The 144,179-nt window shown below is 42.0% G+C and overlaps 3 protein-coding genes across 4 annotated transcripts; 2 read left to right on the top strand and 1 right to left on the bottom strand.

Annotated features, from left to right (window-relative positions):
• The first annotated feature begins 17,529 nt into the window (after nt 1-17,529).
• Nucleotides 17,530-27,779, top strand: STMN4 (stathmin 4). 2 transcript variants are annotated; one of them, XM_077291773.1, is made up of 7 exons: nt 17,530-17,624; nt 21,129-21,195; nt 23,173-23,268; nt 23,942-24,147; nt 24,910-25,101; nt 25,766-27,046; nt 27,381-27,779. In XM_077291773.1, the coding sequence occupies exons 2-6, from the start codon at nt 21,183-21,185 to the stop codon at nt 25,823-25,825; spliced, it is 567 nt and encodes a 188-aa protein (XP_077147888.1). In that variant the 5' UTR covers nt 17,530-17,624; nt 21,129-21,182; the 3' UTR covers nt 25,826-27,046; nt 27,381-27,779. The 2 variants fall into 2 exon arrangements, with proteins under 2 accessions (XP_077147888.1, XP_077147889.1); XM_077291774.1 differs by having other exon boundaries at nt 24,910-25,112.
• Nucleotides 27,780-46,456: 18,677 nt separating this feature from the next.
• On the bottom strand, nt 46,457-90,798 carry LOC143804064 (angiopoietin-4-like). Its single transcript, XM_077281803.1, has 6 exons — nt 90,296-90,798; nt 83,761-83,981; nt 73,084-73,241; nt 49,909-50,125; nt 48,705-48,900; nt 46,457-46,978 (listed from the first exon to the last, which is right to left on the bottom strand). Exons 1-6 carry the CDS (start codon nt 90,644-90,646, stop codon nt 46,835-46,837), a joined length of 1,287 nt encoding a protein of 428 aa, XP_077137918.1. The 5' UTR covers nt 90,647-90,798; the 3' UTR covers nt 46,457-46,834.
• Nucleotides 90,799-92,900: 2,102 nt separating this feature from the next.
• On the top strand, nt 92,901-138,362 carry POMC (proopiomelanocortin). The gene is made up of 4 exons (XM_077293099.1): nt 92,901-93,001; nt 129,794-129,936; nt 134,336-134,479; nt 137,373-138,362. The coding sequence occupies exons 3-4, from the start codon at nt 134,351-134,353 to the stop codon at nt 138,027-138,029; spliced, it is 786 nt and encodes a 261-aa protein (XP_077149214.1). The 5' UTR covers nt 92,901-93,001; nt 129,794-129,936; nt 134,336-134,350; the 3' UTR covers nt 138,030-138,362.
• Nucleotides 138,363-144,179: the final 5,817 nt, after the last annotated feature.

The raw sequence follows: 144,179 nt of genomic DNA, 5'->3' as shown, positions 1-144,179 counted from the left end.
ATAGTTCTCTATATAGTATAATGTCCACAGAAAGGGCTCCATATATTATAATTGCCCCACATAAAATACTCCGTACAGTATAACTGGCCCCATATAGTGACCGATACAGTATAATAGCCCTACATAGTGCTCCATACAGTATAATAGCCTCACAGCCTCACACATATCCAAGCCCTTTCCACTTCCTGCCGACTTCAACTCAAAAATATTGCACGAATCCGTTCATTCCTCAACCAAGAATCTGCAAAAACCCTAGTCCATGCCCTCATCATCTCTCGCCTTGACTACTGCAACCTCCTGCTCTGTGGCCTCCCCTCAAACACTCTCGCACCCCTCCAATCTATTCTAAACTCTGCTGCCCGACTAATCCACCTGTCCCCCCGCTATTCTCCGGCCTCTCCCCTCTGTCAATCCCTTCACTGGCTCCCCATTGCCCAGAGACTCCAGTACAAAACCCTAACCATGACGTACAAAGCCATCCACAACCTGTCTCCTCCTTACATCTGTGACCTCATCTCCCGGTACTTTCCTACACGCAACCTCCGATCCTCACAAGATCTCCTTCTCTACTCCCCTCTTATCTCCTCTTCCCACAATCGCATACAAGATTTCTCTCGCGTATCACCCCTACTCTGGAACCCTCTACCACAACACATCAGACTCTCGCCCACCATCGAAACCTTCAAAAAGAATCTGAAGACCCACCTCCTCCGACAAGCCTACAACCTGCAGTAACCACCGATCGGCCAAACCGCTGCATGACCAGCTCTACCCTCACCTACTGTATTCTCACCCATCCCTTGTAGATTGTGAGCCTTCGCGGGCAGGGTCCTCTCTCCTCCTGTACCAGTTATGACTTGTATTGTTCAAGATTATTGTACTTGTTTTTATTATGTATAGCCCTCCTCACTTGTAAAGCGCCATGGAATAAATGGCGCTATAACAATAAATAATAATAATAATAATAATAATACTTAGTGGTCCATACGGTATAATGACCACACATAGACCGTCATACAGTTTAATGGTCACACATAGTGTTCAATACAATACAGTGGCACCACATAGTGGTCTATATAGTATAATGTCCACAGAAAGGGCTCCTGGGCATCTCCTGTATATAATTATATATGTACAGCTGGTATAACCTGGGCATCTCCTGTATATAACTATATATGTACAGCTGGTATAACCTGGGGATCTCCTGTATATAATTATATATGTACAGCTGGTATAACCTGGGCATCTCCTGTATATAATTATATATGTACAGCTGGTATAACCTGGGCATCTCCTGTATATAACTATATATGTACAGCTGGCATAACTTGGGTATCTCCTGTATATAATTATATATGTACATCTGGTATAACCTGGGTATCTTCTGTATATAATTATATATGTATAGCTGCTATAACCTGGGTATCTCCTGTATATAATTATATATGTACAGCTGGTATAACCTGGGCATCTCCTGTATATAATTATATATGTACAGCTGGTATAACCTGGGCATCTCCTGTTTATAATTATATATGTACAGCTGGTATAACTCGGGTATCTCCTGTATATAATTATATATGTACAGCTGGTATAACCTGGGGATCTCCTGTATATAATTATATATGTACAGCTGGTATAACCTGGGCATCTCCTGTATATAATTATATATGTACAGCTGGTATAACCTGGGCATCTCCTGTTTATAATTATATATGTACAGCTGGTATAACTCGGGTATCTCCTGTATATAATTATATATGTACAGCTGGTATAACCTGGGGACCTCCTGTATATAATTATATATGTACAGCTGGTATAACCTGGGCATCTCCTGTATATAATTATATATGTACAGCTGGTATAACCTGGGCATCTCCTGTATATAACTATATATGTACAGCTGGCATAACTTGGGTATCTCCTGTATATAATTATATATGTACATCTGGTATAACCTGGGCATCTCCTGTATATAGTTAGATATACACAGCCGGTATAACCTGGGCATCTCCTGTATATAATTATATATGTACAGCTGGTATAACCTGGGCATCTCCTGTTTATAATTATATATGTACAGCTGGTATAACTCGGGTATCTCCTGTATATAATTATATATGTACAGCTGGTATAACCTGGGGATCTCCTGTATATAATTATATATGTACAGCTGGTATAACCTGGGCATCTCCTGTATATAATTATATATGTACAGCTGGTATAACCTGGGCATCTCCTGTATATAACTATATATGTACAGCTGGCATAACTTGGGTATCTCCTGTATATAATTATATATGTACCTCTGGTATAACCTGGGCATCTCCTGTATATAGTTAGATATACACAGCCGGTATAACCTGGGCATCTCCTGTATATAATTATATATGTACAGCTGGTATAACCTGGGCATCTCCTGTTTATAATTATATATGTACAGCTGGTATAACTCGGGTATCTCCTGTATATAATTATATATGTACAGCTGGTATAAGCTGGGCATCTCCTGTATATAATTATATATGTACAGCTGGTATAACCTGGGCATCTCCTGTATATAACTATATATGTACAGCTGGTATAACCTGGGGATCTCCTGTATATAATTATATATGTACAGCTGGTGTAACCTGGGCATCTCCTGTATATAACTATATATGTACAGCTGGTATAACCTGGGGATCTCCTGTATATAATTATATATGTACAGCTGGTATAACCTGGGCATCTCCTGTATATAATTATATATGTACAGCTGGTATAACCTGGGCATCTCCTGTATATAACTATATATGTACAGCTGGCATAACTTGGGTATCTCCTGTATATAATTATATATGTACATCTGGTATAACCTGGGCATCTCCTGTATATAGTTAGATATACACAGCCGGTATAACCTGGGCATCTCCTGTATATAATTATATATGTACAGCTGGTATAACCTGGGCATCTCCTGTTTATAATTATATATGTACAGCTGGTATAACTCGGGTATCTCCTGTATATAATTATATATGTACAGCTGGTATAACCTGGGGATCTCCTGTATATAATTATATATGTACAGCTGGTATAACCTGGGCATCTCCTGTATATAATTATATATGTACAGCTGGTATAACCTGGGCATCTCCTGTATATAACTATATATGTACAGCTGGCATAACTTGGGTATCTCCTGTATATAATTATATATGTACATCTGGTATAACCTGGGCATCTCCTGTATATAATTATATATGTACAGCTGGTATAACCTGGGCATCTCCTGTATATAATTATATATGTACAGCTGGTATAACCTGGGCATTTCCTGTATATAATTATATATGTACAGGTGGTATAACCTGGGTATCTCCTGTATATAATTATATATGTACAGCTGGTATAACCTGGGCATCTCCTGTATATAATTATATATACACAGCCGGTATAACCTGGGCATCTCCTGTATATAATTATATATGTACAGCTGGTATAACCTGGGCATCTCCTGTATATAACTATATATGTACAGCTGGTATAACCTGGGTATGTCCTGTATATAATTATATATGTACAGCTGGTATAACCTGGGCATCTCCTGTATATAATTATATATGTACAGCTGGTATAACCTGGGCATCTCCTGTATATAACTATATATGTACAGCTGGCATAACCTGGGTATCTTCTGTATATAATTATATATGTACAGCTGGCATATCCTGGGTATCTCCTGTATATAATTATATATGTACAGCCGGTATAACCTGGGCATCTCCTGTATATAATTATATATGTACAGCTGGTATAACCTGGGTATCTCCTGTATATAATTATATATGTACAGCTGATATAACCTGGGCATCTCCTGTATATAATTATATATGTACAGCTGGTATAACCCGGGTATCTCCTGTGTTATGGACCTGGTGGTTAGGAGCACCCGGAATGACCTGATGAGTAAACAAGTAATCGGAACAAGCTCTGGGAAAGTGGGAACTCTGCTGACCGCAAACTCTACTCCTATCACACACACTAGAAATAGCCGTGGAGCGTACCTAACTCTCCCTAGACGCCTCTTCAGAGCCTAAGAGCTAACTACCCCTAAAGATAGAAATAGAAGCCTAACCTTGCCTCAGAGAAATTCCCCAAAGGTAAAGGCAGCCCCCCACATATATTGACTGTGAGTTAAGAGGAAAGTCACAAACACAGGAATGAAACAGGTTTTAGCAAAGGAGGCCAGACTTCACTAAATAGTCAGAGGATAGAAAAGGGAACTATGCGGTCAGCACAAAAGACTTCAAAAAACCACGCAGAGTAAGCAAAAAGACTCCCCACACCGACTCACGGTGTGGAGGTGCCACTCTGCACCCCAGAGCTTCCAGCTAGCAAGGGAATATCATGATAGCAAGCTGGACTAGAAATTAGCAGTACAAAGAAATATATTCAGGAAGCAGTAACAACAAATGAATTAGCAAAGACTTAGCTTCTGCTGGAGTAGACAGGTCCTCAGAGAAGTCCAAGAGAGATCTGAACCAATACTGAAACATTGACAGCTGGCATGAAGTAACGATCTGAGTGGAGTTAAATAGGGAAGCCAGCATAGCAATAAATTAGAGCAGCTGACAAAACCAACCTCAGTGACCAGCAGTTCTGCTCAAAGCCACCAGAGGGAGTCCAAGAGCAGAACTAACCAAAGTACCATTCATGACCACAGGAGGGAGTCCGAGAACAGAATTCACAACACTCCTGTATATAATTATATATGTACAGACGGTATAACCTGGGCAGCTCCTGTATATAATTATACATACACAGCCGGTATTACCTGGGCATCTCCTGTATATAATTATATATGTACAGCTGGTATAACCTAGGCGTCTCCTGTATATAATTATATATGTACAGCTGATATAGCCTGGGTATCTCCTGTATATAATTATATATGTACAGCTGGTATAACCTGGGCATCTCCTATATATAATTATATATGTGCAGCTGACATAACCTGGGCATCTCCTGTATATAATTATATATGTACAACTGGTATAACCTGGGCATCTCCTGCATATAATTATTTATGTACAGCTGGTATAACCTGGGCATCTCCTGTATATAATTATATATGTACGGTTGGTATAACCTGGGTATCTCCTGTATATAACTATATATGTACAGCTGGTATAACCTGGGTATGTCCTGTATATAATTATATATGTACAGCTGGTATAACCTGGGAATCTCCTGTATATAATTATATATACACAGCCGGTATAACCTGGGCATCTCCTGTATATAATTATATATACACAGCCGGAATAACCTGGGCATCTCCTGTATATAATTATATATGTACAGCTGGTATAACCTGGGCATCTCCTGTATATAACTATATATGTACAGCTGGTATAACCTGGGTATGTCCTGTATATACAGTGGGGCAAAAAAGTATTTAGTCAGTCAGCAATAGTGCAAGTTCCACCACTTAAAAAGATGAGAGGCGTCTGTAATTTACATCATAGTTAGACCTCAACTATGGGAGACAAACTGAGAAAAAAAAATCCAGAAAATCACATTGTCTGTTTTTTTATCATTTTATTTGCATATTATGTTGGAAAATAAGTATTTGGTCAGAAACAAACAATCAAGATTTCTGGCTCTCACAGACCTGTAACTTCTTCTTTAAGAGTCTCCTCTTTCCTCCACTCATTACCTGTAGTAATGGCACCTGTTTAAACTTGTTATCAGTATAAAAAGACACCTGTGCACACCCTCAAACAGTCTGACTCCAAACTCCACTATGGTGAAGACCAAAGAGCTGTCAAAGGACACCAGAAACACAATTGTAGCCCTGTACCAGGCTGGGAAGACTGAATCTGCAATAGCCAACCAGCTTGGAGTGAAGAAATCAACAGTGGGAGCAATAATTAGAAAATGGAAGCCATACAAGACCACTGAGAATCTCCCTCGATCTGGGGCTCCACGCAAAATCCCACCCCGTGGGGTCAGAATGATCACAAGAACGGTGAGCAAAAATCCCAGAACCACGCGGGGGGACCTAGTGAATGAACTGCAGAGAGCTGGGACCAATGTAACAAGGCCTACCATAAGTAACACACTATGCCACCATGGACTCAGATCCTGCAGTGCCAGACGTGTCCCACTGCTTAAGCCAGTACATGTCCGGGCCCGTCTGAAGTTTGCTAGAGAGCATTTGGATGATCCAGAGGAGTTTTGGGAGAATGTCCTATGGTCTGATGAAACCAAACTGGAACTGTTTGGTAGAAACACAACTTGTCGTGTTTGGAGGAAAAAGAATACTGAGTTGCATCCATCAAACACCATACCTACTGTAAAGCATGGTGGTGGAAACATCATGCTTTGGGGCTGTTTCTCTGCAAAGGGGCCAGGACGACTGGTACATGAAAGAATGAATGGGGCCATGTATCGTGAGATTTTGAGTGCAAACCTCCTTCCATCAGCAAGGGCATTAAAGATGAAACGTGGCTGGGTCTTTCAACATGACAATGATCCAAAGCACACCGCCAGGGCAACGAAGGAGTGGCTTCGTAAGAAGCATTTCAAGGTCCTGGAGTGGCCTAGCCAGTCTCCAGATCTCAACCCTATAGAAAACCTTTGGAGGGAGTTGAAAGTCCGTGTTGCCAAGCGAAAAGCCAAAAACATCACTGCTCTAGAGGAGATCTGCATGGAGGAATGGGCCAACATACCAACAACAGTGTGTGGCAACCTTGTGAAGACTTACAGAAAACGTTTGACCTCTGTCATTGCCAACAAAGGATATATTACAAAGTATTGAGATGAAATTTTGTTTCTGACCAAATACTTATTTTCCACCTTAATATGCAAATAAAATGATAAAAAAACAGACAATGTGATTTTCTGGATTTTTTTTTTCTCAGTTTGTCTCCCATAGTTGAGGTCTACCTATGATGTAAATTACAGACGCCTCTCATCTTTTTAAGTGGTGGAACTTGCACTATTGCTGACTGACTAAATACTTTTTTGCCCCACTGTAATTATATATGTACAGCTGGTATAACCTGGGCATCTCCTGTATATAATTATATATGTACAGCTGGTATAACATGGGCATCTCCTGTATATAACTATATATGTACAGCCGGTATAACCTGGGTATCTCCTGTATATAATTATATATGTACAGCCGGTATAACCTGGGTATCTCCTGTATATAATTATATATGTACAGCTGGTATAACCTGGACATCTTCTGTATAATTATATATGTACAGCTGGTATAACCTGGGCATCTCCTGTATATAATTATATATGCACAGCTGGTATAACCTGGGCATCTCCTGTATATAACTATATATGTACAGCTGGTATAACATGGGCATCTCCTGTATATAACTATATATGTACAGCTGGTATAACCTGGGTATCTCCTGTATATAATTATATATGTACAGCCGGTATAACCTGGGTATCTCCTGTATATAATTATATATGTACAGCTGGTATAACCTGGGCATCTCCTGTATATAATTATATATGTACAGCTGGTATAACATGGGCATCTCCTGTATATAACTATATATGTACAGCTGGTATAACCTGGGTATCTCCTGTATATAATTATATATGTACAGCCGGTATAACCTGGGTATCTCCTGTATATAATTATATATGTACAGCTGGTATAACCTGGACATCTTCTGTATAATTATATATGTACAGCTGGTATAACCTGGGCATCTCCTGTATATAATTATATATGCACAGCTGGTATAACCTGGGCATCTCCTGTATATAATTATATATGTACAGCTGGAATAACCTGGATATTTCCTGTATATAATTATATATGTACAGCTGGCATAACCTGGGCATCTCCTGTATATAATTATATATGTACAGCTGGTATAACCTGGACATCTCCTGTATATAATTATATATGTACAGCTGGTATATAACCTGGGCATCTCCTGTATATAATTATATATGTACAGCTGGTATATAACCTGGACATCTCCTGCATATAATTATATATGTACAGCTGGTATAACCTGGGCATCTCCTGTATATAATTATATATGTACAGCTGGTATAACCTGGGCATCTCCTGTATATAATTATATATGTACAGCTGGTATAACCTGGACATCTCCTGTATATAATTATATATGTACAGCTAGTATAACCTGGGCATCTCCTGTATATAATTATATATGTATAGCTGGTATAACCTGGGCATCTCCTGTATATAATTATATATGTACAGCTGGTATAACCTGCACATCTCCTGTATATAATTATATATGTACAGCTGGTATAACCTGCACATCTCCTGTATATAATTATATATGTACAGCCGGTATAACCTGGGCATCTCCTGTATATAATTATATATGTACAGCTGGTATATAACCTGGGCATCTCCTGTATATAATTATATATGTACAGCCGGTATAACCTGGGTATCTCCTGTATATAATTATATATGTACAGCCGGTATAACCTGGGCATCTCCTGTATATAATTATATACTTAAAGCCGGTATAACCTGGGCATCTCCTGTATATAATTATATATGCACAGCCGGTATAACCTGGGCATCTCCTGTATATAATTATATATGTACAGCTGGTATAACCTGAGCATCTCCTGTATATAATTATATATGTACTGCCGGTATAACCTGGGTATCTCCTGTATATAATTATACATGTACAGCCGGTATAACCTGGGCACCTCCTGTATATAATTATATATGTACAGCCGGTATAACCTGGGCATCTCCTGTATATAATTATATATGTACAGCTGGTATAACCTGGGTATCTCCTGTATATAATTATACATGTACAGCCGGTATAACCTGGGCATCTCCTGTATATAATTATATATGTACAGCTGATATAACCTGGGCATCTCCTGTATATAATTATATATGTACAGCAGGTATAACCTGGGCATCTCCTGTATATAATTATATACGTACAGCCGGTATAACCTGGGCATCTCCTGTATATAATTATATATGTACAGCTGGTATAACCTGGGCATCTCCTGTATATAATTATATATCTACAGTCGGTATAACTTGGGCATCTCCTGTATATAATTATATATGCACAGCCGGTATAACCCGGGCATCTCCTGTATATAATTATATATGTACAGCCGGTATAACCTGGGTATGTCCTGTATATAATTATATACGTACAGCCGGTATAACCTGGGTATCTTCTGTATATAATTATATATAGACAACTGGTATAACCTGGGCATCTCCTGTATATAATTATTTATGTACAGCTGGTATAACCTGGGCATCTCCTGTATATAATTATATATGCACAGCCGGTATAACCTGGGCATCTCCTGTATATAATTATATATGTACAGCTCGTATAACCTGGGCGTCTCCTGTATATAATTATATATGTACAGCTGATATAGCCTGGGTATCTCCTGTATATAATTATATATGTACAGCTGGTATAACCTGGGCATCTCCTGTATATAATTATATATGTGCAGCTGACATAACCTGGGCATCTCCTGTATATAATTCTATATGTACAACTGGTATAACCTGGGCATCTCCTGCATATAATTATTTATGTACAGCTGGTATAACCTGGGCATCTCCTGTATATAATTATATATGTACGGCTGGTATAACCTGGGTATCTCCTGTATATAACTATATATGTACAGCTGGTATAACCTGGGTATGTCCTGTATATAATTATATATGTACAGCTGGTATAACCTGGGAATCTCCTGTATATAATTATATATACACAGCCGGTATAACCTGGGCATCTCCTGTATATAATTATATATGTACAGCCGGTATAACCTGGGTATCTCCTGTATATAATTATATATGTACAGCTGGTATAACATGGGTATCTCCTGTATATAATTATATATGTACAGCAGGTATAACCTGGGCATCTCCTGTATATAATTATATACGTACAGCCGGTATAACCTGGGCATCTCCTGTATATAATTATATATGTACAGCTGGTATAACCTGGGCATCTCCTGTATATAATTATATATCTACAGTCGGTATAACTTGGGCATCTCCTGTATATAATTATATATGCACAGCCGGTATAACCCGGGCATCTCCTGTATATAATTATATATGTACAGCCGGTATAACCTGGGTATGTCCTGTATATAATTATATACGTACAGCCGGTATAACCTGGGTATCTTCTGTATATAATTATATATAGACAACTGGTATAACCTGGGCATCTCCTGTATATAATTATTTATGTACAGCTGGTATAACCTGGGCATCTCCTGTATATAATTATATATGCACAGCCGGTATAACCTGGGCATCTCCTGTATATAATTATATATGTACAGCTCGTATAACCTGGGCGTCTCCTGTATATAATTATATATGTACAGCTGATATAGCCTGGGTATCTCCTGTATATAATTATATATGTACAGCTGGTATAACCTGGGCATCTCCTGTATATAATTATATATGTGCAGCTGACATAACCTGGGCATCTCCTGTATATAATTCTATATGTACAACTGGTATAACCTGGGCATCTCCTGCATATAATTATTTATGTACAGCTGGTATAACCTGGGCATCTCCTGTATATAATTATATATGTACGGCTGGTATAACCTGGGTATCTCCTGTATATAACTATATATGTACAGCTGGTATAACCTGGGTATGTCCTGTATATAATTATATATGTACAGCTGGTATAACCTGGGAATCTCCTGTATATAATTATATATACACAGCCGGTATAACCTGGGCATCTCCTGTATATAATTATATATGTACAGCCGGTATAACCTGGGTATCTCCTGTATATAATTATATATGTACAGCTGGTATAACATGGGTATCTCCTGTATATAATTATATATGTACAGCTGGTATAACCTGGGCATCTCCTGTATATAATTATATATACACAGCCGGTATAACCTGGGCATCTCCTGTATATAATTATATATGTACAGCTGGTATAACCTGGGCATCTCCTGTATATAACTATATATGTACAGCTGGTACAACCTGGGTATGTCCTGTATATAATTATATATGTACAGCTGGTATAACCTGGGCATCTCCTGTATATAATTATATATGTACAGCTGGTATAACCTGGGCATCTCCTGTATATAACTATATATTAACAGCTGGCATAACCTGGGTATCTCCTGTATATAATTATATATGTACAGCTGGCATAACCTGGGTATCTCCTGTATATAATTATATATGTACAGCCGGTATAACCTGGGCATCTCCTGTATATAATTATATATGTACAGCCGGTATAACCTGGACATCTTCTGTATAATTATATATGTACAGCTGGTATAACCTGGGCATCTCCTGTATATAATTATATATGTGCAGCTGGTATAACCTGGGCGTCTCCTGTATATAATTATATATGTACAGCTGGTATAACCTGCACATCTCCTGTATATAATTATATATGTACAGCTAGTATAACCTGGGCATCTCCTGTATATAATTATATATGTATAGCTGGTATAACCTGGGCATCATCTCCTGTATATAATTATATATGTACAGCTGGTATAACCTGCACATCTCCTGTATATAATTATATATGTACAGCTGGTATAACCTGGACATCTTCTGTATAATTATATATGTACAGCTGGTATAACCTGGGCATCTCCTGTATATAATTATATATGTGCAGCTGGTATAACCTGGGCATCTCCTGTATATAATTATATATGTACAGCTGGTATAACCTGGACATCTCCTGTATATAATTATATATGTACAGCTAGTATAACCTGGGCATCTCCTGTATATAATTATATATGTATAGCTGGTATAACCTGGGCATCATCTCCTGTATATAATTATATATGTACAGCTGGTATAACCTGCACATCTCCTGTATATAATTATATATGTACAGCTGGTATAACCTGCACATCTCCTGTATATAATTATATATGTACAGCCGGTATAACCTGGGCATCTCCTGTATATAATTATATATGTACAGCTGGTATATAACCTGGGCATCTCCTGTATATAATTATATATGTACAGCCGGTATAACCTGGGTATCTCCTGTATATAATTATATATGTACAGCCGGTATAACCTGGGCATCTCCTGTATATAATTATATACGTACAGCCGGTATAACCTGGGTATCTTCTGTATATAATTATATATAGACAGCTGGTATAACCTGGGCATCTCCTGTATATAATTATATATGTACAGCTGGTATAACCTGGGCATCTCCTGTATATAATTATATATGCACAGCCGGTATAACCTGGGCATCTCCTGTATATAATTATATATGTACAGCTGGTATAACCTGGGCATCTCCTGTGTATAATGATATATGCACAGCCGGTATAACCTGGGTATCTCCTGTATATAATTATACATGTACAGCCGGTATAACCTGGGCATCTCCTGTATATAATTATATATGCACAGCCGGTATAACCTGGGCATCTCCTGTATATAATTATATATGTGCAGCTGGTATAACCTGAGCATCTCCTGTATAATATTATATATGTACTGCCGGTATAACCTGGGTATCTCCTGTATATAATTATACATGTACAGCCGGTATAACCTGGGCACCTCCTGTATATAATTATATATGTACAGCCGGTATAACCTGGGCATCTCCTGTATATAATTATATATGTACAGCTGGTATAACCTGGGTATCTCCTGTATATAATTATACATGTACAGCCGGTATAACCTGGGCATCTCCTGTATATAATTATATATGTACAGCTGATATAACCTGGGCATCTCCTGTATATAATTATATATGTACAGCAGGTATAACCTGGGCATCTCCTGTATATAATTATATACGTACAGCCGGTATAACCTGGGCATCTCCTGTATATAATTATATATGTACAGCTGGTATAACCTGGGCATCTCCTGTATATAATTATATATCTACAGTCGGTATAACTTGGGCATCTCCTGTATATAATTATATATGCACAGCCGGTATAACCCGGGCATCTCCTGTATATAATTATATATGTACAGCCGGTATAACCTGGGTATGTCCTGTATATAATTATATACGTACAGCCTGTATAACCTGGGTATCTTCTGTATATAATTATATATAGACAGCTGGTATAACCTGGGCATCTCCTGTATATAATTATATATGTACAGCTGGTATAACCTGGGCATCTCCTGTATATAATTATATATGCACAGCCGGTATAACCTGGGCTTCTCCTGTATATAATTATACATGTACAGCTGGTATAACCTGGGTATCTCCTGTAGATAATTATATATGTACAGCTGGTATAACCTGGGCATCTCCTGTAGATAATTATATATGTACAGCTGGTATAACCTGGGCATCTCCTGTATATAATTATATATGTACAGCTGGTATAACCTGGGCATCTCCTGTATATAATTATATATCTACAGTCGGTATAACTTGGGCATCTCCTGTATATAATTATATATGCACAGCCGGTATAACCCGGGCATCTCCTGTATATAACTATATATGTACAGCTGGTATAACCTGGGCATCTCCTGTATATAATTATATATGTACAGCTGGTATAACCTGGGCATCTCCTGTATATAATTATATATGCACAGCCGGTATAACCTGGGCATCTCCTGTATATAATTATATATGTACAGCCGGTATAACCTGGGTATCTCCTGTATATAATTATACATGTACAGCCGGTATAACCTGGGCATCTCCTGTTTATAATTATATATACACAGCTGGTATAACCTGGGCATCTCCTGTATATAATTATATATGCACAGCCGGTATAACCTGGGCATCTCCTGTATATAATTATATATGTACAGCCGGTATAACCTGGGTATGTCCTGTATATAATTATATATGTACAGCCGGTATAACCTGGGCATCTCCTGTATATAATTATATATGTACAGCCGGTATAACCTGGGTATCTTCTGTATATAATTATATATAGACAGCTGGTATAACCTGGGCATCTCCTGTATATAATTATATATGCACAGCCGGTATAACCTTGGCATCTCCTGTATATAATTATATATGTACAGCTGGTATAACCTGGGCATCTCCTGTATATAATGATATATGCACAGCCGGTATAACCTGGGTATCTCCTGTATATAATTATACATGTACAGCCGATATAACCTGGGCATCTCCTGTATTTAATTATATATGCACAGCCGGTATAACCTGGGTATCTCCTGTATATAATTATACATGTACAGCCGGTATAACCTGGGCATCTCCTGTATATAATGATATATGCACAGCCGGCATAACCTGGGTATCTCCTGTATATAATTATAAATGCACAGCTGGTATAACCTGGGCATCTCCTTTATATAACTATATATGTACAGCTGGTATAACCTGGGGATCTCCTGTATATAATTATATATGTACAGCTGGTATAACCTGGACATCTCCTGTATATAATTATATATGTACAGCCGGTATAACCTGGGCATCTCCTGTATATAATTATATATGTACAGCTGGTATAACCTGGGCATCTCCTGTATATAATTATATATGTACAGCTGGTATAACCTGGACATCTCCTGTATATAATTATATATGTACAGCCGGTATAACCTGGGCATCTCCTGTATATAATTGTACAGCCGGTATAACCTGGGCATCTCCTGTATATAATGATATATGCACAGCCGGTATAACCTGGGTATCTCCTGTATATAATTATACATGTACAGCCGGTATAACCTGGGCATCTCCTGTATATAATTATATATGCACAGCCGGTATAACCTGGGTATCTCCTGTATATAATTATACATGTACAGCCGGTTTAACCTGGGCATCTCCTGTATATAATGATATATGCACAGCCGGCATAACCTGGGTATCTCCTGTATATAATTATATATGCACAGCTGGTATAACCTGGGCATCTCCTGTATATAATTATATATGTACAGCTGGTATAACCTAGGGATCTCCTGTATATAATTATATATGTACAGCTGGTATAACCTGGACATCTCCTGTATATAATTATATATGTACAGCCGGTATAACCTGGGCATCTCCTGTATATAATTATATATGTACAGCTGGTATAACCTGGGCATCTCCTGTATATAATTATATATGTACAGCTGGTATAACCTGGACATCTCCTGTATATAATTATATATGTACAGCCGGTATAACCTGGGCATCTCCTGTATATAATTGTACAGCCGGTATAACCTGGGCATCTCCTATATATAATGATATATGCACAGCCGGTATAACCTGGGTATCTCCTGTATATAATTATATATGTACAGCCGGTATAACCTGGGCATCTCCTGTATATAATTATACATGTACAGCCGGTATAACCTGGGTATCTCCTGTATATAATTATACATGTACAGCTGGTATAACCTGGGCATCTCCTGTATATAATTATATATGTACAGCCGGTATAACCTGGGCATCTCCTGTATATAATTATATATGTACAGCCGGTATAACCTGGGCATCTCCTGTATATAATTATACATGTACAGCCGGTATAACCTGGACATCTCCTGTATATAATTATATATGTACAGCTGGTATAACCTGGGCATCTCCTGTATATAATTATATATGTACAGCCGGTATAACCTGGGCATCTCCTGTATATAATGATATATGCACAGCCGGCATAACCTGGGTATCTCCTGTATATAACTATATATGTACAGCTGGTATAACCTGGGCATCTCCTGTATATAATTATATATGTACAGCTGGTATAACCTGGGCATCTCCTGTATATAATTATATATGTACAGCTGGTATAACCTGGGCATCTCCTGTATATAATTATATATGTACAGCCGGTATAACCTGGGTATCTCCTGTATATAACTATATATGTACAGCTGGTATAACCTGGGTATCTCCTGTATATAACTATATATGTACAGCTGGTATAACCTGGGTATCTCCTGTATATAATTATATACGTACAGCCGGCATAACCTGGGCATCTCCTGTATATAATTATATATGTACAGCCGGTGTAACCTGGGTATCTCCTGTATATAATGATATATGTACAGCTGGTATAACCTGGGTATCTCCTGTATATAATTATATATGTACAGCTGGTATAACCTGGGTATCTCCTGTATATAATTATATATGTACAGCCGGTATAACCTGGGCATCTCCTGTATATAATTATACATGTACAGCTGGTATAACCTGGACATCTCCTGTATATAATTATATATGTACAGCTGGTATAACCTGGGCATCTCCTGTATATAATTATATATGTACAGCCGGTATAACCTGGGCATCTCCTGTATATAATGATATATGCACAGCCGGCATAACCTGGGTATCTCCTGTATATAACTATATATGTACAGCTGGTATAACCTGGGCATCTCCTGTATATAATTATATATGTACAGCTGGTATAACCTGGGCATCTCCTGTATATAATTATATATGTACAGCTGGTATAACCTGGGTATCTCCTGTATATAATTATATATGTACAGCTGGTATAACCTGGACATCTCCTGTATATAATTATATATGTACAGTCGGTATAACCTGGGCATCTCCTGTATATAATTATATATGTACAGCCGGTATAACCTGGGCATCTCCTGTATATAATTATATATGTACAGCCGGTATAACCTGGGCATCTCCTGTATATAATTATATATGTACAGCCGGTATAACCTGGGTATCTCCTGTATATAACTATATATGTACAGCTGGTATAACCTGGGTATCTCCTGTATATAACTATATATGTACAGCTGGTATAACCTGTGTAACTCCTGTATATAATTATATACGTACAGCCGGCATAACCTGGGCATCTCCTGTATATAATTATATATGTACAGCCGGTATAACCTGGGTATCTCCTGTATATAATGATATATGTACAGCTGGTATAACCTGGGTATCTCCTGTATATAATTATATATGCACAGCTGGTATAACCTGGGTATCTCCTGTATATAATTATACATGTACAGCTGGTATAACCTGGGCATCTCCTGTATATAATGATATATGCACAGCCGGCATAACCTGGGCATCTCCTGTATATAATTATATACATACAGCTGGTATAACCTGGGCATCTCCTGTATATAATTATATATGCACAGCTGGTATAACCTGGGCATCTCCTGTATGTTACTATGTATCACTGTCCCATATAATGATGTCAGTAATGTGTGATGCCCCCTGATAAGTGACGGGGGTCCTCGCCTGTGCGGTGCAGACATTATCTCACAGGTGCGCTCATTCTCTGCTGTTTTGCTCCATTGCTCCTGATGTGATGGAGGACCCCGGTTTCTATGTGACATCATCCTTTTCCTCCTGTATAAGCCTCGTGTTGGCCAGAGCGAGCTTCCCCAGGATGATACTGTCCAATGGTAGGACTCGCAGGCGCAGCCAATCAGAGGGCTTAGAAATGATGTCATGGGGAGAGCCGAGCGCTGGTACTGATGCTGCCTCCGTCTCTACCAGGGATTTAATTCAGGGAGGTGATCTGGTCGGAGCGCAGTCTTCTGCCAGACAAAGGTGAGTGACGCTGGCGCAACATTTACTGAACTTATTTCATCTACTTATTCGATTTTTTTTGGGGGGGGGCTTAATAACATTTTTATTTTCTTTTTTTATGATTGTTTAAAAATGTAGTGAAATTGCTGAAGTCATACTAAAAGCAAAGGTAACCGTATATGCTGTAATATTTTGATAGTAAATGTATCTGTCTTTTATTTATTTATATTTTTAAGACTATTATTAAATATATCATTTTTAGCCAATTAAAATAACATTTATAACACTGTTGCAAAGCTTGTTGTTGCTTCGTGCCATTTACTTGCTACAATGTATCCTTTATGTATTTACTTCTCTGTTTATGGTTTATCTCTTGTGCTTATTTTTTATGTTGTTACATATGTATTATTGCTACGGTCTCGCCCTTTATACAACGTAGCGGTCACCTGTACGAATACCGCCAGGAATATGGGGGGGTGATGGGGGGTGACAAGAGGTAATTAGGGTGTAGCCTCGCCCGGGGATCAGTAAAACGAACCACATGTGTCCGTGTCATCCGCTTCGCTTCCCACAGAGATGTCTGGGAGCCGCGGCAGACGTGACATCATCATTATCTGAAAGGGTTAAACTGGCAAAATTTGGGGGGGGGGGGTGATTCTGTGTTTTTAACCACTTAAGCACTTTCAATTTTTTAGGGTCTATTACGTCATATTATTTCCTTTTCCTATCCTGGGAGGTATCTGGCAATTTTATTTTTATAGAATTCTTCATACCCTGATACATTCTCTGTATATACAGCTCATATTTGCATTTTTTTTACACCCTGATCCTGAAAGCCCCCTATGACTTGCATGTGTCCCACCATGGACAGAAATGATGTAATGAATAATGTGCATTGGAGGAGGAAGGAAGAAGAGTAAAAATATCTCCTCCACCCCTACCTGCACCTCTACCCCATTGCAAAACCAGTCATTGCCCACAAGGGTTAATGAGGACCCTCAGTATCAGGGAGCCCCAAACACTGGTGTGGTCTGCACTGCTGGAAAAGTATCCAGATCGCTTGTTCCTATGCACAGAGTTACTTTGTAACTAGTGTGGATACAATTATAGAAGCTGCAGACATCATGGAGGAAAACATATTCTATAGGCTTCTACCTCTGAACAAGTGTCATATTATGTATCACCTACCTGCACGACCCTTAGAATCCTCATCATAAAAAGTTCAACTTATAGAATGTTTTACAGTTACAGCTAAAATTTCAAAAATAATTTGGAGAAAAACAAAAAAACAAACAAACCGAAAATTAATAAAAAATTCTAATTTAAAAAAAAAAAAGATACTTTGTGAAATGAAAAAAATCACATGTAGTTTCGATCACGTGGTTCATAAGTCAGATGACGGGGAGCGGTCACCTGACTGTGAGGTCACATTCGCCTTACACGCAGCTTCCGGGAGGTCTGTTTACATGAGCGAGTCACTTATATTTTACCCGGACGAGGATTTTAGGTTTTTTTACTTTGTTCTTTTTAAAATCACTAAATGAAGTCAAGTAGATGAAAGGATAATTTTTTATTTTTTTAATCATTAAAAAAAAAATCATAAAAAAGGCATAATAATAAAACGAATTCACTGATAAATAGAAGTTAACTTTTTCTACACTGTTGAAATATATATAGATAGATATTTAATAATAATATATATTTAAAAATAGATAGAATAATATTATATATTTATATATAAATATATATATTAAATTATTAAATATAAATTCTATGTTACATATATTGTATAGATTATGTGCGTAGTTAGATAAATATATTGCATATATGATATAGACATATTGAATGAAACACTGCAGAAAAATAGAAATAATAAAAAATATAATTTTTTAAATAAAATAAATAAAAAAGCATACATTTTAAGAATAAAAAAATAATATATAAATAAATAATCATATAATAAATAAATTCTATAAATATATTTATGATTATATATATATATATATATATTTTAAATATATATATAATTATGCATATTTTTTCTTTTTTAGAAATGTATGTTTTTTATTTATTTTATTTTTAACAGTATTATATTTTAACATTATTTCTATTTATATAATCATATAAAATATATATTTATTTTTTACATATATATGTGTGTGTGTGTTAAGAACATAACAGACAAATAATACTGTAAGAGTTTTATTATTATTACTTATTATTTGTTGTTTACTTTTAACTTTTGGTAAATGGTGCACATATGGGCCAAAAGAAATCCCTTTGATCAGTGGTCTCCAACCTGTACTTATTGCAAAACTTCCAGCATAGCCAGTCAATAGCAGACTGTGAAAACATGCTGGGAGTTGTAGTGCCTTACACTATAAGATGGCTTGTATGTGACGCCTGGATACTCTGCTCCTCATAAACAAGGTGACATCACTTGGACTCTTCGCTTGTTTCTTTCCATAGAGTGAATCACAAGTTCCTTTCTGGCAAAACATCCACCAGAAATTGCTTATCCCACGTAATGTGTCCTCAGCGCCCCTCCTGCTGATGGCTGCGCAGCACAGACCGTATATTGTTACCCTGTGATCGCTGTTTTGGCTCCTTCCTTTGTTTTGTGGTATAATAAAAGGCAAGGAGCACCATGCCGTCCTGAAACCGAGTGGGGGCATGGAAAGACCCCAATAAATAAAGAGGAAAATAGCTCTTTTATATGTCACTTACATAAAATCTGTCACTAAATCCTGATTCCAGCGATGTGTCACTGACTGGGCTGCTCGCTGCAGTTGTGATACAATCAAACATTTCTCTGCTGCATCTGTAGCAGAGCTCGGAATGCTGAGGTGTGTATAACCCCGCCCACACCACTGATTGGCTGCTTTCTGTCTTTGCACAGTATACATAGAAAGCAGCCAATCAGTGGTGGGGGTGTGGCTGGACTAGGAGGCACTAGTCCTGAAGTGATAATCTCCTGCTGATAAAACACTGATTTTATTGAAACAGCAAAACACAGCCCAGTAAGTGAGGCATTGCTGTAATCAGGGTCTCTGCTCCCAGATTACAAACCTGGTAATAGATACATAGATAGATTTTCTGTATTTATTTTCCCCGTTAAAGGAAATCTATCTACTATATATGTGCCTGTCTCCCTCTAATCTATCTCACCTCGATATATGCCATCTAACTTCCTAGATTTTCCAATTTCCGAGTGAATTAGATAACGCAGCATTATCATCGTCCGTACGTCAGCTGCTGCTGGTTTGTGTCCCAGTTTCTCCTCGCTCGGTGTCTGTACATTATTCGGCAGAACATCTTGGGATTTACAGGCGGCTGCTGGAGCCGATATCACAGGAACACCAAAGATTCAGATATTAGAGTTTAGCTGAGGACACTTCTGTAATTCTCTGATCGAGAAGAAAGATATTTCTAGAATAAATTCTCCTTTACTGCAAATAATCCGACAAATATCTTTACCCTGAGTCGTAAATATCCCTGAATTTATTCTCATTTTACTATTAATAGGTGACGGACCTCAATCTATAACCTCAGACATCGCCAATCAAGAACCTCAGCATCATGACTCTGGCAGGTAAGGACTGATGGAGACATAGATTTAATAGATATATAAAATAGATAGATATAATGGACAGATAATAGATAGATAAAATACAGTAGATATATATAATAGAGAGATATAATAGATATATATATATAATAGATATATAGATATAATGGACAGATAATAGATAGATAATAGATAGATAATAGATAGATAGACAATAAATAGATAACAGATAGAAAGATAGATAATAGATAGATGATAGATAGATAATAGATAGATAGATAGATAGATAATGGATAATAGATAGATGATATAGATAGATAGATAGATAGATAGATAGATAGATAGATAGATAGATAATAGATAGAAAGATAGATAATAGATAATAGATAGATGATAGATAGATAATAGATAGATAATAGATAGATGATAGATAATAATAATAATAATAATAATTTTATTTATATAGCGCCAACATATTCCGCAGCGCTTTACAACTTATAGAGGGGACTTGTACAGACAATAGACATTACAGCATAACAGAAATCACAGTTCAAAACAGATACCAGGAGGAATGAGGGCCCTGCTGCTCGCAAGCTTACAAACTATGAGGAAATGGGGAGACACAAGAGGTGGATGGTAACAATTGCTTTAGTTATTTGGACCAGCCATAGTGTAAGGCTGGGGTGTTCATGTAAAGCTGCATGAACCAGTTAACTGCCTAAGTATGTAGCAGTACAGACACAGAGGCTATTAACTGCATAAAGTGTATGAGAACATGATGGAGGAACGTGATTATGTTGTTGTTTTTTATTAATAGGCCACACAGGGATAATTAGGTTAATGCGTTGAGGCGGTAGGCCAATCTGAACAAATGAGTTTTTAGTGCACGCTTAAAACTGTGGGGATTGGGGATTAATTGTATTAACCTAGGTAGTGCATTCCAAAGAATCGGCGCCGCACGTGTAAAGTCTTGGAGACGGGAGTGGGAGGTTCTGATTATTGAGGATGCTAACCTGAGGTCATTAGCGGAGCGGAGGGCATGGGTAGGGTGGTAGACTGAGACCAGAGAGGAGATGTAGGGTGGTGCTGAGCCATGGAGTGCTTTGTGGATGAGGGTAGTAGTTTTGTACTGGATTCTGGATTGGATGGGTAGCCAGTGTAATGACTGGCACAAGGTAGAGGCATCGGTGTAACGGTTGGCGAGGAATATGATCCTGGCAGCAGCATTCAGGACAGATTGGAGCGGGGAGAGTCTGGTAAAAGGTAGGCCAATTAGTAGAGAGTTACAATAGTCCAGACGAGAATGAATAAGTGAGACAGTAAGAGTTTTTGCAGAGTCGAAAGTAAGAAAAGGGCGAATTCTGGAAATGTTTTTGAGATGCAGATAGTAGATAGATAGATAGATAGATAGATAGATAGATAGATTATGGATAATAGATAGATAGATAGATAGATAATAGATAACAGATAGATAGATAATAGATAGATAATAAATAGATAGTAAATAGATAGATAATAGATAGATAATAGTTAGATAGATAATAGATAGATGATAGATAATAAATAGATAGATGATAGATAGATAGATAGATAGATAGATAGATAGATAGATAGATAGATAGATAATAGATAGATAGATAGATTATGGATAATAGATAGCTAGATAATAGATAGAAAGATAGATAACAGATAGATAGATAATAGATAATAGATAGATGATAGATAGATAGATAATAGATAGATAATAGATAGATAATAGATAGATGATAGATAATAAATAGATAGATAATAGATAGATAATAAATAGATAGTAGATAGATAATAGAACGATAATAGATGGATATAGATAGATAGATAGATAGATAGATAGATAGATAATAGTTAGATAATAAATAGATAGTAAATAGATAGATAATAGACTGACTTATTGATAGATAACCTCATTCCTATAAGAACATAAATAGTCTATGAGGGAATGACCTGGTTACATGATGTCCGCAGCCTACAAGGAGAAGATGAAGGAGCTTCCTCTCGTGTCTCTTTTCTGTTCCTGTTTCCTCTCTGATCCGGCAAAGAAGCAGACGTACAAATATGATGGTGAGTAGAGGCTGAGATAATAGGACGATCTGTGGACATCATCAGGTCTTCAACAGAAATCCTAATGGTGTCCTCCGTGATTGTAGACCTTGGCGATAAGATGTGGAATAGATGTTTCCTGTTCATCATTATCCATAGATTTGGGCCATACGTCATAGAAGTCACATAACTGGCAAATCAGCAACTGCTTCCGCAGTCTATAGGCGATGTTTCACTAAAAATCCATTTCCACTTTTTGCTAAATGAATGCTGTATAATTTACAATTGACTTCCTTACCCCAGTGCCCCCAACAGTGAGAACCACACTGTATCATCTAGACCCTTTGGGTACAGAGGTTACAGTAGAACCAAAGTCCCATCTGCCACATAGAACGGCAGTAGATGCTACTAATAATACTTGGGAGGGTCAGATGTTTGCATTGGGTCCTACTAGTTTTAATAACTCCTAAAAGGAATGTCCTAGTAAAACTGGAGCCCCCTGAAGGGTCTCACTACTCTAAGGTATCATGGTCTTCTATGTAAAGGACCAGGAAATGTCTGGTTGGGGGGCTTTTGTTGGCCGCCGATGCCTTAGTTATATGAAGATCCTGATTGTTTTTATTACATTTTGTTACTTTTATGCAGAACGTTAGATACAATGTAACCTATTCTGTTCCTCCCCAAATTATTACAGCAGACACTGTGGACCTCACGTGGTGCATCATCTCAGACATGGAAGTCATAGAGTTAAATAAGAGAGCCTCAGGACACGCCTTTGAAGTCATCCTAAAACCATCTTCATTCGATGGAGTCCCAGAATTTAATGCCCTCCCTCATCGACGAGACCCATCCTTGGAAGAGATTCAGAAAAAACTGGAAGCCGCTGAAGAAAGACGCAAGGTAAGAGCAAGATGGCTTGGAATAACTGGACCCTACAGTGCCTAGTGATGTGACATAGAGTAGCAGTCGGTAGGGAATCAATTCGGCCAATTGAGGATGTTGGACAACCCCCAAGGTATCTGCTCTGGACTTCCCCAGGGCCAAATTCAAGGTAAAAATTGATAGTAGAGGACAATAGACCTGGATGTCCACTCCTGATCAAGGTTACTATGTTCTTTCTGCAATATACTTGAGGTGGGTTCCTTCTTATGACCTGGAGGTGGACAACATCCCAAGGTCATTGAGAAAAATGAAAAGTTTAGCTTAGACCATACTCTAATCAAGTGATAAAGAGTTGACTCACTGGATTAATGTCTCAGTCACCAGTTTAGATAGTATAATTTTGAGTTCGTCAAGTGCTCTTCGAAACGTGAGACTGGTCCAAAGAAAAGGAGCTTTCACCACCTTCACAAAAGGGATTCTTTACTATAAGAGCAATTATACTATGGAGTTCTCTGCCTCACCAAGAGGGGAATGAATGCTTCTCTTAAAAATATAGTATTACAAGTTATATTTCTGGAAATGGGGCATCGAACCAGAGTCTAGAAGGAATTTTCCAACCAATGTGGGGCAATTTGCAATAACCTCATAAGACTTTTCCCTCCTCAATATGTTAGGATTATAGTTTGGACTTGATTGACCTCTGTGTTTTTTCAATCCAGTTAAGTACGAAACTATTGTAAACCTGTAAGACTGACATTGTTTTGCTTTTTCTTCTCGCAGTGTCAGGAGGCCGAGCTGCTCAAGCACCTGGCGGAGAAAAGGGAACACGAACGTGAAGTCATCCAGAAAGCGATAGAAGAAAACAACAACTTCAGCAAAATGGCCAAGGAAAAACTAACTCAGAAAATGGAAGTCAACAAGGAGAACAGGGAAGCCCACTTAGCCGCCATGATCGAACGTCTGCAGGAGAAGGTTAGTTAAAGGTCAGTTAAAGTTGGTCACAATACGTTCTTCACTTCTGTTTAAGTCTATGTCTTCTGTCCTTGAGTTCCCAAGTGTAAAAGCTTGTGTTACCTAGTGCTACTTCTGAGGAAAAGTTGAGGGATTGTCTACCTTCAAACATTGACTCACACTGAATTACGGCATGACCCCATATCTTCCAAGCCTTGATATTGACCAACAATTTTGGTGAAAGTGGCACCTCAATGTCTATGACATTTCTCCTCCAATCTGATCTGACCTTCGTAGACAATGGGGCTTTGAAAACATGTATTTGGTCACTATAATCCATTTTTGGGGGAGTATCGCAACACGATGAGGTTAGACTTTATCCTAGCCTAATCAAAGGATGTCAATGGGCCAGTGTTTGGTCTCGTGAACTGATCTTTACTCTAAGCTGGTGTAGTGTGTATTATCTCTCTATAAAATAATGCAAATTGTTACAAAATGTTAGATTTTACCTTTTAAATTTTTGGTTTTCTCTCTTAGCCAAAAACAATAAAAAAGTCTATAGTGTTTTCCGGGGTAATGAGTCATGAGAGGGTTCAAAATGGCAAATCAGGAGATGGGTTCATCTTCTAAACATATTATATACATGTTATATCTACAATTAAAAGGAACATTACCTTCTTTCCAGGACAAACATGCAGAAGAAGTAAGGAAAAACAAAGAACTTAAGGAAGAAGCTTCGAGGTAGAAGGTGATGGTGGCTTTCACAATTTGGACAGAGGACCCCACAAGGTGCCCGAGAGGCGCAGCACAATGTTAAGCGACTGAGACTCTTTTGCTTTGTTTGTTTGTGAATGTCAAGAGATGACCGGCAAAGCCACCTTTTTTTAAGATAGCTTAGGGCGGGCATTGGGAGGAAGTAACGGGAAGGGTTGGCCATCTCATCCGCAAGTCCTAAAGAGTTATAACCATGAACCCTGGCTTCAACATTAACTTTACATCAATGCATCCATATGTGATGGGGAAAGCGCCGGTGGTTGTCAGGCTACTGTAGCGCAGATGAACCAACCGATCTGTTTGTCTGCCATAGACAGGGCTGGTAATTGGCACTAATTTTCTATGTCTGCCATTATAATATCATCAATACATACGTTATCAGGTTAAACGAATGTGTCTGTGTCATTACTCATCATCTGCGTGGTCTACAGAGCTACTTGGACTATGCAGTGGGACCTCAACTACGACTACAACCCTCAAAGTTCTTGTACAGATGGGCTCTATATCTATGACTTCTTTCCTGAGCTAACTCAATTCAATGATACTCCATAGTCTACAAGGTCAAAGTATGTATCAAAAAGTCTATAGAAACCATGTGAGCCAATGTAAGCACTTGCCTGAAGTAGCATAGATTAGTGGGCAACACAAAAATTAATGCCATCTAATTAAATGACTCACCTATTTCCTACAGAAATTCCTGTAGTTGTTCCACATCCTTTGTGTTAACAATACATCAGAAAATTTTGGTAAAATTTTTGGTAAATTGATAACAAGGCACAGAAATTTCAAATACATTTAAACAAAAGTAAACAACTAATAAATCATAGATTCAATTGTTATTTACTACAATTACAAATTTACAGTAGTTGTTTCACGTCCTTTGTGTTGACCACATGAGAAAATTTTGGTAACATTTAGGTAAATTGATAGCAAGGCACATAAATTTCAAATACATTTTAAATAATAATAAGTATCCAATAAATCATAGATTAAATCGTTATCTACTACAATTACAAAATTACAGCAGTTGTTTCACATCCTTTGTGTTGACCACATGAGAAAATTTTGGTAAAATTTTGGGTAAATTGATAGCAAGACACAGAAATATCAAATTTCAAATACATTTTAAACAAAAATAAGTGCCCAATGAATCATATATTCAACCATGATCTACTAAAATTACAAAATTACAGTAGTTGTTCCATGTGCCCTATGGTGATTGACCATACATCTGAAAATTTTGGTAAACTGGTAAGAAGGCACAGAAATGTAAGATTTTCAAATATATTTTAAACAAAAATTAGCATCCAATAAATCATAGATTAAATCGTTATCTACTACAATTACAAAATTACAGTAGTTGTTTCACATCCTTTGTGTTGACCACATGAGAAAATTTTGGTAAAATTTTGGATAAATTGATAGCAAGGCACAGAAATGTCAAATTTCAAATACATTTTAAACAAAAATAAGTGCCCAATGAATCATATATTCAACCATGATCTACTAAAATTACAAAATTACAGTAGTTGTTCCATGTGCCCTATGGTGATTGACCATACATCTGAAAATTTTGGTAAACTGATAAGAAGGCACAGAAATGTAAGATATCGAATTCATTTTTTTTTTTTCAAATATTTTTATAGGTATTTTAAATTTTAAACAGGTAGGATAAACAAGGAAGGGGAGGGGAATAAGGGAAGGGATATGAGAATAGGAAGAAGAGGTACCCCTATAAAAATAGGGGAGACAAGCAATCAAGTAATGTTTTAAGTACATACAAAATGGTTGTAGCGTAAATAGAAAACCTAAAAGGGAGTAAAAAATGCGTTGATATGAATAATGAATACGTTGGACATATGCGTAGTAAGTGTAGCGTAAACACAAAATCTGTGGAAAAAAAAATCATATATACTCTGAGTTACAAAAAAAATAATAAAAAAAAATAATAGTAAACCAAAATTTAACACAAGTGTAATGTATGATGGCCTGTCAAACCTGGTACACCCTTAGGTGACCACGCGGGGCAATGTTCGGTTTTGAAAAAGGCTCTAAAGTGGAAATAAAGCAGTCTAATATATACTCCTCAGTCGAGATTTGGATCTGCTGTTGATGTAGAGGACGAAACCGCAGTAGAGTCAGAAGAGGCCCAAGAGTGTTGAATTCCCAGTGATTCCAAAAATTCGAAACCCTCCTCCTTAGAGACAATAAAGAAAGATTTCAAAGTATTATTATTATTATTATTATTATTTATTGTTATAGCGCCATTTATTCCATGGCACTTTACAAGTGAGGAGGGGTATACATAATAACAAGTACAATAATCTTGAACAATACAAGTCATAACTGGTACAGTAGGAGAGAGGACCCTGCCCGCGAAGGCTCACAATCTACAATCTACAAAGTATGATTAACCCTTATAGTTGACGATCTGGACCACAGATTGGAGATATCAGCTTTTTGTAGACAGCGCGTAATTGGAGAAAGTAACTTCCTTTTCTGTAGGGTGTCTCGTGAAAGGTCTTTAAAAAATGACAAGTGTCCGTAAGGTGATGATTCTGAAGCAAATTCCGGATTTTTTGTTATGGCAAGAAGAGCATTCCTCATCCAGCTAGGGTAGAAAGTAACTATCACGTCTCTAGATGCTTCTTGTGGAAGAGATGGTGGCCTGCGTATTCTGAAGAACTTCTCGATTCGAAATTTTTCGTTTGTTTTAGGGATTAAGTTAGAAACCATTTTTGATATATAATCTTTAAGCTGGTAGGTCTGGATAGCTTCTGGAATTCCTCTTATTTTGACATTATTTTTCCTTTTAAAATCCTCGTGGTCAGCTAGGTCAGCTTTAAGGTTGTCAATTTCCCTTTGGATTTTGTTCAGTGGTTCCTGAGGGATAGAGTAGCTTAGGGGTTACTTTTCCTAAAAGAGTCCTCCATTTCAGAAGAATATGAGGCATTTGAGGAGCCAGGCGTAACAGAGGTAGAAGATTTAAATGAGTCGGCGTCCCTAGTCACTGTGATTAGTGTATCTTTAAAAAGGTTTTTAATAAAGATTTCAGATGCTTTGGAGCTTCTTGCTTGTTTAAAATCAGCAATTTTATCATGGCCAGATATTGAGTCTTGGACGCAGTCTCTGTTATCCTCATTCCTGCCAAGGTTTATTGAAATTAGGAAAGATTTAAGCAGATCAGATATAAAACCCTCTGTCGGGTAGTTGTCAGAGGCTGGGATCTTTTCAGTAAGAAGTTGGGAGACCTTCCCCTGTTCGGGATTTCAGCTTGAGAATGGTTCTCACTAAAAATGTCACTTGTTGAGTTTGTAAGCGGTGTGTTAGAAAGGGTAGCTCTATCATAATCCGGTGTGTCAGTGTATTCAAGGAATTCTTCTGAATGTACGCTTCCCAAGCTCCCCGTGGAATCAGGGGAGCCAGGTGTGTGACTTTTTGTGATTTTTCCACAGACCCCACCCTCCAGAGCCTTTAAAGCGAGGTCACTAAGCCTCTGGATATTTGATGCTGGGGGAGGGTTTGGAGGGGGCTTTGTGTGCGGTGGAGGTCCCTGCTTCTTTGGCTTGTGCTGGGTGAGGGGAGGGGACGTCTTTGTCCCTGCATACCTGGTCTGAGTCCTTCCAAGGGTCTTTAAGCCTCCAGTCATCTTAGATCCTCTCCGGTTCCGATCTGTATCCATCTTCTTGGGAATAAATCCCATCTTTGCTTGACTGGCTCCAGGCATGTAATAGATAATATAGTAATCCAAAAGTCCACTTTTTGGCAGGAGCTCCTGTGAAGCACGTCTGCTTGCTTCCCGCGGCAAACCACGCCCCTCATATCGAATTCATTTTAAACAAAAATAAGTGTCCAATAAATCATAGATTCAATATTGTCTACTAACATTAAAACAATTACAGTAGTAGTTCCATGAGCCCTGTGATGACTTTACATCTTTACATTTTGGGAACATTTTAGTATATTGAAACAGATATAGGGAAATTTCAAACGGTTTGTAAAAAAAAAATGACTATTTCATAACACTGAGGATGCTATGATGAAACAATCAAGGATTAAGAAACCCAATCCAGGTATATTTTGGAGCCCTTTCAGATTTATCTTAAAATGTACAGGTACGAAGTGAGCCCAATTAGGCACTTGCCTAAATTAAGATGGATTAGTGGGCAGAACAAAAATAAGTGTCCAGTAAATCATAGACTAAACTGTTGCCTACAGAAAATGCAGTAGTTGTTCTTTAGGCCCGGTGTGTTATGGGCTCATTTTGTTATGTGGATACTTTAAGCCACAGGTCCGGGTAGGCACATGGGCCAACAGGTGTCGGAGCAGCCCGGTAAGGCATGCGGGAAAAAGGAACTTGAAGCACTGGAGGCTGCAAGAAGACAGGACACAGGGAAACAGGTATGGAGCAGGCAGAGGTACACTGTCAAACGAAGAGTCTAAATACCAAGACACAGGTGTATGTCAAGAGACTTAGGTAGATCATCACATGGGAGAGTGTCGGGCTACTTGCAAAACTCAACATTTAGCACAAGAGAGTTTAGTGGATCAGGGTGAAGGGAGCAGAGCCCGGACCCAGGACAGTTGTGTATCACTGTGATAACATATACTGTACCAAAATATTTTGGTAAAATTTTGGTAAATTGATAACAATTGTACAGAAATTTCACACTGTTAATAAGAAAAACATAACTGTTCCACAACACAATGTAGAAATTACCAAATTTCCTTAAACACGCCTTCTGGACAGTTTAGGCCAGTGGAGAGGGATGACCCAGATTTATCAAAATATCTATAGACACCACATTGGCCAGTGTAATTACTTGCCTATAATGACAGTAGTTGCAGTTCCATGTGCCTTGTGATGACCATACTGTACATATGAAAATATTGGGAAAATTTTGGGAAAATTGTTAACGAAGAGAAATTTCAAACTGTACGAAAAACATTACTTCTCCAAAACATTGATAATTCGATGGTGAAATTAAAAAGAATTTAGGACATTTAGATTCTAGTCAGGGCCTGTAAATACCTCGTGAGTCATTGTAGGCACTTGTCAATAGTAACTGCGATTAGCGGGAACTCTAAAAGTAAGTACCTAGTAAATCACATACTCATCTGTTGAGTACAGAAATTTTAGCGGTTATTCCTTGCACATAATGATGACATAAATTTGATGTCATAAAATGATGAAAATTTTGGTAAAGTTTGGGTAATTTGATAACAAAAGTTAAGAAATTTCAAACTGTTTATTAGAAAAAATAACTGTTCCACAACACAATTTAAGAGATTACAAAGGATTTGGACATCGTGTCAAGACTTCTGTTGGACAATTAGGGCTTAGTATGGAAGGACAAAGCAGATTCATCAAAAAGTCTATAGTCGCCATATGAGCCAATGTAGGTCACAATATCTTATGACTTCTAAGCCTCAACCAGCGAGGGTAGAAGCATCACAGCCCAGTTGTTTAGCCCAACACAGCTCTATAAACCGATTCCTTGAGTAGGTTCCTCACTTCTTTCCTGCACTCCTCCTCGAACCTTGTCTTCTGCCTTCTACATTACTAGATACTCCTGTTTTATCGTTCTTATTATGGGAGGGATCAACCTTGTGAACCATGGACAAGGGACGGCCACAGGGTGAGGGGTACAGCAACAATCAGCAGACACGGACAAAGATTAGATAATATAATATGAATATTTACTAACCAGTTTATAATACAAAGGAAAGGATGGTCCTATGCACATATATATTCAGAAGTAAAATGGTACTTGTATGTCCTGAAGCTAAACTAGAAAGGTCCTTGCTGGGCTGAGTCCAGAACAATTAGAAATGCCATCTTGAAGCTCTTAGGGAATGCCGATCTCTCCAATGTAGGGCTTCCCTAAGTTCTTAGAGCTAAGGCCTCAAGTGGCCTAGCTCAAGATGCTGTGCACTTGATTGTCCTCACTAAGTTGTCTCATGTCAAGCTGAACAACACTTTCCCGAGTCCCCAACAACAGATCCAGAGTCCCAGCGCCCTATCCAGACTTTCTCCAAGGATCCGCAGCTTCACTTACACCTGCACTCTACTTCGACTCCTCCCAAAAGCCAAAAACCCCGTGCTCCAACTCCGGCCTCTTGCCGCTACTCTCTACTGGACAGATCATGTATTACATCACAAATCTCCAACAATAAACTGTGGTTAACCCTTACACTTCTAACATAATATAATGGCTGTGAGGTCTATCACCCAAACCCAGTATTAATGTAAATAAATTGAAAAAGTTCTAGACAGACAGCCCCTATGAGAAAGTATGATAAGAAAAAATGATGCGTTTCGAACTCTACTGGTCATTACTCATGGCACCATGGAATCAATGGTGCTATATAAATAAATAATGATAATAGTATAATATGAGTATACAAAATACAATAATTTATAAGCATGTATCAGACCAAACTCTTAATGTTATAAACCCTGAGTAAGAGTATCATGATTCAAATGGCATTAGTATGAATAGGAAAACCATCACAAAACTAACAAAATAGTCTCTAATAAATATAAAATAATTTGTAATTCATACTTATGGGTATTCTTGTGGCCAGTTGCAGAATCCAAAACGCTCCTCTCTCGATAAAACCTGCTTGACCCATTACCTAATCGATTTATTCACCTGTTCAATGGTGAAAAAAACGGAAGGGTTCAAAGTTCCTATTGTGTTTCGCTACAAAGTGTTTCGCTACTCTAGATACATTTTTCTCTCCATAATTGGGATACGTCTTTCCTTCTGGGGAGCAACATACCAGTGCAAGGAGACTTGTAGGCCATGCAATACGTGTAGGCAACGTGAAGAGAACTTGAGCTCTAACGCCACGTATTGGAAGTAGCAGTGGCCCACCTCTATGACTGAAAGCCTGAGGCTACTGGGAGAGGAAGTGGCTTAAAACTAATTTCCTCCTGGCAGCGGGGCTCTCAGTGCGAGCTCCAGGCAGCTTAACCTTTTTTTTTAACATGATCCCCTTTAATAGAGGTTTTATTTAATACTTGCATTTATTTGATTGTTTCCTATATGTTCATATTATACCAACGACCAGTAGAGTTTGGAACGCGTTGGTTTTTTCTTACCCTACTTTTACTGCCTGTTGATACACTGAATACGAAATAAAGAGCATTTTTAGAATATTTTAGAGTAAGTCCTGGGTAATGGAACTTTTTCACTTCACTTGTGACATCCTACCCAGCCAGTAGATTCCCTGCGCTCCAACTCATTGCATACAACTGAAACATTGATGGATCGCAGTCAGGTACGCGGCACGGCTAAAGGAATCTCACATGGTGTCACCATTATGTCACAACGTGCTAAAAATATCAATGTATGGCAGAAAGCGCACAGAGAACACGTGGCGATACTTTCATGTGGATCTATAAGAAGAGAACTCATTAACTTCTGTCTAAACACATCTCCGAGCGACAGTGAGAAAATACTGCCCCGCGCCATAAAAAGAAAGACGTTTAAAGAGTCAGTTCTCGTAATGTTTTCTCACTCTTCAAATTACTGTATCCTAAAAATACATAAGGCGCATAGCCACGTACCAAACTATTGCAGTATAAACTTATGGTATGTGAACACATTGCGGATTTCATGCGTTTTTGAAAGCTAAATAATGTCATGTCTTGTCCAACCTCCTCTTTTACATTTGTCCAACCCACACTCCATTACACACAGATAGATAGACAGATAGATAGATAGATCTATAGATAATATCTATCTATTATCTATAGATCTATGTATCTATCTCATTCCTTCTATCTATATATTATCTATTTATCTATCTATCTATAGATCTATCTATCTCATTCCTTCTATCTATCTCATTCCTTCTATCTATCTATCTATCTATCTATCTATCTATCTATCTATCTATCTATCTCATTCCTTCTATCTGATAGATAGATAGATAGATAGATAGATAGATAGATAGATAAAATAGATAGATAATAAATAGATAGAAGGAATGAGATAGATAGATCTATAGATAGATGTAGATAGATATATGGATAGATAAATCTATAGATAAATAGATACAGTATATCTATAGATAGATATATCCATAGTTATTTCTATAGATATAGCCATAGATATATAATAGCAAGGCTGATGTTTATTAATGAACAATATGTTTAATTTTGAAAAAAAAAACAAACGAGAAAACAATGGCTCCCACGCAATTTTCAGTGCCAGAGGGGGAAAGCCGACGGCTGGAGGCCAATATTTGTAGCCTGGGAAGGGGGTAATACCCATGGCCCTTCCCAGGCTATGAATATCAGCCCGCAGCTGTCTGCGTAGCCTTTACTGGCTATTAAAATAGGGGGACCCCCCAAAAATGACGTGGGGTCCCCCTATATTTTGTAGCCAGAAAGGCTACGCAGACAGCTGCGGGCTGATATTCATAGCCTAGAGAGGGGCCATGGATATTGCCCCCCTGGCTACAATTACCAGCTCCTAGCCACCCCAGAAATGGCGCATCTGTAAGATGCCACAATTTCGGCACTTAGCCTCTCTCTTCCCATTGCCCTGTAGGGGTGGGATATGGGGTAATAAGGGGTTAATGTCACCTTTGTAAGGTGACATCAAGCCCGGTTAGTAATGGAGAGGCATCAATAAGACACCTATCCTGTCACGGGGGTACTGGGTTGACTAAGGCTGGTTACCCGGGCCCCTGCAATATCCCTCAGGCTAGGGAAAACCCTGTCTGACCCTCTCCCAGAATTTACCCTAATGATGTGCTTGTCTGGGCCACCAGGCCTGACCCTGACTCCTGTTTCAGCCCTATGCTGAAACCTTCACCCGCCACCCAGTGATTAGACCACACACCAACCCCTACAGAAAGCACAGACAGGGAAAACTAAAAACGCACCACGCCGCAGACACACAGGAAAACACTATAATGTGCACAGGGCAAAACAAATACAAATATAGGAAGGAGAAATATGACAAAGGATAATACACCACCAGATACGATATTTCTTCTCCAAGACCACCACTCCAGACCGGAATCACTAGGCACGAGGCACAAGCTATAATCAGCGATGCCCAAAGTCCAGCAGAACTATTTAAAGGCAGTGTGTGAGACCCAGCCTCCAACCCGAGTACCAGCTAAATTAACCCCGGACAACCTAGATAAAATCTAGTCGGCGCCACTGAGCGTATAGTGTACGAATGCGGAATTACCGCTGTCTGTCGGACGCCCTAGAGTGAATAGCGACCGACATGACAGTACCCCGCCTTCTACGAGGGACCCCAAGGCACTCACGACTTATAGGACCCGGCTTGTCCGGATGGCGGCGGTGAAACATACTGACCAGCCGGTCCGCATGAATATCCGAGGCTGGTACCCAAGACCTCTCCTCCGGCCAGGTACTGTAATGTGCGGCGCACTACACGAGAGTCAACCACCTTGGAGACATCAAATTCCAAATTGCCATCCACCAAAACTGGAGATGGCGTCGGCGTCGTGTCCACGGAACCCACCACCTTTTTTAATAACAATCTGTGGAACGCGTTGTGTATCTTATATACCGTAGGGAGCTCCAATCGGTAGGCTACCGGGTTAAGGATGGCGGTGACCCTAAATGGACCAATAAACCTTGGACCTAATTTCAGGGATGGTATTTTGAGTTTTATGTTTTTTGTGGATAACCACACCCAATCACCCACACTCAGGTCCGGACCTGGCACCCGTCTACTGTCAGCCACACGTTTGTACCTAGCACCCACACTCAGCAAGTGCTGTTTCACTCTCCTCCAGACAGATGACAGTTGTGCTCCTAACTGGTCCTCCTCTGGGACGCCAGCAGAGCCCCCCTGACGCAGAGTACAAAATTGAGGATGATGCCCGTAAACACAAAAGAACGGGGACTCCCCAGATGATTCCTGGCGGTGATTATTTATGGCAAATTCCACCAAAGGGAGGAACGTCGACCACTCCTCCTGATTGTCAGAAACAAAGCAGGGTAAATACTGCTCCAAATTCTGGTTCATACGCTCGGTCTGACCATTTGACTGAGGATGAAACGCCGAAGAATGTGATAACTTGATCCCCAGCCGTGAGCAAATTGCTTTCCAAAATGTTGCCACAAACTGAGTACCTCTATCAGACACGATGTCAGATGGAACCCCGTGAAGTCTAACCACCTCCTGCACAAATACCTGAGCCAGAGTCTTCGCGTTAGGCAACGAAGGCAAAGACACAAAGTGCGACATCTTTGAGAACCGATCAACAACCACCAAGATGACCGTGTTCCCAGCTGAGGAGGGCAGGTCTGTAATAAAATCCATGGAGATCTCCATCCATGGCCTACTTGGTACCCCTAGAGGATGTAATGTGCCAGCAGGACGGGAGCGAGGTGTCTTAGCCCTAGCACACATGGTACATGCTGATACGTACGAGACCACGTCCTGTCGGATTTTGGGGCACCAAAACCGACGCGACACCAACTCCAAGGTACCCCTAACCCCTGGATGGCCAGCCAGAACAGTATCATGATGCTCACCCAACACCTTTAGGCGAAGATGGAGCGGTACAAATGATTTGTTAATGGGAAGCTCTGGTGGTACTTCCTCCTGAGCCTCGCCAATCTCAGCCTCAACCTCTGTAGTGAGAGCCGAGACCACTACACCCTTTTGGAGGATGGGTACCGGATCTTCCCGAGGTTTTCCCCCCGGAAAACACCTGGATAAAGCATCTGCCTTAGTGTTCTTAGACCCCGGTCGGTAAGTAACAAAAAAGTTGAATCGCGTGAAAAACAACGCCCAGCGAGCCTGCCTGGGATACAGACGCTTGGCTGACTCTAAATAAAGCAGATTTTTATGGTCGGTGATAACTGTAACCTGGTGGATCGACCCCTCCAAGAAGTGTCGCCATTCCTCAAAAGCCAACTTGATAGCCAACAAGTCCCTGTTGCCGATATCGTAGTTACGTTCGGCGGGCGACAGCTTCTTGGAAAAGTAGGCGCATTGACACAACTCGCCCAAGGATGAGCCTTGTGACAGCACCGCCCCCACTCCAACCTCAGACGCATCGACTTCCACGGGAAATGGTTTAGATACGTCCGGTTGCACCAGAATGGGGGCCGAAGCAAACCTGTTCTTCAGAAATTCGAATGCGCGCACAGCAGCCTCAGGCCAGGCGGAGAAATTGGTACCCTTTTTCGTCATGTCAGTAAGCGGTTTAGCAATGGTAGAAAAATCTTTGATAAATTTTCTATAATAATTGCTTTTGAAGTGCTTTTAGGTTATCAGGCCGTTCCCAACACAGCACCACTTGCACCTTAGCGGCGTCCATTTTAAGCCCTGAAGCAGACACAATATAACCCAAGAAAGGCAACTCCTGAACCGAAAATACACATTTCTCAAGTTTTGCATAAAGCTTATTTTCCCTGAGTAGCTGTAACACCTGCCTGACATGATCTAAATGAGTATCACGGTCGCATGAATAAATGAGAATGTCATCTAGGTACACAATAACGAATTTCCCCAGGACATGAGAGAATACATCATTTATGAAATGTTGAAAAACTGCAGGTGTGTTTGTCAACCCAAATGGCATCACCAAATTTTCAAAATGACCCTCTGAGGTATTAAAAGCCGTCTTCCACTCATCCCCTTGATGGACTCTTATGAGGTTGTACGCCCCCCTGAGGTCAAGCTTAGAGAACCACCTACCACCTGCCACCTGGTTGAACAAATCAGGTATAAGTGGCATAGGGTATGGATCACGAACCGTAATCTGGTTTAACTCCCTGAAATCCAGACACGGGCGTAGTCCGCCATCTTTCTTCTTAATGAAGAAGAACCTCGCTGCCACAGGCGAGGTCGAAGGCCTGATGTGCCCTTTGCTCAAACTCTCAGCAATGTAGCCTTTTAAAGCTTGCCTCTCAGGACCATAAACATCCTTGCTTTCGACAATTTGGCCCCTGGTTTAAACCTAATAGTATAGTCATAGGGGCGATGTGGTGGCAATTCTGAGCAACCCTTCTCTGAGAACACATCCGCGAAATCCAGCAGTGACTCAGGAATGCTAGGAGTCACGGCGGACATACATGTGGCCAGGCAATTCTCCTGGCAGAATCCGCTCCACTGGATTATGTCCTGAGTTTTCCAGTCAATCACCGGGTTGTGCATAGATAACCATGGAAAACCCAGAACCATTTGTGCAGGAAGATTACTGAGTACCCTACATGTAATCTGCTTGAAATGTAGGACCCCAATATGGAGTTTCACCTCAGCCACAAACTCAGTAATCTCCCCCTGTGGGAGAGGAGCAGCATTGAAGGTGACCACCCGGATAGGATGAGGCAGTTTTTCGACCGTGAACCTGGCCGTGTGCGCAAACTCCTCATCAATGAGATTAGTGGCCGAACCACTATCCACAAAAACAGTGATTGGCAGCTCTCTGCCAGCGACCATAACTCTGGCAGGGAGCATACATTGAGAGACCACAATGGAAGATATGCATAAGCTCAGATTAGCCTCTTCCACACCCTCTGAGCTTAGTAGTTTTCTGCCGTTGCGCTTTTCTTAGATAACAGAGGACAAGCATTTACATAATGCCCATTTTTACCACAGCAAAAACAGGCTCCCTGCTTCCTGAGCGAGGGGGCTCGATGATGTGACACCCCTGCGATTTGCATAGGCTCCGTGGGCTCACCTGCAGCAACCTCACGTGCACCTATGCCCTCCCCAATAGGCGGCGTCTCTTGCACCCCCTGACGCAAACGGCGATCAATGCGGACAACAAGACTCATGGCAGACTCTAGAGAAGCAGGAGTCTCATACATAAGGAGGGCTTGTTTAACCCTTCTCGAAACCCCATGAACAAACTGACTCCACAGCGCGGGGTCATTCCATTATGTGTCCACCGCCCAGCGGTGAAATTCAGAACAGTAATCCTCCGCCATTCGCTCCCCTTGGCGGAGAGCGCAAATTTTAGATTCTGCTAGAGCCATTCTGTCAGGATCATCATAAATGAGCCCAAGAGCAGAAAAAAAAACTCTCCACTGAGTTAAATGCAGCTGAATCAGATGGTAAAGAAAATGCCCAAGCTTGGGGGTCTCCATTCAGTAAGGACAATACCAGGCCCACACGCTGAGCCTCATTACCTGAGGAAATCAGGCGCATACGAAAATATAATTTGCAAGCTTCACGAAAAACAACAAATTTACTGCGTTCCCCAGCAAACCTCTCAGGTAAAGGGATCTTTGGCTCTGCAACTCTACCTGCAGTTTCAGCTTTCACATTAGATACTACAAGACCCTGCTGCTGGACTGCCCTTTTCAACTCAGTGACCTGTAAGGACAGCGCCTCCAACTGGCGGGTTATAGAAGTCATGGGATCCATGGAATACAAAATTTTGGGGCTGATTATAATGTCACGGGGGTACTGGGTAGACTAAGGCTGGTTACCTGGGCCCCTGCGATATCCCTCAGGCTAGGGAAAACCCTGTCTGTCCCTCTCCCAGAATTTACACTAATGGTGTGCTTGTCTGGGCCACCAGGCCTGACCCTGACTCCTGTTTCAGCCCTATGCTGAAACCTTCACCCGCCACCCAGTGATTAGACCACACACCAACCCCTACAGAGAGCACAGACAGGGAAAACTAAAAACGCACCACGCCGCAGACACACAGGAAAACACTATAATGTGCACAGGGCAAAACAAATACAAATATAGGAAGGAGAAATATGACAAAGGATAATACACCACCAGATACGATATTTCTTCTCCAAGACCATAACCCCAGACCGGAATCACTAGGCACGAGGCACAAGCTATAATCGGCGACGCCCAAAGTCCAGCAGAACTATTTAAAGGCAGTGGGCGAGACCCAGCCTCCAACCCGAGTACCAGCTAAATTAACCCCAGACAACCTAGATAAAATCTAGTCGGCGCCACTGAGCGTATAGTGGGCGAATGCGGAATTACCGCTATCTGTCGGACGCCCTAGAGTGAATAGCGACCGACATGACATATCCATTATTAATCCTACAGTAGTGAGAGTTACAAAAAAGACACAGCCAGAAAAAAGTATTTTGATATTCTTAATTTCACCATACTTACAAGTACGCCTAATTCCTGCGACGCCCTCGATCGCCTGCAAAAAATATAAAATAATAAACCAACCGTATACTCCCTGTCCGCTGTAGTCCAATTAATAACGAGTGTCCCAGGACAATCTCCCCTATAGAACAGTGACATCGGGTGATGTCACTGCTCTATAGACCTTCAGTGACACACTGACAGGAGACAATGGCTCCTGATGTGCATCACTGAAGAGGTTACTGGAATTAATTCTCTCGCTTTATGGCAATGCTACGTGAGAATTTTCCCATGCAGCTGTGCCGCAAGGGACAGTATGAACTATACTGTACTAACAGCCGCGGAGGGATACAGTGTGGAAGGATAACTTCCGTCATTGTATCCCAGAGTCCCTGGAGAGCGGTCGCATATGCTGATGAGGCAGCTCTCCACGGTAGATCGTTGTGGGACAATCGTATTAATTGGATTACGTCGGACACAGGGAGTATATTGTTGGTTTATTATTTTTTCAATTTTTTTTCAGTTGAGCGAGGGCTTCGGGGATTAGGTGTAGATGGTGAGTATGAAATAAATATGTATTGTACATGTTTGGTTTTTTTTTACATTCAACGCATTAGCCGGATGATGGGTCAATGGCTAATGTGTCAATCACTGTCACTGTAGCAAGCATAGCCGGATGGGACTTGTAGTCCCATCGGACAATGCCTGCACACACACACACACACACACACACACTGACACAGACCTGGCAGACCCCCGCATAGCCCGCAGGCCCCTGGACAGCCTCACGGACCCTCGCAGACCCACAGACAGCCCGCAGACCCCCGCAAAGCCCCGGCAGACCCCCGCACAGCCCGGCAGACCACAGCACAGTCCCGACAGACCCCCGGACAGCCCCTCAGACCCCTGCACAAACCATGTGCACAGCGGTTTTTGTTTTCCATAGGTTTAAATGGTACTGTACACCGCATGGAAAGCTGCTGCGGATCCGCAGGGCAAAATCCTCTGCGGATCTGCGGTAAAATCCGCAATGTGTGCACATAGCCTTACAGTAAATGCAAAAATATACCGGTAAGTTCCAAAATACTTCTGTGGAGACAGGGGTCAGTGGGTGCTCTCATCTGTTGTTCCAAGACCGCATGGACTAGGGGTCATCACAGCGAACACCCGCTTTTACCACGGGCATAATACTACTCAGACAACACCGGGCTAGAGTAAAAAAGTGTAGCAATACTTTATTGAACCACCAAACAGACAATAACATAGAGAACAGTCCCAGTAAATACCCAAGATGGTGCAAAATTACAGTCTCACCCTTTCACTGACTCACCAGGATAAGACTAAAAAAGAAGAAATTTGGAGCTACAAGGTCCAAAGAATAATATAAAAAGGTATAAATTTATTGCAAAAACATGATCATAACAAGCATATTAATCTATGTAACATAAAATAGAAACAGTACAAGAGACATATTAGGAAAGAGATCAGGTATATAGCGGCGTGCGCGGCCCTATTACATCGGGTAGTTACATAATAAAGTGCATAGTGCGATTCTATAGTATGAGATACAAGAATAAGTTAGTGTGGCGGTAAATATATATAACAGTGATAATGGTATATAGAGCAAAAGTGCCCCCAACAGGTATGACCACCCCATATCCTATAGATTCTTACCCATAATAAGATGTTTTGGGTCACATACCACACAGCCCCTGGGGGGCATTTGTAGGTCCCTTTCCAAGGTGGGAAGCATCTGGCAAAATTTGGTTTTATAACGTGGATCTAACAGAGTGGCAACCCAGTAGTCAGCAGTATTCCTAATCAGAACTATACGGGGATCATGTTGCAGAAAGTGCAGCAAAAAGGCACTCATATGTCGGCCTCTACCATGAGGTCAGTGCAGCAAGAAGGCACTCATATGTCAGGCTCTACCATGAGGTCCAAGCCCATCCTGTGTTGGTGGCTGGGTAACAATGAGGCTTGTTTCCTCCGTTCCCTCCAGACAACCACAAACAACAGAGAGGGGAGGATTATCCTCTTCATCTGACAGTTGCTCGCCAATCATCTCTTCCTCCCCCATTTGTTCCTCGGATCTTATACCTTCAATAACAGTTTACCTGTTATCACCAGCCCCCCTTAATCACAGTAATCCACCCTCCCGTGGCACCCGCCTGTGTGATGACAGTCTTGAACTTGGAGACACTGTTATCCCTTTCGCATCCCCCTCTGCTTCCTCCTCTTCCTCTGGGACCACCATCTCCTCCCGCAGGCTAATCAAAGTCTGCTCCAGCATATAAATGACCGGAATAGTGATGCTGATGATGACGTCGTCAGCGCTAACCATCTTAATAGCCATTTCGAAACTGTGCAGAAGGTGCAGAGGTCCTTAATCTGTGCCCACTCTGTAAACGTGATATGCATCAAGTCCGTACTGTGTTGATTGGCCCAGGCTATATGACATGACATACTGCATCAGGGCTCGTTGCTGCTGCCACAGTCGCTGCAATATCTGCAGAGTGGAATTCCACCGTATCAGCACATTGTATATCAACCTGCTAACTGGCATGGACAAAGACCTCTGTATCGATTCAAGTCGATGACCAGAGGGGTGCGAACAATGGAAAGGAGCACACACCTTACGTGCTTTCTGGAGCAGCTCACCCAGGTGAGGATAGTGGTGGAGAAAACGCTGTACCACAGGTTGAGGACGTGAGCCATGCAAGGCACATGTGTGAGCTTGCCTCACCATAGGTCCGCCACCAGGTTCACACCGTTATCGGACATTACCTTCCCTGGATGCAGGTTCAGCGGAGACAGCCATTGATCAAACTCAGCCTGGAGAGCTGTCCACAACTCTTCAGCTGTATGACTGTGATCTCCAAGCCATGTCAATTTTAATACTGCTTGATAGTGGTGAGCCCTGGCTGCACAGTACAGAGGTGGTGGTGATTCGTTCTGCACTGTAGGGAGGCGCGTCTCATTAAATCAGAGGTTGAGGGCGCAGGTGGAAGCTCTAGAGGAGATAGAGGAGGCAGAAGCAGTGGAGGAAGTGTTAAATGTAGAGGTTTGTCCTGCAAGCATTGGGGATTCCAAGACTTGGGGAGCAGCGCCTATCCCCACAGCCACCAGAGACACCCAGTGCCCAGTCAGTGAGATGTAACGCCCTTAGCCATGCTTACTCGTCCAAGTGTTTGTGGTGAAATGCACCCTGACAGACAGAGATTTTGTCGAGGAATGGGTGATGTTGTCTGTGACATGCTGGTGTAGTGCAGGCAAAGCTTTCTTAGAAAAGTAATGGCGACTGGAAAATTGGTACTGGGGGACTGCGACGGCTATCAGATCTCGGAAACCATCTGTATCTACCAGGCGGAAAGGCAGCATTTCCATGGCCAACAGATTGGAGATGGTGGAGTTCAACATCTTAGCTTTGTCATGCATAGGAATAAACATTCTTTTACGTGACCACAATGCGGAACTGTGGGCTGGCTGCAGTGCTGAGAGAGGGCGGAGTACGGTGAACCAGACAAACTGCTGGACAGTGAGAGAGGTGTAGCTGGAGATGTTACGGTGGATTGAGAAAGCTGTGGTGTTCTCATTCTCTGAGAGCGGTCAAAAACAGCAGGCATGTTCGCTTCCGTTACAGCTGATCGTGGCCTCTCAGTCAGCATGACTGGAGCGGGTAAAGAACCCGAGGTTCTGCGGTCAAAGACCTCTGTCTCAATAGGTGGCACGGTAACAGAGGAGGAGGAGGAAGCAGCAGATGTGATTGATGGGGCGGCTGATGGTTGTTGATGTCCACTGATTAGCATTTTAATGCAGTGGAATTCCCACAGTAAAGCATGTTGATTGCGCAAGTGAAGGTTCATAAATGTAGTAGTCAAATTATTTCACTTTTTACCTTGACTCAGTTTTTTTTGCAAAGTTGGCAGATTACGTGAGTTGGCTCATCCTTTGCAGTGTCAAAAGAGGCCCAGGCTAGGCAACATTTGCCACCCCTGTGAGCTGCAGACCCATGGATGCTGCTGGTCACAGCCACAGTTGTTGCTGAGGATGCATTGCTCGTCGTGGCTGCATCAGTACGGCGCAACGTAACCTCATACTCTTCCACATCAGATGACCTACTCTGCTGTATGCCTCTATGTTCACGCCAACTGGGATCTAACACCTCATCATCATCATCCTCTATGTTATAACATTCCTTGCCCTTGGAGTCACCCTCCTCCTCTCCCTGCTCTGACAGCACAGTACATTTCGCGTGACCCTCAGATATCTGAGTCTCATCAGGATCACCTACCCCCCAGGGGTTAGTGTCTGATGATGAGGGTAAAGATGCTGTTCGGACCCTACTTTGTCCTGCCCCGGATCCAAGCTAAAAAGATTTTGAGCATCGGTGCAGATTTCCTCCTCTTGACTCTGTGAAGCTTTTGAGTACACTTCTAATGACCATGGCATAGAATGTGTGAACAGCTCTTCAGACTCACCCATCTGTGGTTTCATACAGTCAGTTGTACGGTTGGAGAGTTGGGACACGGGGAGAAGTAAGGGGAATTTGGGTGCTAACTCTGTGGACTGTACTGGGTGTGATGTTGAGGTGGAAGAAGAGGAGGAGAGGCCACTTGAAGCTGCACTTGCCATCCACTTGAGCACATGCTCTTTTTGGGCATCATCAACCAAGTGTACTGCTGTATGTCTGCCAAAGCAAGGTAGTGGAGTAGCCCGTACAGTAACAGAACTTGACAGTTGTCTTTGCATAGGACGTGATGTTGGTTCACTAGTGCTTTCACAAACATTGCTACCTACCCCAAGTACACCTTGAACACCAAGCCTAATTCCCCTTCCACCACGGCCTTGCTTTTTCTCAGTCATGTTGCTTAGATAGTGTGGTAGGAGCACAGTATTACCAACAAAAAATTAGATTTTAAACTCTGCACCACCTCTGCAAACAGCTGAATTTCAGTGACAGTAAATTCCAAGGTGAAATATGGTGTACTGTATTATGTTAGTCACAGAAGAAAGAATTGAGTGTGGATGAGGATTGTATGACAAAGAAGATATGCTACAAACAATTTGAAAGTCAGGTCTCCTACTGTATGATGTCAGGAACAGAATAATTTTTTGTGGCCTCTGGGTCAGGCCTCTTTAACACACTAGATGCTGCAAACTATTTTAAAGTCAGGTCCCTTACTGTATGACACTAGGAACAGAAGAATTTTTTGTGGCCTCTGGATCAGGCCTCTATAACACAATAGATGCCACAAACTATTTTCTTGCAATTTAGCTCCGGTTGGACCAATTCTTGTATGTGTTTTATATTTTAATATAGATTAAAAGGTCAGTTTTAGGCTACCGCACATCGCTAAAGTGTGTTAATATAATACTGTTCCCCTATATACAGGAATAATACTGATCCTATGTACAAGAATATAAGAACATAACTATTATAATACTAAATGTTAAATGCCTCCATTATATAAAGGATTTTAAGTAAAGAAAATGCACCCCCATTACTTTCCAAAAAAAAAGAATGGCACAAGTAAAGCTTTTTAGTTTCCAGTTCCAAAAGCAAGTGCCTGTAACAGGTCACTGCTTTTGGGTGGGGTGACGTACTGGTCTGATATTGGAATACTACAACAACAAAAAAGTTTAACAAAAATGTAGACAGATGATTTTACATTTCTGGATTCTGGAGATTTGTCATTTATTTTTAAAAACAAAAAAATATGACTGGAACGCACAAGCCTTGGTTTCAGGATTCTTCTTTACTTGCAAAATTAGGACAGAGAGCATTAAACTGTCCTCCATGTTTGCAATTGCAGCATATGAAGAGTAAAAACATTTCTGCCGTTGTTAGTGCAATATATCATGGATCAATACATTCACAGTTACACTGACTATAGTGGTGCTGTGCCTCCCTAACACTTGACTCCTTGGATTATTATTCACAGACTTTTAATGTGCAGTAGTATAGCACAATCTGACCATTTATTGTCCCTATGTGAATGAGCTGTGCTATGACCTCTTATCTATATGGTATAAAAGCATAAAGTGGGCCGCTCTCCACCTTTTAGACTGGCTGTGATGTTCCCCTAGACTGGCTGTGCTACACCATGTGATGTGGTGGGGCATTATGGGGAAGCTTGTACAACTGTGCCTGATGCCATTAGATTTTTCTATGACTTCAGCATTGTGTGAAATAGTGCCTGGAATTGTTTTTTGACTCACCCTAGAGTATCAAATCACAAGCTGTTAAAGTTTACAGTGTCCGATGATTATTACGAAATTCTGAAAAATGCAACACCTCTATTAGTTGCGATGTCACAACTAAAACACACGCATGAGCACATGCTGACCTAATTGATTGGCTGCAGCGGTGATGTCACAACTAAAATACATGCATGAGTGCACGCTTAGCTCGGTGATTGGCTGCAGTGGTCACACGCACTGTATTTCTGACGTCACCACGGCAGCTTGTCAACAAAGACTGGAGCAACTGCAGAGAGGTGAAACTGGAACAGCGAAGGGAGAGTAATAACTCTTTATTATTTAAATCCAGCACAATTTATAGGTTGCAGAAACTTTTATTCAGAAAACCCCTGTATCGTAAAAATGTAAAACGAAAGGGAAAGAGATAATTATGGATATTTATCCTATAGCTCAGAACCCATGTGGATAAAAGAACGCTCATTAGCCATGGATGAAAAGTTCCTTTCCTGTAACACCATGTGGGATCCACAAGTTTCACCACTGTGCCGGCTTCATCAGGGGAACAAATTCTAAGAGTAGTAACCAGTTTTTACAAAAATCCCTCGCACATGAGAAAAACAGCACAAAAGTTTCCAAAAACAAATCCAAAACTTGTACAATCCGCAAAGCAGAACTACAAGAGACTTGCTGAAGTTTCACGGTGATGTACTGAGGTGAAACGATCTCGGCCGGATCATCATGGAGACTTTCCTTAGCGAGTAGTAGTCAGTGTTCTTCCAGCTGTACCACACAATGCCATCTGGTCCCATCATCTCACGACTTTTGACGTATTTTCCTCCCTAATACAGGACAAACAATTTCATTTCGATTTTATACAAAAACAAACAAGAAAATAAAATATTACGTGTGAACGACTTTATTTAAATCTTTGGGTACACTCATATGGCTAACACTTATCCGCTCAGCCCCTTTCTCCAGAACCACCCCCCCATACACATACATGCGGAACTTGGTTGAGATGCATGTATTCTTGATAGAGGCAGCGTTTTTTGCCATGAGGAAAAAAGATTGGGCATGTTGAATTTCAGCATGTTCTATCCTCCTTTTTTTTCTAACATCTGCCACCAATTAAATGTTGGACAGTGAATATAAAAAACGTCTCTCACGTTGGAGAACCCATCCTGTCAAGCATACACAACCAGGGGGAGAGGGTCACTGAGATCCACCCACTGTTAACTGTTAATACAGAGCCGGGGGGGAACTAACAGTGAATGTATGGTACACATACCTCGGATTCCAACGCATGGAAACTATGTATATATCCCATACAGTCACTACCAGCTCCACTATAACACATAGATACTACTAGCTGCAACCACCAATGGCTTACACAGGCTGATTGGACACCTATTACAGGAGCGTATGGTTTCACAGGTGCGGTTTACAGAACAAGAGGAACAGAGCTATTATATATTACATTTAATATAATACATTTTAATTAATCGAGAAAGTTTGGCAGTGTTTATAAAATGTACCAGATGATACAAAATGGAAACAAACAATACATTACATACAATTACAGAAAATAAAAATAAATAACTAAAGAAAGCTACTAATTCTGGTCAAGGAAATGGCTCAGAGATTAGCGGAATGAAGCACTTTGACTGAGAAAATGGACAGAATCTCCACAGCGAACTATGTCTTTCAAGGACTGACAACTGACCCTGACCCAGTGTCTGCTTTTTCTTAGCTCCTAAGATATGCCCACCCACCTCCACTGGATTACCTCCTGTGAGGCGGATTGTGGGATGTGCTTGGTCTGTTAGAATTTTATGAGATCCTCAACTTACAAGATATCTTTGCCTATGAAGGTCCCCGGTGTTAAATATTGACTCATATTTTTTAAAGAGACATACACACCAAATATGACAGGTACAGCATCTGCTATCAGAACGTTATTCAAATGGATGGATTCTAGTGGCCCTACAGTGAGGTGAGTGAGTGCATCATGTCCGTCCCCTCTTTAACACTCTGAAACTCAATATCCCATAAATATCAGATTAATACAAACTCCAATATTCCTATAAGGGTCCCACAGCCAGGTTGTTTACAATACATCCTTTCATGAAGGAAGCTTCTGGCTAGGTGGGCAGTTCTCTTGGGTAAACAAATTAATTTCCTTTTTAATTACCTGGACACGGCAGGGAGTCCTGGCTTCAAAAGGAGCTTCAATCGCTTGCTCTTACTATGTTTTAATGAGCTTTTTTCACTTTCTATATGTTCAATGTGAGAAGGGGGGGCATGTCCCTTTCCTGGAGATGTCTTATGGATTTTAGTTTTTCTATGACACATCCCATCCTGTCCTGCATTGCGCAGACAACCTTCCAAACAAGTGTTCAATTTCCCTGCAGCGCCACCACAGGAGGGATAAAGTATTGCACATTTAATGCCCAGACATATTTGGTCCTCCAATGAGAGACATTTATACTCATTAGCTGACTCTGATGTGGCCCCAAACCCAGTAACTCCTTTATAGTTATGGCAGATCGATAAATGGCCACGTACCGGATGGTAAACACCATTGAGGTTGGAGTAGAAGCACTGATAGTACCACCAGCCCCCATGAGAGATGTCCGCACAGAGGTTCCCAGACCCGGGAGTGCTGAAGCTCCTTTTATTGTGGTACCAAGCAAATGAGTCCTCAGCTGTTCCACTGAACCCGGCCACGTGGAGCCGGTAATGGTTGGCTTCATTGTCTATGCTGCAAGAAAAAGAAGAAACAGTAATCATGCGTGTAATTACATCTAACTATTATCTAATTATCTATTATCTATCTATTATCTATCTATTATCTATCTATCTATTATCTATGTATTATCTATCTATCATCTATTATCTATCTATCTATTATCTATCAATTATCTAACTATCTATTATCTATCTATCATCTATCTATCTATCTATTATCTATCTATCATCTATTATCTATCTATTATCTATCTATCTATTATCTATCTATTATCTATTATCTATCTATTATCTATATATTATCTATTATCTATCTATTATCTATGTATTATCTATTATATATTATCTATCTATCATCTATTATCTATCTATCATCTATTATCTATCTATCATCTATTATCTATCTATTATCTATTATCTATCTATTATCTATCTATTATCTATCCATCTATCATCTATTATCTATCTATCATCTATTATCTATCTATCTATCTATCTATCATCTATCTATTATCTATTATCATCTATCTATCTATTATCTATCAATTATCTAACTATCTATTATCTATCTATTATCTATCTATTATCTATCTATCTATCATCTATTATCTATCTATCTATCTATCTATTTATCTATCTATCTATCTATGTATTATATATCTATTATCTATCTATCATTATTTATCTATCTATCTATTATTTATCTATTATCTATCCATTATTTAGCAATTATCGATCTATTATCTACCTATCATCTATCTATTATTTATCTATTATCTATTCATCTATCACCTATCTATCTATCTATTATCTATCACCTATTATCTATCTATCATCTATCTTCTATCTATTATCTATCTATCTATCATCTTTCTATCATCCATCTCACAATGATTTATTTTTCCATTTATCTACCTATTATTCATGTCCTTATAATACAAAGACAATAATGATTGGGTTCCTGAAGCTTTGACCTTACTGCAGGACCACCGGTGCCCCCTACTGTTTCTCTGCCTGTTACCTGAACTCTCGGTAGTTTGCAGACTTCTGCGCTCCATCCCAGTCCTCCAGCTCAATCCTCAGTACATATTCCCCCTTGCTGGTGATTTTGTGGATATTTTCATTTCCAAGCCAGAATTCATTGTTCAGGTCACCAAATCCTTCTCTATATTCTTTCCAGGTGCGGTTGAAATTCATCGACCCATTTCGACGTCTCTGAATCACTGTCCACCCCCCTCCTTATAGAGAAGAGGAAGAAAATGCTGAAACGGTATAAGCCTATAGGGCGGGCTGTACTACTGTGGAGCTGACGAAAAAATCTCCCATTGATGAAAGCCGGAGTGATAAACTGTATTCTGTGCGTGAACTTGGTTGATAAATTGCCTACACTGCCCCCACAGGCCAAATGAGGCATTACACTAACACCACGTAAACAGGACTTGGGTCTATTTTATTTCTTTGTGTGAAGTATAGCGTGGCACTACCGTGAGGTGCTCAAGTTACCAAAACCAATGTGCAGTAAAATAAAGAACTTGGCACTCAACTTAGTATGTCATTGCCAAAGGATTTTTTATTATTTTATTATTTTTTTCATTATTTTTGCAGTCTGCAAAGGACTGCAAAAATAATAAAAAAGCGCCAAGTTCTTTATTTTATTATTTTATTTCTTTGTGGCCACGCCCCATGGGAAAATACCATAAATATTAGCATAAAGTAAAACAAACAACATCTCTATAAACAAACGTCGGCTTAGAAAAAAACAGAATATTCAGTGAAGCACAAATTTCCTTCTGTTACAGTGAGAATAAGAAGAAACAGCTGAATGTACAATATACATTTCTAACAATTCACACAAAATCACAGTGACAATATCATAAAATGGTCGCTCCTCTCCTCAGTGATGATACAGTAATAAATATAGTAATATGGCCGCCCTTCTCCTCAGTGATGATATAGTAATATATATAGTAATATGGCTGCCCTTCTCCTCAGTGTGATATAGTAATATATATATAGTAATATGGCCGCCCTTCTCCTCAGTGTGATATAGTAATATATATAGTAATATGGCCGCCCTTCTCCTCAGTGTGATATACAGTAATATATATAGTAATATGGCCGCCCTTCTCCTCAGTGTGATATACAGTAATATATATATAGTAATATGGCCGCCCTTCTCCTCAGTGATGATATAGTAATATATAAAGTAATATGGCCGCCCTTCTCCTCAGTGTGATATAGTAATATATATATAGTAATATGGCCGCCCTTCTCCTCAGTGTGATATAGTAATATATATAGTAATATGGCCGCCCTTCTCCTCAGTGTGATATACAGTAATATATATAGTAATATGGCCGCCCTTCTCCTCAGTGTGATATACAGTAATATATATATAGTAATATGGCCGCCCTTCTCCTCAGTGATGATATAGTAATATATAAAGTAATATGGACGCCCTTCTCCTCAGTGATGATATAGTAATATATATAGTAATATGGCCGCCCTTCTCCTCAGTGATGATACAGTAATATATAAAGTAATATGGCCGCCCTTCTCCTCAGTGATGATACAGTAATATATAAATTAATATGGACGCCCTTCTCCTCAGTGATGATATAGTAATATATATAGTAATATGGCCGGCCTTCTCCTCAGTGATGATATAGTAATATATATAGTAATATGGCCGCCCTTCTCCTCAGTGATGATACAGTAATATATAAAGTAATATGGACGCCCTTCTCCTCAGTGATGATATAGTAATATATATAGTAATATGGCCACCCTTCTCCTCAGTGTGATATAGTAATATATATAGTAATATGGCCGGCCTTCTCCTCAGTGATGATATAGTAATATATATAGTAATATGGCCGCCCTTCTCCTCAGTGATGATATAGTAATATATATAGTAATATGGCCGCCCTTCTCCTCAGTGTGATATAGTAATATATATAGTAATATGGTCGCCCTTCTCCTCAGTGATGATATAGTAATATATACAGTAATATGGCCGCCCTTCTCCTCAGTGTGATATAGTAATATATACAGTAATATGGCCGCCCTTCTCCTCAGTGTGATATAGTAATATATACAGTAATATGGCCGCCCTTCTCCTCAGTGTGATATAGTAATATATACAGTAATATGGCCGCCCTTCTCCTCAGTGTGATATAGTAATATATATAGTAATATGGCCGCCCTTCTCCTCAGTGATGATACAGTAATATATAAAGTAATATGGACGCCCTTCTCCTCAGTGATGATATAGTAATATATATAGTAATATGGCCGCCCTTCTCCTCAGTGATGATATAGTAATATATATAGTAATATGGCCGCCCTTCTCCTCAGTGATGATATAGTAATATATATAGTAATATGGACGCCCTTCTCCTCAGTGTGATATAGTAATATATGTAGTAATATGGCCGCCCTTCTCCTCAGTGATGATATAGTAATATATATAGTAATATGGCCGCCCTTCTCCTCAGTGTGATATAGTAATATGGCCGCCCTTCTCCTCAGTGATGATATAGTAATATATATAGTAATATGGCCGCCCTTCTCCTCAGTGATGATACAGTAATATATAAAGTAATATGGCCGCCCTTCTCCTCAGTGATGATATAGTAATATATATAGTAATATGGCCGCCCTTCTCCTCAGTGGTGATATAGTAATATGGCCGCCCTTCTCCTCAGTGATGATATAGTAATATATATAGTAATATGGCCGCCCTTCTCCTCAGTGTGATATAGTAATATATATAGTAATATGGCCGCCCTTCTCCTCAGTGTGATATAGTAATGTATATAGTAATATGGCCGCCCTTCTCCTCAGTGGTGATATAGTAATATATATAGTAATATGGCCACCCTTCTCCTCAGTGATGATATAGTAATATATATAGTAATATGGCCGCCCTTCTCCTCAGTGTGATATAGTAATATATATAGTAATATGGCCACCCTTCTCCTCAGTGTGATATAGTAATATATATAGTAATATGGCCGGCCTTCTCCTCAGTGATGATATAGTAATATATATAGTAATATGGCCACCCTTCTCCTCAGTGTGATATAGTAATATATATAGTAATATGGCCGGCCTTCTCCTCAGTGATGATATAGTAATATATATAGTAATATGGCCGCCCTTCTCCTCAGTGTGATATAGTAATATATATAGTAATATGGCCGGCCTTCTCCTCAGTGATGATATAGTAATATATATAGTAATATGGCCGCCCTTCTCCTCAGTGTTATATAGTAATATGGCCGCCCTTCTCCTCAGTAGTGATATAGTAATATATATATAGTAATATGGCCGTCCTTCTCCTCAGTGTGATATAGTAATATATATAGTAATATGGCCGCCCTTCTCCTCAGTGATGATATAGTAATATATATAGTAATATGGCCGCCCTTCTCCTCAGTGTGATATAGTAATATATATAGTAATATATATAGTAATATGGCCGCCCTTCTCCTCAGTGTGATATAGTAATATATATAGTAATATGGCCACCCTTCTCCTCAGTGTGATATAGTAATATATATAGTAATATGGCCGCCCTTCTCCTCAGTGATGATATAGTAATATATATAGTAATCCGGCCGTCCTTCTCCTCAGTGATAATATAGTAATATATATAGGAATATGGCCGCCCTTCTCCTCAGTGTGATATAGTAATATATAGGGTTGAGCGAAACGGGTCGTTCATTTTCAAAAGTCGCCGACTTTTGGCAAAGTTGGGTTTCATGAAACCCGATCCGACCCCGCACAGGCCATGCGGTACGCGACTTTCGCGCCAAAGTCGCGTTTCAATGACGCGAAAAGCGCCATTTCTCAGCCAATGAAGGTGAACGCAGGGTGTGGGCAGCGTGATGACATAGGTCCTGGTCCCCACCATCTTAGAGAAGGGCATTGCAGTGATTGGCTTGCTTTCTGCAGCGTCACAGGGGCTATAAAGGGGCGTTCCCGCCGACCGCCATCTTACTGCTGCTGATGTGAGCTTAGGGAGAGGTTGCTGCCGCTTCTTCAGAAGCAGGGAGAGTGATAGGCAGGGTACATAAAGCTGCAAACCGCTTGTGCTGTAGCGATTTCCACTGTCCAACACCACCTTTTGTTTGCAGGGACAGTGGAAGCTACATTTTTTTTTCCTCAGCGCTGTCGCTCATTGGGCTGCCCTAGAAGGCTCCCTGACCCTGATAGCTGCGTTGCTGTGCCTGTGTGTGTACGACGCTGTGCAAACCAACTGCTTTTTTCAAAGCACAAATCCTCTTGTTCCTTCCTTTCTGCACAGCTATCTTTTTTGTTTGTCCACACTTTTTATTTAATTTGTGCATCAGTCCACTCCTTATTGCTGCCTGCCATACCTGGCTGAGATTACTGCAGGGAGATAGTAATTGTAGGACAGTCCCTGTTTTTTGTTTTTTTTGTGGGAGATTAAGATTGGCATTTCAGCTAGAGTGCCATCCCTGTGTGTGCCATCTCTCACTCAGTGGGCCATAGAAAGCCTATTTATTTTTTCCGTGATTTGTGTTCTAAATTCTACCTCAACACAAAAACACTACATCAATCAGTGGTAGAAAAATATTGGCCTCAGTCAGGGCTTGTGTGCCACTCCTGTGTGTGCCATCTCTCATTCAGTGGGCCATAGAAAGCCTTTTTTTTTTATTATTATTATTTGGTTTCTAAAGTCTCCCTGAAAAAAAAAAAAAAAAATTCAAACAGTGGGAGATTAATATTGCCCTTTCTGCTTGTGTGCCAGTCTTGACTCCTGGGTGTGCCATCTCTCTCTCTCAAATTGTGGGCCATAGAAAGCCTATTAATTTTTTTGCTTGATTTGGGTTCTAAAATCTACCTGAAAAAAAATCACTACATCAATCAGTGGGAGAAAAATATTGGCCTCAGTCAGGGCTTGTGTGCCACTCCTGACTCCTGTGTGTGCCATCTCTCACTCAGTGGGCCATAGAAAGCCTTTTTTTTATTATTATTTGGTTTCTAAAGTCTCCCTGAAAAAATCATTTTATCTTATTTGGTTTCTAAAGTCTCCCTGAGAAAAAAAAAAAATAGGTGGGAGATTAATATTGACATTTGTGCTTGAGTGACAGTCCTGCGTGTGTGGCATCTCTGTGATTTTGTGCCACAGAAAACAGAGTGTGTAACATTGTGCCTGATTTTCCTTGTGGTCTCACCAACCTGTTAAGGGATATTGAAATCATACTGAAGTTATAGCTCACCGTGTAAGTTGTTTGACAGCAACAAATAAAGTTACTTTGGTTAAGTTTTTAAAACAATGAGGAAGTCTGGTGCAAGAGGTCGTGGCCGTGGGCGTTCATTGTCAGCTGTTAATGATGGTAGTGGTAGTGGAGCATCAGGTGGTCGTGGGGATAAAAATATTCCACCTAAGTCTGGAGCTGTGGAGCCAGTTTCGTCGTCTGGCTACACAAGGCCTCGAACGCTCTCTTTTCTGGGAGTAGGAAAACCGATTTTAAAGCCGGAGCAGCAACAGCAAGTTTTGGCTTACATTGCAGACTCAGCTTCTAGCTCTTTTGCCTCCTCTTCCGAAACTGGTAAATGTAAAAGCAGCGCGTCGCTTGTGGATGTTCACGGTCAGGGACAAGTCGCTTCCTTGTCCTCTTCAGCAAAAACTACAAGAGAGAAGGATGCAGCAGGCGACACAACGGGTTACTCCATGGAGCTCTTTACACATACCGTCCCTGGCTTAGAAAGTGAAACACTTAACAGGCCATGCCCATTACAAGTAGATTCTGACATGGAGTGCACTGATGGTCACAGCAGCAGCACACAGCAGTACTATGCTGCTCCTTTGACTCAGACCACAACATTGCCCTCTCAGGGTACTGATCCACAATCAGACCCTGATGAGACTATGTTGCCCCGCCACGAACGCTATACCACCGACCGACACGGTGACACAGACGAAGTTGCACACGAGCTCGAAGAGGAGGTAATAGATGACCCAGTTGTTGACCCCGATTGGCAGCCATTGGGGGAACAGGGTGCAGGCGGCAGTAGTTCAGAAGCGGAGGTGGAGGAGGGGCCGCAGCAGGCATCAACATCGCAACAGGTTCCATCTGCCGGGCCCGTATCTGGCCCAAAACGCGTGTCAAAGCCAAAACCTGTTGGAGGACAGCGTGGCCATCCGGTTAAAGCTCAGTCTGCAATCCCTGAAAAGGGATCCGATGCTAGGAAGAGTGCAGTCTGGCATTTTTTTAAACAACATCCAATTGATCAGTGCAAAGTCATCTGTCAAAAATGTTCAACTAGCTTAAGCAGAGGTCAGAATCTGAAAAGTCTCAATACTAGTTGCATGCATAGACACTTAACCACCATGCATTTTCAAGCCTGGACTAACTACCAAACGTCCCTTAAGGTTGTAGTACCCTCGGCCAATTAAGCTAGTCAGCAACGCAACATCCCTTCCGTCACTGTAAGGCCACCATTTTCCGCACCACCGGCAGTATCTGTGCAGGTTTCTTTGCCAGCCAAAAGCAGTCAGGGTCAGGGAATCACCAGTTTTGTAGGAGGAAATATTGCATCTAGGGCACCGGCGGAAACAATACCATCTCCAACCGTCTCTCAGTCTGCCATGTCCACCGGCACACCCGAAAGTTCCACGATCTCCAGCTCTCCAGTCCAGCTCACACTACATGAGACTCTGGTTAGAAAAAGGAAGTACTTATCCTCGCATCCGCGTACACAGGGTTTTAACGCCCACATAGCTAGACTAATCTCGTTAAAGATGATGCCCTACCGGTTAGTTGAAAGCGAAGCTTTCAAAGCCCTGATGGAGTACGCTGAACCACGATACGAGCTACCCAGTCGACACTTTTTTTCCAGAAAAGCCATCCCAGCCCTGCACCAGCATGTTAAACAGCGCATCGTCCATGCACTCAGGCAATCTGTGAGTACAAAGGTGCACCTGACTACAGATGCATGGACCAGTAGGCATGGCCAGGGACGTTATGTGTCCATCACGGCACACTGGGTGAATGTGGTGGATGCAGGGTCCACAGGGGACATCAATTTCGGGACAGTTGTGCCTAGCCCACGGTGTAGGAAACAGTTGGCTGTAGGCGTTCGCACCCCCTCCTCCTCCTCCTCGTCCTCCTGCAGAAGCTACAGCTCTTCCACAGACCGCAGTCGGCCAACCACTCCATCGGCAGATGACACTGTTGCACACCAGTTGTCCCATTATGGGCCAGCTACTGGCAAGCGTCAGCAGGCTGTATTGGCTATGAAGTGTTTGGGCGACAACACCGCGGAAGTTCTGTCCGAGTTCTTGCAACAAGAAACGCAGTCGTGGCTGGGCACAGTAGATCTTGAGGCAGGCAAGGTAGTGAGTGATAATGGAAGGAATTTCATGGCTACCATCTCCCTTTCCCAACTGAAACACATTCCTTGCCTGGCTCACACCTTAAACCTGGTGGTGCAGTGCTTATTGAAAACTTATCCTGGGTTCTCCGACCTGCTCCTCAAAGTGCGTGGACTTTGCTCACATATCCGACGTTCGCCTGTACACTCCAGCCGTATGCAGACCTATCAGCGGTCTTTGAACCTTCCCCAGCATCGCCTAATCATAGACGTTGCAACAAGGTGGAGCTCAACACTGCACATGCTTCAGAGACTGTGCCAACAGAGGCGGGCTGTTATGTTTTTGTGGGAGGATACACATACACGGGCAGGCAGTAGGATGGCAGACATGGAGTTGTCAGGTGTGCAGTGGTCGAAGATACAAGACATGTGTCAAGTCCTTCAGTGTTTTGAGGAATGCACACGGCTGGTTAGTGCAGACAACGCCATAATAAGCATGAGCATCCCCCTAATGTGTCTGCTGATGCAAAGTTTGACGCACATAAAGGATCAGGCGTCTGCACCAGAGGAAGAGGAAAGCCTTGATGACAGTCAGCCATTGTCTTGTCAGGGCAGTGTACAGGACGAGGTAGCGGGCGAAGAGGAGGTGGAGGACGAGGAGGATGATGGGGATGAGTATATTTTTAATGCGGAAGCTTTCCCGGGGGCACTGCAAATTGGTTGCGTGGCAAGGCCGGGTTCTGGTTTTTTGAGGGACACAAGTGACGTAGATTTGCCTGAAACTGCCCCTCAACCAATCACAACCGGAGATTTGACAACTGGAACTTTGGCCCACATGGCGGATTATGCCTTACGTATCCTAAAAAGGGACACACGCATTACGAAAATGATGAACGATGACGATTACTGGTTGGCCTGCCTCCTTGATCCACGCTATAAAGGCAAATTGCAAAATATTATGCCACATGAGAACTTGGAACTAATATTAGCAACCAAACAATCAACTCTTGTTGACCGTTTGCTTCAGGCATTCCCAGCACACAGCGCACGTGATCGTTCTCACACGAGCTCCAGGGGGCAGCAGACTAGGAGTGTTAGGGGTGCACACATCAGAAGTGGCGTTGGACAGAGGGGTTTTCTGACCAGGTTGTGGAGTGATTTTGCTATGACCGCAGACAGGACAGGTACTGCTGCATCAATTGAAAGTGACAGGAGACAACATTTGTCCAGTATGGTTACTAACTATTTTTCATCCCTTATCGATGTTCTCCCTCAACCGTCATTCCCATTTGATTACTGGGCATCAAAATTAGACACCTGGCCAGAATTGGCAGAATATGCATTGCAGGAGCTTGCTTGCCCGGCAGCAAGTGTCCTATCAGAAAGAGTATTCAGTGCTGCAGGTTTAATATTAACCGAAAAAAGGACTCGTCTGGCTACCCAAAATGTTGATGATCTAACATTCATTAAAATGAACCACAACTGGATTTCGAAATCTTTTGCCCCACCTTGCCCGGCCGACACCTAGCTTTCCTATGAAAAGCTCTTGCCTGTGGACTACTGTGAATTACTTTTCTAATGTCTAATTTGCTGCAGCTGATTGTCCAGCATACGACATGTTTACACCTCCCTAAATGGCCAAACTCCCCACACGGGGCCGTGGTATTGCGACTTGGCGCAAGCACCCGTGAGACTGCTGTTTGTCTGAAGAGGTGGGTGTGCTCGCTTTTGGTCGACGGCATTGCTACTGGGTCCCTCATAGTACAATAAAGTGTCTCTGGCGGTGGTGGTGCGCACCCAACGTCAGACACACTGTTGTAACATGAGGGGCCCTGGGCCTGTACCGCCGGCCACAAGAGAGTTCACCCACCCCCAGGTCAAACATTGGTCTACCACTTCCACAGTTATCTATCACACTTCCACCAATGTTTAGTCTATGCGCTGACATCCTTCCATACCTGCCACTGACAATACCATTGTGTTGACATGTATGATGGTACTTAACATAGTCAGGGGCAGTGTCCTCTATTTACCACAGTAAATACTTTGCGCTAAATTAGTAGGTCTGAAACAACGCAGAGGATCCCACCCCTGAACCTAATGATTGCACCCTTTAGTGTTTTTGTTTTGTTTTAATGCGAGACATTCACATTTATTTGTTGTTTTGGACTACTAACTGGCAGACACTCATTACAATCGGCCTCCGTTGACCAGACCACTGCTGCCCGTGTACCCCTGGAACCAATTATAAAGTGCCTACAGCCTGCCCATTTTAGTATGTTAGGCCTTCGAAGCCTGTCTGCGGTCCCTCCTTCCACTAGGCCTCCACTGACCTGACCACTGCTGCCCGTGTACCCCTGGAACCAATTATAAAGTGCCTACAGCCTGCCCATTTTAGTATGTTAGGCCTTGGAAGCCTGTCTGCGGTCCCTCCTTCCACTAGGCCTCCACTGACCTGACCACTGCTGCCCGTGTACCCCTGGAACCAATTATAAAGTGCCTACAGCCAGCCCATTTTAGTTTGTTAGGCCTTCGAAGCCTGTCTGCGGTCCCTCCTTCCACTAGGCCTCCACTGACCTGACCACTGCTGCCCGTGTACCCCTGGAACCAATTATAAAGTGCCTACAGCCAGCCCATTTTAGTATGTTAGGCCTTCGAAGCCTGTCTGCGGTCCCTCCTTCCACTAGGCCTCCACTGACCTGACCACTGCTGCCCGTGTACCCCTGGAACCAATTATAAAGTGCCTACAGCCTGCCCATTTTAGTATGTTAGGCCTTGGAAGCCTGTCTGCGGTCCCTCCTTCCACTAGGCCTCCACTGACCTGACCACTGCTGCCCGTGTACCCCTGGAACCAATTTTACAGTGCATAGAGCCTATTTTTTAATTTTATTTAATATTAATAAAGCCATGATGTACTACGCTGTACCACGCTATGAGCTACCCAGTTGACAATTCTTTTGCGAGAAAAGCCATCCCTCCCCTCCACCAGCATGTTAAAGACCACATTGTCCTTTCATTCTGTCAATCTGTGAGTCCAAAGGTACACCTGACAACAGACACATGGAGCGGTAGGCATGGCCACGGAAGGTTACGTGTCCTTTGTGGCGCAATGGGTTAATGTATTGGATGCATGGTCCACACAGGGGACAGCCTGGTAAGTCTGTCTGCAGTCCCTAATTCAAGTTGTCCTCAAATTAATAAATCTAAGCTTCTACCTTCTGGCTCTCATTAAGTGCTGTGTTTTTAAAAATTGGTGGTTCCGGCCTACTAACGGTGTCTGCCCCTGCCTGGTGTTGTCCTCAACTGAATACAGCTGTGCTTCAACCTTCTGGCTCTCATTAAGTGCTGTGTTTTTAAAAATTGGTGGTTAGGGCCTACTAACGGTGTCTGCCCCTCCCTGGTGTTGCCCTCAACTGAATACAGCTGAGCTTCTACCTTCTGGCTTTCGGCCTATAGTATCAGATATTAAACTGCATTTGGCCTTCAACTTTGGTTACGGCCTACTAACGGTGTCTGCCCCTCCCTGGTGTTGTCCTCAACTGAATAAAGCTGAGCTTCTACCTTCTGGCTCTCTTTAAGTGCTGTGTTTTTAAAAATTGGTGGTTCCGGCCTACTAACGGTGTCTGCCCCTGCCTGGTGTTGTCCTCAACTGAATACAGCTGTGCTTCAACCTTCTGGCTCTCATTAAGTGCTGTGTTTTTAAAAATTGGTGGTTAGGGCCTACTAACGGTGTCTGCCCCTCCCTGGTGTTGCCCTCAACTGAATACAGCTGAGCTTCTACCTTCTGGCTTTCGGCCTATAGTATCAGATATTAAACTGCATTTGGCCTTCAACTTTGGTTACGGCCTACTAACGGTGTCTGCCCCTCCCTGGTGTTGTCCTCAACTGAATAAAGCTGAGCTTCTACCTTCTGGCTCTTTTATAAAGCTTTTTTTTTTTTTTTTTTTTTTAATTGCTGGATGGGGCCTAATACCTCTGTTTGCTGCTCCCTGGTGTTTGTCCTCAACTGAATAAAGCTGAGCTTCTACCTTCTGGCTCTCATTAAGTGCTGTTTTTTAAAAGATTGGTGGTTCCGGCCTACTAACGGTGTCTGCCCCTGCCTGGTGTTGTCCTCAACTGAATAAAGCTGAGCTTCTACCTTCTGGCTCTCTTTAAGTGCTGTGTTTTTAAAAATTGGTGGTTCCGGCCTACTAACGGTGTCTGCCCCTGCCTGGTGTTGTCCTCAACTGAATACAGCTGTGCTTCAACCTTCTGGCTCTCATTAAGTGCTGTATTTTTAAAAATTGGTGGTTAGGGCCTACTAACGGTGTCTGCCCCTCCCTGGTGTTGCCCTCAACTGAATACAGCTGAGCTTCTACCTTCTGGCTTTCGGCCTATAGTATCAGATATTAAACTGCATTTGGCCTTCAACTTTGGTTACGGCCTACTAACGGTGTCTGCCCCTCCCTGGTGTTGTCCTCAACTGAATAAAGCTGAGCTTCTACCTTCTGGCTCTTTTATAAAGCTTTTTTTTTTTTTTTTTTTTTTTTAATTGCTGCATGGGGCCTAATACCTCTGTTTGCTGCTCCCTGGTGTTTGTCCTCAACTGAATAAAGCTGAACTTCTACCTTCTGGCTCTCATTAAGTGCTGTTTTTTAAAAGATTGGTGGTTCCGGCCTACTAACGGTGTCTGCCCCTGCCTGGTGTTGTCCTCAACTGAATAAAGCTGAGCTTCTACCTTCTGGCTCTCTTTAAGTGCTGTGTTTTTAAAAATTGGTGGTTCCGGCCTACTAACGGTGTCTGCCCCTGCCTGGTGTTGTCCTCAACTGAATACAGCTGTGCTTCAACCTTCTGGCTCTCATTAAGTGCTGTATTTTTAAAAATTGGTGGTTAGGGCCTACTAACGGTGTCTGCCCCTCCCTGGTGTTGCCCTCAACTGAATACAGCTGAGCTTCTACCTTCTGGCTTTCGGCCTATAGTATCAGATATTAAACTGCATTTGGCCTTCAACTTTGGTTACGGCCTACTAACGGTGTCTGCCCCTCCCTGGTGTTGTCCTCAACTGAATAAAGCTGAGCTTCTACCTTCTGGCTCTCTTTAAGTGCTGTGTTTTTAAAAACTGGTGGTTCCGGCCTACTAACGGTGTCTGCCCCTGCCTGGTGTTGTCCTCAAATGAATAAAGCTGAGCTTCTACCTTCTGGCTCTGATTGAGCTTTTTTTTTTTTTTTTTTAAATTGCTGGATGGGGCCTAATACCTCTGTTTGCTGCTCCCTGGTGTTTGTCCTCAACTGAATAAAGCTGAGCTTCTACCTTCTGGCTCTCATTAAGTGCTGTTTTTTAAAAAATTGGTGGTTCCGGCCTACTAACGGTGTCTGCCCCTGCCTGGTGTTGTCCTCAACTGAATACAGCTGTGCTTCAACCTTCTGGCTCTCATTAAGTGCTGTGTTTTTAAAAATTGGTGGTTAGGGTCTACTAACGGTGTCTGCCCCTCCCTGGTGTTGCCCTCAACTGAATACAGCTGAGCTTCTACCTTCTGGCTTTCGGCCTATAGTATCAGATATTAAACTGCATTTGGCCTTCAACTTTGGTTACGGCCTACTAACGGTGTCTGCCCCTCCCTGGTGTTGTCCTCAACTGAATAAAGCTGAGCTTCTACCTTCTGGCTCTTTTATAAAGCTTTTTTTTGTTTGTTTGTTTTTTTTAATTGCTGGATGGGGCCTAATACCTCTGTTTGCTGCTCCCTGGTGTTTGTCCTCAACTGAATAAAGCTGAGCTTCTACCTTCTGGCTCTCTTTAAGTGCTGTGTTTTTAAAAATTGGTGGTTCCGGCCTACTAACGGTGTCTGCCCCTGCCTGGTGTTGTCCTCAAATGAATAAAGCTGAGCTTCTACCTTCTGGCTCTCTTTAAGTGCTGTGTTTTTAAAAATTGGTGGTTCCGGCCTACTAACGGTGTCTGCCCCTGCCTGGTGTTGTCCTCAAATGAATAAAGCTGAGCTTCTACCTTCTGGCTCTCTTTAAGTGCTGTGTTTTTAAAAATTGGTGGTTCCGGCCTACTAACGGTGTCTGCCCCTGCCTGGTGTTGTCCTCAAATGAATAAAGCTGAGCTTCTACCTTCTGGCTCTCATTAAGTGCTGTGTTTTTAAAAATTGGTGGTTCCGGCCTACTAACGGTGTCTGCCCCTGCCTGGTGTTGTCTTCAACTGAATACAGCTGTGCTTCAACCTTCTGGCTCTCATTAAGTGCTGTGTTTTTAAAAATTGGTGGTTAGGGCCTACTAACGGTGTCTGCCCCTCCCTGGTGTTGCCCTCAACTGAATACAGCTGAGCTTCTACCTTCTGGCTTTCGGCCTATAGTATCAGATATTAAACTGCATTTGGCCTTCAACTTTGGTTACGGCCTACTAACGGTGTCTGCCCCTCCCTGGTGTTGTCCTCAACTGAATAAAGCTGAGCTTCTACCTTCTGGCTCTTTTATAAAGCTTTTTTTTTGTTGTTTTTTTTTTTTAATTGCTGGATGGGGCCTAATACCTCTGTTTGCTGCTCCCTGGTGTTTGTCCTCAACTGAATAAAGCTGAGCTTCTACCTTCTGGCTCTCTTTAAGTGCTGTGTTTTTAAAAATTGGTGGTTCCGGCCTACTAACGGTGTCTGCCCCTGCCTGGTGTTGTCCTCAAATGAATAAAGCTGAGCTTCTGGCTCTCTTTAAGTGCTGTGTTTTTAAAAATTGGTGGTTCCGGCCTACTAACGGTGTTTGCCCCTGCCTGGTGTTGTCCTCAAATGAATAAAGCTGAGCTTCTACCTTCTGGCTCTCTAAGTGCTGTGTTTTTAAAAATTGGTGGTTCCGGCCTACTAACGGTGTCTGCCCCTGCCTGGTGTTGTCCTCAACTGAATACAGCTGAGCTTCTACCTTCTGGCTCTCATTAAGTGCTGTGTTTTTAAAAATTGGTGGTTAGGGCCTACTAACGGTGTCTGCCCCTGCCTGGTGTTGTCCTCAACTGAATACAGCTGTGCTTCAACCTTCTGGCTCTCATTAAGTGCTGTGTTTTTAAAAATTGGTGGTTAGGGCCTACTAACGGTGTCTGCCCCTCCCTGGTGTTGCCCTCAACTGAATACAGCTGAGCTTCTACCTTCTGGCTTTCGGCCTATAGTATCAGATATTAAACTGCATTTGGCCTACTAGTGTGGTTGGGCCCTTAAAACAGTGTCTGCTGCTCCTGGGTTTGCTACTCCACTGAACAAAGCAATGCCGCCTGTTTAGTCCTGTTACCAATTTTGAACTGCATTTAGCCTACTTTATTCTTTGGCCCTATATCTGTGATTCCTCCTCATCCTGCCCATTGCCCAGCCACTGCTAGATGAGTCTGCTGGTACATTGACCTAGACCACTACATTCCCCTTGTACTCTACACAGCCAGAATCTGACCCTGCTGAAAGTAAGGTTCCCCTTCCCGCATGTTATACCACCTTACACAGGGACAAAGAGGAAGGTGCAGATGAAAGTGCAGGTTCCTTCATCAGGTGGGGGGGGCATACTCGTTGGCGACGTCACTGGCACAGGGCCCCTCAGAGTACGCAAAAGTGTCGCTGCTAATGGGAGGCGCCCCCGCCGTGCCAACACACCGCTGTACTTTGAGGGGCCCTGTGCCAGTGCCAATGCCAACGAGTGGGCTCCCCTGCTTGCTCAGGATCACAGCACTTGCAAACTTGACATACTTACCTCTCACTGCTCCACCGCCGTGACGTAGTCCACGTTTCCTGTGCCCACTAAAACCTTGAACCAGCCCTACCCCCCACAACTTTTGCCAAATGACCCCCAATTTCCAATGCCCAACTATTATTATAAAGTTAATTAAGATTGACAAGCTTCAGAAACAAGAATGGATGTTTTTGGCATTAAAATGGGCACTGTAGGTGTTTTCCTGGCTTCCACTCACTGCCGACTATGCTTCCCCATTGACTTGCATTGGGTTTCGTGTTTCGGTCGATCCCCGACTTTTAGCGATAATAGGCCGACTGCACTCGACTCGACTCTGGACAAAATCGGGTTTCACAAAACCCGACTCGACCTTAAAAAAATGAAAGTCGCTCAACCCTAGTAATATATATAGTAATATGGCCGCCCTTCTCCTCAGTGTGATATAGTAATATATATAGTAATATGGCTGCCCTTCTCCTCAGTGGTGATATAGTAATATATATAGTAATATGGTCGCCCTTCTCAGTGTGATATAGTAATATATATAGTAATATGGCCGCCCTTCTCCTCAGTGTGATATAGTAATATATATAGTAATATGGCCGCCCTTCTCCTCAGTGATAATATAGTAATATATATAGTAATATGGCCGCCCTTCTCCTCAGTGATAATATAGTAATATATATAGTAATATGGCCGCCCTTCTCCTCAGTGGTGATATAGTAATATATATAGTAATATGGTCGCCCTTCTCCTCAGTGATGATATAGTAATATATATAGTAATATGGCTGCCCTTCTCCTCAGTGGTGATATAGTAATATATATAGTAATATGGCTGCCCTTCTCCTCAGTGGTGATATAGTAATATATATAGTAATATGGCCGTCCTTCTCCTCAGTGATAATATAGTAATATATATAGTAATATGGCCGCCCTTCTCCTCAGTGTGATATAGTAATATATAGTAATATGGCCGCCCTTCTCCTCAGTGTGATATAGTAATATATAGTAATATGGCCGCCCTTCTCCTCAGTGTGATATAGTAATATATATAGTAATATGGCCGCCCTTCTCCTCAGTGATGATATAGTAATATATATAGTAATATGGCCACCCTTCTCCTCAGTGATGATATAGTAATATATATAGTAATATGGCCGCCCTTCTCCTCAGTGTGATATAGTAATATACATAGTAATATGGCCGCCCTTCTCCTCAGTGTGATATAGTAATATATATAGTAATATGTCCGCCCTTCTCCTCAGTGATGATATAGTAATATATATAGTAATATGGCCGCCCTTCTCCTCAGTGTGATATAGTAATATATATAGTAATATGGCCACCCTTCTCCTCAGTGGTGATATAGCAATATATATTGTAATATGGCCGCCCTTCTCCCCAGTGGTGATATAGTAATATATATAGTAATATGGCCGCCCTTCTCCTCAGTGTGATATAGTAATATATATAGTAATATGGCCACCCTTCTCCTCAGTGATGATATAGTAATATATATAGTAATATGGCCGCCCTTCTCCTCAGTGTGATATAGTAATATGGCCGCCCTTCTCCTCACTGTGATATAGTAATATATATAGTAATATGGCCGCCCTTCTCCTCAGTGTGATATAGTAATATATAGTAATATGGCTGCCCTTCTCCTCAGTGTGATATAGTAATATATATAGTAATATGGTCACCCTTCTCCTCAGTGTGATATAGTAATATATATAGTAATATGGACGCCCTTCTCCTCAGTGTGATATAGTAATATATATAGTAATATGGCCGCCCTTCTCCTCAGTGATGATATAGTAATATATATAGTAATATGGCCGCCCTTCTCCTCAGTGTGATATAGTAATATATATAGTAATATGTCCGCCCTTCTCCTCAGTGATGATATAGTAATATATATAGTAATATGGCCGCCCTTCTCCTCAGTGTGATATAGTAATATATATAGTAATATGGCCGTCCTTCTCCTCAGTGATAATATAGTAATATATATAGTAATATGGCCGCCCTTCTCCTCAGTGATGATATAGTAATATATATAGTAATATGGCCGCCCTTCTCCTCAGTGTGATATAGTAATATATATAGTAATATGGCCGTCCTTCTCCTCAGTGATAATATAGTAATATATATAGTAATATGGCCGCCCTTCTCCTCAGTGATGATATAGTAATATATATAGTAATATGGCCGCCCTTCTCCTCAGTGTGATATAGTAATATATATAGTAATATGGCCGCCCTTCTCCTCAGTGATGATATAGTAATATATATAGTAATATGGCCGCCCTTCTCCTCAGTGGTGATATAGTAATATATATAGTAATATGGCTGCCCTTCTCCTCAGTGTGATATAGTAATATATATAGTAATATGGCCGCCCTTCTCCTCAGTGTGACATAGTAATATATATAGTAATATGGCCACCCTTCTCCTCAGTGTGATATAGTAATATATATAGTAATATGGCCGCCCTTCTCCTCAGTGTGATATAGTAATATATATAGTTATATGGCCGCCCTTCTCCTCAGTGTGATATAGTAATATATATAGTTATATGGCCGCCCTTCTCCTCAGTGTGATATAGTAATATATATAGTTATATGGCCGCCCTTCTCCTCAGTGGTGATATAGTAATATATATAGTAATATGGCCGCCCTTCTCCTCAGTGTGATATAGTAATATATATAGTAATATGGCCGCCCTTCTCCTCAGTGTGATATAGTAATATATATAGTAATATGGCCTCCCTTCTCCTCAGTGGTGATATAGTAATATATATAGTAATATGGCCGCCCTTCTCCTCAGTGGTGATATAGTAATATATATAGTAATATGGCTGCCCTTCTCCTCAGTGTGATATAGTAATATATATAGTAATATGGCCGTCCTTCTCCTCAGTGATGATATAGTAATATATATAGTACCAAGTGCAGGAAATGAACAATGCAGGTTAAATATATAAACCACTTCGTATTTCATACAAACCGCACCTATAAATGTATAGATAGTCTCAAAATAATACCAATAAGGGTACCGTCACACTAAGCGACGCTGCAGCGATAGCGACAGCAATGCCGATCGCTGCAGCGTCGCTGTGTGGTCGCTGGAGAGCTGTCACACAGACCGCTCTCCAGCGACCAGCGATGCCGAGGTCCCCGGGTAACCAGGGTAAACATCGGGTTGCTAAGCGCAGGGCCGCGCTTAGTAACCCGATGTTTACCCTGGTTACCAGCGTAAAAGTTAAAAAAACAAACAGTACATGCTCACCTGCGCGTCCCCCAGCCTCTGCATCCTGACGCTGACTGAGCTCCGGCCCTAACAGCACAGCGGTGACGTCACCGCTGTTGCTTTCACTTTCAGTTTAGGGCCGGCGCTTTAGTGTCAGGAAGCAGAGGCTGGGGGACGCGCAGGTGAGTATGTACTGTTTGTTTTTTTAACTTTTACGCTGGTAACCAGGGTAAACATCGGGTTACTAAGCGCGGCCCTGCGCTTAGTAACCCGATGTTTACCCTGGTTACCAGTGTAAAATATCGCTGGTATCGTCGCTTTTGCTGTCAAACACGGCGATACACGGCGACCTAGCGACCAAATAATGTGCAGACCTTCTAGCAGCGACCAGCAATTTCACAGCGGGATCCAGATCGCTGCTGCGTGTCAAATACAGCGATATCGCCATCCAGGTCGCTGCAACGTCACGGATTGCTGGCGATATCGCCTAGTGTGACGGTACCTTAAGGGTTTGTGAAGATGAATAGAAGAATACTATGCGTGGATTAATGGTTCAAAGTGTCATAACAGATCCGTATATATCATCAGCTGCTAGAAGTATACATAAAAATTGCCAGTAGTGCAATAATAATAATATTACACTACTGGCACTTTATACACGTAGGATTTGTTATTTATCTATAACCTTTTAGCGGTATGAGACTATTCAACCAGTATATATACTATTAATATGACTTGGTAAACAATTTTTTGACCTCTGGATATCTGTCCGCCTTTATATATTTAATTCTGCATTGTGTGCCTCTAGTGAGACATTGACATTGATCATTGATATTGTATATGGTAGCATTTATTTGGAGTTTACATTCTTTGCACTACTGGCACTTTTTATGTATATTTCTAGCAGCTGATGATATATACGGATCTGTTATGATACTTTGAACCATTAATCCACATATAGTATTCTTCTATTCATCTTCACAAACCCTTAGGCAGCCCTCACACTAGCAGGATTTGGTCAGGATTTTACATCAGTGTTTGTAAGCTAAAAAACAGGAGTGGAACAAATAGAGGAAAAGTATAATAGAAACATATGCTCCACTTCTGCATTTATCACCCACTCCTGGTTTTGGCTTACAAATACTGATGTAAAATACTGACCAATACTGCTAGAGTGACGGCGGCCTTAATGGTATTATTTTGAGACTATCTATACATTTATAGGTGCGGTTTGTATGAAATACGAAGTGGTTTATATATTTAACCTGCATTGTTCATTTCCTGCACTTGGCACTAGGATTGTTATCTATCTCTTGTCTATTGCGTCTTATTTAATTACAAAATTAGATTTGATTGTTTGAATACAATTGTTAGAATATTTTTCCTCCAAGTGTCAGCGTCAGTCAGGGCCATAGTCATGCTCCACATTGGTGTCTACTTTAGCACGCCCTGACCATCAGCATATATACAGTCCGATTGTCTCACTTGCCTGATTCTCCAAGGCCTCTTCTAAACACAGAGACACTTTGTTATGTGTCTGTTCCCTCCGCTGCAGAGGGGGAATCTCGAACCATCTCCGCTGCGGTCTCCCATGCTGCTCCAGCCGCAGTGGAGCCTGCTCAGTAGAGACGTCGGTCCCAGCGCCTGGCTCAGGCTGATACTGTGCGGCAGGTTACTTCTGTCCTTCCAGGCTCAGCCATTGTAACCAGCACTGATCAGCAGCGAGCAGGCATCCCTGGGACTAAGTCCTGCTTTTCTTCTTCTGAGCATGCCCAAGGGACGACCTCTCATTGGAAGTCGGGGGTCACATGCTCAGGTCCTGTAGCAGCTCCTATAGGACCACTAGGAAGGTCCTGGAGAACTTCTGCTATAAAAGGTTCGCATGGCCGCACGGCCATGCGCTAGTATAAACGTATTAATTTGTTTGTGTGGATGTATGCCTGTCGATGGATGAAAGCTCCGAATCATTCTCATCCCTAGTGTTGTTGACTGTTTCCGAATGGTGGAAGCTACCTACCGCCTGACAGTGCTATCCCGCACAGCTAGCACACGATATAGAGTCTGATATCAGTGACCACCAGTGCGGCGCCGTGCGCTAATAGAGCGCTTTCCTGGCCCAAGTCTGGGTGGTTAGTGGCGTCCGCCTGAGCAGCACTGCACGCACTCTTGTGCAGTAAATTATTATTTCTGTTAATCTCTGACACCCCAGTAGCGGTGTCGCGCGCAAGAGGTCTACAGGAACTCTTTCCCTGAGTCTTGGGACAGAGTTCTGTGACTCTTTGCTTGAGCTCTTTGTGCGGTACCGCGGCCCTGTGACAGACGCAACAGGGTTCGCTTCCTTCATATCGGGTGAAGCTAACCCGTGTGTGTATCCACATTATACCGCCATATAGTCCGTCATTACTCAGCAGCAGGTTCCATCTCTACACGGTGGACCCAGGGCTGCGAACGCACCTTATACCATCCTTCTAATTATTTGGTGCGTTCCGCTAGCCCTAACACACTTCTTCCTCGGTTTTAGCGCATACAGAGACATTTCAAACTTTAACTGAAGAACTTTACTTGTTTGCAATCGCAGCACGTCCACATCAGTTACAGCTTCAACACAGAGTTCTGCACCATTCACATTCTTCACTTTCCCTGTGCTCTTCCTTATGTCCTCCAGATTGCACCTGGGACGTCCTGTCCCACACAGTACCGCAGCATCCTCCCTGTCTGGCTTGACTACCCTTAGGAATTCCCTTGTCCGTGCCACTCCAGACATGAAGGCATCTGCCCAATTAGCAAGCTGCCACTTTTTTTGGCAGCGACCTGTGTTACAGTCCCATATATTGCTCCATATAGTATAATGAGCCCCATATATTGCTCCATATAGTATAATGAGCCCCATATATTGCTCCATACAGTATAATGAGCCCATATATTGCTCCATATAATATAATGAGCCCCATACATTGATCCATTCAGAATAATGAGCAGCATATAATGCTCCATACAGTATTATGGGCACTACATTTTGCTCCATACATTATAATGGGCCCCATATATTGCTCCACATAGTATAATGAGCCCCATATATTGCTCCATCTATATATATAATTGTCTAAGGGTTTTTCCGTCTGTCTGTCTGTCTGTCTGTCTTTCTGTCTGTCTGTCTGTCTGTCTTTCTGTCTGTCTGTCTTTCTGTCTGTCTGTCTTTCTGTCTGTCCTGGAAATCCCGCGTCTCTGATTGGTCGAGGCCGCCAGGCCTCGACCAATTAGTGACGGGCACAGCATGGCAACGATGATGTCATAATGGAAATCCCGCATCTCTGATTGGTCGAGGCCGCCAGGCCTCGACCAATCAGCGACGGGCACAGTATCAACGTAGATGTCATAATGGTTGCCATGGCAACGATGATGTCTTAAAGGTTGCCTTGACCAATCAGCGACAGGCACAGTCTGCCGCGAATTCTGGAATAATCATTGTCCATATACTACGGGGACATGCATATTCTAGAATACCCGATGCGTTAGAATCGGGCCACAATCTAGTATAGTATAATGAGCCCCATATATTGATCCATACATTATAGTGAGCCCATATATTGCTCCATCTATATATATAATTGTCTAAGGGTTTTTCCGTCTGTCTTTCTGTCTGTCTGTCTGTCCTGGAAATCCCGCATCTCTGATTGGTCGAGGCCACCAGGCCTCGACCAATCAGCGACGGGCACAGCATGGCGACGATGATGTCATAATGGAAATCCCGCGTCTCTGATTGGTCGAGGCCGCCAGGCCTCGACCAATCAACGACGGGCACAGTATCGACGTAGATGTCATAATGGTTGCCATGGCGACGATGATGTCATAAAGGTTGCCTCGACCAATCAGCAATGGGCACAGTCTGCCGTGAATTCTGGAATCATCATTGTCCATATACTACGGGGACATGCATATTCTAGAATACCCGATGCGTTAGAATCGGGCCACAGTCTAGTATAATATAATGAGCGCTATATATTGCACCATACAGAATAATGAGCCCCATATATTGCTCCATTCAGAATAATGAGCCCCATATAATGCTGCATACAGTATTATGGGCACCACATTTTGCTCCATACAGTATAATGAGCCCCATATATTGCTCCATATAGTATAATGAGCCCCATATATTGCTCCATATAGTATAATGAGCCCCATATATTGCTCCATATAGTATAATGAGCCCCATATATTGCTCCATATAGTATAATGAGCCCCATATATTGCTCCATATAGTATAATGAGCCCCATATATTGCTCCATATAGTATAATGAGCCCCATATATTGCTCTATACAGTATAATAAGCCCATATTTTGCTCCATTCAGAATAATGAGCCACATATATTGCTCCATATAGTATATGAGCCACATATATTGCTCCATTCAGAATAATGAGCCCCATATATTGCTCCATACAGTATAATGAGCCCATATATTGCTCCATACAGTATTATGGGCACCACATAGTGCTCCATACAGAATAATGAGCCCCATATATTACTCAGCCTCTTTCTGTGTCTTGCTCAGTAGTGGTCAGGGTCAGTCTGTTACAACACGTATCTGTTCCTATCTGTAAACCATTAATATGCTGCTAGATGATGATGATGGATTCATGTTAATGACCATCAGCTGTTCTATGTGTTTAAGCAAATGAAGAATTAAAAAAATAAATGAAACAGATTTAAAAAAACAGACAAACATCAGTGCCGAGCAGCGAACCTTCTTTTTGACAGTTTCCTGACAATAAGAATATTTTCAACACTATTGAGAATAAGAACAAATAAAACAAAAAAGCACATGGAGGAAAAATCCTAACAGTAAATGCAATGATGGGTGCTGTAATCTGACATGTGTGGGATGTCTCAGATACAGACCAGCAGAAGTCACCAGTTTACCTTGCTTGTCCATGTCACATAGCACGTTGGTGGCGCTCCCACCACTAGAGGTCAGTATGGTATAGACGCCGGAGCTGCTGATCCCGCTGTTGTACAGACTGGCGCAGTCGGAGTGACACGGCTTCATGTATTTCATTGCTGCAAAAGGAGCAAAAATACTGAAAAACAGCAGAAAATCCAACTGAAGATGAATGTTTATTATTAATTCATCCAATTAATGCAATTTCTAACTAATAAAAAAAGTCTAATTCTGAAAAACCTACCGTAATTATTATCTTAAACTATATATAGATTGATAGATAATAGCTAGATAATAGATTAAAGGTAGATAATAGATAGATAATAGATTGATAGATAATAGATAGATAGATAATAGATAAATGATAGATAGATAGATAGATAGATAGATAGATAGATAGATAGATAGATAGATAGATAGATAATATATAGATGATAGGTAGATAATAGATAGATGATAGATAGATAGATAATCTATAATAGATGATAGATACCAGATTTATAGATAACAGATAGATATAGAAAATAGATTATATAGTGCTGTATTACATTCCATGGGCAGCATTTTATTCTATGGGTCTGCCTTATACTCTATGGGGCTGCATCATATTCTATGGGGCTGCATTAGATTCTATGGGGCTGAATTATATTCTATGGGGTGCATAACATTCTAAGGGGCTGCATTATATTCAATGGGGCTTATTACAATCTAGGGGGCTGCATTATACTCTATGTGGCTGCATTACATTATTTGGGGCTTCATTACATGCTATTGGGCTGCATTATACCCCATGGGGCTGCATTATTTTATGGAGCTGCATTTTATTCTATGGCGCTGCATTACATTCTATGGGGCTGCATTTTATTCTATGGTGCTGCATTACATTCTGTGGCACAGAATTTTATTCTATGATGCTGCATTACATTCCATGGTGCTGCATTATACTCTATGGGGCTGCATTATTTTCTATGGGGCTGCATTACATTCTATGGGGCTGTATTATATTATGTGGGGCTGTATTATACTCTATTGTTCGGCATTACATTCTATAGGGCTGCATTACATTCTATGGGGCTACATCATACTCTAAGCGGCTGCATTGCATTCTATGGGGCTGCATCATACTCTATGGGGCTGCATTATATTCTATGGGGCTGCATCATACTCTATGGGTCTGCATTACATTCTATGGGTCTGCATTATACTCTATGGGGCTGCATTACATTCTATGGGTCTGCATTATACTCTATGGGGCTATATTATACTTTATGGGGCTGCATTACATTCTATGGGGCTGCATTATACTCTATGGGGCTGCATTACATTCTATGGGGCTGCATTATATTCTATTAGGCTGCATTATGTTCTATGGGCTGCAGTACATCTTATGCAGCTGCATTATACTCTATGGGGCTGCATTATATTTTATGTGGCTGCATTGCATTCTATGGGGCTGCATTATATTAAGTGGGGCTGTATTATACTCTATGGATCGGCATTACATTCTTGTTATGATCTGGTGGCCTAGGAGCAGCATAAGACGTACTCTGGAGAAGGTGGTACCTGTACTGACCGCAGACCCTGAACCTAACACCGCAACTAGAAGTAGCCGTGGAATGTACCTAGCGCTCCCTAGACATCTCAACACAGCCGGAGGATTAATTACCCCTAGAGATAGAAAAGGGAAAACTATCTTGCCTCAGAGAAAATCCCCAAAGGATAGGCAGCCCCCCACAAATATTGACTGTGAGAGGCGAGGGAAAAAACATACACAGACTGAAATCAGAATTTAGCAAAGGAGGCCACTTCTAGCTAAATAGAAAGGATAGGACAGAGTACTATGCGGTCAGTATTTAAACACTAGAAAATATCCACCACAGAAAATACAAAAACTCCACAGCTAACTAAAGATATGGAGGGTATATCTGCATCTCCAGAGATACCAGCTTGGCTAAACAAATCCTTATACAGACCAAGCTGGACAAGACAAAAACATGGAAAAGAACTGAACAATAAGGCCACAGCATGTGGACAGCAAAAAATCAAGGCCAGAACTTATCTTTGTTGAAAAGAACTGCAAAGCAGGAGAGACCAGGCAGAGATGTGAATCCTCCAGGAACAATGGACAACTGGCACTGACTAAAGGGTGAAGCAAGACTAAATAGCCCAGTCAAAATTGTACAAAGTGAACACACCTGATAAATGCTGCGATTCAGAGACAGCAGCGCTACCACTTACAACCACCGGAGGGAGCCCAAGAGCAGAATTCACAACACATTCTATAGGGCTGCATTACATTCTATGGGGCTACATCATACTCTATGGGGCAGCATTACATTCTATTGAGCTACATCATACTCTATGGGGCTGCATTACATTCTATGGGGCTGCATCATTCTCTATGGGGCTGCATTATACTTTATGGGGCTGCATTACATTCTATGGGGCTGCATCATTCTCTATGGGTCTGCATTATACTTTATGGGGCTGCATTACATTCTATGGGTCTGCATTATACTCTATGGGGCTGCATTAGTATCTATGGGGCTACATTATACTTTATGGGGCTGCATTACATTCTATGGGGCTGCATTATATTCTATGGGGCTGCATTACATTCTATGTGGCTGCATTATGCTCTATGGGGCTGTATTACATTCTATGGGGCTGCATTATATTCTTTAGGGCTACATTATACTCTGTGGAGCTGAATTTCATTCTATAGGGCTGCATTACATTGCAATAAAGGGGTGTCCACATGGGATGCATTGAGAGAGTACAATGTAATGGCTGCATTATACTCTAAGGCAGCATTATATTCTATGGGGCTGCTTTATACTCCATGGCGCTGCATTATACTCTATGGAGCTGCATTACACTCTATGGGTCTGTATTATACTCTATGGGGCTGCATTTAATTCCATGGTGCCACATTACATTCTATTGGGCTGCATTACATTCTATGGAGCTGCACTATATTCTGTGAGGCTGCATTATATTCTATGGGGTTGCATTATACTCTTTGGGGCTGCATTATATTCTGTGAGGCTGCATTATACTCTTATGGGGCTGCATTATTCTTTTATGGTGCTACATTATGTTCTATGTGTCTGCATTATACTTCTATGGGTCTGCATTATACTCCTATGGGGCTGCATTGTATGTTGTGAATTCTGCTCTTGGGTTCCCTCCGGCGGTTGTTGACAGTAATACAGTTGTCCCTGGGTTGCAATCCTGGGCAGGTGTCCCTGCTGATTGCAGCTCTGACTGGGATATTTAGGTGTGCAGGATTCATTAGCCCTTGCCAGTTGTCCATTGTTCTTGGAGGTTTTGCATCTCTGTCTGGTTCCTCCTGCCCTGCTGTCAAATCAGCAAAGATAAGTTTCTGGTTTTTGTTTCTACAGCACACATGTTGTGTGCTTTACAATTCAGTGCTATTCATGGTTTTTTCTTGTCCAGCTTAGACTGTGTTTGGATATTTTCAGTCAAGTTGGATTCTCAGGAGAAGCAGATATACATTCCATGTCTTTAGTTAGATGTGGAATTTTTGTATTATCTGCTGTGGATAGTTTTAGGGTTTTAATACTGACCGCTTAGTATTCTGTCCTATCCTTTCCTATTTAGCTAGCGTGGCCTCTTTTGCTAAATCCTGATTTCTGCCTGCGTGTGTCTTTTCCTCTAATACTCACAGTCAATATTTGTGGGGGGCTGCCTATCCTTTGGGGTTCTGCTCTGAGGCAAGATAGAATTCCCATTTCCATCTATAGGGGTATTTAGTCCTCCGGCTGTATCGAGGTGTCTAGGATGTGTTAGGTACACCCCACGGCTACTTCTAGTTGCGGTGTCAGTTTAGGGTTTGCGGTCAGTACAGGTTCCACCTACTCCTGAGAAAGTTCCATGCGGCTCCAAGGTCACCAGATCATAACAGTACAACTGGGGGCCAACAATGAGTTAAATGCATCTCAGAAGAAGGGAAGAAAGGTGTTGAGCCATTTTTTTTTCTGTAGCCTGCTTGGTCTTTTCTTCCCTCTTTTTCTCTGGGTGACTGAGGAGTCTTGTGCTAGCATGGATGTTCAGGGATTAGCTTCTTGTGTAGACCAGCTTGCTGCTAGGGTACAGGGTTATTCTGATTATATTGTTCAGACTCCAGTTTTAGAGCCTAAGATTCCTACTCCTGATTTGTTTTTTGGGGACAGGTCCAAATTTTTGAGTTTTAAAAACAACTGTAAACTGTTTTTTGCTCTGAGACCTCGATCCTCTGGTGATTCCATTCAGCAGGTTAAAATTGTCATCTCCCTGCTGCGTGGCGATCCTCAGGATTGGGCATTTTCCCTGGAATCTGGGAATCTGGCCTTGCTTAATGTAGATGCCTTTTTTCAGGCTTTAGGATTATTATATGATGAACCAAATTCTGTGGATCAAGCGGAGAAGACCTTGTTGGCCCTGTCTCAGGGTCAAGAAGCGGCAGAATTGTATTGTCAGTAATTTAGAAAATGGTCTGTGTTGACCAAATGGAATGATGATGCTTTGGCGGCAATTTTCAGAAAGGGTCTTTCTGAATCCGTTAAAGATGTTATGGTGGGGTTTCCCACGCCTTTCGGTCTGAGTGATTCTATGTCTCTGGCCATTCAGATTAATCGGCGCTTGCGGGAGCACAGAACTGTGCGCGCTGTGGCGTTGTCCTCAGAGCAGATGACTGAGCCAATGCAGTCTGATAGGATTCTGTCTAGAACGGAACAACGGGGATTCAGACATCAGAATAGGTTGTGTTTTTATTGTGGCGATGCTTCTCATGTCATTTCAGTCTGCCATAAGCGTACCAAGAGGATCGCTAGTTCATTTACCATCAGTACTGTACAACCTAAATTTCTGTTATCTGTGTCCTTGATTTGCTCATTGTCATCATTTTCTGTCATGGCATTTGTGGATTCAGGCGCCGCTTTGAACTTAATGGACTTTGAGTTTGCCAGGCGTTGTGGTTTTCCCTTACAGTCTTTGCAGAACCCTATTCCTTTAAGGGGCATCGATGCTACACCTTTGGCTAAAAATAAATCCCAGTTCTGGACACAGGTGACCATGTGCATGGCGCCAGCCCATCAGGAAGAGTGTCGATTTCTGGTGTTGCATAATTTGCATGATGCTATCGGGCTGGGTTTTCCGTGGTTGCAGATACATAATCCTGTGTTGGATTGGAAGTCTATGTCTGTGACTAGTTGGGGATGTCAGGGGGTTCATAATGACGTTCCTTTGATGTCAATCTCCTCTTCTTCCACTTCTGAAATTCCAGAGTTTTTGTCTGATTTTCAGGATGTATTCGATGAGCCCAAGTCCAGTTCCCTTCCACTGCATAGGGACTGTGACTGTGCTATTGACTTGATTCCAGGCTGTACGTTTCCTAAGGGCCGACTTTTCAACCTGTCTGTGCCTGAACATACCGCCATGCGGAGTTATGTTAAGGAGTCTTTGGAGAAAGGGCATATTCGGCCATCTTCTTCACCGTTGGGAGCAGGATTTTTTTTTGTTGCTAAGAAGGATGGTTCCTTGAGACCCTGTATTGATTATCGCCTCTTGAATAAGATCACGGTCAAGTTTCAATACCCTTTACCTCTGCTTTCCGATTTGTTTGCTAGGATTAAGGGGGCTAGTTGGTTTACAAAGATTGACCTTCGGGGGGCATATAATCTTGTTCGTATTAAGCAGGGTGATGAATGGAAAACTGCGTTTAATACGCCCGAAGGCCATTTTGAATACCTTGTGATGCCATTCGGGCTCTCTAATGCTCCATCTGTTTTTCAGTCCTTCATGCACGATATCTTCCGGACTTACCTTGATAAATTCATGATTGTATATTTGGATGACATTTTAATTTTTTCCGATGATTGGGAGTCTCATGTGAAACAGGTCAGGATGGTATTTCAGATCCTTCGTGATAATGCTCTGTTTGTGAAGGGGTCTAAGTGTCTCTTTGGAGTGCAGAAGGTTTCTTTTTTGGGCTTCATTTTTTCTCCCTCATCTATAGAGATGGATCCGGTTAAGGTTCAGGCCATTCATGACTGGATTCAACCCACATCCGTGAAGAGCCTTCAGAAATTTTTGGACTTTGCTAATTTTTATTGCCGTTTCATTGCTAACTTCTCCAGTGTGGTTAAACCCTTGACCGATTTGACGAAGAAAGGCGCTGATGTGACGAATTGGTCCTCTGCGGCTGTCTCTGCCTTTCAGGAGCTTAAACGCCGATTTACTTCTGCCCCGATGTTGCGTCAACCGGATGTTTCTCTTCCGTTTCAGGTTGAGGTTTACGCTTCTGAGATTGGGGCAGGGGCCGTTTTGTCTCAGAGGGATCCTGTTGGTTCCTTGATGAAACCGTGTGCCTTCTTTTCCCGTAAGTTTTCGCCTGCTGAACGCAATTATGATGTCGGCAATCGGGAGTTGTTGGCTATGAAGTGGGCGTTTGAGGAGTGGCGACATTGGCTTGAGGGAGCTAAGCACCGTATTGTGGTCTTGACCGATCATAAAAATCTGATTTACCTCGAGTCTGCCAGGCGGCTGAATCCTAGACAGGCTCGATGGTCCTTGTTTTTTTCCCGTTTTGATTTCGTGGTCTCGTATCTTCCGGGTTCTAAGAATATTAAGGCTGATGCCCTCTCTAGGAGTTTTTTGCCTGATACTCCTGAGGTCCTTGAACCGGTCGGCATTCTGAAAGAAGGGGTGATCCTTTCTGCCATTTCCCCTGATTTACGACGGGTTCTTCAGAAATTTCAGGCTGACAAACCTGATCGCTGTCCAGTAGGGAAACTAAACAGTTCCTGATAGATGGACTAGTAGAGTGATTTCTGAGGTTCATTGTTCTGTGTTGGCTGGCCATCCTGGTATTTTTGGTACCAGAGAATTGGTTGGTAGGTCCTTTTGGTGGCCTTCTTTGTCACGTGATGTGCGCTCTTTTGTGCAGTCCTGTGGGACTTGTGCGCGGGCCAAGCCTTGTTGTTCCCGTGCTAGTGGGTTGCTTTTGCTCTTGCCGGTCCCTGAGAGGCCCTGGACGCATATTTCTATGGATTTTATTTCTGATCTTCCGGTTTCCCAGAAGATGTCGGTCATCTGGGTTGTTTGTGACTGGTTCTCTAAGATGGTCCATTTGGTGCCTTTGCCTAAATTGCCTTCCTCTTCTGATTTGGTTCTGTTGTTTTTTCAGCATGTGGTTCGTTTGCATGGTATTCCGGAGAATATTGTGTCCGACAGAGGTTCCCAGTTTGTTTCTAGGTTTTGGCGGGCCTTTTGTGCTAGGCTGGGCATTGATTTGTCTTTTTCTTCCGCATTTCATCCTTAGACAAATGGCCAGACCGAGCGAACTAATCAGACTTTAGAAACTTATCTGAGATGCTTTGTGTCTGCTGATCAGGATGATTGGGTGGCTTTCTTACCATTGGCCGAGTTTGCCCTTAATAATCGGGCTAGTTCGGCTACCTTGGTTTCGCCCTTCTTTTGTAATTTTGGTTTTCATCCTCGTTTTTCTTCGGGGCAGGTTGAGCCTTCTGACTGTCCTGGTGTGGATTCTGTGGTTGAGAGGTTGCAGCAGATTTGGGCTCATGTGGTGGACAATTTGGTGTTGTCTCAGGAGGAGGCTCAACGTTTTGCTAACCGTCGTCGCGGTGTTGGTTCCCGGCTTCGGGTTGGGGATTTGGTCTGGTTGTCTTCCCGTCATGTTCCTATGAAGGTTTCTTCCCCTAAGTTTAAGCCTCGCTTTATTGGTCCTTATAGGATTTCTGAGATTATTAATCCGGTGTCTTTTTGATTGGCCCTTCCGGCTTCTTTTGCTATCCATAATGTCTTCCATAGATCTTTATTGCGGAAATATGTGGTGCCCGTTGTTCCCTCTGTTGATCCTCCGGCCCCTGTGTTGGTTGATGGGGAGTTGGAGTATGTGGTTGAGAAGATTTTGGATTCTCGCTTTTCGAGGCGGAGGCTTCAGTACCTTGTCAAATGGAAGGGTTATGGCCAGGAGGATAATTCTTGGGATTTTGCCTCTGATGTCCATGCTGCTGATTTGGTCCGTGCCTTTCATCTTGCTCATCCTGATCGGCCTGGGGGCTCTGGTGAGGGTTCGGTGACCCCTCCTCAAGGGGGGGGGTACTGTTGTGAATTCTGCTCTTGGGTTCCCTCCGGTGGTTGTTGATAGTAATGCAGTTGTCCCTGGGTTGCAATCCTGGGCAGGTGTCCCTGCTGATTGCAGCTTTGACTGGGATATTTAGGTGTGCAGGATTTATTAGCCCTTGCCAGTTGTCCATTGTTCTTGGAGGTTTTGCATCTCTGTCTGGTTCCTCCTGCCCTGCTGTCAAATCAGCAAAGATAAGTGTCTGGTTTTTGTTTCTACAGCACACATGCTGTGTGCTTTACAATTCAGTGCTATTCATGGTTTTTTCTTGTCCAGCTTAGACTGTGTTTGGATATTTTCAGTCAAGTTGGATTCTCAGGAGAAGCAGATATACATTCCATGTCTTTAGTTAGATGTGGAATTTTTGTATTATCTGCTGTGGATATTTTTAGGGTTTTAATACTGACCGCTTAGTATTCTGTCCTATCCTTTCCTATTTAGCTAGCGTGGCCTCTTTTGCTAAATCCTGATTTCTGCCTGCGTGTGTCTTTTCCTCTAATACTCACAGTCAATATTTGTGGGGGGCTGCCTATTCTTTGGGGTTCTGCTCTGAGGCAAGATAGAATTCCCATTTCTATCTATAGGGGTATTTAGTCCTCCAGCTGTGTCGAGGTGTCTAGGATGTGTTAGGTACACCCCACAGCTACTTCTAGTTGCGGTGTCAGTTTAGGGTTTGCGGTCAGTACAGGTTCCACCTACTCCTGAGAAAGTTCCATGCGGCTCCAAGGTCACCAGATCATAACAATTGTACTCCTGTGGAGGCTACATTGTGCTATATGGAGCACTATGGGGTTGCGTTTTACTATATGGAGGACTATGGGGTGTATATTATACTGTATTGAGCACTTTGGGGCACATTATACTATATGGAGGACTATGTGGGTGCATTATATTATATGGAGGACTAAGGGATGTGTATTATACTGTATGGAGGAATATGGGGTGTGCATTATATCATGTGAAGGACTATGGGGGTGCATTATACTATATGGAGAACTATCGGATGTGCATTATACTATATGGAGGACTATGGAATGTGCATTATACTTTATGGAAGACTAAGGGGAGTGCATTATACTATACTGAGGACTATGGGGTGTGTAGTATACTATATAGAGGACTATGGGGTGTGTATTATATTATATGGAGGACTATGGGGTGCATTAAACTATATGTAGGGCTATGGGGTGCATTATACTATATGGAGAACTATCGGATGTGCATTATACTATATGGAGGACTATGGAATGTGCATTATACTTTATGGAGGACTAAGGGGAGTGCATTATACTATACTGAGGACTATAGGGTGCATTATACTGTATGGAGGACTATGAGGTGTGTAATATACTATATGGAGGACTATGGGGTGTGCATTATATTATATGGAGGACTATGTGGTGCATTATACTATATGGAGGACTATTAGGTGTGCATTATACTATATGGAGGACTATGGGGTATGTATTACACTATATGAAGGACTATGGGGTGTGCATTATATTATATGAAGGGCTATGGGGTGTGTATTATACTATATGGAGGACTATGGGGTGCATTAAACTATATGTAGGGCTATGGGGTGTATTATACTATATGGAGGACTATGGGGTGTATTTTACTATATGGAGGACTATGGGGTGCACAATATTATATGGAGGACTATGGGGTACATTTACTATATGGAGGACTATAGGGTGTATTATACCATATGGAGGACTATAGGGTGTATTATACTATGTGAAGGACTATAGGGTGTATTATAATATATGGAGGATTATTGGGTGTGCATTATACTATATGGAGGACTATGGGGTGTATTATACTATATGGAGAACTATGGGGTGTGCATTATACTATATGGAGGACTATGGGGAGTGTATTATACTATATGGAGGACTATGTGGAGTGCATTACATTATATGAAGGACTATGGGGAACACTATACTATATGGAGGACTATGGGGAGTGTGTTATACTAATCAAGCAAAATGATGCCTATTCATCGGGTAATTGAATTGTTTATGCCATAACAGAAATCGTTGTTCTCGGCAGCACATAGCCTGGTGAAAACTGCAGATGTGCTGCTGATAACATGATACTGTATGGGGACAGATTGATCTATTAGTGATTGTTCTGTGCCCATCATTCTTCCTCAGCTGGTGTAGAGGTTGGGAAACAAGCGTTGAACGACTTCAATATTGTCGATCGCAGTCGTTTAACGGTCTGTGTAAATACAACCGACATGTTTCTATGTGATGGAATATATATATATGTGAATATTTGGGCCAATTTTTTGCCAAGTCCCCCACTTTGTCTATCACCGGCCCTGATGGGAAACGAACACATGTCTTTATAGGATTGAGAACTCTAGGAGGGCCCATACATCTGACCAATATACAGGTGGGGGCTCAGGACCAAATTTTGCATCAGGGCCCATTGGACTATAGTTACACCACATATTGTGGTTGTTTCTCCTGGTACCATGCCCCATGTCTGCCACCATTACCTGCTGCGTGCGGTGGTCTTTGAGCTCGCAGTGCTTGCTGGTAGAGGACACGTTGTGTTCCAGGGGGCTCCGTCCAGCATGAGGGACAGGTTACGGACCTGGGCTTGAATGTCATAGATAAAGGTGGCTTGTAGGCGCTGCAGGGTGCTGCTCTCGCTGGCCCATACCTCCAGGCTCTGCACCCTGTGCCCCAGGGATGAGTTGTAGCTTCCAACTTCAGGCTATGGAAACAACATAATGGGTGCACTGACTTCATTTTGGTCACTTCCTTCCTTTCTGCTAGGGGAAGATCACTGCAAACGCCGAACAAGTAACATCTGGTCTTTATGGTCATAGACTCCTGCCTCATTTATTGCTATAATTACCTGTATATGTCCCTGCTCTAATCCTGACTTCTGTGTACTCTGCATATTGCCCTGCCCCTGGTCCTGACTTCTGTGTACTCTGCATATTGCCCTGCCCCTGGTCCTGACTTCTGTGTACTCTACGTACTGCCCTGCCCCTGGTCCTCACTTCTGTGTACTCTGTGCACTTCCCTGTTCCTGACCTCTGTTTACTCTGCATACTGCCCTGTCCCTGGTCCTGACTTCTGTGTAATCTGCGTACTTCCCCTCCCCTGATCCTTATCTCTGTTTACTATGCATACTGCCCTTCCCCTGATCCTTATCTCGGTGTTCTCTGCATACTGCCCTTCCCCTGATCCTTATCTCTGTGTACTCTGCATACTACCCCTCCCCTGATCCTTATCTCTGTGTACTCTGCATACTGCCCTTCCCCTGATCCTTATCTCCGTGTACTCTGCATACTGCCCCTCCCCTGATCCTTATCTCTGTGTACTCTGCATACTGCCCTTCCCCTGATCCTTATCTCTGTGTTCTCTGCATACTGCCCCTCCCCTGATCCTTATCTCTGTGTACTCTGCATACTGCCCTTCCCCTGATCCTTATCTCCGTGTACTCTGCATACTGCCCTTCCCCTGATTCTTATTTCTGTGTTCTCTGCGTACTGCCCTTCCCCTGATCCTTATGTCTGTGTACTCTGTGTACTGCCCTTCCCCTGATCCTTATCTCTGTGCACTCTGCATACTGCCCTTCCGCTGATCCTTATCTCCGTGTACTCTGCGTACTGCCCTTCCCCTGATCCTTATCTCTGTGCACTCTGCATACTGCCCTTCCGCTGATCCTTATCTCTGTGTAGTCTGCATACTGCCTTTCCCCTGATCCTTATCTCTGTGTACTCTGCATACTGCCCTTCCCCTGATCCTTATCTATGTGTACTCTGCATACTGCCCTTCCCCTGATCCTTATCTCTGTGTACTCTGCATACTGCCCTTCCCCTGATCCTTATCTCTGTGTTCTCTGCATACTGCCCTTCCCCTGATCCTTATCTCTGTGTACTCTGCGTACTGCCCTTCCCCTGATTCTTATCTCTGTGCACTCTGCATACTGCCCTTCCGCTAATCCTTATCTCCGTGTACTCTGCATACTGCCCTTCCCCTGATCCTTATCTCTGTGTACTCTGCGTACTGCCCTTCCCCTGATCCTTATCTCCGTGTACTCTGCTTACTGCCCTTCCCCTGATCCTTATCTCTGTGCACTCTGCATACTACCCCTCCCCTGATTCTTATCTCTGTGCACTCTGCATACTGCCCTTCCGCTAATCCTTATCTCCGTGTACTCTGCATACTGCCCTTCCCCTGATCCTTATCTCTGTGTTCTCTGCATACTGCCCTTCCCCTGATCCTTATCTCTGTGTACTCTGCGTACTGCCCTTCCCCTGATCCTTATCTCCATGTACTCTGCTTACTGCCCTTCCCCTGATCCTTATCTCTGTGCACTCTGCATACTGCCCTTCCGCTAATCCTTATCTCCGTGTACTCTGCTTACTGCCCTTCCCCTGATTCTTATCTCTGTATTCTCTGCGTACTGCCCTTCCCCTGATCCTTATCTCTGTGTACTCTGCATACTGCCCTTCCCCTGATTCTTATCTCTGTGTTCTCTGCGTACTGCCCTTCCCCTGATCCTTATCTCGGTGTACTCTGCATACTGCCCTTCCCCTGATCCTTATCTCTGTGTACTCTGCGTACTGCCCTTCCCCTGATCCTTCCTTATCTCTGTGTACTCTGCATACTGCCCTTCCCCTGATCCTTATCTCTGTGTTCTCTGCATACTGCCCTTCCCCTGATCCTTATCTCTGTGTACTCTGCGTACTGCCCTTCCCCTGATCCTTATCTCTGTGTACTCTGCATACTGCCCTTCCCCTGATCCTTATCTCTGTGTCTCTGCGTACTGCCCTTCCCCTGATCCTTAGCTCTGTGTTCTCTGCATACTGCCCTTCCCCTGATCCTTATCTCTGTGTACTCTGCATACTGCCCTTCCCCTGATCCTTATCTCTGTGTACTCTGCGTACTGCCCTTCCCCTGATCCTTCCTTATCTCTGTGTACTCTGCATACTGCCCTTCCCCTGATCCTTATCTCTGTGTTCTCTGCATACTGCCCTTCCCCTGATCCTTATCTCTGTGTACTCTGCGTACTGCCCTTCCCCTGATCCTTATCTCTGTGTACTCTGCATACTGCCCTTCCCCTGATCCTTATCTCTGTGTTCTCTGCATACTGCCCCTCCCCTGATCCTTATCTCTGTGTACTCTGCATACTGCCCTTCCCCTGATCCTTATCTCCGTGTACTCTGCATACTGCCCTTCCCCTGATTCTTATTTCTGTGTTCTCTGCGTACTGCCCTTCCCCTGATCCTTATGTCTGTGTACTCTGTGTACTGCCCTTCCCCTGATCCTTATCTCTGTGCACTCTGCATACTGCCCTTCCGCTGATCCTTATCTCCGTGTACTCTGCGTACTGCCCTTCCCCTGATCCTTATCTCTGTGCACTCTGCATACTGCCCTTCCGCTGATCCTTATCTCTGTGTAGTCTGCATACTGCCTTTCCCCTGATCCTTATCTCTGTGTACTCTGCATACTGCCCTTCCCCTGATCCTTATCTATGTGTACTCTGCATACTGCCCTTCCCCTGATCCTTATCTCTGTGTACTCTGCATACTGCCCTTCCCCTGATCCTTATCTCTGTGTTCTCTGCATACTGCCCTTCCCCTGATCCTTATCTCTGTGTACTCTGCGTACTGCCCTTCCCCTGATTCTTATCTCTGTGCACTCTGCATACTGCCCTTCCGCTAATCCTTATCTCCGTGTACTCTGCATACTGCCCTTCCCCTGATCCTTATCTCTGTGTACTCTGCGTACTGCCCTTCCCCTGATCCTTATCTCCGTGTACTCTGCTTACTGCCCTTCCCCTGATCCTTATCTCTGTGCACTCTGCATACTACCCCTCCCCTGATTCTTATCTCTGTGCACTCTGCATACTGCCCTTCCGCTAATCCTTATCTCCGTGTACTCTGCATACTGCCCTTCCCCTGATCCTTATCTCTGTGTTCTCTGCATACTGCCCTTCCCCTGATCCTTATCTCTGTGTACTCTGCGTACTGCCCTTCCCCTGATCCTTATCTCCATGTACTCTGCTTACTGCCCTTCCCCTGATCCTTATCTCTGTGCACTCTGCATACTGCCCTTCCGCTAATCCTTATCTCCGTGTACTCTGCTTACTGCCCTTCCCCTGATTCTTATCTCTGTATTCTCTGCGTACTGCCCTTCCCCTGATCCTTATCTCTGTGTACTCTGCATACTGCCCTTCCCCTGATTCTTATCTCTGTGTTCTCTGCGTACTGCCCTTCCCCTGATCCTTATCTCGGTGTACTCTGCATACTGCCCTTCCCCTGATCCTTATCTCTGTGTACTCTGCGTACTGCCCTTCCCCTGATCCTTCCTTATCTCTGTGTACTCTGCATACTGCCCTTCCCCTGATCCTTATCTCTGTGTTCTCTGCATACTGCCCTTCCCCTGATCCTTATCTCTGTGTACTCTGCGTACTGCCCTTCCCCTGATCCTTATCTCTGTGTACTCTGCATACTGCCCTTCCCCTGATCCTTATCTCTGTGTCTCTGCGTACTGCCCTTCCCCTGATCCTTAGCTCTGTGTTCTCTGCATACTGCCCTTCCCCTGATCCTTATCTCTGTGTACTCTGCATACTGCCCTTCCCCTGATCCTTAGCTCTGTGTTCTCTGCATACTGCCCTTCCCCTGATCCTTAGCTCTGTGTTCTCTGCATACTGCCCTTCCCCTGATCCTTATCTCTGTGCTCTCTGCATACTGCCCTTCCCCTGATCCTTATCTCTGTGTACTCTGCATACTGCCCTTCCCCTGATCCTTATCTCTGTGTTCTCTGCATACTGCCCTTCCCCTGATCCTTATCTCTGTGCTCTCTGCATACTGCCCTTCCCCTGATCCTTATCTCTGTGCACTCTGCATACTGCCCTTCCCCTGATCCTTATCTCTGTGTACTCTGCATACTGCCCTTCCCCTGATCCTTATCTCTGTGTCTCTGCATACTGCCCTTCCCCTGATCCTTAGCTCTGTGTTCTCTGCATACTGCCCTTCCCCTGATCCTTAGCTCTGTGTTCTCTGCATACTGCCCTTCCCCTGATCCTTATCTCTGTGTACTCTGCATACTGCCCTTCCGCTAATCCTTATCTCTGTGTACTCTGCGTACTGCCCTTCCGCTAATCCTTATCTCTGTGTACTCTGCATACTGCCCTTCCGCTGATCCTTATCTCTGTGTACTCTGCATACTGCCCTTCCGCTGATCCTTATCTCTGTGTACTCTGCATACTGCCCTTCCCCTGATCCTTATCTCTGTGTACTCTGCATACTGCCCTTCCCCTGATCCTTATCTCTGTGTCTCTGCATACTGCCCTTCCCCTGATCCTTAGCTCTGTGTTCTCTGCATACTGCCCTTCCCCTGATCCTTAGCTCTGTGTTCTCTGCATACTGCCCTTCCCCTGATCCTTAGCTCTGTGTTCTCTGCATACTGCCCTTCCCCTGATCCTTAGCTCTGTGTTCTCTGCATACTGCCCTTCCCCTGATCCTTATCTCTGTGTTCTCTGCATACTGCCCTTCCCCTGATCCTTATCTCTGTGTACTCTGCGTACTGCCCTTCCCCTGATCCTTATCTCTGTGTACTCTGCATACTGCCCTTCCCCTGATCCTTATCTCTGTGTCTCTGCGTACTGCCCTTCCCCTGATCCTTAGCTCTGTGTTCTCTGCATACTGCCCTTCCCCTGATCCTTATCTCTGTGTACTCTGCATACTGCCCTTCCCCTGATCCTTAGCTCTGTGTTCTCTGCATACTGCCCTTCCCCTGATCCTTAGCTCTGTGTTCTCTGCATACTGCCCTTCCCCTGATCCTTATCTCTGTGCTCTCTGCATACTGCCCTTCCCCTGATCCTTATCTCTGTGTACTCTGCATACTGCCCTTCCCCTGATCCTTATCTCTGTGTTCTCTGCATACTGCCCTTCCCCTGATCCTTATCTCTGTGTTCTCTGCATACTGCCCTTCCCCTGATCCTTATCTCTGTGCACTCTGCATACTGCCCTTCCCCTGATCCTTATCTCTGTGTACTCTGCATACTGCCCTTCCCCTGATCCTTATCTCTGTGTCTCTGCATACTGCCCTTCCCCTGATCCTTAGCTCTGTGTTCTCTGCATACTGCCCTTCCCCTGATCCTTAGCTCTGTGTTCTCTGCATACTGCCCTTCCCCTGATCCTTATCTCTGTGTACTCTGCATACTGCCCTTCCCCTGATCCTTATCTCTGTGTACTCTGCGTACTGCCCTTCCGCTAATCCTTATCTCTGTGTACTCTGCATACTGCCCTTCCGCTGATCCTTATCTCTGTGTACTCTGCATACTGCCCTTCCGCTGATCCTTATCTCTGTGTACTCTGCATACTGCCCTTCCCCTGATCCTTATCTCTGTGTACTCTGCATACTGCCCTTCCCCTGATCCTTATCTCTGTGTCTCTGCATACTGCCCTTCCCCTGATCCTTAGCTCTGTGTTCTCTGCATACTGCCCTTCCCCTGATCCTTAGCTCTGTGTTCTCTGCATACTGCCCTTCCCCTGATCCTTATCTCTGTGTACTCTGCGTACTGCCCTTCCCCTGATCCTTATCTCTGTGTACTCTGCATACTGCTAATCAAACACATTCAGAATCTCCCTGAAAGTTTGGATTTGACAGAGCCAAGACTTAGCATGAATCTAGAAAAATGGTGGCCAGTCATTTTGCTGGATCCTTCTAAGGGTCAAGACAGAGATAAAATGTGCTTGGAAGAGCAGGCAGATGTCATTTGTTTTATTTTTTAAGCCTCCATTTATTATGCTTTGGGTCCGTTCGTTGTTTTTCGGACTAAACTTAATCTGCTCAAGACAAGTTTGAGGGCAGTTTGCACTTCTGCGACAATCAAGCTCTGTGTTGATGTTGCCATGGTTGGACTGGAATATGGACCCCAGCTCTACACAGCAAACCACCAAACCATTGTGCTAGTTAGGAAAAATCCTGTAAACGTTTTTTGATAGCAGTCATGCCGTGCCAAGCTGGGGACTCCAGGTGTCACTATAAAGTCAAAAGCTGTACCTGATGTTCTAACACCCGCAGACGATGTCTATGGTTCCTTAGCTCCTCCTGAAGCTCAGCTATGAGCTCCCGCATCTCTAGAATGTGCTGTTTCCTCTCCTCATTCTCATGGAGCCAGTAGGACACTTCGTCAGTACAACGGAAAATATCTGGGCAGCGGTGTCCATCTTGTTGAGGCATTGTAGCAATCATCTTGCACTTTCCATTCGTCAGGACATGATTGCTGTATTCCCCACAGCCTCTATGCACGGAGTCCCCTCGAGATTTCTGATAGGAGTGATAGTCATTCAGAGACAAGATGCCTGGAATTAGAGGCCATATGAAGCCAGACATGAGCAGATGGACCGCCATTTATAAAATGACTCCAATCGTCAAAGCCATGAAGGGAGTGTGGAGATTAGGACGGAGCAATATCCCAGGTAAGAAGTCCATGAGAAGTCTTTTGCGTTCGCTCCGGGATCAGTAGTCGACATTCGTTATGTACAGTCCAAGGAGTCACTTGATCATCCTGGAAAGACAATTACGGGCAAAACTTAGCGATAAGGACATTAACACATACAAATCAAAGTATGGACAAGGCATCAGGAGGATCGGAGGGACACAAGAAGAGGAAGGAACCACAAGGGTCATCCATTCATCTCAACCACTTTCCTTATGCTCTATTCTTCCTGACCATCTATTAGCAAAAAAACTTTTGCAATCTGGAAGACTCAGCAAAACATTGCACCATTAATTTCCAAGAGTTTCATGCATACACAACCACATGTCTCCTGAAGTGGCCGACGTAAGAGAAATATGGTCCTCAAACAGTGATTGTCAGAAGGTTTTTTGCTCCTAAATCAGGCGATCATCATAGGTTCCTCCTTTACAGAAAAGCATAGTAGAGCAGCCCCTTCAAAGTAAATTTATTGGAGAATTTGTTATCTTTTGGGAAAATATTTTCTCCTACTTCTCTAAAAACTCCCTTAACTGTAGGAGAACTTGCTTTCTACCTTATGACATGATGGTTGGTCCAGTAAAATAAAATTCGGTAGGAAGACACAAATCTGGAAGGGGGGATTCTTTGTGTCAATGATAGCTCATGAGATCATGGACACATTTTGATCTGCCAGTGAACATGATTCTCCATCAGTGGCCAATTTCTGGACATGAGACCTTGTCAGTCTGTGAGGAAGGAGGAGAACCTGTAATACTCATAGTGAGCACCACACAATCATGTCCTCCAACACATCTGTTCAAGTAAAGATATGGCGGACAACCCTTTTAAATTCAAAAAATTAAATTTGGGAAGAGGTCAGTATTGGTTTTTGTTTACTTTTTTTTACCGCTTCTTGCCCTAAAATAAATCCAGGAAAAATTGTGTCTCCAAATCTTTTGTGAGATATGCTTCAAATCAATGCAGTCAATTCTTGTGTCTCGAACTCAGCAGAAGGCGGTCTCCTCAGAAGTGTGTTAATGAGCATCTCAGCTTCTTGTCCAAGAGGTCCTGAGGCTGAAGCCAGACATGACAGAAAGGAAAGTGCCTAAAGCACGTTGCAATTGTTACGGACCACAGCCGATTTCCCAATGAATCATCTGGACTACCATACTTGGAGAGCCTGCTGAAGGAGACACTTTTAGAAAGGAAGAAATTGCCAAGCCACTACTTTGTAAGGTGATTACAGTGTAAGAGGAACACCCAGAACTTAATTGTGACCCTCTTAGAGCTTCTTAGAAGAATGGAGTCTGTTGTTATCACATCAGAGGCTTCCCTCTGTGGTTTTCAGATGTCTTTGTGATGGTCTCGTGGCCCCTCCAAAGTCTCTGGACATGGATCAGACTTGTTTGCCAATAAAGGTGGTTCCAGAGGTCAGACTCGCCCCGGTCTGGTTTGTCAGACAATAAAAAATCGTTGTGGTGTAGTCGACCACCCCTTAACAGTATGACCCTTCTCCTAAAAGTCCCATTGGCTTGAAAAAGTCTATAATCATGACAATGTCGCCTCCAACAGAGTCCTACAGCTTCAGTCCCATGTATTTAGTATTTTTCCAACTGTTGCTGGATGATTACAGCGCAAAATTGTTTTCTGAGACTCTCCGACAATTACATGAATCAAATGAGCGTTCGATGAGTGTCTGAAATAACTGGTCTCTTAAAAAGTATCCAAATTATAACCGGTATTGAGAATGTTAATGAATTGTCTTGAAGTCCATGATGTGACACCATTGAAGACGGCCATAATTGATTTTCCAGTAAATTAGAGCATGGTGAGAAGACTGGCGGACCCTTGTAACCAAAGTGACTTTTAGAAAGTATTTTTTCCCATTCATTTTTGCGTATATTCAGTGGAGAGCATCATTGCCGGTCATTCAGTAGCACAAAAGTCTCATACACATTAATGTCAATCGGCTTCTAAAAGGAAACTCGGTGAACTTGAGAGGGAAGATAAACTTATGCCCTCCCCGGAGGGGCTTTTTTTGTCATTTCAATTAATTTTAAGTGCTCTTTATCTACGCTGTTTTTCATGGATGTAACAATGAGAAAGTACCATTGACAAGAAGCCATATTTGTCCCACTAGGTGGATCTACACTCTAGATGGCCACTCTATCCGTACAAAGGGTCAATTAAAGTTCTGGAATCAAATCCATTTTCTCCAAGACCAGAAAGTAAACATGGTCAATGGGCAGAAGGGGACCTGCAGAAGTTATATCCGCCATTGATTTCAGGTCTGTACTTTTGCCCTTATTGATTGTCTTCGTGAATACCATTTGAGACTTGATGTTCTTTAGGAGGTGCATCTAAACCCATTAGATATTAGGAGGGGGGGGCAGTGTATAAGTGGCTATCAATAAGACTGTGCTGTGCAGTCTTAAAGGGAATCTGTCAGCAGGTTTTTTCTAGGTAGTCTGAGAGCAGCGTGATATAGGGGCAGATAAGCTGATTCCAGGGATGTGCCACTTGATCAGCAGCTTGTTGCAGTTTCAGTACAATCAATGTTTTATCAGCAGGAGAATATCACTGCACGACTAGGTCTCAGGTGCCAGGCAGTCCAGCTACTTTGTGTAACCCCACCCCCTCCACTGATTGGCCGATTGCTAACAGTGTCCACAGGGAGCTGCCAATCAGGAGTGTGGGTGGGGTTATTCACAGCTCAGTATTCTGACCATGACTACATCTACAGCAGAGAAACTGGGACACTACCAAACATACACCAAGCAGTCCAGAAACTGACAGATTGAGGGAATCAAAGTCATAATGCTCTCAGATTACAAAGCGAAGCCTGCTGACACAGTCCCAGTAACCCCTTCCCAAAAACTGCAGTACATGTACAGGGCCCAGATAGCGTGTGTTGACGCTGAGCGCCGCCACGATCAGGGTCAGGTGTCAGCTCTATTTGAGAGCTAACAACCTGCAGCAACGCACACAATCGGTGCTAGCACCAATCGCGGGTGCTTAGCCCCTCTGATGCCGCTGTCAATACTTTCTCATAAAATAAAAATACTGCTGAAAACGGCCACCAAAAGCTCCATCTGCGGAAAAATAGAAAAGTTATAGCAATCACAATGAAGCGATGCGAAAATAATTATTTTTCCATAAAATAGTTTTTGTTGTGTAAAAGTGCCAAGACATAAAAAACAATATAAATGGGGTATCGCAGTAATCAAACGTACTGAGTGACCCAAAGAATAAAGCTGCATATCAATTCTACAACATGTGGAATGGTATAAGAAAAAAAAATTCCTGAAATGCTGTTTTTTTGCTCATTTTACCTCCCAAAAATTGGAATAGGAAGCAATCAAAAAAGGTCATGTGCCCGAAAATGATACCAATAAAAACGTCAGCTCGTCCCGCAAGAAACAAGCACTCTCATGACTCTAAAAAATCAGAAAAAAACAAGTCGCACAGCCTCAAATGAACGAGCTTCTGCCTTTCGTGGTGTATGTCCACACGGAGTCCAAGCAAAAAACTGGAGGTGCTAGCGCAGAAATAAAGTCTATTGTAGTGGAATGGCAGTAAGAAATAAACGCCACAGCACTCACCAGTTTAGCAGTTCAAGTCTTCTTTATTGAGGAACACAGATAGACATCTTCACGGCACGGGAGGTGAAAAGAGAGTGCTGACGCCTAACAGATGAGAACGACGACGGCCGTTTCGCGCTGGGGGAAAGCGCTTCTACGGGTCTGCTTGAAGGGAAGTGACGCTGCAATAAGAAGGTGAGTCAAAGCCCATCCCACTTCTGCGTCCACCCTCCAAGACAGGTAAAGTGCATAGTGTTCAAGTTAAAAACAATGCGATACAAAAATCGATTTATACATAGCTCATAGAGTACAAACTATATGGGGAGAACCTGTTAGGAAAAACGTGATTAATATAAACATAATTATCCTAACTACACGATGATTAAATTTATCCTGGAAAATCACACTTATACATCGTTTCCGTGTATCTAACACTCCTTCATAAAGTGTTCATGAGATGCTAAGGACATAGACCTATATATACATAATAGCTAAAAGCCAGATTGGCGCAAGTCCTGAAATGGAAAAAACCAAAGAAAAATAAAAATAGAAATAAATCTAAAAGGGACAAGGGGGAGAACGGATGTGCACAAGATTCCTACTACGGGCTACAATCTAATCAGCCCAACACCAGACAAACCTATAACTAAAGAAACACCGACATGTCCACTCTGTCATTCATACCGGCTGGACCAGTAGCTCGTGTGCGTAAGATCCACTTAGTCTCTTGTCGCAATAGAAGTTTATGTAGATCCCCTCCTTGTATTGGGAGGGACACTCTCTCGACCCCTGCAAAGGTAAGAACATTTGGATTTCCTTCATGCGCTTCTCTAATGTGCTCTATTAATCTCGGGACACCTTTACCTGAGGAGACCGATTTAAAGTGCTCCCTAAACCGCACATATAACTTCCGAATAGTTTTTCCAATGTAGAACCTTTTACACGGACAGAATACGGCATACACCACATACTCTGTTTTGCACGAAATAAATTGTTCGACGGTATGTGTAACAGGGCCAATACTAAGTGCCTGGCCAATCGTGTGAAAATGACAAAAATGACACTGGCCACATCTAAAATTCCCTTTCGGGACCGCCCGCTCCAGCCATGTTGTTTTATCTGCGGTGATTCGATTATGTACGAGTACATCCCTGATCCGGGTTCCTCGCCTATTTGATATTAAGGGGCCACCTTCGGTTCTACCTGCCAGCTCTTTATCCCTTTCCAAAATATGCCAGTGTCTACGAATCGTAGACCTGATTTCCCGATCTAATGGCCCATATTGAAAGCAGAAATTAAAACGCTGGTTCGAATCCTTCCTCTTTTTCAAGTTCTTTGTACCTCCTTCTATTCTCCTGGCCGCCGATTCTAATATTTCATTTGGATATCCTCTATCGCGAAATTTTTCCAGGAGCTCTCCAGATTGTTGTTTATAGCCCTCTTGAGTGTTATTAATACGTCGTGTTCTTAATAATTGACTATATGGCAGTGCCCTCTTAGTGTGATTGGGGTGAAAGCTTCTATAATGTAAATATGAATTTACCGCCGTGGGTTTCTGGAACACCGATGTACACAATTCATCCTCTTTCACCTCCACGAGCACATCTAGAAATTCAATACTTGTTCCCCCAAAATTGTAGGTGAAAGACATCCCCATCTGGTTGTCCCTATTCAGATAGTCAACGAATTTTTGGAACTCGACATCTGTACCGTCCCATATCAAGAACAGATCATCGACATATCTAACAACTCTCATGACTCTGTCAGACAAATTATGGAAAAATTATAGCTGTCTAAATATGGGGATACAAAAACTAGTTTTTCCAACAAAAAGCTTTTTCAGTGTGTGACAGCAACTAAACATAAAACCTGATAGAAATCTGGTATCGCTGTAATCGCACCGACCCAAAGAATGAAGCTGTCTAATCATTTATACCGCACGAAGAACGGCGTAAAAAATAAATAAAACAAATTCTTCACCTGTTGTTTATTAGTCCATTCTGCCTCCCCAAAATCTCAGTAAAGATCGGCGCACATTTATCCTGCACTCTACACTGAGCACTTACATTAGGGTTTCCATGTAAATCTCTGAAATATGCGATTAAGGCGGAAGATTCCCTATAATGAGGCAGATGGAGACACTGTGGATGCCATTGGACCTGTGATCCAGCACTGTCAGTCTTTTTAGGCGAGTATAAAAGCGCGGTCGACCACAGTTTTGTGCACTTCTGAAAAGGACAATGGTGAAGAGAGGCCAAACAGAGACCAGAGTAACTCTGCTGCCTCATTATAGTGAATGGATCCCTCAGGGGTTTCATCTGCCACATCACTAGGGAATTTAGATGGAAACCCCAAATGAAGTGCTCAGCGTAGTGTGCCAGATAAATGTGATCCTAAGTGTTATGTAAAATTTTCCCAACAAAAGCTTCAACTCAATCCACAAAAAGGCAAGTCCCCACTCAGGTCTGTCATCTTCTAAAGGAAATTTATTGGGCTTCCCACTTTACTGGTAGTACAAAGGCTCTGGAAAAGCGGAATGGCTCCTCACCCCTCAAAAGAAATTCAGCAAATTCGCCACTCCCAAATCCAAATGCCCCCTCCCTTCTGAGCCCCAGTGTGCCTAAACCACATTTAGCTCCCACATGTTTGGCATTTCTGTAGTGATGAGAGCCCGCATAATTTACGAGTGTGTGTCTCCAGAAGCATGAGCTGGGCATAATGTACTGGTTACTGTAAGGTACTGGTCACTACAATGTACTGGTCATTACAACGGCAGTTTGTAATTTTCACTCAGCTACATGCACTACCACTTGTTTCTGGAAAACACCCATGAAGTCAAATTTGTCACTACACCTGTAGATAAATTCCAAAAGGGGTATAATATACACTATGGGGTCACTTGAGGGTGGATTCTGCTTTTCTAGCACTTAGGGGCTCTGTATATGGAGTCTGCAAACTATTCTAGGAAAATCTGCACTCCAGGAGGCAAATAGCGCTCTGTCCCTCCAGAGTCTCTCCGTATGGCTAAGCAGTACTGTACAGCCACATATGGGGTATTTCTACATTCAACAGAAATTGTGGAACAAATTTTGGTGCCAGTTTTACCCATTTGCCATTGTAGAAATATAAAATTTGGGGCTCACACACAATCTTGATGGTAAAAATGTAAATTATTTTTTCTTCACTGCCCAGAGGTATAAAATTCTGTGACACACCTGTGATGTCAATATTACACCCCTAGATGAATTCATTGAGAGGTTTAGATTGTAAAATGGGGTCACTTACGGGGGGTTCTGCTGTACTGTCACCTCAGAGGCTCTGCCAATGTGACATGGCAACTTAAACCAGTGCATGCGCTCCTTCCCTTCGGAGCTTCGCACTGTGCCTCAAAAGTAGTTTTCGACCACATATGGGGCATGGGTGAACTCAGGAGAAATTGCACAACAAATTTTGAGGCCCATTTTTTCCTATTACCCTTGGGAAAATATAAAATGTAGGGCTAAAAAACATTGTGGGAAAAATGGGATTTATTTATTTTCACAGCTCAATGTTATAAACTTCTGTGAAGCAATACACATCTAGATGAGTACACTGAGGGGTCTAGGATCCAAATCGGTGTCACTTGTGGGGGTTTTCCACTGTTTAGGCACATCAGGGGCTATCCAAACACGACATGGTGTCCGCTAATTATTCCAGCAAATTTTACATTCAAAAAGTGAAATGGTGCTCCTTCCTTTCCGAGCCCTGCCGTGCGCCTAAACAGTGGTTTTCCCCCACATGTTGGTATCGACATGACCAGGAGAAATTGCTCAACAAACTGCGTGGCGCAATCTCTCCTGTTCCTCTTATGAAAATGCAAAATGTTTAGCTTAAAAACATTTTTGTGGGAAAAATGTGATTTTTTTTATTTTGAAGATTCAACGTTATAAACTTCTGTGAAGCACCTGAGAGTTCAAGGTGTTCAATACACATCTAGATAAGTTCCCTAAAGGGTCACTTGTGAGGGACTTCCACTGTTTAGGTGCATCAGGGGCCCTCCAAACACAACATAGTGTCCGCTAATTATGACACCAAATTTTACATTCAAACAGTCAAATGGCGCTCCTTCCCTTCCTAGCTCTGCCGTGTACCCAAACAGTCATTTTCCCCCACATATGGGGTATCGACATGCTCAGGAGAAATTGCACAACAAATTGCATGGTCCATTTTCTTCTGTTACCCTTGCAAAAGTTCAAAAAAACTATGATTTTCCCCCCACATATGGGGTATTGAAATACTCAGGAGCAATTTATTAAGTATTTTGTGTGACACATCTCTGTGATTTAAGGGCATTAAAAGTTTGAAAATTGCAAAATGTTCAAAATTTTCACCAAACCTCTGATTTTTTCACAAATAAATTTAAGTCATATCAAAGAAATGTTACCACTATCATGAAGTACAATATTTCACGAGAAAACTATTTCCAACCAGTGGGATATATTGAAGAGTTCCAGAGTTATAACCTCATAGATTGACAGTGGTCAGAATTGAAAAAATTGGACTGGTCATACCTTAGACATTTATGGGAATGTATGTTGGTGGCTAATGTTTAGGGTTGGCACTATAGCCACAACAGCTGTTATAGGGCTCAGGCAAACAAAAAAGAACAAAGTCAGCCGTGTCTGGCGTCAGAGACAGAAATAAAATCTGACCGCCGGCTTACAATGGCAAAAACAGATGATACAGAAAAATCCCCAACATAAGGTGGGCCCTGTCTTCACTACATATTCTGTGGAAATGATGTATGGGAAATTTCATTTTAATGGAAAGTCAAAGGTACTGGATGCATAGGACAAACCTAAGGAATGGTGTGCTATCCTTCGATCACATTTCCTAAAGGAAGTCAAGCAAAAGAGTCCCTAAATTCATATTGAAGACCTTTTTTACTATCTTCTAAAGAAAAACTGAAAATGTTGTCAGAAGAACCTGGTATTGAACCCATAAAATCTATAGCTCAATTATTGATCATCTTTAAAAGGGTTTTCCTACTAAAAAAAAAAAAAAAGTACATTTAATGAATAGATCTTGGAATAATAATAATTTCCACAATTGGATGTGTTAAAAAGAAATGTTCCTGTGCAGAGATAATCTTATAAATGTGCCTCTTCTGGGTAATGTGTTATGGTCGTGTCCGACCATACAGGATCATGGTCTGATCATACCACAGCTCCTAGGTTGGGGGGCAGAAAAAAGTATAAAGACATTACAACACGGGATTGCAAATAATTATTTTTGTGTGGCAAAACATTTCTCTGCCTGTTTTTAAACAATGTTTTACCTTAAAGAAATTATCATTTACAATCCCCGGCTGTAATGTCTGTTTACTCTCTTTTGTTTCCTCCCCTGCCCAGGAGATGTGGTATGATCAGACCATGTTCCTGTATGGTCAGACACGACCATTACACAGTACACAGCAGGGGCACATGTTTAAGATTATCTCAGCACAGGAACATTTTATTCATTCACATCCAATTGTGCAAGTTATTATTATTCCAAGATCTATTAATTAAAATGTTGATTAAAATTAATTTTGTTAGTGGGGAAACCCATTTAATAATCAGAAAAAATGTGCATAAAGATCTGAGTGAAATGGAAGAATGTTAATTGCTGGATGATTGCTGGTCTTGAGGGTGTTCTTGGTTTGTATTGGGTGTTGTGGGATGATCCCAGTATACAGAAGATCTGGTGTGGTAGGTATTTGTGGGGTACTCTTGGTATACAAAAAGTCTTATTGGGTGTTTCCAATATACGGCAGTGTTTTGTGGGCTGCTCTCAGTATATGGAAGGTCTTGTGGGGGGTTCTCAGTATACTGCAGGTCTTGTGAGATGTCCCTAGTATACGACAGGTCGTCACGAGAGTGTCACGTTCCCCTGGAAGACCTGGAGTTAGACGGTCACGTCGGGTAATGAATCACAGGTCTTCTTTAGAGATGGTGTGATTTGTGCCTTATATTAAATGGATTTAGTTACGTCTGGTGCTGGTCAGAAACATGCAGCTCCTTTTCAGCTGCTTCTGATCTGGTCATTACCTCTTCCTATATTAACTGGTCAGACCTTCATGTCCCTGCCGGTGAAAGATTTGTCATCCTGTGCTGTGTGCAAAAGCTAAGTGGTTGGAGTAGAGTTGTTGTAGTAGTGTTCAGTGGTTTGCTGTAGTATGTGTGTGTTTATCTCCTGATCCTTGTTCCCATTTAGTTTATTCCTCCCTGTCCCTATCCTTTTGTCTATTGTTGGTTAGTGCTTATGTATGTTAGTGGTTTTCTGGTATCCCTGTTTTGTATTGGTGGCTTGTTTACATAACATTTCTGTCCCATACCTCATGGGGTGGGGGAGGGGACGGATCATGGTTTAATAGGAGCATAGTAAGGTCAGAGACTCGGGCCTCTCTACCTTCAAAAGTACCCCGGGACAGGGATAGTTAGGGTCCCAGTTCCAGGGACAGTTTGAGGACCCTTTTCCTCACAGAAGACCGTCACAGTGTGACATGGGTCTTGTGAGATATTCCCAGTATACTGCAGGTCTTGTGTCATGTTCCCAGTATACTGCAGGTCTTGTGATATGTTCCCAGTGTACTGCATGTTTTGTGGGAGGTTTCCAGTATACTGCAGGTCTTGCAGGATGTTCCCAGTATACTGCATGTCTTGTGAGATATTCCTAGTATATGGCAGGTCTTGTGGGATGTTTCCAGTATACTGCAGGTCTTGTGAGATGTTCCCAGTATACTGCAGGTCTTGTGAGATGTTCCCAGTATACTGCAGGTCTTGCGAGATGTTCCCAGTATACCTCAAGTCTTGTGAGATGTTCCAAGCATACTGCAGGTCTTGTGAGATGTTCCCAGTATACTGCAGGTCTTGTGAGATGTTCCAAGCATACTGCAGGTCTTGTGAGATGCTCCCAGTATACTGCAGCTCTTGTGAGATGTTCCTAGTATATGGCAGGTCTTGTGAGATGTTCCCAGTATACTGCAGGTCTTGTGAGATGTTCCCAGTATACTGCAGGTCTTGTGAGATGTTCCCAGTATACTGAAGGTCTTGTGAGATATTCCCAAGATACTGCAGGTCTTGTGAGATGCTCCCAGTATACTGCAGGTCTTTTGAGATGTTCCCAGCATACTGCAGGTCTTGTGAGATGTTCCCAGTATACTGCAGGTCTTGCGAGATGTTCCCAGTATACCTCAGGTCTTGTGAGATGTTCCAAGCATACTGCAGGTCTTGTGAGATGTTCCCAGTATACTGCAGGTCTTGTGAGATGTTCCAAGCATACTGCAGGTCTTGTGAGATGCTCCCAGTATACTGCAGCTCTTGTGAGATGTTCCTAGTATATGGCAGGTCTTGTGAGATGTTCCCAGTATACTGCAGCTCTTGTGAGATGTTCCTAGTATATGGCAGGTCTTGTGAGATGTTCCCAGTATACTGCAGGTCTTGTGAGATGTTCCCAGTATACTGCAGGTATTGTGAGATGTTCCCAGTATACTGAAGGTCTTGTGAGATATTCCCAAGATACTGCAGGTCTTGTGAGATGCTCCCAGTATACTGCAGGTCTTTTGAGATGTTCCCAGCATACTGCAGGTCTTGTGAGATGTTCCCAGTATAATGCAGGTCTTGTGAGATGTTCCCAGCATACTGCAGGAAGGTGGCATGGTCCGGCGAATCGCGTTTTCCATCATGTGGACGGCCGGGTGCTTGTGTGTCACTATGGAAGAGATGGCACCAGGATGCATTGTGGTAAGATTTCCTTGTGTCTGGACTCTGAAGAGCCTACAAAGATTAAACAACAGATTAGTTGGGAAGATTAACCTTCAAGGTCAATGTCCTTTCCTGCCTCTCTAAATAACGTGAGAATGGTGCTGATAAGCCTGAGAGTCGAGGATCACTTATTTATGGGATGACTATATGGGACTTATCATGTTTACTTATATTCCACCACATGTGGTTACAGCTGACCAGAAATGGTCAATTTGGGTTCCTCCGGATCCACCGATAACCTAATGCCCATGACAAGCTCTCGATACAACTAATATGGCCTATAGGTGTAGCGCCCCCACTGCCGCAGGGCCGAGGGGTACCCGGTACCGGGCCTCTGAGTCTCTGCTCTGGGGTTGTCACGGTGGCTAGACCCGGTCCGTGACCCTGCTGAGGGGCGTACAGTGAATGATAGATATGGATGGTGGTCGTGGTGCGGTGTAGTGCCGGTCGCAGTAAATAACGAGGACACCAGGTTGCAGTCTCTTTACCTCTTTACTGAAGATCTCTGGGTCCTCAGTCCAGAATACGGTTCACCAGGCCGCGCAAGTCCGGCCGGTCCAATGGCACCTCCAGAGTTCTCTTTGCAGGTGGAAATCTGTGCCTTCCCGCTAGCGCTATGTGTTGTGGTCCTCCCCTGCTGTGCTTACGGGATAGTACCCCACAACTGTTGTGTCTGTTTCTGATGTTCCCTCACAACTCGTTCGGATGATGTTCTTCTCCTCCGTCCCTCCCTGATGTTCTGGTTAGGACGGCACCCGTATGATGAGTAGGCTCGGAGCTCTTCCGGGACCCTAGAGTCACCCCTCTCCTAGTGCGCCCCCCATGTCTTCATAGGTGATGTATGTTAGACAGCCCGCCTGAGACTGACTGTCCTGCCGTCGGTTTGAAGTATTGCTTGGAGCTAGATATATAAATACTCCCTCGGCGTTCCGGCCGCCAGTTGTGCGCCTCAGTAGGATGTTGCCTCGGTCTTACAGCACGACTCCTACTGGTATTTCTCCTCTTGCTTTGATCTCGTTTCTCACTCAGCACAATATATTTCGCTTCTGTTCCTTTCTTAGGGCACCGCCGCTATGCTGAGCAGGCACGGTCCCGTGACGTTCTTCCTTGTTGCCAGGCCTCTGTCAGGGTCCCAAACCTGACAGGGACCCTACCGAATCTTCCCCCCACAACACCCTCTGCCACAAGGTGTTGCCTGGTTCCAACCCAGTCAGCTTTCTGACTAACTTCCTGCCTGACCCCCAGTTTACCCACTGTGGTGAGGAGTGGCCTAATAAATAGCACCCTTAGCTCCCCCTGGAGGCCCGACTGTGAAATGTATTGGTGTATGTGATACCTGGTCAGATGAACTCCTTCAGTGCCATCAGACGTACCATAGCTCCCCTTAGCGGCGGAGCCACAGTACTGCAACGACCAGCACTCTGGGGCGCTGCATAGGCATAAGTGGTGCCACTGCTATCAGGCAGCCGCTCTTTTCTGCCATGTACAGCTGGGGCATGATGGGGGCAACGCGACCACAAATTCTTGGCAAGGAGCAGTATTCGAATTACCACGAATATTACTCGCAGGGACTGGAGTAAAATTTGTGACAAGGCGAACACAGATGTGCCCTCCACTTGTCAAATGCAAGCCCTTTAATGAAGCCAGAGCCTCACACTCACCCCGTCCCCTAATTAAGGACTCGTTCACACTGGTGTATAAAACGGAGTAGTGTAATGCGAGAAAACTTAGCATTGTACTCTCACCAATGTCATTAAATAGGTCAGTTCTCATCTGAAAGTTTTTTCTCAGCCCCGATCAGACTGAAAAAAATTTGGCAGCATGCTGCGATTGTCTGCAAGAATCGGATAGCAATGCAAGTCAAAGCGTGTGAGAAACAAAATCGCACGGCACAAAGACCATGTGCTGTCTGATTTCTATGCAAGGAAAGTTCATTATATGTAGGGGGCTTGTGACGGTAAATATCTACAGATGTATTCTATCTACAGTATATCTATATGTAAGATTGCATTATTAGTTTATAAACTAGTTTTAAATTACATAGAGACAGGCAGTATGTAAAAGCTGATGTTAAAAATCTCTATTTCCGGGGTGGTTCTTTTGTTTTCTCAGCACTCTGCCAGCACTATAGGTACTGAAACCTTCTTTTTCCTCACTTCCCAGCATGCAGGGCTCCTGCCAATGTCTAAAGACTTGCTTGCTCTGAACTAAAAGCCTAAATGTCTGTTATGGCAGCAAACAAAAGTTCCCCCAAGCACAGTTAGATACTCCCACAGTGAATTCCTCCACAGTACCCTCCAGAAGCATGGTATGATGACCCTACTGTACCCACCTCTCTCAATCCTCCCGACAGAGAATGGTGTCCCCATCACAGTATGATTTTCCAACAGTAATCCCTGCACAGACCTCCTTACAGTAAAATGCTCACAAAAAATGCTCCATACAGTATAATGACCCCACATAGTTCTTCATACAGGATAATAGGGCCCCGCATTGCCTTCCATACAGTACAATGACTCCACATAGTGCTCCATACAGTCTAATGGCCCCACATAGTCTTCCATACAGTATAATAGGGCTCTGCATTGCCTTCCATACAGTATAATGTCTCCACATAGTGCTCCATACAGTATAATGGCCCCACATAATGCTTCATACAGTATAATAGCTCCACATAGTGCTCAATATAGTATAATAGGCCCAAAATAGTGCTCAATACAGTATAATGGCCCCACATAGTGCTCCATACAGTATAATGGGCACCACATTGTACTCCATACAGTATAATGGGCACCACATTGCGCTGCATACAGTATAATTGGCCCCACATTGTGCTGCATACAGTAGCATGGGCCCCATATAGTGCTCCATACAGTATAATAGCCCCACATAGTGCTCCATACAGTATAACAGGCCCCACATAGTGCTCCATATAGTATAATAGGCCCCACGTAGTGCTCCATACAGTATAATAGCCTCACATAGTGCTCCATACAGTATATTGGCCCCTACATAGTGCTCCATACAGTAGAATGCGCCCTACATAGTTTTCCATACAGTATAATGGACCCACATAGTGGTCCATACAAAAAAATGGGCCCACATAGTGCTCCATACAGTATAATGACCCCACAGAGTGCTCGATACAGTATAATGGCCACACATAGTGTTCCAGACAGTACAATGGCATCACATAGTGCTCCATACAGTATAATAGGCCCCACGTAGTGCTCAATACAGTATAATAGGCTACACCTAGTGCTCCATACAGTATAAAAGGCCCCACATAGAACTCCATACAGTATAAAGGTCCCCACCTAGTGCTCCATACAGTATAATGTGTCCCACATAGTGCTCCGTACAGTATATTGGCCCCTACATAGTGTTCCATACAGTAGAATGCACACTACATAGTGCTCCATACAGTATAATGGCCCCACATAGTGCTCCAGACACTATAATGGCATCACATAGTGCTTCATACAGTATAATAGGCCCCACATTAAAAAAATAAATACTCACCTCTGCCCATTCCCTCGCTGCTCCAGTCTCTTCATGATGTCTTCAGATCCTCTGCACATCTCGATACAGTGGGTGAGTTGTTATGACATCAACATGCCTGCTGCGCTAAGATGTCAGAAGGGGAATGATGGGAGATGGAGCATCAGCTGATGCTCCTTCATCCATCATTGCTTTCAACTATAACAGTATAAAGGATGCTAATATAGTTGAAAGGGCAATGTCGGGTGACAGTGCAATGGTGAGCAGAAGACCCACTTGGCGTTCACGGGCCAAAAATACTTGGGAGACCTGCTGACACTGCGGGCCAAATATAGTCACCCAGTGGGCCAGAGTTTGAGATATGTGCTATAGAGAGACATGATCCACCACTACTGGTTTTACAGAGAAAAAAACTCACCCAGACCTTTTGCAAAAAGACAAATGCCCACCATCACTCTATGAAGAGAAAGAAAATGACCCACCCCCACGCACTACAGGGAGACAAAACCCACACCCACATCCTGTAGAGAGACAATGACTCGCCCCCTCTTCTTATAGGGAAAAAAGACAACCCGCATTTATTGTAGAGCGACAAAGACCCGCCTATCTTCATTGAGAGTTAAAGGTTCACTTCCTTTCATATAGAAAAATAAAGTCCAATCCCCTCTTCCAGAAGAGAAAGGAATGCTTGTCCTCACTTCCTGTGGAGAGACAAAGCCCCGCCACCACTTTCTGTAGAGAAACAAAGATCCTCCCTTACTCCCTGTAAAGCAGGGGAGGGAAACCTCTGTCCACTCCAGTGATGTATATATGCCCTAACCCCTCACGTAATGTATATGCCCCAGCCCCTCCAGTGCTATACATGCCACAGGACCTCCTGTACTGTATATGACCCAGCGCTTCCAGTGATGTATATAAGCCCACGCCTCTCCAGTGATTTATATAAGCATCAGCTCCTTCAGTGATGTATATAACTCCAGCCCCTCCAGCGATGTATATATGTCCCAGCCCCTCCAGCGATGTATATATGTCCCAGCACCTCCTGTGTTATATATGCCCCAGCCCCTCCAGTGATGTATATAAGCCCCAACCCCTTCAGTGATGTATATAAGCCCCAGCCCTTCAAGTGCTATATATGTCCCAGCACCTCCTGTGCTGTAAAAGCCCCAATCCCTTCAGTGATGTATTTAAGCCCAAGAACCTCCAGTGATATATATAAGCCCAAGACCCTCCAGTGATGTATATAAGCATCAACCCCTCCAGTGATGTATATAACTCCAGCCCTCCTGTGCTGTATATATGACCCAGCCCCTTCAGTGATGTACATAAGCCCCAGCCTCTCCAGTGATTTATATAAGCACAAGCCCCTCCAGTCATGTATAGAACTCCAGCCCCTCCTGTGCTGTATATAAGCACCAGCCCCTCCAGTGATTTATATAAGCACCAGCTTTTCCAGTGATGTATATAACTCCAGCCCCTCCAGTGATGTATATGCCCCCAGCCCCTCCAGTGATTTATATAAGCCCCAGGCCCTTCAGTGATGTCTATAAGCTCCAGCCTGTTCAGTGATGTCTATAAGCTCCAGCCCGTTCAGTGATGTATATGCCCTCAGCCCTCCAGTGATGTATATAAGCCCCAACCCCTCCAGTGATGTATATGCCCCAGCCCCTCCTGTGATGTATAGATCACCCAACCCCTTCTGTGTTGTATAAATGTCTCCGGGCCCCCCTGTGATGTATATGTACTTCTGCAAGTTGTTTTCAAAATTCATCGCAAAATCCTGGAAAATCAATTGCACCAAAGGAAAACAGTTCCAGCTGTCACATTAGCGGTGAGTTAATTAATTGTATTTCCAAATATAACAGGGCCAATTTCAAGTTTTGCAGCCCCCGATGGATGGTATAAATATCCAAATGGCCCCTGGCATCAAAAAGGTTCCCCACCCTTAGAGTAGAGAAACCAAGACCTGTTCCACTTCCTCTAGAGAGACAAAGACCTGCCCCCACTTCCTGTAGAGAGATAAAGACCCACCCCCACTCCCTGTAGAAAGATAAAGACCGGCCCCCACTTCCTGTAGAGAGATAAAGACCTGCCCCCACTTCCTGTAGAGAGATAAAGACCCACCCCACTTCCTGTAGAGAGATAAAGACCTGCCCCACTTCCTGTAGAGAGATAAAGACCTGCCCCACTTCCTGTAGAGAGATAAAGACCCCCCCACTTCCTGTAGAGAGATAAAGACCTGCCCCACTTCCTGTAGAGAGATAAAGACCCACCCCCACTTCCTGTAGAGAGATAAAGACCCACCCCCACTTCCTGTAGAGAGATAAAGACCCACCCCACTTCCTGTAATATGTCTCAGCATCTCCGCTATTAGAGAAAGCTTACGCTTGCCATTCTGTGCTGCTCCCAACCTTATACCACAAGATCAAGACACATAATATGGTACCATGTCTATATGGACATTAGTTCTAAGAGCTGGGCCCTAATTGGCTGCTTTGTGTGAAGTCACCTAAAAATCATGATGTCACCTTCAATAAATGTGATGAATCGAGAAAGTCCTGAATTTAGGGATGTTCAGATATACATTATAACATTATATGAAGTACACATTTTGCTATTGTGCACCTTGGTACAGACTCAAACATGGAAATAAATAAATTAAAATTAATTGGGTAAATAAATCTATGCAAAAGTAAAAGTTTCAGAAAAAGTTTTGTGTTATACATTAATTTGTATTTTTTTTTATTTAGACACAATGGTAACCCTATTATTTCGGGATATTTTCTAATATTCATCTATCATCAATATAGCATATTTTATGTGGGATTATTCTAATGATGGAGCAGAAAATGATAGGGAATTCTTATTTTCTATGTTGACAGAAAAAATGTAAACCCTTTTAATATTTGAAAAAAGTCAATTTGTAAAGCTAGTTTATAAAAATACATGTTTTCTAGCAATAAACCTATACTGATCCAAAGAATATAGGTAACTCCTCTATACTACTTTGTAGGCGTAAGTATATATACCGTATATAGTGCAGCTTTGCTCTCTTTGATTTATATATATATATATATATATATATATATATATATATACACTCACCGGCCACTTTATTAGGTACACCTGTCCAACTTCTTGTTAACACTTAATTTCTAATCAGCCAATCACATGGCGGCAACTCAGTGCATTTAGGCATGTAGACATGGTCAAGACAATCTCCTGCAGTTCAAACCGAGCATCAGTATGGGGAAGAAAGGTGATTTGAGTGCCTTTGAACGTGGCATGGTTGTTGGTGCCAGAAGGGCTGGTCTGAGTATTTCAGAAACTGCTGATCTACTGGGATTTTCACGCACAACCATCTCTAGGGTTTACAGAGAATGGTCCGAAAAAGAAAAAAAATCCAGTGAGCGGCAGTTCTGTGGGCGGAAATGCCTTGTTGATGCCAGAGGTCAGAGGAGAATGGGCAGACTGGTTCGAGCTGATAGAAAGGCAACAGTGACTCAAATCGCCACCCGTTACAACCAAGGTAGGCCTAAGAGCATCTCTGAACGCACAGTGCGTCGAACTTTGAGGCAGATGGGCTACAGCAGCAGAAGACCACACCGGGTACCACTCCTTTCAGCTAAGAACAGGAAACTGAGGCTACAATTTGTACAAGCTCATCGAAATTGGACAGTAGAAGATTGGAAAAACGTTGCTTGGTCTGATGAGTCTCGATTTCTGCTGCGACATTCGGATGGTAGGGTCAGAATTTGGCGTAAACAACATGAAAGCATGGATCCATCCTGCCTTGTATGGAGCATCTTTGGGATGTGCAGCCGACAAATCTGCGGCAACTGTGTGATGCCATCATGTCAATATGGACCAAAATCTCTGAGGAATGCTTCCAGCACCTTGTTGAATCTATGCCACGAAGAATTGAGGCAGTTCTGAAGGCAAAAGGGGGTCCAACCCGTTACTAGCATGGTGTACCTAATAAAGTGGCCGGTGAGTGTATATATATATATATATATATATATACCGGTGTATATAATATATATATATATATATATATATATATATATATATATATATATATATACAGTGGGGCAAAAAAGTATTTAGTCAGTCAGCAATAGTGCAAGTTCCACCACTTAAAAAGATGAGAGGCGTCTGTAATTTACATCATAGGTAGACCTCAACTATGGGAGACAAACTGAGAAAAAAAAATCCAGAAAATCACATTTTTCTGTTTTTTTATCATTTTATTTGCATGTTATGGTGGAAAATAAGTATTTGGTCAGAAACAAAATTTAATCTCAATACTTTGTAATATATCCTTTGTTGGCAATGACAGAGGTCAAACGTTTTCTGTAAGTCTTCACAAGGTTGCCACACACTGTTGTTGGTATGTTGGCCCATTCCTCCATGCAGATCTCCTCTAGAGCAGTGATGTTTTTGGCTTTTCGCTTGGCAACACGGACTTTCAACTCCCTCCAAAGGTTTTCTATAGGGTTGAGATCTGGAGACTGGCTAGGCCACTCCAGGACCTTGAAATGCTTCTTACGAAGCCACTCCTTCGTTGCCCTGGCGGTGTGCTTTGGATCATTGTCATGTTGAAAGACCCAGCCACGTTTCATCTTCAATGCCCTTGCTGATAGAAGGAGGTTTGCACTCAAAATCTCTCGATACATGGCCCCATTCATTCTTTCATGTACCCGGATCAGTCGTCCTGGCCCCTTTGCAGAGAAACAGCCCCAAAGCATGATGTTTCCACCACCATACTTTACAGTAGGTATGGTGTTGGATGGATGCAACTCAGTATTCTTTTTCCTCCAAACACGACAAGTTGTGTTTCTACCAAACAGTTCCAGTTTGGTTTCATCAGACCATAGGACATTCTCCCAAAACTCCTCTGGATCATCCAAATGCTCTCTAGCAAACTTCAGACGGGCCCGGACATGTACTGGCTTAAGCAGTGGGACACGTCTGGCACTGCAGGATCTGAGTCCATGGTGGCGTAGTGTGTTACTTATGGTAGGCCTTGTTACATTGGTCCCAGCTCTCTGCAGTTCATTCGCTAGGTCCCCCCGCATGGTTCTGGGATTTTTGCTCACCGTTCTTGTGATCATTCTGACCCCACGGGGTGGGATTTTGCGTGGAGCCCCAGATCGAGGGAGATTATCAGTGGTCTTGAATGTCTTCCATTTTCTAATTATTGCTCCCACTGTTGATTTCTTCACTCCAAGCTGGTTGGCTATTGCAGATTCAGTCTTCCCAGCCTGGTGCAGGGCTACAATTTTGTTTCTGGTGTCCTTTGACAGCTCTTTGGTCTTCACCATAGTGGAGTTTGGAGTCAGACTGTTTGAGGGTGTGCACAGGTGTCTTTTTATACTGATAACAAGTTTAAACAGGTGCCATTACTACAGGTAATGAGTGGAGGAAAGAGGAGACTCTTAAAGAAGAAGTTACAGGTCTGTGAGAGCCAGAAATCTTGATTGTTTTTTCTGACCAAATACTTATTTTCCACCATAATATGCAAATAAAATGATAAAAAAACAGAAAATGTGATTTTCTGGGTTTTTTTTTTCTCAGTTTGTCTCCCATAGTTGAGGTCTACCTATGATGTAAATTACAGACGCCTCTCATCTTTTTAAGTGGTGGAACTTGCACTATTGCTGACTGACTAAATACTTTTTTGCCCCACTGTATATATATATAAATATCTGCTGAAATACCTTTTTCAATTAAAAATATCTATATATTTTAATTCTGCTAAACTGTTTTACATAATAGAAAATACATTTATTTAGTATTGTCATATCGGTAATGGTCTGTAGAGTAAAATGTTGTTCTTACCACAAACTAAATTTGAAAGATTACAAAAAAAATTAACAAAATTGTGGAATTGATATGTTTTGCATTCTTCCCTTTACGCTCCCAAATATCAAAAATTAAAAGTAAATCACATCAGTCTTAGAATGTGCCATACCTAGATACATGATATATTTGTAAGTATTTGCAGCAGAAATTTCTGCATCTTTTACATGCATTTTTGTTGCAGATTTTTTCCCAACTTTATAGTAGGAAATCTGAAATAATTGACACGCTGCGGATTTAAATCAGCACCAAATCTGCAAGGAAAAAAAATAAGCAATGTGTGCATGAGGTCTCAGGATTCTCATTCACATTGCTGGAATCAGGAAACCCTTCTGAGCAGAAAAAAATGAGACAAAAACGCAGAAAATCTGCATCAGCCCTAAAGTTAGCAAAAACTTTTCCTATTAAAATCATACAGATTTTGTTTTGCTGGACTTTCATGGGGGAAAGGGAGGTCATGGCAGTTTTACACTTTTATTTTCTGCAGTACCATTCAATAAAATAATTTTTTTTTGCAAAACTCTGTTATAATTTTATTAAATTTGAATGCAAAATATTAAGAAGAATAAATGTAAAAAAAAATAGTAATAAACATAATTAAATATAGATTTACTATTATTATTGCTAGGAAATAAATTGCAAATTAATTTTGGATGATCGGGTAGAAATTCAAGTCATCAATACTATATACTAAAAGTAACATTTTCCGAAATTAAATAGAATCTCAACATATTTTGTAAAATATACAACTTTTACATTGCGATACATTAGTTAATCGATTATGGATCCAACCTTCTGTCGTCCACCCTGGGGCCAATGATGAATTCTTATGGACTTCTTTCCAGTAAGAAGGCGTCCTCTCTGAATGAGAAGGTTTCTTGTCCTCCGTGTCCCCGGTGGTCACCATACGGAAGCAGTATTATGGAATAAGGGAGCGTAATCCTCTTGTGATTCTTCCAATTAGCTTATCCGTGTATCATCCGTCGTCAGCAGAGCAGTCACTTCATCTAATCCAGATGAACACAGGAAGCAAATAATCTCCTTTCCGATTTATATAATACCTAAGACAATTGACTTTGCAAAAGTTTTAACATTTTTTGAATTTTTGCGCAGAATTAAAGCTGTCACACAAAAAAAAAATCTATAGAAAAGTATAGTCCTTACATCCACAACAAGGTAAATCTGCCTTTCTTTTGTATCCCTCCAAATTTTGAAAGATTCTAAAAAGCTACAATGAAAAAAAAAAGAGAGCATAATGCCCTGAAATAAAAAAATGCACAGCATAATCAATTGTTTATGCAATTATATAAATTTATTGACAAAATACAAACAAGGATAGCACTAGTATTAAAGAGGATAAGGTGTATGACACATAGGTACACCAGCACAGAACTATGCACATAAAATCATGTAGCAGGGATGCAATACTGAAAACACAAGTAATGTGTGCAATGTCAGCACCAACCGGGCAATAAAGTGCATATTGTACAGCCTCCCGAGGAAGCGATCAACGCGAAACGCGCGTCGGGGCTTCATTTTTTGTGGACACCTGCACAGGACATTGCACAATATGGGTAAGCTTCACTTTGGGATAATGGCTTAGCCATATTAATTCCTCCGGGCATGTTGCAATAGAGGTAGCTATTGGGCGGGTCGTATCTTTCCCCTGTTAGAGGTGGATTGGCCACTGTATTATTACAAACTAAATACTTTCCTGCTCTATTCACTTTATATTCTTACAATATGCACTTTATTGCCCGGTTGGTGCTGACACCAAATTTGTCAATAAATTTATATAATTGCATAAACAATTGATTATGCTGTGCATTTTTTGATTTCAGGGCATTATGCTCTCTTGAAGCTATATGATATATCATGTGGGAGTTTTGCCCTCCTTTTCTCCTTTCCCATTTGGGTGCTATGGGCACACCAGGTAGAAGGGACTTTTCTAATATAAGTATCCGCAAGGTTGGTGTATTTTATAAAATGAAAAAAAAAAAAAAGATTTCATGAATTAACGTATCAAGAAAAAGAAAACAACCGTGTAAAAGTATCATTCAGATTCCGAAAAATAGAAGCATCGTTTGATTTTTATTTCTCTTGTGGTATTTCGTGGCGTTGTTTCTTAAAAATGGCACAAAACGGGTTTATACATTTGTTCCCAAAACTCAACGATATCTTTTTTTTTTCTCTTTTACCTTTCTGGCTACTTTTAAAAGCAAAAAAAAAAAAAGTCCTTTAAAATATAGCACATTAATGAAAACAAAAAATTAGATTGATTTTGCTCTCCACCAAAAGTTTGGGTGTAAAATTGTACAAAGTGTTTTGTGTTGTTCTGAAAAAGTTGCAAATGGTGAATTAAGCTAAAATATCTGCATAACCAAAAGTAAGTCTGCGTTATAGAACAAAAAAAAAAATTAAACTAAGTAAAGTAAACTTTTTAAAAAATGCAAAAAATAAATAATAGAGTTCAAATGAATAAATTATAGTGAAAATGATATAAATACCTTCATACGAAGCCTAGTAATGGCCAATTAAACAATGTAATGTTCCCAAAAAGTGAGGTGAGGTTCCATAGTAACACCCTCCAGTCACCAATAACCATCCACAAGCTTCATCTCACCTGGAATATTGGATGACTTTTCTTTTGCAAACTGCTCCGGGTCTCTCATATATGAAGGCGTCTTCTCCCAACAGCAATATTAAGATGTCTCCACATGTGATCAATGGGACTTAGATAAGGAATCATTGCTGCCACTTCAGAACTCTCCAGCACTTTGTTACCATCCATTTCTGAGGGTTTCTGTACGTTTGAGGTCATTGTCCTGCTGGAAGACCCATAAACTATGAAGCAAACCCATCTTTCTAACACTGGGCACTACATTGACACCCAAACTCCTTTGGAAATCTTCAAATGATGGCTTGCATACAGTCAAGCAAACCCCACAACATCTCTGGAACCTCCACCATATTTCACTGTAGGTACTGTGTTTTTTGCTTTGCAGGCCTCTGGCACAGAACAGCAGAGTGATGTGCTTTACCAAAAAACTCCACAAGACACTTTCACAGAAGGATTTTGCCTTACTCACGTACATTTTTCCAAACTGCAGTGTAGCTTTTTAATGTCTGTGTCAGCAGTGGGGACCTCCTGGGTCTCCTGCCATAGCGTTTAATTTCATTCACATGTGGACGGATAGTTCATGCTGTCACTTATGCACCCTGAGCCTGCAGGAGGGCTTGAATTTCTTGGCATGTTGATTGGAGATGCTTATCCACCATCCGGATTATCCTGCGTTGCAATCTTTCATCAATTTTTCTCTGACGTCCACGTCCAGGGAGATTACCTACAATGCCATGGGTTGTAAAGTTCTTGATTATGTTGCAAATCGTGGACAAAGAAACATCAATATCTCTGGAAACTGTTATTATTATTATTACTTGTAACCTTGAGATTGTTGATATTTTTCAGCAATTTTGGTTCTCAAGTCCTCAGACTGTTCTCTTCTCCTTTTTTGCTCTTTCAGCTTAGTGTTCCACAATGCAAAGATTGAGTTAACCCCTCTTCTTTTTATGTGGTTTCAGGTTTCATTTTCATATCGCCCACACCTGTTACTTGCCACAGGAGAGGCCAAACGAGCATCACATTCTTGAAACAAAGTTGTTTATCCACAATTTTGGACCGGTGCCAACAATTTTGTCCAGCTCATTTTTAGGGTTTTGTGTGAAATTATGTCCAGTTTGTTTTTATTTCTCAATTTTTTGTGTTGTTCCAAAACATAAGGAAATAAACATGTGTAAAACAAATCATGAATAAATACTAGAATAATGCCACCATGCACAAGTATACAACTATAAAACTGCCCACATGTACAGGAATATAAATGTTGTGATCCGGTGGTAGGATCTCAAAACTGACCTGACACATATGACCAGGATATTAGGACAAGTTCTGGGGATGTGGAAGCTATACTGACCGCAATCCTGATCCTATCCACACACACTAAAGGTAGCCGTGGAGCGTTACCTGAAAACCTAGACGCCTCATCACAGCCTGAGAAACTGACTACCCCTAGAGAGAAAGCAAAGACCTCACTTGCCTCAGAGAAATAACCCCAAAGTTTTAGATAGCCCCCCACAAATAATAACGGTGAGTTAAGGGGAAAATACAAACGTAGAGATGAAAACAGGTTTAGCAAATGAGGCCCTCTAATACTAGATAGACAGAAAATAGATAGGAGTCTGTGCGGTCAGTACAAAACTATCAAAAATAAACCACGCAGAGAATACAAGAACCCTCACACCGACTCACGATGTGAGGGGCGCACTCTGCACCCCAGAACTAACCAGCAAGCGAAAAATCACATAAGAGCAAGCTGGACTGAACTCATAATATTCTGATAAACATTTTCAAAGAAATCATGAGCAAAATGAACAAACAAACTTAGCTTCTCCAGCAGGAGACAGGTCACAAGGATTATCCAGGAGCACAAGGTATCAGGACTGAATACACCGACAGCAGGCAACAAGTGAAGGTCAGGTGGAATTAAATAGGGCCCAGTCATAGCAGGAAATGAGACAGCTGAGCCCTGCTACAGACCCGCAGTATCGCTAAAGGCCACCAGAGGGAGCCCAGATGGAATTCACAACAGTACCCCCCCCTTGAGGAGGGGTCACCGAACCCTCACCAGAGCCCCCCGGCCGATCAGGACGAGCCGAATGAAAGGCACGAACCAAATCAGCTGCATGGACATCAGAGGCGACAACCCAGGAATTATCCTCCTGACCATAGCCCTTCCACTTAACCAAGTACTGAAGCTTCCGTCTCGAAACACGAGAATCCAAGATCTTCTCCACCACATACTCCAATTCTCCCTCGACCAAGACAGGAGCAGGAGGATCAACAGAAGGAACTACAGGTACCACATATCTCCGCAACAATGACCTATGGAACACATTGTGAATGGCAAACGATGCTGGGAGGTCCAAACGAAATGACACAGGGTTGAGAATTTCCAAAATCTTATAAGGACCAATGAAACGAGGTTTGAACTTAGGAGAGGAAACCTTCATCGGAACATAACGAGAAGACAACCATACCAAATCCCCCACACAAAGTCGGGGACCCACACAGCGACTGCGGTTAGCAAAGCGCTGAGCCTTCTCTTGTGACAACGTCAAATTGTCCACCACATGGTTCCAAATCTGCTGCAACCTATCCACCACAGAATCCACCCCAGGACAGTCAGAGGGCTCAACCTGACCCGAGGAGAAACGAGGATGAAAACCAGAATTGCAAAAGAAAGGTGAAACCAAAGTAGCAGAACTAGCCCGATTGTTGAGGGCGAACTCAGCCAATGGCAAAAAAGTCACCCAATCATCTTGATCAGCAGAAACAAAACATCTCAAATAAGTTTCCAAGGTCTGATTAGTTCGTTCGGTTTGGCCATTGGTCTGAGGATGGAAGGCCGACAAAAAAGACAATTCAATGCCCATCTTAGCACAAAAGGACCGCCAAAATCTGGACACAAACTGGGATCCTCTGTCAGACACAATGTTCTCTGGAATACCATGTAAACGAACCACATTCTGAAAAAACAGTGGTACCAAATCGGAGGAGGAAGGCAGTTTAGGCAAGGGTACCAAATGGACCATTTTAGAAAAACGATCACAAACCACCCAGATGACAGACATCCTCTGAGAGACAGGAAGATCCGAAATAAAATCCATGGAAATATGCGTCCAAGGCCTCTTCGGGACAGGCAAAGGCAAAAGCAATCCACTGGCACGAGAACAGCAAGGCTTGGCCCGAGCACAAACCCCACAGGACTGCACAAAGGAACGCACATCCCGCGACAAGGAAGGCCACCAAAAGGACCTCACCACCAAATCCCTGGTACCAAAAATCCCAGGATGACCTGCCAACACCGAAGAATGAACCTCGGAAATAACTCTACTGGTCCATCTGTCCGGAACAAACAGTCTCTCCGGTGGACAACGGTCAGGTCTATTGGCCTGAAATTCCTGCAACACCCGTCGCAGATCAGGAGAGATGGCAGACAAAATTACCCCCTCTTTGAGGACACCAGTCGGTTCAGAAACTTCCGGGGAGTCAGGTACAAAACTCCTAGAAAAGGCATCAGCCTTCACGTTTTTCGAACCCGGAAGATATGAAACCACGAAATTGAAACGAGAGAAAAACAGCGACCATCGAGCCTGTCTCGGATTCAACCGTTTGGCAGACTCGAGATAAGTCAAATTCGTGTGATCCGTCAAGACCACCACACGATGCTTGGCTCCCTCAAGCCAATGTCGCCACTCCTCAATCGCCCACTTCATTGCCAACAACTCTCGATTACCAACATCATAATTCCGCTCGGCAGGCGAAAACTTTCTTAAAAAGAAAGCACATGGTCTCATTACAGAGCCATCAGAGCTTTTCTGCGGCAAGACAGCCCCTGCTCCAATCTCAGAAGCATCAACCTCGACCTGAAAGGGAAGAGAGACATCGGGCTGGTGCAAGACAGGAGCCAAAGAAAACCAACGTTTCAGCTCCTGAAAGGCCTCCACGGCCGCAGGAGACCAATTAGTCACATCAGAACCCTTCTTGGTCAAATCCGTTAAAGGCTTAACCACACTAGAAAAATTAGTGATGAAGCGACGGTAAAAATTAGCAAAACCCAAGAACTTCTGAAGACTCTTCACAGATGTAGGCTGAGTCCAGTCATGAATAGCCTGGACCTTGACTGGATCCATCTCAATAGTAGAAGGAGAAAAAATAAAGCCCAAAAAGGAAACCTTCTGGACTCCGAAGAGACATTTAGAGCCCTTTACAAACAAGGCATTGGCACACAGGACCTGAAATACCATCCTGACCTGCTTCACATGAGATTCCCAATCATCAGAAAAGACCAAAATATCATCCAGGTACACAATCATAAATCTATCCAGATACTCTCGGAAGATGTCATGCATGAAAGACTGAAACACAGAGGGGGCATTAGAAAGCCCAAAAGGCATCACCAAGTACTCAAAATGGCCTTCGGGCGTATTAAATGCAGTTTTCCATTCATCGCCCTGCTTTATGCGCACAAGATTATACGCTCCACGAAGATCTATTTTGGTGAACCAACTGGCCCCCCTAATCCGGGCAAACAGATCGGACAACAGTGGCAAGGGGTACTGAAATTTGACCGTGATGTTATTAAGAAGGCGATAATCTATACAGGGTCTCAGAGAACCATCCTTCTTGGCCACAAAAAAGAACCCCGCACCCAAAGAGGACGAGGACGGGCGAATATGCCCCTTCTCCAGGGACTCCTTTATATAACTCCGCATAGCGGCATGTTCTGGCACAGATAAATTAAAAAGTCATCCCTTAGGGAACTTACTACCAGGAATCAGATTTATAGCACAATCACAATCCCTATGAGGAGGTAGGGCACTGGATTTGGGCTCATCAAATACATCCTGGTAGTCCGACAAAAATTCAGGGACTTCAGAAGGAGTAGAAGAAGCAATTGACACCAAAGGAGCATCGCCATGAATTCCCTGACAACCCCAACTTTCCACAGTCATTGCTTTCCAATCCAGGACTGGATTATGAGCCTGCAGCCATGGCAGACCCAACACGACAACATCATGCAAATTATGTAGCACAAGAAAGCGAATCACCTCCTGATGTGCAGGAGCCATGCACATGGTCACTTGAGTCCAGTACTGAGGTTTATTCTTGGCCAATGGTGTAGAATCAATTCCCTTTAGTGGAATAGGGAATTGTAAAGGCTCCAAGATAAAACCACAGCGCCTGGCAAATGACAAATCCATCAAATTCAGGGCAGCACCTGAATCCACAAAAGCCATAACTGAGTAAGATGACAGAGAACAAATCAAAGTAACAGACAAAATGAATTTAGGCTGTACAGTACCAATGGTGACAGACTTGGCGAATCTTTTTGTGCGCTTAGAACACTCTGAAATAACATGAGCAGAATCACCACAGTAAAAGACAACCCATTCTGACGTCTGTGGTTTTGCCGTTCAATTCTGGTCAAAATCCTGTCGCATTGCATAGGCTCAGGCTTCTGCTCAGAAAATACCGCCAGATGGTGCACAGGTTTGCGCTCCCGCAAACGCCGATCAATCTGAATGGCCAAAGACATTGACTCATTCAGACCAGCAGGCGTGGGGAACCCCACCATAACATCTTTAAGGGCTTCAGAAAGACCCTTTCTGAAAATCGCCGCCAGGGCGCACTCATTCCATTGAGTGAGCACAGACCACTTCCTAAACTTTTGACAGTAAATCTCTGCTTCATCCTGACCCTGAGAGAGAGCCAGCAAAACCTTCTCTGCTTGGTCTACCAGATTTGGTTCCTCATAAAGCACTCCAAGCGCCAGAAAAAACGCATCCACATTTAGCAATGCAGGATCTTCTGGCGCCAGAGAGAATGCCCAATCTTGAGGGTCACCCCGTAACAAAGAATAACAATTTTAACTTGCTGAACAGAATCACCAGAGGAGCGAGGTCTCAGAGAAAGGAATATCTTACAATTATTCTTAAAGTTCAAAAACTTAGATCTATCTCCGGAGAACAGTTCAGGAATTGGTATTTTTAGCTCTGACATAGGACTGCGGACTACATAATCCTGAATGCCCTGCACCCTTGCAGTGAGATGATCCACACTAGAAGACAGACTCTGAATGTCCATATCTGCAGCTGACTTCAGAACCACCCAAAGATTAAGGGGAGGAGAGAAGCCAAACACAGTGCAGAGGAAAAAAAAAAATGACTTCAGGATTTCTCTTCTCCCTCTTCTGCTGCATTAACTCTTTGTGGCCTGCTGTACTGTTGTGATCCGGTGGTAGGATCTCAAAACTGACCTGACACATATGACCAGGATATAGAACAAGTTCTGGGGATGTGGAAACTATACTGACCGCAATCCTGATCCTATCCACACACACTAAAGGTAGCCGTGGAGCGTTACCTGAAAACCTAGACGCCTCATCACAGCCTGAGAAACTGACTACCCCTAGAGAGAAAGCAAAGACCTCACTTGCCTCAGAGAAATAACCCCAAAGTTTTAGATAGCCCCCCACAAATAATAACGGTGAGTTAAGGGGAAAATACAAACGTAGAGATGAAAACAGGTTTAGAAAATGAGGCCCGCTAACGCTAGATAGACGGAAAATAGATAGGAGTCTGTGCGGTCAGTACAAAACTATCAAAAATAAACCACGCAGAGAATACAAGAACCCCCACACCGACTCACGATGTGAGGGGCGCACTCTGCACCCCAGAACTAACCAGCAAGCGAAAAATCACATAAGAGCAAGCTGGACTGAACTCATAATATTCTGATAAACATTTTCAAAGAAATCATGAGCAAAATGAACAAACAAACTTAGCTTCTCCAGCAGGAGACAGGTCACAAGGAATATCCAGGAGAGCACAGAATCAGGACTGAATACACCAACAGCAGGCAACAAGTGAAGGTCAGGTGGAATTAAATAGGGCCCAGTCCTAGCAGGAAATGAGACAGCTGAGCACTGCTACAGACCCACAGTATTGCTAAAGGCCACCAGAGGGAGCCCAGACGGAATTCACAACATATAACTACTATAATACTGCTCCAATGTACAAGAATATAAATACTATAATACTGCTCCCTATGTACAAGAATATATCTATTATAATACTGCCCCTATGTACAATATAACTACTATAATACTGCTCCTATGTACAAGAATATAACTACTATAATACTGCCCCTATGTACAAGACTATAACTACTATAATACTGCTCCTATGTACAAGAATATAACTACTATAATACTGCTCCTATGTACAAGAATGTAACTACTATAATACTGCCTCCATGTACAAGAATATAACTACTATAATACTGCCCCTATGTACAAGAATATAACTACTATAATACTGCTCCTATGTACAAGAATATAACTACTATAATACTGCTCCTATGTACAAGAATGTAACTACTATAATACTGCCTCCATGTACAAGAATATAACTACTATAATACTGCCCCTATGTACAAGAGTATAACTACTATAATACTGCCCCTATGTACAAGACTATAACTACTATAATACTGCCCCTATGTACAAGAATATAACTACTATTATACTGCTCCTATGTACAAGACTATAACTACTATAATACTGCCCCTATACAAGAATATAACTACTATAATACTGCCCCTATGTACAAGAATATAACTACTATAATACTGCCCCTATGTACAAGACTATAACTACTATAATACTGCCCCTATGTACAAGAATATAACTACTATAATACTGCCTCCATGTACAGGAATATAACTACTATAATACTGCCCCTATGTACAAGAATATAACTACTATAATACTGCTCCTAAGTACAAGAATATAACTACAACAATACTGCTCCCATGTACAAGAATATAACTACTATAATGCTGCCTCCATGTACAAGAATATAACTACTATAATACTGTCCCCTATGTACAAGAATATAACTACTATAATACTGCTGCTATGTACAATATAACTACTATAATACTGCTCCTATGTACAATATAACTACTATAATACTGCTCCTTATGTACAAGAATATAACTACTATAATACTGCCCCTATGTAGAAGAATATAACTACTATAATACTGCTCCTATGTACAAGAATATAACTACTATAATACTGCCCCTATGTACAAGACTATAACTACTATAATACTGCTCCTATGTACAAGAATATAACTACTATAATACTGCTCCTATGTACAAGAATGTAACTACTATAATACTGCCTCCATGTACAAGAATATAACTACTATAATACTGCCCCTATGTACAAGAATATAACTACTATAATACTGCTCCTATGTACAAGAATATAACTACTATAATACTGCTCCTATGTACAAGAATGTAACTACTATAATACTGCCTCCATGTACAAGAATATAACTACTATAATACTGCCCCTATGTACAAGAGTATAACTACTATAATACTGCCCCTATGTACAAGACTATAACTACTATAATACTGCCCCTATGTACAAGAATATAACTACTATTATACTGCTCCTATGTACAAGACTATAACTACTATAATACTGCCCCTATACAAGAATATAACTACTATAATACTGCCCCTATGTACAAGAATATAACTACTATAATACTGCCCCTATGTACAAGACTATAACTACTATAATACTGCCCCTATGTACAAGAATATAACTACTATAATACTGCCTCCATGTACAGGAATATAACTACTATAATACTGCCCCTATGTACAAGAATATAACTACTATAATACTGCTCCTAAGTACAAGAATATAACTACAACAATACTGCTCCCATGTACAAGAATATAACTACTATAATGCTGCCTCCATGTACAAGAATATAACTACTATAATACTGTCCCCTATGTACAAGAATATAACTACTATAATACTGCTGCTATGTACAATATAACTACTATAATACTGCTCCTATGTACAATATAACTACTATAATACTGCTCCTTATGTACAAGAATATAACTACTATAATACTGCCCCTATGTAGAAGAATATAACTACTATAATACTGCTCCTATGTACAAGAATATAACTACTATAATACTGCTCCTATGTACAAGAATATAACTACTATAATACTGCTCCTATGTACAAGAATATAACTACTATAATACTGCCCCTATGTACAAGAATATAACTGCTATAATACTGCCCCCTATGTGCAAGAATATAACTACTGTAATACTGCTCCTATGTACAAGAATATAACTACTATTATACTGCTCCTATGTACAAGACTATAACTACTATAATACTGCCCCTATGTACAAGAATATTACTATAATACTGCTCCTATGTACAAGAATATAACTACTATAATACTGCTCCTATGTACAAGAATGTAACTACTATAATACTGCCTCCATGTACAAGAATATAACTACTATAATACTGCCCCTATGTACAAGAATATAACTACTATAATACTGCCCCATGTACAAGACTATAACTACTATAATACTGCCCCTATGTACAAGAATATAACTACTATAATACTGCCTCCATGTACAGGAATATAACTACTATAATACTGCTCCTAAGTACAAGAATATAACTACAACAATACTGCTCCCATGTACAAGAATATAACTACTATAATGCTGCCTCCATGTACAAGAATATAACTACTATAATACTGTCCCCTATGTACAAGAATATAACTACTATAATACTGCTGCTATGTACAAGAATATAACTACTATAATACTGCTCCTATGTACAAGAATATAACTACTATAATACTGCCCCTATGTACAAGAATATAACTGCTATAATACTGCCCCCTATGTGCAAGAATATAACTACTGTAATACTGCTCCTATGTACAAGAATATAACTACTATTATACTGCTCCTATGTACAAGAATATAACTACTATAATACTGCCTCCATGTACAGGAATATAACTACTATAATACTGCTCCTAAGTACAAGAATATAACTACAACAATACTGCTCCCATGTACAAGAATATAACTACTATAATGCTGCCTCCATGTACAAGAATATAACTACTATAATACTGTCCCCTATGTACAAGAATATAACTACTATAATACTGCTGCTATGTACAATATAACTATTATAATACTGCTCCTTATGTACAAGAATATAACTACTATAATACTGCCCCTATGTACAAGAATATAACTACTATAATACTGCTCCTATGTACAAGAATATAACTACTATAATACTGCTCCAATGTACAAGAATATAACTACTATAATACTGCTCCTATGTACAAGAATATAACTACTATAATACTGCCCCTATGTACAAGAATATAACTGCTATAATACTGCCCCCTATGTGCAAGAATATAACTACTGTAATACTGCTCCTATGTACAAGAAGAATAGATGAGCCAATTTTAGTTTTGCTTAGTTTGCTCAGACCCCCAGTTGTCAGATGCACTGGGGAAAACCCAGCAGCAAATGTGCAATTTTCCTACAGCACCCCCATAGGATAAATGAAAACTGCACATTTCCCTTGAATTAAGTAATTTGTTAATGTGGTGCATGGACTTATTACGTCCTTCAGAAAAAGAAATTTTCCTAAAATAAGGAACTTATGTCTTTTTTTAGAATTCTCTTGTCGGATATTTAATGGGGGGTTTCTAAATTAAGTAGCTCATTTAATCCCCCTGTGGCTGATGATATCATTGGGTCATTTATAGGTCAGGACCAGTCTTGGTGAAGAGTTCGTATCATTTCCAGCTGTAGGACAAAGTGATTGGTATTAGTAATTGAATAGAATAGTAATTAGCACCTGATTAGTGATTAGTGCGCCTCTTCTGTGGGTGACATGGACTGGTGTGTACAGTGTTATGTTTCTCGATCTTCAGTCTTTCTCTAGACATCAAGACTTGTGACTCTTCAAGCTTTTGATGAACAAGTCGATATCTCAGATTGCTGATGTGTTAGGAATCCCTCCAAGAACAATAGGAAATGAAGACGCAGAGGAAGGACCTGAATACTGAAAACACATTTTTCCCGACTGTTGTAGACACTGACAGGTTTGCCCTTTGTCCGTGAGGGCTAATTACGTGAGCTGGAAGTCTGAAATATGTGAAAAAAATAAATTGAAAAATCTAAACAACAAGAATTGCAACATTGTAAGTGATCCGTTCTCAGATTTTAATCTACGATCCCGGAAGATAAAGCCTAGATCTGCCTCCGAAACCATTGTCATCTTCTGTAACCTAATAAGATGGAAAATGAAGCACCTTAGAAATGATGAGTTTTCCTTCTTTTCCTTCTACCCTAAAGGAGCAAAAAGTTCAAAAAATGTTTTCAGTTGTGTGAAAGTTTCATAACTATGTTGTCCACCCAAACTCAAGGACCACGTCTGGTATCATGAAGGCGAACTAGGGGCTGATCCTCCTACTGATCTACCAGACGCTGACTGAGGAGGCTGGGGTCTTGCCCGACATCTGAGCCCCTTTGAACCAACCGATGGTTGATCCTTGTAAATAGGCAGAGATCTTGAAAATGAAGTCATGTATAATTACAGCATGCAGAGTTGACCAATCAAGGGCCACACAATCACTTTGGCCACTAGACCTATCGAGAGACCAAGTCTACACCGCAGCACAGTACAAAATAATTGGGTCCATATTGCGACTACCATGGTATAGTTATTGAGATGACCAAGTAGAAAAAAAAATCCAACAGGTTTAGACTTCTTGAAACTTTCTTGTTGCAGTCACAATACCCTTGGGGTTATAATGAGACTCAAGTAGCTTGTATTGCGCTTTGTTGTATCACTTGCACTGATGCAACCATGGTGACTTGAGAGTTGTCGCGGCCAAAGTCTCCGTGTAGCCCTAGCTTTATACTCTCCTCGTGTAAGTCCTACTGCCACCTCCACCTCTTCCGGCAGTGAACAAGGTCCACACAGTCATGTGGGGCTTGACGCATGGCATCGATGTCACTAACGTGCGTCACGTCCAACTTGACCAAGTCAACAATGTCAACGGTGAAAGGTTGTGCCACACATGAACCCCTGTGACTTATTCAACAATGACATGAGAAAGGAGAAGACATGCAAGTAGGAAGTAAGGAGAAGAAATCCGCAGAAGAGCCATTTGGAGGACCAACGGCTGCCGGAACGGTGGGTGGAGGTCCAAGGAGAGGTGAGAATAAGCACATTTATTTGATGTACATTAAATTCCCAATGTTCAACTGCCCAAATCAAATTTCTATAGATTTCTTCAGCTCTACAAAATATAGTGACAATTGTTTCCATATTTATTCCATTTTTTTCCTATTTTTTGAGGTTTCAATGTCTACAAGCCCCAGTCTGGTGAATGTATGGAGATGTCAGAATGCTCTCCTCCTGAGATGACAACCTTACATCTCAGACCATTGTCAGTGTTAATCTGTCCTAGCGACCTCCTTATAAGAGAGTACTGTTATTATGTGCGGAGACCATTATATACTAACATGAAGCGAGCAGCCGTAGACTTCTCCTTCCCCTCCTGACTCATCCTATTGTCAGATCAGATACATGCACTTAGCCTCCCTTTGAGTGGCGGCTCTTTGGCCATAAATGAAAATCAATTTGTCATCCTCAAAACTAAAAAAAAAAGGAAAATCCTTGAAGAACATTTTGTATTAAAAGCTTTGATGGCTCCAAAATGGCCATTGTGCCTCGTGTCTTTGTGTTTTCTAGGTACTGTCACAGACAGGTTGCTGTTCTTTTGGAGGGTTGAGGATGCTTAACAGCATTTGGTGGATGGCTTGGATGGAAAATTCTCTGATTTCACGAGTATTGATCTATGATTAGAATATGACACCATTCCAAAGATCATTACTTACTCAGTCAAAGTTCTTATTGTTAATGACAAATGATACCAAAATTAATGGCACACAACAAATTCCCAACATTTTCTGACCATAATCGGGTCCTAACGATCAGGTGGTAGATCAGATATTTGATACCAGGTCCCAGTTTACCAAAATCATGAGCCTGATTGTCAATTGGAAATTCAGCATTGGGCCCCAGGTGGTCAGGAGGGCAGCGGGCATAACAAGCTTGATGGTCAATCAACATTTGGTCTTCCTAAAGGTCAAGTGCAAACTCATCGCTCTGAGCTTGGTAGTGGATTGAGTATTTGGCACCAAGTCAGTCACCTTCGTGACATTAAACATTTTGGTAATCAATGCTAAAATCAACACCGTGAGCTTAGTGGTCAACTGAAAATTCATGACTGATGGCCAAGTGGTCAGTGGTACAAGTAAACGTAATGATCTTCATGGTCAATCAAACATTTAGCATTGGATCCCTGATGGTCAGAAGTACAGTCACATCATGAGCTTGCTCATGAACCAAATGTTCGGAACCAAAAACCTGCTGACAGGTGGAACAGTCCACATTGTTAGCTTGGTGGTAATTTGAGTTATTATTGCTAGATCCCAGGTTGTAAGTGGGACTGTCAACACTGTAAGTTGGATGGTAATATTAGTATTTGGCATCAGAACCTTCACGATCAATAGTACAATCAACATCGTGAGGTTGGTGATAAAATGAAGAGCTAACACTTGGTCCCTGGTGGTCAGTGGTACAGTAAATATAATGACCTTGATGATAAATTGAATATTTAGCTCTGAATCATTGATGGTACAGTCAGCACCATGAGCTTGCAGATAAATGTGTAGTATCAAGTCCCAGGTGGTCACCCTGATGCAGCAAAGGATCCCCGGAGGTCAGTGGTGCAGTCAACACCCTGAAGTCGGTGGATGCAGTACCAGTTTAATGGTGGTCAGTGGTACAGTCAACACCCCGAAGCCGGTGGATGCAGCACCGCATCCTTGGTGGTGATTGGTGCAGTCAACACCCTGAAGTTGGTGGATGCAGCACTGGATCCGTGGTGGTCAATGGTACAGTCAACACCCTGATGCTGGTAGATGTAGTACTGGATCCCTGGTGGTCAGTGGTGCAGACAACACCCTGAAGAACTGGATCCCTGGTGGTCAGTGTTGCAGTCAACACCCTGATGCTGGTAGATGTAGTACTGGATCCCTGGTGGCCAGTGGTGCAGACAACACCCTGAAGCCGGTGGATGCAGAACTGGATCCCTGGTGGTCAGTGTTGCAGTCAACACCCTGATGCTGGTAGATGTAGTACTGGATCCCTTGTGGTCAGTGGTGCAGACGATACCCTGAAGCCGGTGAATGCAGCACCCGATAACTGGTGGTCACTGGCACTGTCAATGCCCTAAAGCTGGTGGATGCAGTACCAGATCCCCGGTGGTCATTGGTGTAGTCAACACCCTAAAACTGGTGGATACAGTACCAGATCCTAGGTTCTCATTGATCCAGTCAACACCCTACCCTAAAGCCCATGAATACAGTGCCGGATCCCCAGTTGTCATTGATGCAGTCAACACCCTGAAGCCCGTTGATGCAGTGCTGGATCCCTGGTGGTCAGTGGTGCAGATCCTGACCACTGAAACATTGGGCATGTGCTGTTTCATGTAAGTTATGCTCCAGTTTCTATGTGTTGTTTCCATGATGTGTATATCTGCTCTTATATTTTACTCTGCTGCCACCTTTCCGTAGGCTTTTTCCAGCTTGTTATTAATTAATTCTTGTGGACATGTCTTCCACTTCTGGTTCAGGGGTCACGTCTTCTCTTCCTCTGGCAGCCATTTCATTTTTAGCTTACTTGCTGTTGTGAGAGGACACGCTTGTGCCGGGCTTAGGAAGGCATCAGTCTTTTGACCTCTTGCTGCTCACACTTGCAGCCATACTTGGTGCTTCATCTTGCTGTACCTTGCCTACATCTGCATTTCCGGAGAAAGTACTGTATTACCGATTATACGCTGTATGTTCAGATTTCAAAATGAACAAGTCTGGATTGCACAATCCCTGGTGTGCATCATCTCTCCGGACGCCGAACAGCATTGGTCCTGTCTGCCCTGCATCGAAGAAACTGAAGGTACAAATCTCTCACAACCCCTATTAATCAACCACACCTCCATTCGCCTCGTGGGGACAGAACAGGGCACTTGGTGGTAAGTTGACCAGTCGGGAGCTAAAGTAGTCAAATTCTTGTTGCTTGCAATAGCTACTAGATGTAATTTACTACATATTGCTCTAACATTTCTCCCAAACTTTAATACATTGTCATTACCTATAACCACCACTAGGGGGAGCTTAGGAGCTTGCTGCATACTGTTTACACATTGAATTCAATGATAACCGTGTATGCAGTAAACTCCTGAGCTCCCTCTAGTGGTGGCTGCAGGTACACCTCATTTTATCATGTCTCTGTGGGAAAATTGGAGTTCTGCATCAGAAGAAAAATAGAGCTTAAACCCCTTTAAAAGCATTATGTAAATAATCAGCACAGAGTAATGTTAGACATTCTTTTAGCTTTGGGTTGTACAGGGAAAAAAAAAAAATTTTAATCAGAAAACCAATTGAATTAACACCTATCCCGGGAGTGATTCATGAATTATAAAATCCATAGCTGGATTAAAGATTGGTTCAACCTGATTGGGAACAGACCGTTGTGGTGCTCACGTGTCATCTGCCATTTAATTCCATCTCTAAAGACGTTAATACCTGTAATTCTCCGCTAACCTGAGTTATGGACATTCAATCAGGTGCGGCAGGAAAAAATGTACCGTATAACATAGGAGAGGCTAATCCCAGCAATGTGCGGCGGTATCACATGCATAGAGGCTGCTAATTGTTTGTTGCGTCTATTCTATGCAACTTTATACCTTGTCTTATGTCGTCCAGGACTGCGAGGAAACGTCATTTGTTAATGAATTCGCCTCCCTGTTCTACAGTCAGAGGTATAAAAAGAGCAGAACTAGTGGCAGCTCAGCCACAACAAGCACGAAGTACACAGAGGTCGTACAAAAGCACGGGCACAGCAACAGGTAAGAAAGCCGGAGCATCTGCTGTGTGATCTGTCCAGGGCTCACCCCCTGCACACACGGCTTCACATCAGCTTACTTTTACAATTACATCTCGTTTATTTACATTTTAAAATAACAAAAAAAAAATCTTATTATTTCTTATAGATCCTGATTTATTATCCTATTTTTGTTAATTATTATATTCATTTATTTGTTATTATTTTTGTTGTGTTTTTCATCTTTACCATTTTGTTTGACTTTCTCTTTAAGTTTCCAAATCTGTTATTTAAGGTCACAAAAAAAAAAACGTTATTATTTCATCTATTTAGAATTCCAGGGTTTTATAACAAGTATTTATTTTATTTTTTTTTCCTATTGTTTGCTATATTGTAGACTTATTACAATATAGAATATATGAATCTTTGCTGATGCATAGTTTTATAGTTAATACTGTGAAAAGAGAAAAAAAAGACTTGTGTCCATCAGGTTCGGTCAGGAAATGGCAGAGATAGAGGAAGAAGGGAAGTGATAGGAGTAAACTTTACAACTTTATTCTGTTTTTTTACTTTTTTTTATTTATATTTTTTGTTAAAAAATTCCACCTGCATTTAAGCTTAAAGCTTCACATATGGAAATACAATAGAATAAAGTGGTTCCATTATTATTTGATTATTTTGCATGATATTATTATACAATATATTATTTTATCACCTGTGATAAGTTTATGTTTTATCCAGGATTATATTTTTTTTTTAATAATGCATTAAAAGGAGTTGTCCAATGAATATTAATTATCACCTATCAACTTATCGATCGGAGAGTTCCGACCCCTGTGACCTCTTACCGATCAGCAGAACGGCACTTATGTCCTTGTTATAATGTAGCGACAGCATACTCGACCGCTGCTCCATTCATTATCTACGGGCTTCTGGAGAAAGCTGAGTGCAGATCTCAGCAGTCCTGTAGACAGGACTGGTTTTAGACAAAGTGGGGCCCTGGGCAAAAGTTTAAAGTGGGGCCCCAAATGCTCACATATTGCGCATCACACAAATATTTCGGTTGAATTTACATGCGCTGAGTTGAGGCCGTTTAATGAGTATAATTGACAATATTGAAGTCATTCTGCGCTTTTTTCCCGGTGTCTTTACATCGGCTGAGGAAGAATGATAGGAACAGAACAATCACTAGTAGATCAATCTGTCCCCATACAGTATCATGTTATCAGCAGCACATCTGCAGTTTTCACCAGGCATTGTGCTGCAATTATTTTTGTTCCAGCATAAAAAATCCAATCACTCCTACCCCATAGTCTTCCATATAGTATAATGCGCCCCCCATAGTCATCCACATAGAATAAGGCATGCCATAGTCCTCCATATGGTATAATGCACACCCCATAGTCCTCCATATAGTATAATGTACCCCTCCTCATAGAGTATAATGCAGTCCCCTCATGAAGTATAATGCAGCCCTCTCATGGTGTAATTCAACCCCCTCATAGAGTATAATGCAGCCCCCCTCAAAGAGTATAATGCAGCCCCCCTCATAGAGTATAATACAGCCCCCTCATTAAGCATATTGCAGCCCTCTCATGAAGTGTAATTCAACCCCCATAGAGTATAATGCAGCCCCCCTATAAAGTATAATTTAGCCCCCCTCAGAGTATAATGCAGTCCCCCTCATAAAGTATAATTCAGCCCCTTCATAGAGTATAATGCAGCCCCGTCATAGAGTATAATACAGACCCCCTCATAGAGTATAATGTAGCCCCGTCATAGAGTATAATACAGACCCCCTCATAGAGTATAATGTAGCCCCGTCATAGAGTATAATACAGACCCCCTCATAGAGTATAATGTAGCCCCTATAGAGTATAATGCAGCCCCCATAAAGTATAATACAACCCCCCACATAGAGTATAAAGCGGCCCCCTTATATAGTATAATGCAGTCCCCCTCATGAAGTATATTGCAGCCCCTTCATAGAGTATAATGCAGACCCCCTCATAGAGTATAATGCAGCCCCCATAGAGTATAATACATCCCCCCATAGAGTATAATGCAGCCCGCTCATGAAATATAATGTAGCCCCCCTCATAGAGTATAATGCAGCCCCTTCATAGAGTATAATGCGGCCCCCCCATGGAGAATAATGCAGTCCCCTCATGAAATATAATGCAGCCTCCCAGAGTATAATGCAGCCCCCTTCAGAGTATCATGCAACCCCCATTACAGTATAAAGCAACCCCCTTCAGTGTATAATGCAGCCCCCCTCAGACTATAATGCGGCCCCCCATAGAGTATATGGCAGCCCCCACACATAGTATAATGCAGCCCTCCCATGCACACAGTGTAATGCAACCCCACAGTATTATAAAAAATACAATACTTACCTCTCCCCATTCCCCCGCTGCTCTGGCTTCTGCAGTGGTGTCTCGTCAGCTCCACTGCTGGAACAGCATGGCGCACGATGAAGCTGCATCAGAGGTAGAAGGGGAGTGATGGTAGAGGGAGCATCATCTGACGCTCTACTCCATCATTGCTTTCAACTGATAAGCTGAATGCGCGATGCGAGTGAGGGGGTGGCACCCATAGCAGCTGCGTGGTGTGCCCTGGGGTAGCGGGGGCCCTAGACAGCAGCGTAGTCTGCTTGCCCCTAATGCCGGCCCTGTCTGTAGATAATGAGCACTGCCATTACATTGTAGCAAGGATATAAGTGCACTGTTCTGCTGATCAATGAGGGTCCCAGCAGTTGGACCCCCTCTGATTTGTAAGTAAATAGGTGAAAATTATTATTAGGATATAAGTGCCCGGCTCTTTTAAGGGTCTCAAAAGTTAAGAATCAATTTACTTTTTTTCTATACTGAATATAGAACAAATATGACATCTAACAGTTTGGAAAAGTATTTCACATACGTAGGTGCAAAGAGAAATAAAGAAAAATAAATCTAAAAGAAAGGTAATATTAGAAATTAATAAAGTGGTAGTGATAATAAATCATTCCACAAAAGAACTTTGTACTGAAAAAAAATGTAAATCTATATATTTATACATATGTACATACTTTACATTTTACAATTAATAAAAAAATGAATAAAAATAATAATAAAAGACTAAAATATTAGAAATTCTAACAATAATTTGTAATTGCAATATTTATTAACAAAGTGAATAGAATGTTTATTTTTGTAAATAAATCAATTCTAATTAATAGCATCTTTGTAATAATATTAATAATATTTTTTAGGATTATCATATTGTTTAAAAAAAAATCGAAAAATTCTTTGCTCCTTATCGAATGTTTAACATTTATTTTAACTTAAATAAAAATATACAGCAAAAAAAAAAAAAAGTCAATAACCTTGAAGCTGGTGACCGGCGACAATGAAGAGTGTGGGAGGAAATAAACACTAATGGTCCATTCAGTATAAATTCATGTCATTCATGCTCTGTTCCATACAATATAGAAGCGAAGGATGGAAAGTATTAGAGACAATAGTGAGATAAGAATATTGCCGGGAGATATCGATACAATAGCGCGGTCAGAAGGTCCTTGCGCTCCATTCTTATCCACCTGTCAATGCCATCTGGGTCGGCGCAGCCTTTTTACCACTTTTCTTCAATTGTGCACTTGTTGTTAAACTTTTTGAAAGTGCGTAAAATGTTTCCTGTGAAGCTCAATGTCTAAATGTTTCAGTGCAAAGAAAAAATATCCCCTTGGCTCCTCTGCACCTTTTTAATTTTGCACTCACATTTTTTTCTTGGGTTTTGCCACAACTTTTCTATCGATTTTGATTTTTCAACTGTAATCCCTTTACTTCTAATTCATGGAATAAATGGGGGTAACAAAATTAGAATGGAGGACCACTGCTTAAACAATGTCCACTACTTAGACAATCGCTGATGCTCGGCTCCTATTGAAGTGGGAATGTTTTAATGTTTGACTCTACTTGCATTAGTGGGAAAACATGTTTAATTCGAGAGGTTAGCACCTTCCAATCTCTAAGTGGAAAGAAAGAACTATAGAGAACACCGGATCATGAGCCAAAGTCAATGTGATCTGAGGACCCGTCCTTTACTTCCTCTCCGATGTGTGCCATCAAAACCATGATCCTTCTAGAACATTAACCATGACACGGGAACTCCGTCCATTGGGAAATGCGCCCAACTCTCAGCAAAGCACCCACAATCTTTCTTATACTCCCGATCCTATGGTAAAATCCTCCTCGTCTGTAAGCCTCCATTTGCGATTCCACACCAAACTTCAAACCCGTTATGGTGGAGCTTTCTCCTTAATACCAATATGTTATTGGCTTGGTCTATAAAAAAATGAAAAAATTAAGTTTTCATTTGTTTTTTTTTTACATTTGCCCTAAGACGTTGATACATGTCTATAATATAATTTCTCTGTCTCATTTCAGTAGTCCTACCTGACAATGTTGCGGCCAGGGTGGAGCGGTCTCCTGACAATACTTGGGGTCTTTATATATCATGTCGACGAAGTCCAGAGTCAGTGCTGGGAGAGCAATAAATGTACAGACCTGAGCACCGAGGATGGGATACTGGTAAGACCCGTCCAAAGACTCAATGTGACGTACCGCCCAATATCTGTACAGTGTCAACTCTATGTGCCCTATACGACAGTGAGAAGCCATAATATGGGCAAATGAGACTAACCCTTTAGACATATTTGGCATGGGGACCTAATGTGATCATTTTTCCTACTCTGTCCTATTTTCGGGAAGTACAAGGTCAAAAACATTTGACAGTCCTTACCATGGAGACCAATTAGTATCTCGACTCCACTGCCCCCGGTAGATATAATATATCTTACCTGTACCCACATATGGGATTTTCAGATTTTTCTTTCCAATATTAATAATAAGATTCTCAGTTTGGCTCATATTATTAAGAAAGACCTAAAGTCTAACTGTCCAGTTTTTTGATACATCTGCAGTTGGTAAGTGCTCAGTTCCTCATTCTCTTGGACCAACGGTCCTGATATGTACTGTAGTTTGTTATCAGGTGTCAGAGGATGACCCATAAGCTGGGTTCTTCTCTCCTGGCCCAAAAAATGCACCTGATTTGCTCAAAAAAGTTTACATTAAAAACCAATAATGGTTTAGTTTGCAAACACAACATTTTGGGTTTTTTTACAATACCATCTCAGACCAAAAATTTAGATGTAGAAATCAGCTTGATTGGAGTCAACTGTATTTTGCGTAAACTTAGCTATAGTCAGAGAGTTTTTCTGATGGACATTTTCTTCATTTTCTTGCCCTAGAATAGGTTGAGAGCCAAAACTGTCCATGTGGGTTTACTCAATTCGTCCAAAATGGTTTTAAGCAATTTCATTAGTGTCAGGGCTCAGTATTCATGTTTTATGGTCGCAAGCATTGGCATAACTTCAACCTCATGGACCCCAATGCAAAATCTCCAACACATCCCCAAACTATCACTGGTCTATGATAATAATAGTCTTTCTATATTGACCATAGAGACTTTTTGGGGCCTGGCTGTGATTGCAACCCCTTCAGCTACTATAGTTACGTTCCAGGGCAATATAGAACTTGTTCACCAAGATTCAAGAAATGGAGAGAGTTGGTTGGACCCCGATGCTAAGCTTTAATTGGTGTACCATATGTTGATGTCTGTGTTTGGAAACTGTCCGGTACTACTCCTACCTATAGTTTGACTTCCGGAGAAATATCTTGCTGATGATTAACTTGCATTCGTTTTACGACTTACAGTGGGTACGGAAAGTATTCAGACCCCTTTAAATTTGTCACTCTTTGTTTCATTGCAGCCATTTGGTAAATTAAAAAAAAGTTTATTTTTTTCTCAATGTACACTCTGCACCCCATCTTGACTGAAAAAAAAAAACAGAAATGTAGAAATTTTTTGCAAATTTATTAAAACAGAAAAACTGAAATATCACATGATCATAAGTATACATCCCCTTTGCTCAGACACTCATATTTAAGTTACATGCTGCACATTTCCTTGTGATCCTCCTTGAGATGGTTCTACTCCTTCATTGGATTCCTGCTGTGTTTAATTAAACTGATAGGACTTGATTTGGAAAGGCGCACACCTGTCTATATAAGACCTCACAGCTCACAGTGCATGTCAGACCAAATGAGAATCATGAGGCCAAAGGAACTGGCCAAGGAGCTTAGAGACAGAATTGTGGCAAGGCACAGATTTGGCCAAGGTTACAACAGAATGTCTGCAGTACTCAAGGTTCCTAAGAGCACAGTGGCCTCCATAATCCTTAAATGGAAGAAGTTTAGGACCACCGGAAGTCTTCCTAGATCTGGCCGTCCAGCCAAACTGAGCAATCATGGGAGAACAGCCTTAGTGAGAGAGGTAAAGAAGAACCCCTAGATCACTGTGGCTGAGCTCCAGAGATGCAACAGGGAGATGGGCAAAAGTTCCACAAAGTCAACTATCACTGCAGCCCTCCACCAGTCAGGCCTTTATGGCAGAGTGGCCTGATTGAAGCCTCTCCTCAGTGCAAGACATATGAAAGCCCACACAGAGTTTGCTAAAAAACACCTGAAGGACTCCCAGACTATGAGAAATAAGATTCTCTGGTCTGATGAGATGAAGATAGACCTTTTTGGTGATAATTCTAAGCGGTATGTGTGGAGAAAACCAGGCACTGCTCATCACCTGCCCAATACAATCCCAACAGTGAAACATGGTGGTGGCAGCATCATGCTATGGGGGTGTTATTCAGCTGCAGGGACAGGACGACTGGTTGTCATTGAAGGAAACATGAATGTGGCCAAGTACAGAGCTGTTCTGGATGAAAACCTCTTCCAGAGTGCTCTGGACCTCAGACTTGGCCGAAGATTCACCTTCCAACAAGACAATAACCCTAAGCACACAGCTAAAATAACAAAGGAGTGGCTGCAGAACAACTCTGTGACCATTCTTGACTGGCCCAGCCAGAGCCCTGACCTAAACCCAATGGAGCATCTCTGGAGAGACCTGAAAATGGCTGTTCACCAACGTTCACCATCCAACATGACGGAACTGGGGAGGATCTGCAAGGAACAATAGCAGAAGATCCCCAAATCCAGGGGTGAAAAACTTGTTGCATCATTCCCAAGAAGACTCATGGCTGTACTAGCTCAAAAGGTGCTTCTACTCAACATTGGGCCAAGGGTCTGAATACTTATGACCATGTGATATTTCAGTTTTCCTTTTTTAATAAATTTGCAAAAAATACTATATTTCTGTTTTTTTCAGTCATGATGGGGTGCAGAGTGTACAATAATGAGAAAAAAAATTATTTTTTTGAATTTACCAAATGGCTGCACTGAAACAAAGAGTGAAAAATTTAAAGGGGTCTGAATACTTTCCGTACGCACTGTATGTAACCTTTTTGAGCACCAACATGGATTCCATCGCTTTTCATATTACCGTGTTAATATTTTTTGTTTTTCACAGGAATGTATTAAAGCCTGCAAAATGGACTTGTCTGCAGAGTCACCAGTGTTTCCCGGGAATGGGCACATGCAACCACTGTCTGAGAACATCAGGAAGTACGTCATGAGCCATTTCCGCTGGAATAAGTTTGGTAGGAAGAACAGCACCGGCAGCGACAGCAATAATAATGCAGGTTACAAAAGAGAAGATATAGCCAATTACCCCATATTTAACTTGTACCCAACTAATGACAACCAAAACACACAAGATGGAAATTTGGAAGAGGAAGCTTTGGACAGGCAAGACACTAAGAGGTCTTATTCTATGGAACACTTCCGATGGGGCAAACCAGTCGGCAAGAAGAGGAGACCTATCAAGGTTTTCCCAAGCGATGCCGAGGAAGAGTCATCAGAAATTTACCCAACAGAGTACAGAAGAGAGTTATCTGTAGACTTTGACTATCCCGATACCAATTCTGAAGAAGACATGGATGACAGTGAGCTGATGGAAAGCCCAATTAAAAAGAATCGGAAGTATAAAATGCATCATTTTCGATGGGAGGGTCCACCCAAAAACAAAAGATATGGAGGATTCATGACCCCTGAGCGCAGTCAGACTCCCCTAATGACTCTTTTCAAAAATGCCATTATCAAAAATGCCCACAAAAAGGGTCAATAGGATAGAAGAGTTTCAACATATAGCATCCAACAGGTGAAACCGTCTCGTCAGTTCTAGGGTCCGGTATCTACCCTGTGATCAACTACTATGAATCTACTTTGTAGTTAGCCGCATATCCCATCACTTAATTTATGTTCTGTTACATTTGGTTTCTGAATGTTCTGTACAAAGTTAGCAAAGTCTGAAAGAAAAGACCGGCGGCAGCAGCATTGTACATAAGGAAAAGGTAGATGTTTCTATCCGTGAATCTCTAGTTTACTGTTTGCTAAATGATTTTCATATCTGACCAAAATGTACAATAATGTAAATGAATGGAAGAATAAACGTTTACAATCTTACTGGCTACCAGTCTATTCTTTCTGTCCTTCATCCTGACCCCCCAAAAAACTCAATGTAGAAATATATCCTCCATTTCCAAATCTGTCCTGAAAAAAAGGTGCCCATGTCACCTGCCTGGAGGAGGCCATTTTCGCTCCTATTTTCCAGTGCTTCCAATTGGTTTGGGTGGCTTTTGTATACTCAAGAGGGCAATTTTCCACAATTACACCCCAGACCAGCGGTACCTTGCAATCTCTAAAATCCCAACCCTTCAGTGAACCAAAAGCGAAATAAAAGTCATCTATGTATCTTCCTGGAGGAGTCCAGGTTCTCCTCTTCTCTTCCTTCCCTCTTTCCAATACTGAAGCACGTGTGACAATATTTTTTGAGCAAAGCAGAGGTTTTAAGTGGTTTTAGCTCTAGCCAGAAACTGCTTCTTCCACAGCTTTCTCTTTAATGCAGATCTGTCCAGTCGTACCTTGCCATCATCTTAGCTCCAACACTTCAGCTAAACAATACCCCAATAAAATGTTTCTATGTGTCCCCCTCCTATTCTTCTTCTGGTGCTGAAGCATGTATGGCTTTTTATCCAACTAGTAGGGTAACTTCTCCAAGTGCTCCCTTTGAGATCTGACTAGCCTTACCGTGCGAGATATTATAGCCACAACCCTTTATCCAATCCATAGCTAAAAAAAGATCATCTACGTATCTCTCCTGAGAAGTCCATATATTTCTTCTCCTCCTTTACCCCCTTACAGTACAGCATTTGTGACAGTAATTTTAAGAAAATGAGAAAGTAATCGGATGGTATTGCTCTCCGTGAGCTTTTATACCAATTATAGTGCTCAAACACGATGTGATCTGAGCCAGGAAATCATAAGATCATGGATGCATAAATCATCAATATCAAGTATCCAGTTCGCCTAGAAATATATCACTGACACAAGCAATAAGTGAATTGATTCTAAAGTAATTGAATTTGCTATGAATTTCCTTCAAAATTTATCTTTTTAGTGAATTCGATTTTTTTGCATTCGATTTATACAACAATATTAAAATTGCACTCAACAAGCTGCCATTTTGCTAGATTCTGATAGCTAAAAAGGGACTAAAAATATTATGCTCTCCAATTTTCACCACCCCTTCCATGCCTGTGCCTCTGCCACCCAATCCTCTGATCCCTCCTTTTTTGCTTTCCAGGCCTCCAGCGTTGCCATTCTTCACTCAGCATCACAGATGGGAGATACATTGCATGTGGCCACTTGGGACCATGTGAGGAAAGGCGGTTCATACTTTTGGATAAAATCCATTTGAAAAATGATTTTTCACCCCCCAAAAAAGTTGTTGCCAAAAGAGTTCAAATATATTAACGCAACCGGGTTAGTTCTTAGTCAGTGCAAGAATAAACTAGACCATCCTAAAATATGCCAAATATATCATAATGGCTCGCGCTGTTGATAAATTAATCTACTTTTAAGACTGTCTAGTCTCAGTTTAAACATCTGATGCTTGGATTATTTTGTGCCAGAAACTTGCACAAAACTTTTGACTCATATATTGGTGCACAGGCTCTGATATATCATTTGTTTTTGTTTTTTTAATCCACTTTCCTTTTTTTGTCTTGCTGTATAAATTGCTGATTTTGGTACCAAATTCATGAAAATGATGCCCGCTATTTATAAATTTGGCGCAAAGTTAAAAAAATGGTTGTCTTGAACTGTTTTTGTAACTTTTGATTCCAAGTCGTAAAAAATTGTGCCAAAATTTTGGCATACTTAAAAATACTCTAGGGAAGGACTAAAGTAAATTTGAGCCAAATTTTGCAACTATTTTGAAAAGTCACACTTGACAAATCAGGCTGAAACATGTGGAATCGCTATACTCTGCCCACAAAACAGAAAAAAAACACACAAAAAAGGGTGCATATAATATAGATGTAAGAAAAGGTTCAGATAGAGTAATGAATTGGGTGTGAAAAAAGGCAAAAAACACAGATAACAAAAAACAGACACAAAGGCAGTGATGAATCGGGGCAAACGTCTTACAATTTGGACCACATCACTTTTTTGTTAACCACATCCATATTTACTGAGGCCACACCCACTTGTCAGACAAAGCAAAGAAAGTGTCTAAAATACATCATAAATATGTCAGCACACCTATCGAGAGATCCATGGAAAACTCACTGAACCATAAGTCCAAAGACAAATAGTAGAAAAGTGGTTTTAGAAGGGGATCCGACTGCTGATATATTTTCCTTTCTGCAATGCACCATATTTATTATGTGTTTTTAGGCAAAATTTGCATCTTCACTGAGGGGGGAGTAGCCTTATTTAATGGGTATGGACTATCCCAAATGAGGCATGGCCAAATGTACATCACAGTATAAACTGAGCACATAAAAAGCTCAGACCAGCCAGTGCTGTCAATCATCAGAGAGGGAGACAGGGTGGAACATCTTGGCCACACCCAGTAGGCACCATGGACCCTAATTAGCATATTTGAGGAAAATTTCAGTTTTTGCAGAATGGAGATGCCAATTAGAGCACTGAAGGTGCGATATTTATATGATCTATGTCCTGTACAAAGCTGTATGCTTAGTTTATACTATTAGTTTGGGCTAAAAGATACTCTTTAAAAAGGGTCAATGTGCCAATTTGGCTCGGTTAGGTATTGGGAGTGTCCTTGTATGTTTGTGCCGAAAGGTGGCAACTGACAGTGTTATATTTGTTGATTTAGGAGTTTTGGAGCAGAAAATGGTAGTGGAGTGTAGTACTCCGAGGAATCTCTGTCCACAGCCTATAGAGTCCTATGTTCTGGGTGTGTAGGCCATTTCTAAGGGGATAGATCACCCATCAAAAAAGTTTCAACTTTAGGGAGCTGTGAAAGTGTGTGACCTCAGCACTGTCGCCATATATCCCCTCCAGCATTGATGTAGATACATGATAACATTCTGTCCACCTACAGCTACTACAAGGGGGAACTTAGGAGTTTACTGCATACTGGGTTATTAGAGAGCTCAATGTACAAACTGTATGCAATAAACTCCAAGGCTCCCCCTAGTGGTGGTCAGGATTTTATATTATAAGGATGACTTGGAGGTGATTTAGCTCTGACTGAGACAAAGCGGTTTTAAAACGTTATCTCTAAAAAAAATGTTCAGGAACAAATCTTCACTTCAATTTTCTTAGGCTTCAGTGGTATTTATTAGAGATGAGCGAACATGTTCGGAAAACGTTCGCCAAATTTTAAATTCGGCATGTACGTAGCGCTTTCGGATTCGTGTTCGGATTCCAGAGCATTTTCCTCAAAATAGGCAAAATTCGGTCACAGTTCGGTAAATCATCAGGTTTCTACAAGTGCTTTTGTTAGGACTTTGGCTAGGATAGTGGTGCTGTATGATGAGCGGGGGAGACCGGGGGATGTGTTTGATGAGGGGAGAGGATAGGGAGATGTCAGAGCAGTGGTGGACTGTATTTTTTTTTAATTAGCTTAATGTGTGGAGATTCCGGCAGCCAATCAGGGCGCAGAAACAATCCACAATATCCAGACACAATGGCTTCTGTCGTTGGCCGCCAAAGCCATACGCCAGGCCACAGTTCAGCATCTATATCCTTTGTGCTAACAGTGTTGATCAGGCACACTATCTCAGCAAATAAATACTAACTGTTAATTTACTGACAGGTGACTGACAGGCCTGGGCCTAGAGTTGTGAAACAGCTGGTTAAAAGAGAGGAATGGTACATCCAACATGAGTGGGAAAAACAAGGTCATGGTGGAAGGGGGAATAGGCTTAGTGGTCGATGTGTACATGGGTTAGTTGTTAATGTTACTGAAAGCTCAACTGAACAAACACCAGACTTATCCTATCCAAAGACAACTGGCAACTTCTGTTACTGGAAGGGCTACTCCACTCCATTTCTTTGGCAGCTGCACAGCGGTACACCTTGAAGGTGAGGGCCAGAAAGAGCATTTGCTCCAGTGGATGGCAAGCTCTACATCAAGTGTCCTCTCCTCTTCTTCTTCCACCTTATAACATCACACACAGTACAGTCCTCAGAGGTGGCAATCCAATCACCCTTGTTTCCCCCACGTCACAACTCTCCAACCGCCCAACTGACCCAGCGTACAAATAGTATAATTGCGCAGCATGGATGCATGGGACAGAGCTTGGTCTTTTATGTGACCACAACTGAGGGACCGAGGGCTGGCTGCTGTGATGAGGGAGGGTGAAGTACGGAGAACTGGACAAACTGCAGGACTGTGAGTGAGGTGCAGGCAGACATGTTATGGTGGATTGAGAAAGATGTGATGTGCTCGGTGTCTGAGATCTGTCAAAAACAGCAGGCATGTCTACTTCCACAACAGCTGACAGGCTCTCACTCACCTTGCTGTAGCGGGTAAACAAGTAGACATTCTGCGGAAGGAGACCTGTGTGAGAACACCTGCCACGATGACGGAGGAGGAAGAAGCAGCAGATTCGGTTGATGGGGCAGCCGGTGGTCAATGATGCACCCTAGGCTGCATTTTTGCACAGTGAGATTCCCAGACCAAGAAGGTATGTTGATCGCTCATCCCATTACCCAGAGACTCCAGTTCAAAACCCTAACCATGACATACAAAGCCATCCACAACCTGTCGCCTCCGTACATCGGTGACCTCGTCTCTTGGCACTTACCTGCACGCAACCTCCGATCATCACAAGATCTCCTTCTCTACTCCCCTCTTATCTCCTCTTCCCACAATCACATACAAGATGTCTCCCATGCATCCCCCTACTCTGGAACTCTCTATCTCAACATATCTGACTCTCGCCTACCGTGGAAACCTTTAAAAGGAACCTGAAGACTAGTGATGAGCGAGTATACTCGTTGCTCGGGTGATCTCCGAGTATTTCTGACTGCTTGGAGATTTAGTTTTCATCACCTCAGCTGAATGATTTACGGCTACTAGCCATCTTGAATACATGTGGGGATTCCCTAGCAACCAGGCAACCCCCACATGTACTCAGACTGGCTAATAGCTGTAAATCATTCAGCTGAGGTGATGAAAACTAAAACTCCGAACACTAACAAATACTCGGAGAGCACCCGAGTGTGCTCGGGAAAACCCAAGCAACGAGTATACTTGCTCATCACTACTGAAGACCCATCTCTTCCGACAAGCCTACAACCTGCAGTAACCACCGATCGACCAAATCGCTGGACGACCAGCTCTACCCTCACCTACTGTATCCTCACCCATCCCTTGTACATTGTGAGCCCTCGAGGGCAGGGTCCTCTCTCCTCCTGTACCAGTTATGACTTGTATTGTTTAAGATTATTGTACTTGTTTTTGTTATGTATACCCCTCCTCACATGTAAAGCGCCATGGAATAAATGGCACTAGAACAATCTAATATATAAAGCTGAATGTGTGTGTGTGTGTGTGTGTGTGTGTGTCCGGGATTGGCATCTGAACCGTCGCAGCTACAGCCACAAAATTTTGCACAGTCACACGTCTGGACCCCGAGAGCGTCATAGGCTATGTTGTGAGGTGAAATTTTAACCCCGCGCTTTCCAATTCACCAAACAATTTTGCCCCTATCTACATAATGGGGAAAAAATGAAAGGAAAAGTGTTGGAGGCGAATTGACAGCTGCCAGATGTGAACAAGGGGGACTTAAAGAATGAGAGCGATGGCGCCAAAGAGTATATACCGTACAGTTGCTAAGGTGGGGCCCCGACATGGGATACTCACCACACACGGGGATATGAACACACACAAAACGCGCCACACACTACCACGTGCTTGAACACATATACCACCCTCAGCGCACATTTCACCACACAT

The sequence above is a fragment of the Ranitomeya variabilis genome, chromosome 2 (assembly GCF_051348905.1).
Source record: "Ranitomeya variabilis isolate aRanVar5 chromosome 2, aRanVar5.hap1, whole genome shotgun sequence".
Classification (NCBI taxonomy): domain Eukaryota; kingdom Metazoa; phylum Chordata; class Amphibia; order Anura; family Dendrobatidae; genus Ranitomeya; species Ranitomeya variabilis.
Note: the sequence above shows the minus strand (reverse complement) of the source record. Positions and strands in the feature narration are given on the sequence as shown.

Excerpts from the sequence above, each read along its gene's own strand:
- STMN4 (XM_077291773.1), top strand. Across the intron at positions 23,269-23,941 it reads GCAGACGTACAAATATGATG|CAGACACTGTGGACCTCACG; the intron begins GTGAGTAGAGGC and ends AAATTATTACAG. Across the intron at positions 25,102-25,765 it reads TCGAACGTCTGCAGGAGAAG|GACAAACATGCAGAAGAAGT; the intron begins GTTAGTTAAAGG and ends CCTTCTTTCCAG.
- LOC143804064 (XM_077281803.1), bottom strand. The coding sequence starts at position 90,646 with ATGGCGGTCCATCTGCTCATGTCTGGCTTCATATGGCCTCTAATTCCA. Across the intron at positions 50,126-73,083 it reads ATGTGACATGGACAAGCAAG|GAGGGGGGTGGACAGTGATT; the intron begins GTAAACTGGTGA and ends CTTCTCTATAAG. Across the intron at positions 46,979-48,704 it reads TCAATGGTGTTTACCATCCG|GGAGGAAAATACGTCAAAAG; the intron begins GTACGTGGCCAT and ends GTCCTGTATTAG.
- POMC (XM_077293099.1), top strand. The coding sequence starts at position 134,351 with ATGTTGCGGCCAGGGTGGAGCGGTCTCCTGACAATACTTGGGGTCTTT. Across the intron at positions 134,480-137,372 it reads GCACCGAGGATGGGATACTG|GAATGTATTAAAGCCTGCAA; the intron begins GTAAGACCCGTC and ends TGTTTTTCACAG.